The 144,179-nt window shown below is 43.4% G+C and overlaps 2 protein-coding genes across 4 annotated transcripts; one reads left to right on the top strand and one right to left on the bottom strand.

Annotated features, from left to right (window-relative positions):
- Positions 1 to 82,410: 82,410 nt before the first annotated feature.
- RPS24 (ribosomal protein S24) lies at positions 82,411 to 92,646 on the bottom strand. Of its 2 annotated transcripts, XM_074958663.1 has the most exons (7): positions 92,560 to 92,646; positions 91,404 to 91,469; positions 90,524 to 90,733; positions 89,882 to 89,992; positions 88,611 to 88,628; positions 83,584 to 83,607; positions 82,433 to 82,545 (listed from the first exon to the last, which is right to left on the bottom strand). In XM_074958663.1, the coding sequence occupies exons 1-5, from the start codon at positions 92,560 to 92,562 to the stop codon at positions 88,623 to 88,625; spliced, it is 396 nt and encodes a 131-aa protein (XP_074814764.1). In that variant the 5' UTR covers positions 92,563 to 92,646; the 3' UTR covers positions 82,433 to 82,545; positions 83,584 to 83,607; positions 88,611 to 88,622. The 2 variants fall into 2 exon arrangements, with proteins under 2 accessions (XP_074814765.1, XP_074814764.1); XM_074958664.1 differs by lacking the exon at positions 88,611 to 88,628 and having other exon boundaries at positions 82,411 to 82,545.
- Positions 92,647 to 94,026: 1,380 nt separating this feature from the next.
- Positions 94,027 to 143,913, top strand: POLR3A (RNA polymerase III subunit A). 2 transcript variants are annotated; one of them, XM_074958661.1, is made up of 32 exons: positions 94,027 to 94,249; positions 95,872 to 96,007; positions 96,939 to 97,076; positions 99,697 to 99,868; positions 102,358 to 102,512; positions 103,750 to 103,989; positions 105,494 to 105,656; positions 105,900 to 106,036; positions 108,615 to 108,718; positions 109,396 to 109,537; positions 110,105 to 110,245; positions 111,989 to 112,058; positions 112,678 to 112,805; positions 114,694 to 114,832; positions 117,384 to 117,548; positions 117,845 to 118,017; positions 119,417 to 119,528; positions 120,691 to 120,809; positions 122,335 to 122,472; positions 125,243 to 125,413; positions 126,069 to 126,182; positions 127,722 to 127,757; positions 130,122 to 130,208; positions 130,303 to 130,385; positions 132,494 to 132,664; positions 133,325 to 133,418; positions 133,552 to 133,644; positions 135,350 to 135,514; positions 136,250 to 136,414; positions 136,794 to 136,925; positions 138,355 to 138,487; positions 141,034 to 143,913. In XM_074958661.1, the coding sequence occupies exons 1-32, from the start codon at positions 94,206 to 94,208 to the stop codon at positions 141,177 to 141,179; spliced, it is 4,206 nt and encodes a 1,401-aa protein (XP_074814762.1). In that variant the 5' UTR covers positions 94,027 to 94,205; the 3' UTR covers positions 141,180 to 143,913. The 2 variants fall into 2 exon arrangements, with proteins under 2 accessions (XP_074814762.1, XP_074814763.1); XM_074958662.1 differs by lacking the exon at positions 127,722 to 127,757 and having other exon boundaries at positions 94,028 to 94,249.
- Positions 143,914 to 144,179: the final 266 nt, after the last annotated feature.

The following is a 144,179-nucleotide window of genomic DNA, read 5'->3' as shown; positions in this document are numbered from 1 at the left end:
GTTCAGCTATGGGCTGAGCAAGTGCAGAATGGTGGTAGAATGTGCCTTTGGAAGTTTAAAAGCTCGCTGGCGCTGTTTGCTGACTAGGTTAGACCTCAGCACAACCAACATTCTCATTGTTATTGCTGCTTGCTGTGTGCTCCATAATATCTGTGAGAGTAAGGGGGAGATTGAGGCAAATTGCCTGGCGGCCGATTTTGAGCAGTCAGACACCAGGGCGATTAGAAGATCACAGCTAGGCATGCTGCGCTTCATAGAGGCTTTGAAAACCAGTTTCATGACTGGCCAGGCTACGATGTGACAGTTGTGTGTGTTTTTCCTTGCTGCAAACCCACCCCCTTTGTTGATTTTAATTCCCTATAAACCAACCACCCTCCCACCTTTGATCACAGCTGGCAAAGGAAATAAAGTCACTATCATTTTGAAACCATTCATTCTTTCTTTATTAATTTTTAAAAAGTGAGATAACTGACAAGGTAGCCCGGGTGGGGTGGGTGGGGTGCAGGAGGAGGGAAGGACAAAGCCACATTACAAATCAAAACTGTTTGAATGACAGCCTTCTGTTGCTTGGGCCATCCTCTGGAGTGGTGTGGCTGGGTGCGCGGAGCCTCCCCCCTGTGTTCTTGGGCGTCACCTTCTAATCTGCGATAACCTCAGGGACAGAGATGATATAGGGAGCATAGAAACATTTGCACCTGGGCGGAGATAAAAAGCGAGAGTAAAATTTAAGATGATACATTTCTGAGAACAAAAGGGAGGCTCTTTCACAGTGAATCAAGCAATTCACAGCAGACAGCACATGTGCTTTAGGTACAAGGTCGCATTTTGCCTTTTATATTGAGCGCCTGCTGGTATGGTGACATATCACAAACAGCTGGGCAACAGAATTTGGTTTCCAGGCAGCCGTAGTAAGCCAAAGGGTATGCAGAGTTGGTTTCTTACGCCTTCATAACATGTGGGAATGGTTTCAAACTGCAGCACCCTCCTTTCCCATAGCAAGCAATGCTGGTTGGGTTTCACATTTAAAAGGAGGGGCTGCGGTTTTGGGGGGATGTGCAGCACACACCTCCCCCAACCCCAGGATGTCCCAGGAGGATTCCCTCTCCATCCCCAGACACGTTAACAGACTTTTCCAGTAGCTGTACTGGCAGTGAATGCATCCCAATTCTTCAGGGCAAATCAAACATTAAACACAATTGCTTTTAACCCCTGTACTGTAGTTACAAATGTGCACTCACCAGAGCTGCCTTCTCTGGCTTCAGGATGGGGATCCCGTCTTGGGAGGGTTTTGGCTCCAGGGTGATGAAGAGGTCCTGGTTGCTGGAGTGAATGGATTCATCGCTTGCCTGCTACACATTCTCCTCCTCCTCCTCTTCCTCATCCACAAAATCCTCCTCCCTGTTACGTGAGACTCGCCCCTTGCAGGTGTCCATGGACACTGGTGGGGTAGTGGTAGGGTCCCCCCCTAGAATGCCATGCAGCTGATCGTAGAAGCAGCATGTATGGGCCTCTGACCTGAAGCAACAGTTTGCCTCCTTTGTCTTTTGGTAGGCTTGCCTGAGCTCCTTAACTTTTGCGCAGCACTGCTGTGTGTCCCTGTTGTAGCCTCTCTCCACCATTCCCTGTGCGATTTTGGCATATATATTAGCATTTCTTCTTTTTGATCGGAGATTCTTCTCTCCATACATCAGTCAGATCCAGTGTCTCCCTTTCGGTCCATGCTGGAGCTCGTTTGCGATTCTGGGGGGACTGCTGAGCACGCCACACTGACCAAAACAGGAAATGAAGTTCAAAATTTCCCAGGACTTTTCCTGTGTACCTGGCTAGTGCATCGGACTTCAAAGTGCTGTCCAGAGCGGTCACATTGTAGTACTCTGGGATAGCTCCCAGAGGCCAATACTGTCTAATTGGGTCTGCACTACCCCAAATTCGACCCAGCAAGGTCAAATTTAGCGCTACTCCCCTCACCAGGGAGTACAGAGGTTGATTTTAAGAGCCCTTTAGGTCGACGGAAAGGGGTTGGTTGTGTAGACGCATTCATTTTAAAATCGACCTAACACGGCTAAATTCGACCTAACCCCATAGTGTAGACCAGGGCCTACTCCTACATATCCCTTCCTCTGCAGGTACATTAGGGGAATTTAAATTACATCTCATGTATAGGAATCCTGGAGCAATCCAGAAAAAGCACCACAACCTGGGAATTAAAAGAAAATCCATACAAATTGATAGCTCAGCTATCAACACTTCCCAGTCTTGACCCCTGTCTGGGCTCCTTAAGCAGAAACTGATGACTGTGCAGACTTTATTAAAAATATTTAACTAACTGATTTAAAAATCATTCATATCTAAAATTTATTTTTATATATATCTCACACACACACACACACACACCTTTGTTTAGATTGCGCATCTCAATGTAAGCATGGGAATAGACAGATTGGATTGATCCAGAAGCCTTTGCACAAGTATTGTAACAGGCTGCCTAGTTCCTTCTGGTGTCCCACTCTGTTAGCCCTGCAGGCAATGGAAGATGCCAATTGATTTCTGATGATTCACTATAGCGGACGTAGGGGCTGTCGCTAATTAACTCAACCAGGAATACATGGCAGGTAAGAGTGGCACAGGATGAAATCTATACTCTGGGGTCAGTAATCTTAAAAAGGAAGCCTGGAAGCAAGCAGGGCCAGAGAGAAGGCTTGGGCTGGAGTTCATGTTGTGTGAATTTCTTCTAAAACCAAACCCCAGGAAGGGGACAAGTTCACACACAGCATCTGTCTGCTGCATTTTAAAATGGGGAAATGCCACCTGCTCACATGTTGTTACAAATGTCACAATCAAAGTGCCTTTGAAATAGTACCCTCTCTTGCAATTGATATAATCACTGATGTAATCAATGTGTTACATACTATATTTGCAAAGAGCAAGAGCAAACCTATACTTTGTCCGAATGGTTTTAGTTTTTAATTAAGAAAGAGCAAAAGCAGAGAATCCAAACAGAGATGAGTCAAAACCATATTATTAATTATTATTATTATTATTAATAATAACCATCCCCCAGCATTGGTTTGGATAAAGTAAAACCTGTCTCCGAACCATGGCTGGTTTTGGATTTGCAAAGTTAAAGACTGAACTGATGTGGGTTTGCAAAACAAATTGAAACCACCCAGCTTGACTAAAAGAAAAGGAGTACTTGTGGCACCTTAGAGATTAACAAATTTATTTGAGCATAAGCTTTCGTGAGCCATAGCTCACTTCATCGGAACAGCTTGACTGTTATAGAAATTGGACAGAGCTCAAATTTTTTAACCAAAGCCACAGGTGAATGCACTGGGTGAAATTCAAAGTACTGCTCATCATCTATAAGTGCAGGATTACAGCCACAGGCTAACACTTACTCATCTGTGTGGTTTGGGGGCACTGCCCCTTAAACTGCAAGCCTCGGGCCAGCACAGAATTTGCCCACACACATGGCCCCATTGACCTGACTGAAGCTGCCTCTCCAAATATAGAAATCAAACTACACCTATGGTGAGTAGTCCCTATTCATAGTAGTAAACTTAAGCATGTGTGTAACAGGGAAGTCTAATGGTTGCAGCAGTGGGCTCTCTTTAATCCCTGCTGTGCTGGTGGTCAGTTTCTTTGCTTTATCACAATATGCATTCATTTTTGCAGGATCAGAGCCTAAGCGATCTGTGCCACTGTCATTTCAGCAACTTCTTCTCCCAATATGTCCACTCTGCTCCAAAATGAGTCCCCATTTTTGTGAGAATGCTGATTCTCTTTTGACTGGAATAAAGTGTGCTTTTCTCTGGTTATACTTCCAGGGGGAAGGATGACCTCCTTACAGCCACTAGCCTGGGACTCAAGACAATCTGAGCTTACTTCCTGGTTCTTCTAAAGACATCCTCTGTGACCTTGAACAAGACCTCTAGGGCCAGATCCACAAAGAGACTTAGACATTAATCATCGTGTAGGAAGCCTGGGCACCTAATTCAGCCTTTATGGATCCCATTATTGTTCCATTGATTTTCCAGGCACCTAAAAGGTATTGCAACTCTGAGGATTGCAGTGACTAAGTCCCTTTGTGGATCTGGGACTTAGTCTCAAAATATTAGTTTTCTTCTTGTATGTTGCATCCACTTCTCCCACTCTCTGTCTATATTGTCTATTTAGACTGGAAAGCGTTCAGGGCAGGAACTGTCTCTTACTATGGGCAAATCTACACAGCATCTGGGAGGTATAATTCCCAGGTCTTGGGTGGCAAGCCCAAAGCTGTGTGCCACCACAGCCACAGTGCTATTTTTAGATGCTAGCTCGAGTGGGGCTGGCACATGTACGTCTACCCAAGCTGGGAATTACACCTCCCAGAGGCTCTGTAGACATACTCAGTGTGTTCGTGCAGCCACTAGACCAGTGGGGTCTTGCTGTTGGTTGGGGCCTCTAATAATAGCAATCTGGTGCTGAGTGTCTTAGAATGACTTGTACTACTGATAAATAACAGAATCAAATGATAATAAATAATCATAATATGGTCACCTGAGCTGGGATTTGACCAGAACCCTCACAAAAAGTTCCTTGAAAATCTTTAATGTCCACAAGTTGGCAGGGCCCTAATTTTTTTCATCTCTTTCACAAGACAGGTTATTTATAACAGCCAATGATTCAGGGAGGAGTTATGGGACACCTTTTTTATGCATGTATTATATGAGATTTTGCAAGCACTCCTAGAAGATTGCAAGTAGTATATATGGCTTTTCCTTACAATATATCACAAGAACCAGGAGACCTGGCAGCTTGTGTGTCACAGTAAATGTAAATTTGTTTGTACCACATCAAATCCCATAAATGAAAGCATTAGTTATAAAAACTGAAGTACAATTTGGTGTGTTTTACCTCTTCACTCCTGCTATTAAATCTTTTTTTCCCCTCCAAAGGTACACATGTTGTGGCATAAGGAGCAAACTGTTGACAGATGGCACTGAAACTCCACAGTCCCATAATTGAGGCTTATTTTCATACATCCCTGCCAGTTTGAAATCTAATTGCCAATAAAAACAATACTGTGATATTGCCCCATCTAATACTATCGTATTTCTCTAAAGTTACACTTGAATCCACTTGTAAATTCTCATCTCCCAGAGCAAAACATTTCCCCCCTTCCATTTGAAAAAAGCACCATAAATCCATGTACACTCGTTCAATTTTGAATGGGAAGTTACCTCCCTCCTCCCCAAAGAGCTCTCACATAGTTATTGTTACTGCCATTAGGAGAGTACTAAATATTCTTTGTTTACTTAGTTGCAGTACAGATGTGCTTCCGACATCTCCTCTTATTAAAATATGATAATGGTTAGATTGACAATAACAGTTGTTCTTATAAAAGGACCAGCTAAAACAAGGATAAAATATGCAATCTTTGCTATATTAACCACTTGCATAGCGCCGAAGGTTTCAGATAGACGTGTTGTATTTGAACCCATTTCCAATGTGTCAGGCACTGTTCATCCTCACAGTCCATCAATTCCATTTCATTGTACTACTTATTCATACTGTGCTTTTTTAGAGAAATTTGATGTGCATATGAAGAAAGGCTTAAAAAGGAAATATGTACTCAAAATACTTTATTAGTTATAAAGGAGAACATGTAATGATGATTATACTAATGACCTAATACTACATTAACTGCTATGTGCAAATTGTATAGCACCACTCAGCCTTGAAAGGTCCCTAAATATTTTCTACAAACTGGCCCTGATCCTGCAAACCCTCATACACATATTTAACATTACTATAGCAAGTATGATTTCAATGATCTCAAAAGGACTACTCACAACAATAAAATTAAGCACATGAGTAAGTGAATACTTATTTGCAGGACTTGAGCCTTTACATGACCATATACATACACACCATATACTCACTCCTGAGATGCAGTCACCTCTGGGATGGAAACAGCAAGTTTTTAAAGCCACACAACAACTCCAAAATAATTTGGGTCAGGAAAAGAAGGAGCCTACTGTAAAATTGCCAATGAATTTTTAGGTACTATTATTAATTGAACTGGTCGATTAATTCATTATGAATAAATATTCAACAAATTAAGTCCTTTGTCCTGTTCATGGATCATTGGCAAGCTGATCCCACTTTCCACAAATATATTAGTTATAAGACTTTGCTGAATAGTTTATGTGAACAAATTTCTGCAAACTGCAGCAGTTGGCATCTAAGTCACATGGTATTGGTATTTGCTCCCTGATTAGATGACTGACATTTTCAAAAAGAGAGAATAATGCAAGACTTTGAGCAGGGAGTTGGACTAGATGACCTCCTGAGGTCCCTTCCAACCCTGATATTCTATGATTCTAAGACAAATGACGAATAGTGAGTAACATATAGCAAACATGCTTATTGGCACACAAATTAGGAAATTCATACAAAGAACCGCCATTCCCTACACACTTGTTTGTACAAAAACCCATTTTTGCAAGTGTTTGTAAATCTTCACTAATAAGGACACAAACATGGTCCAACCAAAAAGTTGTTCAAAAACTGAACAAATTTTCACAAACACTATTTTTGCAGTAAGCACCTAGCTCCAGTTATTATTCTTTGTCTATGTGCCATCATTATGCTACTTACTGTATATTGCAAAGAGGGAGAAATTGTCATGTTTCCTAGCATGGTCACGCAGCTGAGAGTATCTTCATTGTTAGTATGCTACAGCCTCTGTACTTCAGGAATCCAGAGTGAGACCGGGATATAAAGTTTAAACCGCAACTCTCTTTATTAGATACATAACAAGATGGCTCCTTCAGACTCTGAGCACGCAGATCTTGAGTCTGTCTGCCTTGTCATGTGAGACACCTTTCACAATGGGAGGCTCACTGGTGATTACACATGACTAATTTTAAAGAGTGTTCCTGTAGCCTTGTCAGTCCCAGGATATCAGAGAGACAAGAGGGGTGAGATAATATATTTTACTGGACCAAATTCAGTTGGTGAGAGAGACAAGCTTCTGAGCTCTTCTTCAGGTCTGGGAAACTATCTCAGAGTATCACCGCTAAGTACAAGGTGGAAGAGATTGCTTAGCATACGTAGTGAACACATATTTCAAGGTACCATTCAAGGTGTGGTGGCCCATTAACACCTCTCCAGTCATAGGAAGGAAAGTTCCGTCTTGTTACAATTTAAATTCTATGAATGTATCTGTATCCAAGAAAATCTGTCTCTGTCAGGGTCACACTCTGCCAGTTCTCCTGGCTTTCTGCATGCAACACACACAGCCAATATCCTAGCCCCAGGGAAAACCCTACTGGGTTAGCCTTAACTTGCCATGCATCCAGTCCCACTATTCTCTGCAGCTGTTTTTACATAAAGGGGCTGCTCACTTGTTCTGTTTAGCCTGAAAGAGTGCTTGGCACGCACCTAGTGGCCTTAAAGAGGCCTGAGATTGCATCACCTGATGGCAGCCATAAACATCTTTCAGTATAACAACAATATTAATCTAATTATAGATAGTCAATGCATATTGCTCTTATCCAAGTTATAGATAAAACAACATAGGAGTAATCTCAGGCGATTCACTTCCAGCATAATTAATGCAGTAAGAAAGGCAGAATCAGTGATTCTCCAGTGATGGACTATGAAGTATCTGGTCCCTACAAGGGATGGGAATGAGGGACATAAGACTTTTCCTACCTCCATTGGTAGTCAACTCAAAGGAGCCAGGAAGGAGGTCATGACCCTACCCCTTCCTCCACACCAGAATGGGTGCACACACAGCAAGGAGCCCCTTCCTAAGGGGTGACACAGCAAGTCAATATACATTTGTTTGTCAGTCTCTGGAAAACTGCAACTTTGCACTGCTCTTACCACAGACTTGCGCCTGTCTGGTGCAATCTGGCCCCACTCCTGTGTGAGTGCTTCTATTAATTCAATCAGTCCAGCAGGGGTAGAAGAATACCAGGACTGAAAGAGTTACTGAAGGCCATACAATAACTATTAGACATTGTTGGGTTTCCCAGCATGGATGATTTACACTAGTCAGACTGTTACTCTTCATATGAGCCTTAACATAAATCACGTGAGAGGGACAACAATCTCTCCGGCTCTGTCATGACCAAAGCAGTATATTTCAGTTTGTCACCAGCAGACTGATGAAAAAAGAGATGCTAAGGATATTAGGCATGGAGCCAATTCCTATTTCACGTACAATTTTAGAAGTTTCAATTACACACACATATTGAATCCACCATCCTGGGGTCAGGTGTAAGCCCCAAGCCCAAGCAAATTCCCAGATCCAATTCCCACCTCCTAACTTTGGTCATTTAAAATCCAAGCACGGAGCTGAATTTTGCAATGGGACACATCAAAGCCCTAGATTCAAACACCTCCAAACTTTGGGACACTCAAAATCTGAATCCAAATTTTTCAGCTTGAGATGAGCTCTGGTCGCTGTATTTTCATAAGTGAAGTCAGCGGTAAGAAGAGCCACAGATACCCTTCAAGGTTTTCTAAGCTGACGGGAGGGCTTGGCCGAAAGTAGGCCGAAGACAGGAACAGATGATCTTCCTGGAGGTTGGATGAACCCTGGAAAGCTGTGGTTTGCTCACTCAGAAGATACACCAGTGCACCCACAAGGGAGGGTCATGGAAAGGGAGACCTTCCAAGGAAGACAGATGAAGGTCACAAAGAGGGAAAAGGCTGGAGAAGTCTAATTGAGAAGGAGGCAGAGGGGCAGCCTATTGAGGGTGACAGAAGTGGGTGGGAATGCCACAGGGCACCAAGGCTGGAACCAGGGGGTGAGGAGCCATGGCACACACACTTTTTAACAAAATTCCCCCCACACACACACTTTTTAACAAAAGAAACATAGGCGCTCTCTGCGGGATATTTTAAGTATTAATTCCTCCACCACTTTGACTTTGGCCCCTCTACTTCTACAAAGGTTCCAGTGCCTGAAGGGCCATTGTCCCGTCCCCTCCCTGCTTTAAAATTGGTCTGGGAAGGAGCACACTGTGACCTGGCCCAGTTGGCCAGCACCCGGGTTCCACTCTGCATTGAGCCACATGCCAGCAGCTGGGCCCATACCTGTCGGCTACCAAAACTGCAGCGCAGGCTCCTCTTGGTGCCAGGGACCCGCCAGGTCTGGAAAGCAGGAAGCCAAGAGCTTTGGGCTTGTCAGCAGGGAGAGTAAGGTAAGAAGTGTGTGTGGAGGGGCGGAACAGGGCTCTGGGAGGGTGGAACTGGTAGGAGGGGCAGGGGCTCTCAGAGCGGGATGGGGGGGCTCCCCCTCCACTCTTGCAGTTCTCCTAGTGCCCAAGCCAGAGGGCCCATTTATGCTTATGAAAACTGAGGAGCAGAAGAAGTGGATGCCTGAAGATTTCCTGCTCCGTCTCCTGCCAAAGCAGAAGCGCTGACAGGGGAAAGTGTGCACTGGGGGCAGGGGCTTCTCCATGCTTTAGAAAGGAGAGAAGAAATAAAATCAGTTAAGGAAACTATTATTTTTAAAGCTGGGTGTAAAACACTTTCCTTCTGAGTAGGAGACGTTCCAAACCCTCCCTGGCTATTATAAAAACAATTTTCAAAAGTTCCTATCAAAACTTTTTAACACAGACTATAAAAGGATGTCTGGTTCTGAGCCCCTACATAATATTGTACTCTTACTGAGTCACCTGGATATCAGGTGCTGCAATCCTGTGTGGAGACACAACCAGCGTGAGGTTGATCTGTTGTGGTAATTTAAGTTAACATTTTGTTCAATATCTTCATTAATGATCTGGAGGATGGCATGGATTGCACCCTCAGCAAGTTTGCAGATGACACTAAACTGGGAGGAGTGGCAGATATGCTGGAGGGTAGGGATAGGATACAGAGGGACCTAGACAAATTAGAAGATTGAGCCAAAAGAAATCTGATGAGGTTCAACAAGGACAAGTGCAGAGTCCTGCACTTAGGACGGAAGAATCCCATGCACCGCTACAGACTCGGGACTGAATGGCTAGGCAGCAGTTCTGCAGAAAAGGACCTAGGGGTTGCAGTGGATGAGAAGCTGGATATGAGTCAACAGTGTGCCCTTGTTGCCAAGAAGGCTAACGGCATTTTGGGCTGTATAAGTAGGGGCATTGCCAGCAGATCGAGGGACGTGATCATTCCCCTCTATTTGACATTGGTGAGGCCTCATCTGGAGTACTGTATCCAGTTTTGGGCCCCACACTACAAGAAGGATCTAATCGCCTTCTATGATGAGATTACTGGTTCTGTGGATGAAGGGAAAGCAGTGGATATATTGTTTCTTGACTTTAGCAAAGCTTTTGACACGGTCTCCCACAGTATTCTTGTCAGCAAGTTAAAGAAGTATGGGCTGATGAATGCACTATACGGTGGGTAGAAAGTTGGCTAGATTGTCGGGCTCAACGGGTAGTGATCAATGGCTCCATGTCTAGATGGCAGCCGGTATCAAGTGGAGTGCCCCAAGGGTCGGTCCTGGGGCCGGTTTTGTTCAATATCTTCATAAATGATCTGGAGGATGGTGTGGATTGCACTCTCAGCAAATTTGCGGATGATACTAAACTAGGAGGAGTGGTAGATACGGTGGCAGGTAGGGATAGGATACAGAGGGACCTAGACAAATTGGAGGATTGGGCCAAAAGAAATCTGATGAGGTTCAACAAGGATAAGTGCAGGGTCCTGCACTTAGGACGGAATAATCCAATGCACCGCTACAGACTAAGGACCGAATGGCTAGGCAGCAGTTCTGCAGAAAAGGACCTAGGGGTGACAGTGGATGAGAAGCTGGATATGAGTCAACAGTGTGCCCTTGTTGCCAAGAAGGCCAATGGCATTTTGGGATGTATAAGTAGGGGCATAGCCAGCAGATCGAGGGACGTGATCGTTCCCCTCTATTCAACATTGGTGAGGCCTCATGTGGAGTACTGTGTCCAGTTTTGGGCCCCACACTACAAGAAGGATGTGGAAAAATTGGAGAGAGTCCAGCGAAGGGCAACAAAAATGATTAGGGGTCTGGAGCATATGACTTATGAGGAGAGGCTGAGGGAACTGGGATTGTTTAGTCTGCAGAAGAGAAGAATGAGGGGGGATTTGATAGCTGCTTTCAACTACCTGAGAGGTGGTTCCAAAGAGGATGGTTCTAGACTATTCTCAGTGGTAGAAGAGGACAGGACAAGGAGTAATGGTCTCAAGTTGCAGTGGGGGAGGTTTAGGTTGGATATTAGGAAAAACTTTTTCACTAGGAGGGTGGTGAAACACTGGAATGCGTTACCTAGGGAGGTGGTAGAATCTCCTTCCTTAGAAGTTTTTAAGGTCAGGCTTGACAAAGCCCTGGCTGGGATGATTTAATTGGGGATTGGTCCTGCTTTGAGCAGGGGGTTGGACTAGATGACCTCCTGAGGTCCCTTCCGACCCTGATATTCTATGATTCTATGATTCTAAGGATGTGGAAAAATTGGAAAGACTCCAGCGGAGGGCAACAAAAATGATTAGAGGACTGGAACACATGAGTTATGAGGAGAGGCTGAGGGAACTGGAGATGTTTAGTCTACAGAAGAGAAGAATGAGGGGGGATTTGATAGCTGCTTTCAATTACCTGAAAGGGGGTTCCAAAGAGGATGGCTCTAGACTGTTCTCAGTGGTAGCACATGACAGAACATGGAGTAATGGTCTCAAGTGGCAGTGGGGGAGGTTTAGGTTGGATATTAGGAAAAACTTTTTCACTAGGTGGGTGGTGAAGCACTGGAATGCATTACCTAGGGAGGTAGTGGAATCTTCTTCCTTTGAGGTTTTTAAGGTCAGGCTTGACAAAGCCCTGGCTGGGATGATTTAGTTGGGGATTGGTCCTGCTTTGAGCAGGGGGTTGGACTAGATGACCTCCTGAGGTCCCTTCCAACCCTGATATTCTATGATGAAGCCAGACCCTATGATGGGGACAATTGCAAGCCATATTCAGTGTTTGTGCACTCTGTCTACATGGCCCTCCCTGCTTCCTTTTGGGGTATAAAAAACAATGGTTTGTCTTATACCTTGATTTGAAAAAGAAATATTTTCATGCTGTACTTTATCTTTATTTCATGTTTGGCTGACAAGCTGATGTGTATTTGGCTTACGACGGTACCCAGGCATCTCCTAGTGTAGTATGTATGGGGCCAGATAGATTAGACAGATCACAGAAGATGTAATGCAGTCACTGTTTGACCAAATGATTTAGCCACTGAAAATTGGGCAGACTTTGCTGCTTTATGTGTATTCAAATCAGCTGTCCTTTTCCAGCCCTAATTTTAGCTTGTTATCCCACGACACCAGCTAAGTCAATCAGTTCTTACAATCAGGCTCCACTGCTGCTGCAGGATACAAAATAATGAAGAAAAATAGCTGGTCTGCTGGAGTGAGGTAATCTGATTGGCACTACAGAGATGTGGAATAAAGCATAAAAGACTGGAACTTAACCCTTAGAGCAGTATCTGAGCCATGGTTTTGGATTCAGATTCTCAAATGTGACATCCCCCAGAATATGGAGGTGGGTTAGGTTCATTGTTCCAGCTTGAGCCCATTGTAGGAATATGATCAAGCCACAAAACTTGGTCCATTGTGGAGCTAGTCGAAGGGGAGAGGGTTCAGACCTCGGAGTTCAGCACCCCTTCATCTCTTGTATTCGCTTCTTTATTTAGCAATTTGTAAAACAAACATAACCAGATGTTTTAGGCACACAACTAAAACAATGACAAATCACACACAGTAAGCCAACCAGAAGCTCTCAACATGCTCTTACCCTATTAACCAAGACAGTCTATAAGCAGGATTGTCTATAGCCAGCACCTCCAAACCACATCCGCCCTGCTAATCCACCACCTTCTCAAAAGGTTGGGACAACAAGGAAGGCAGTGGATTCTAGCTCTGTCTAGACCACCAACGCAGCCAGTGGATTCAAGCTCTGTCAGACCAAGGAGACAAACAAGTTCGAGAACAGAGTCCTCCGCCTAGACATACTTACATATATAATAATAAACATATCCTGCTAATTGTTCATTTGGCTGGCAGTGTGGAAACGGACAACATTTAATGGGGTAATGGAGAGTTTGTGGTTTGTGAAACAGAAAATTATATAATCATAACAATTAAGGCTAAGAGAGACCATTAGGTTAATCTAGTCTGACCTACTGACTGAGGAAGGGTTTCATTTCCAGCATAATAGTATGCATTCCCTGCATATTTGCTGGGCAAAAAATTTTTGACACAGCATTTATTCATGAAAAAATGCAGTTTCAGGTTGACAAACTATTCATCAATCCAACACAAATTTACTTAATAGTTTTGGCCCATTTTTTTCAGGCTATATTCACAAAGGGACTTACACACCATTCACAAAATCAAGAGGATACAGACACCCTCACCTTGTACTCTATAGCCCTGTGATTAAAGCTCTCACCCAGGAAATAGAAGATACAGGTTCTGTTCTCTTCTCTGCTCAACTCAGAGGAGGGATTTGAACTCGGATTGCTCACATTGCAGATAAGTGCCTTAAGCACAGGGCTATAGAACAGTCTGCAATGGGAACGTCTTTTGTGGAAGCTGTTCCACTTTGAATAACTAATTAAATACTCAGAGTAGGGACTGGCACCCAGGTGTCCCAGGTCCCAACTGAGTGCCCTAACCACCAGGCTATAGAGTCAGTCTCATTTGTTCTCTGGCCTGAGACCTAGAAAGAGGCTCTGTTTCATAGCAGTGAGTTTTAAGGAGGGTTTTGCTGCAGTGGAATGAACATGGTCATTCAGCTATAAAGCACAGCATGGAACAAGCTTGGGAAACAAGAGTAGATCATGGAGATGAGGCAGTATTCACTGGAGAATGAGACGGTGAGATAGGAGACAGGATTACAGATTTAGTTCAGGACAGAACTGTGGAGTGACTTAACAGTCAGTACAAGGAGTCTAACTTGATGCAGAAGTCAGTGGATAATATGAAGAAGGGGAAGGATGAGATCATAGTGGCAGGCAAGGAAGCTGGATTTTTTTTGTGTGTGCGCTAAAATGGTCAGCAGAGAAGTATTGAACAACGTTGCCACTTAAACTGGCATCACGAGGTTTCAGAGACAGTAAGCTGATTTATGTCAGTCTATCTGCAGACTTAGTTTTACTGGTGCTGCTTCATTTTACATTCAAGATGCTCTCTTTGCAACTCTAAGGGCTGGAAACTTAGTTTTGGAGGAAGCATTATGAATGTTTAAATTTTGTGGAAACTGATGGGGCCACCCAGAGAAGTGCTGATACAGACCCCAAGTGAAAATGATCCCATTCTCTGAAGTACATGGGTATTTTACCTGAAGAGGCTTACTCATACCTTTTTAAAATGGATTAACGGTGCATGAAACTGACATGATAGTAATGATCAACAGTGTGTGTATAATATACATGTCCTTGCCCTCATCTAAGGATTTCCTGGAACTTCATAAACATTAATGAAGACATCCCTGCAATGTATCATGCCACAAAATTCTGATGGGTAAACTGAGGCACGGAGCGGGTAAGCGACTTCCCTAAAATCACAGTCATACAATGAGCAACTGGCAGATTTGGGATTAGAACCCAGGAATCCTGACACTCAGTCCTATAGTCCCACTGCCTACTGAGCAGATGCTGACTGAAAAGAGAAAACTGAAAGAAAAAACAGTTTTTTGGTAGCATAAGTGCAACATCTGTCATAGGAACTTTCAATTAAATATCACTGTGACTGAGGAAGCAGGGGGAAATCTGTATAAACTATAAATGGGGGAACCCTGAGTCCGAAAAACATGCTATGGACAATGTCAAATAGACAAGCTATTTATTTTAGTTCATCAACATATATAGGGACAGTCTTTCCCTTGTCAGAGTTAGCTGAGGGTAGTATGTATCCAACAAGTTTCAAAGGAGATCAGCAGCAGAGACTGTATCTTTAGATGAGAGCATCAGGTAAGATGCTGACCTATGACCAAATGTTTAAATATCCAGCCACCATGTGCTATGTTAAATACAGTATTTCCCAGTGTATGAAGAAAAAAAACACAAATGATTGTATTTCCACTTGTATATAAAATGCAATTATTTTTTATCTTAGCCTGTGTGATTTGGGGGGTTATTACTTAATAGAACAAATTAATTTGATAACAGAAAGACTCTACAGTTAATAGCACCATTTACATTCTCCTCTGTATGAATGATGAAGCATAAACTAATTAATGCTTGGAATAACTGTGACCCTATCAGTTTGGAGTGCAGGGTGAGGGGGGTTCTGAATAGTAATGCATCATTATCAGCTAAATCTTAACATCTGTTTATTAAATCAATTCAGTACCAGTCAAATGCTATTAATGTCACCTGCATTGTTTTCCTAAGTTCAAATTCAGTCAAACACTGGATTGCCTGTACATGTGAAACAGAGCTGTCCCCCCAGAGCCTAATTAGTGCTACAGCCCTGAATACCAAAACCCAGACAGTAGATTCAGTACTGGCTACAGCAGACGCACTGGACACTTGTTGAACAAGTTGTTTTCTATAACTCTGTTGGCACAGAGCATAACTCTCTTTTCTGCCAGCTTCTCTACGGAAGAGCTGCTCCTTGAGACTAGTTAAAAGCTACCTATGTATTCACATACACACACACACTTTACTTGGTGGAATAAATTATCCATTTCAGGTGCTAGAGTTTTGTAATCACTTTGGATTTTTGTTTTTGCAAGACAAACTACAAGTTATTTACAACAACAGGAAGATAATGTATTCTTTGCTTTTTTTATTTTCTATTTTTTTTGGTAGTATCTATCTTTTTCTTCAAAGTGAAAGAAAATTCAGTTTCAATCTCGGAGATCAGTGCTGCAAAAATCTATTTCTAGAGCATTTTGATTTTCCCAGTTTCCCCCACTCTGCCCCAGTAGCTTTTGTCTGTCAATTTGGGGTGCTTGTCACTACAAGAGAAGAGCATCCAAACCAGCAACAGTAGGCAAGAAAAAACGCACGCTGTGATTTTAAGATCTTTCTAAGACTGTTGCTGCTTTCTGTTGCATCTAAATTTTAAAGATAATCATGTTTCTAATCTATTCTGTTGCAGAGAGCCTTCACAATATGCTTTTAGCTCTGTGGGCAGAATTGATTCCCCATCAAATGTGTTCAATTTGCAAATTAAAAGATAGTTGGTTTTTTCCCCCCAAACTGTAATCTCACCCTGGGATCGAAAACCCAAATAAAGATCTTGATAGCAAATTCTGTCCTCGTTCCACCTGGGCAGCTCTATAGTCTTCCCTCAAAGACATCTGTTCAACCCTATCAGCAGCAGCAAGGCTATGCTGGTATAAATAGAACATGGTTAAAAATTGTGAGATTATGCAGGAGCAGGAATATAATCCAGCTCCTTCTCCTAGAACTGTGCTGGTTTATCAGCACCAGTAGGAATTTTTTAAGAAGTCACACATCACTATAGTGAGCAACCATGACTCTGAAGTCACATGGGGAAGAGATCAATTGAGCAAGAAGATGTAATTTTTGCAGCGTCACTTTCCAAAGGAGAACCTCACTTGTAAAAGCTAATAGTGTTATGTTCTTACATTGACACAGCACTTTTCCTTAAAACAAAAGGACACCAAAACTCTTCACAGATCAAAGGCATACACTAAGGTCTTCCCATCACCAACATGCAACCATCTTTAAGGTGGGGCATCAGAAGTTTGGGTTTGGGAAGCACCTCTTGTAATTGGTGGTAGATGCATACTGTTAACCTGGGTGTTGGGATATGTAAGGGTTAAGTAGAGACCTGGGAAACCGCTGGTGCGCTGGTATGGTATTTGAGAGTAAAGTCACAGGCAGGCACCATTTCTTCTCTTGATAGATAAGTGTCATCTCTCGCCCTCCCTTTCAGCTTGTTGGGGATAGATAAGCTCGCAACTGCATAAGGAATGTGGGGATCTAAAAGATACCTTTTGTGTAGAGCAGTATTATCTCCCCCTCCCTTCCTTTTCCAGCTACATAAACGAGCTCGGGGTCATGGCTCCTTCCTCCCTCCCCTGTGGACTGCTGATTAAGGGAATTTGTGGCTACAATTACTGCAAAAAATGTATTTTCAAGGTAAAAATGTCTGTATAATATGCGTAATGCTGTAAATAGTAAATAGGGGTGGGTATAATCATAATATGGGTGTTCATATTACTTAATAAGGGGTTTGGAGATGTTGAAGCAAATGTAGGCATTTACATACTAATTTAGATTTAAAAAGAGTGTGCGGTAACTAATGCAGTACTTACTTGACAATTGGGTCAAGGGGAACAAGTATCACAATAAAGAAGGAGCAGGTTGACCCAGAGGTTCTTCTTCCAACACTAGGGAGTCAAAGATCACTAAGATGGAATTCATTCCTCCCTGCCTCTTTCATCTTCCCACTCTTTCTCCTCTGGGACCTTCCACTCTCCTCCCAGTCACAATGTGAACAGGGGCCTCATGTGCTGTCCACCTGCATTCCAACTAATTTTGAGCATGCTAGGCCAGTCACCTTACAGTCAACAGGGTGCTCAAAATCAGAAGGCTTTGCAGTATCAGTCCCTGAGCCATCCAAATCCTTTCCCCATGCCTCTGCCCATTATCTGGGCAGTTTATAGCATTGTTCTAAAATAGCTGTGAAATATCCATCACAAGATATTATTTATGAATTTATTTTCATCCAAGTAAGTTAAATGTAAGGAGTACTGCAGGTAGGACTGGATCTTTTTTAAAAAAATGAGAAATTGGATTTTAATCTAAAATATTTTCTCTGAAAGTATCTGCTTTCCCTACATTTTCATCAGAAAACCAAAAAACAAAAGTTGGTTGAAAATTCTGTGATTGCCAAAAGCTGGAAAATGTTAGTTTTGGGACAGGTTTCAGAGTAACAGCCGTGTTAGTCTGTATTCGTAAAAAGAAAAAAGAAAAGGAGTACTTGTGGCACCTTAGAGACTAACCAGTTTATTTGAGCATGAGCTTTCGTGAGCTACAGCTCACTTCATCGGATGCATAGCATATCGTGGAAACTGCAGAAGACATTATATACACACAGAGACCATGAAACAAAACTTCCTCCCACCCCACTGTCCTGCTGCTAACAGCTTATCTAAAGTGATCATCAAGTGATCATCAAGGAAGGCCATTTCCAGCACAAATCAAGGTTTTCTCACTCTTCCCCCCCCCCCCCACACACACACAGACACACATACAAACTCACTCTCCTGCTGGTAATAGCCCATCCCTCTTTGAAACCTCTCTTTATAATGCGCATGATAATCAAGGTGGGTCATTTCCAGCACTAATCCAGGTTTTCTCACCACCCCCCCACACACACACACACACCCCCTCCAAAAACCACACACACAAACTCACTCTCCTGCTGGCAATAGCTCATCTTACAATGTGCACAGCAATAATCCAAGTTTAACCAGAACGTCTTGGGGGGGGGGGGGTTTGTAGGAAAAAAACAAGGGGAGATAGGCTACCTTGCATAATGACTTAGCCACTCCCAGTCTCTATTCAAGCCCAAATTAATAGTATCCAATTTGCAAATGAATTCCAATTCAGCAGTTTCTCGCTGGAGTCTGGATTTGAAGTTTTTTTGCTTTAAGATAGCGACCCTCATGTCTGTGATTGCGTGACCAGAGAGATTGAAGTGTTCTCCGACTGGTTTATGAATGTTATAATTCTTAACATCTGATTTGTGTCCATTTATTCTTTTACGTAGAGACTGTCCAGTTTGACCAATGTACATGGCAGAGGGGCATTGCTGGCACATGATGGCATATATCACATTGGTGGATGTGCAGGTGAACGAGCCTCTGATAGTGTGGCTGATGTTGTTAGGCCCTGTGATGGTGTTCCCTGAATAGATATGTGGGCACAGTTGGCAACGGGCTTTGTTGCAAGGATAGGTTCCTGGGTTAGTGGTTCTGTTGTGTGGTATGTGGTTGTTGGTGAGTATTCGCTTCAGGTTGGGGGGCTGTCTGTAGGCAAGGACTGGCCTTTCTCCCAAGATTTGTGAGAGTGTTGGGTCATCCTTCAGGATAGGTTGTAGATCCTTAATAATGCGTTGGAGGGGTTTTAGTTGGGGGCTGAAGGTGACGGCTAGTGGCGTTCTGTTATTTTCTTTGTTAGGCCTGTCCTGTAGTAGGTGACTTCTGGGAACTCTTCTGGCTCTATCAATCTGTTTCTTCACTTCCGCAGGTGGGTATTGTAGTTGTAAGAATGCTTGATAGAGATCTTGTAGGTGTTTGTCTCTGTCTGAGGGGTTGGAGCAAATGCGGTTGTATCGCAGAGCTTGGCTGTAGACGATGGATCGTGTGGTGTGGTCAGGGTGAAAGCTGGAGGCATGTAGGTAGGAATAGCGGTCAGTAGGTTTCCGGTATAGGGTGGTGTTGATGTGACCATCGTTTATTAGCACTGTAGTGTCCAGGAAGTGGATCTCATGTGTGGACTGGACCAGGCTGAGGTTGATGGTGGGATGGAAATTGTTGAAATCATGGTGGAATTCCTCAAGGGCTTCATTTCCATGGGTCCAGATGATGAAGATGTCATCAATATAGCGCAAGTAAAGTAGGGGCGTTAGGGGACGAGAGCTGAGGAAGCGTTGTTCTAAATCAGCCATAAACACAGTAAATCAAAATTTTTCACTAAAAAAAAAATCATTTTCGCATAAACTTTCCATGAGAGGGGACTTTTTCCACACCCAGCTCTAACTGCATGGACTGATCAGGGACTCTGGCAGCACCAAGACACATTGGGTCAAATCCAGGACTCCACTGAGTTCTACCTGGTAGGAATTTGGTCCATTAAGTTAAGGAGAGAGTGTAACCATAGGAAATACCCAATCTGAGCTTCCCCTTAAATAGAGTTAATTGAAAGCATATTCTACATGGAACATGCTTTGTAAAATATAGAAAGATGTTAGCTGAGGAATCAAATGCAGTATGATGAACAAAAAATGGCTGGTAGATGTAACATTACAAAATCCCATTGGTAGGAAAATACCTGTATGAAGGACAACATTCTGTCCTGACTTACACCTAGTGCAAGCCCCACTGATTTCTATAGAGTTGTACTGGGTGTAATTCAGGGCAGAAATGGGTCCTATGAGCTTATATTACTGATATGGCGGGGCGAAATATAGCAAAATGAAGAGGGCTTGGGAAAGACAGACAACATGGCTATGAATCAGAGGGGTAGCCATGTTTATCTGTATCCACAAAAACAACGAGTTGTCCAGTGGCACCTTAAACACTAGCAGGCTGGCTATAAAGTTATTTGGAATGAGATCAGGTGCAACTAAGGAGGGTGTGACCGGGATCCCAGAGGGGACCAGCTGAAGTCACTCAGTTACGGTGAACTGCAAAGAATGGGGCAGATAATCTCCAAAACTGGTGGATATTTTCAGTACTTAGATTTACCAAGACAGCATAAAACAGCTTCTTTATTACCTCACTGGTTGCCTAGAAACCAACACAGTTCCCTTAAAGTAACCCAGCCTTAGGCCTCCATCCAGGTACCCAAGTCAAATATGATGAAGATTTCTTAAAATCTTATTCCATCACATAAAAGAACAGGTTCTACCAATCCCAAAGGATTGGACACATTACCTCCCAGGTTAATGAATATTCCAGATCTTACCCAAATACACATTAATTCTTATTAACGAAACTAAAATTTATTAAAAAACAAAAGAGAGAGTGTGGTTAAAAGATCCATGTACATACAGACATGAGTTCAATTCTTGAGGTTCAGATTCATAGCAGAGATGGAGAGCTTTGTAGTTGCAAAGAGTTCCTTTAGACTTTAGTTCATAGGTTATAGTCCAAAGTCCAATATCATATTCAGGGTGTACCAGCTTAACTGAGATTTCATCTTGTGGCTTAAGCTTCCCCTGATGAAGCTTAAGCAGATCTGATATAAAAAGGATTAGGACCAAGGATCTTTTATACAATTTCAGGTCTTCTTTGACAAGTTGGAGTCTCTCAGGGAACAATAGGTAAGCAGCGCATCTTTGAAGTAGGTCCATCACCAATACTTAGCTATACGAATTAACATAAGACAATCGCCTGTTCCTCCACCATTCACCGATGATTTGCTATACATTTCAAAGAGAGATTAATAGAGAGATCTCTTGTGTTTACACTTCATTTAAATGTTAGGATGTTCTTTTGATCTTTAAATTATCAGAATACAGCATAGACAGGGACTGTTGATTACATTGTTGACCACTACCCTTACAGATGGAAATGCACAAAAACACAAACGTTATCTCCCCACATGTCTTTAAGGGTTGAATTTGAGTCATTTATTTTGCAAGATGTTTAACCCTTTCTGGCCATGCGTCACAGAGGGTGACGCATATTAGCATGCACTGACCTTACTGTAATGCACTAGTATCTAAAGCCACTATCCTGTATCCCTTATGCCCCCTAAATTCCCATTGACTTCATGGAAATATTGGCTGCAGAAGAAATGGAGGATCCGGTTTTTAATGTTGTATTCTCTATATTTTCTTTATGGAAAAGTATGCGAGCTGACTAGAGAGAGAGAAATAGATAGAGGCTTATATCTGAGGTAAAACCAGGTAAAGCCTTTCTACTGCCAATGACTAGAACATGTGGTGAGACAGCATGTGATCTTTGCCGTATGGCATTTGTACCCCCATTGTTCTCCTTAAGCCTTCTGGGGTGGTGGGAATAATGTTTATCAAGCTCACAGAAGGGATATAGGGAGATCACAGTTTCTAGGTGAAGAACTGGTAACTTTGGGATGTGGATACATAAATCAACACGAAGTGGAGCCCCATGACTAAACTAGTCAAGCAAGGTACAAAGAAATACTGAGTGATTCAATGCAAAGTTTTTACAACGTGTTCAGTGAAGATAGCCAGAAGCTGGAATCTTTGTAGCAACTGAAACATGACTTTTGGGTGGTAATTTCCACCCCATTAATTTACCTTTAAAGTCCTATATTCTAACTTGCAAGGCAGAGGAATTACTTTACATTAAGCAGCACCAGAATTCAGTGCCACCGTGAAGGCTGAAAGGTGGTGAGATAAGAACATTTCTCACATATCTAAGTAGCAGGGGCATTTATGAATATCAATTAGTCCATAAACTTCTCCATAAAAATATAAAGTAAAATCACAGTGAGCTGAATTCTGTCCTTATTATTCCGATGCGAATATATTGCAATGAGAATTTGGGACAGTCTAATCGTGAAAGGTGTTGAGAGCCCAGAGCATCATTCATTTAAGTTGATTCTAATGAGAAAACATTCGGAAGTGCCATCATGACTTAGGAGCTTAAGTCTCATGGCATATGGGACCCTAAATCACTTGGGGACTTCTGAAAATGTTGCTCAAAATGGGTAAGTCCAGGGCACCAGAGAAATCAAAGGCCTTGGCCAAAGAGGTAAGTAAAAGAGTTGAGTCAAAGGGGATTAGAGAAGGTTTACCTTGCCATGCAGATTTTGACAGGTGAACTAAGGGCTTTGTCTATGCACAGTTCATGCAGTGACTGAGTTAATCAGTGCAACCCTTTAGTGTGGATATGCTTGTATCAACTTGAATGTTTCTAGTAATTTCACTTGTGTCAGGAAATGAAGTTAAATCAGAACAAAAAGCACACATGTGGGACAGTCACACTCTATAGTCTAACTAAATGGGTTTTATTTCACAACTTTAGTTCTTTTTTGCAACACGTCTCTGTGTGGCTCCCTATCTTGGATTAAGGGTGTCCTATTATAGTTTAACTGAAATGTACTTTTATTGACTTACGCTAAATTGCAATAAAACACTCTTTCTCCTGAAGAAGAATGTTCGCACACAGACTTGGGCCAAAATAACTAAAATCTGTGAAATAAAACCCCCATTTAATTAGCTAAGTTCCAGTCTGTGCAGACTAGCTCTAGGTCATCTGTGTTTTGAGTATTTTGTTTGTAAGTCCTTTGGCAAAAGTATGGTGCTGAATGGAGGTAAGGGAATAAGTTTCATAGTAAACTAATGAGAGGTATGTTATTTAAAGGCAAATAATTTTTAACAGGGCTTCACTCACAATAGTAGAGTACCTTTGTCATGTCGCCCCTCCCCCTGCTCCTGACTCCTGTTGCTTAGTCTCATTTCCTCTTCCCACAGAGGGAATAGTTTGTGCATCCCACCTTTGTAACATGAGCTATAGAGTCAGCCGTACAAAATTCCACTTGCCCATCTGCCTGGGGTGAGTATTTTTTAAATGAATAAAATATCATTAGCTTTTCCAATATCAGCATTATCATGAGGATAGAGGAGTTTTAGACCACTCCAGCTAAGCACAGCACTTTGGGGGCCATAAGAAGAATGGGGGCATAGAAACAACAATAAGATTTGGCCAAAGAAAATAATTTTATCTTCATTTTATTGTCATCCCTTTTCACCATCCTCATAGGTACTTAGGCACCCAATTCCCATTGAAATCAATGAGCGTTAGACACCTAAATACCTTTGAGAGCACCATAAGAGCTCACCAGGCCAGTTAGAACATGACTTTGAACAACCATTGTCTGAAGCCATCTTATTATACGCCACTGCCAGATAAATAGTTACAGGTAAATATTGTGGAAAAATCAATAGACAAACAAGGTGGTGATTAGTATATTGTTCCAGAGTCAGTCCCAACAGCTATACGATATGTAACAATACTGACCTTGTTGCCTAATACGTCCATAGAAGTTTTGGCTCTCAGCATTCAGCAACAGCTCAGTGGCACTGAAAAGTCATGCAGCATTTTATGCCTTTGTTGCTGCATTGTTGATTTTAGCTATTTAATTTCATGAAACCCCAGGTGTGTGTAAATGAGAGATGTTGTGGAATTAGGCAGAGTCTGATGAAGATGATGATTTCCCATGTGATCTATCTGTTTTCACTGCACACTAAGCCCAGGCTCTGGCTCGCTTTGAACCCAAGCCCCTCTTCTGTACACACACAAATCAGTCTGGCTCAGCTCAGCAAACACTGAGGACCCAGGTCCTTGGACCTTACTAGAGAGGCAGGTCAGAGCCTGAGTCCCACTGTGACTCAGGTCCAAGCCCTGTCATTTTACAGTGTGGTCACAGGTCAAGCCACAGACCCGAGTCAGAAGGTAAGCATGGTGCAGTATGGACATGTTAGCACAGCTGTGCTACCTGGGTCCAGCAATTGTAAACCCAGGTTTACAATGCAGTGTGGATGCTCAAGCACAGGCCTGGAAACACCAAGTCCACAAGTCTGGGTCCTACAGACCCAGATGTAGTGTGCAGTATAGACATAACCTATGTAGGTTAGAGGGACAACAGACCCCTCAAACTAGAACTCAGCCATCACAGTCAAATTCCCTTTTCTAGAGTTCCCTTTTCATTATTGGTGTCTGCTATTCAGATTTAATGCTTATCATACTTCAACCTTAAACTTCCAAAGTCTTCAGTGAAGGCAACCAAAGACTCCTGTAACACTTTTGATCTATCTAGGTATTTCTATGGCCCCTCATCACCATACTATATGAGTATCTCCCAAACATTTAATAAACTTATCCTCACAGTGCAGTAGGAAAATCTCATAACCCACATTTTGCAGATGAAGAGCCAAGGCACCAATAAATTAAAAGCCCGAATAGCAGAGTGCAATGCCTGGTGGCTGAGGTGGTCTAGAGGGCAGTCCAAAGTAGCACAGGTGTAATTTGTAAAGTCAAATGGCTGAGAATTTAACAATTGGATGGTAACAGATTGCGGATCACAGTGATGATTTAACCTGGTGATATTCTGAACAAAATAGAGCTCTCAACCATAATTGTTGCTCTTTCCATCACTTCACATTGACTCTACTGGCATTCTAGGCATCAGAGTGCCAGACAGAGTGACAATCCTGAATATAGATTGAGAGTTCAGTTTGCATGCACCACAACTCTCGCTGTCTCAGGAAGATGAGTCAACAAAGCTAGAAATGATTTAATACTGCTTTCTACCACACTTAATTTTGTGATGAGGTTTCTGTTTCCACTGTACACCTTGGATATCACAATGAGAAATGTCTAGACCTGGGCTTGGCTACCTCACATTATATGGTAAGAATTAGAATGACTGCACTGTTGAGCAAGTTCATACTTTTGTTAACAAGTGCCTTCTTGTTAAGGGAATGACTGCAGCAATAAACCAGCCAGGCCCCCATCAGTGGGTGTCACTGAAGACAACAAAGGCATCAAGGACTGAATGCAAATGAAGAGATATGAGCAAAAATTAAGAGAATCAGGTAGTCCAGCAACCACCACACAAGCTTCTACAGCTCTATCTTGGTGTTGTCATTCAATTCCCCATAGCCTTCTAAAACCTAGATGATCAGATAATTAAAGGTTGAGTGGTATGCATAACATCAAGCTGATTAAATTTGTTTACTGATAATTCTTTCAGGTTCCCGTGAATATCATGTAATTTTCAAGGTTTATTTCAAACAGATTTTGTGTAATGTATTATTGACATCATCCTCGTGGACCATTTCTACAATGTCATTCAGGATAATTATTTCACAACAGATTTTCAGAGTCCCTGATTCCTGTTGGGATTTGCTTTTGCATAAATTACAGTGCAGAATATTTAATCAGTGTCCCCATTAGAACCCTATGGCTTATTTTTAGGAATAAAGAATGGGAGAGATGGCAGTGGGAGGTGGGGAGAAAGGGATATTTGTATGATTGCAGCATGAATATATTTTCCTCAGCTCTGTTTTCTAAAGTGCAACAGAGCTGGATGTTACCCTGCAGCATCTTTGCCTTTTTTAGAAATAAACACAGGCATTAATCTTTTGACTGCATTAAATTAAATATTCATGTTAACGGATCACATAATGTGAAGTTAAAAAACGATTAACATTTAAACTGCATTCTCTCTGATTGTTCCAAAAAATGAATTACTCTCTCTTAACTAATAATGCCAAAACAATAATAAATCTGAGAATTAGGACTACAGGAAGTGTCTTTTATATATACATATAGATTAAGACTGGCCAACCCTTGTTTCCCTAAAGGAACCTAAGCTCTAGGCTTCAGCATATTCATATGCGTTTCTGTGCATAACCCCTTCTATAGTCTATGACTTGGAATTCTGTATTGTGCATGCTGTTTACAAAAGATAATTAAGCAGGCAGATCAATATGATGCTGGGATTTGGCAGTATTAATATATCAAGGGTAAAACCATATGGATTCGTTTCTCTAATAGATTGCTGGTTGCCCACTGTTGTCAGCTCACAAACTTTAGCATGCCCAGGGTAAAACTACTGAGTCGATGGAATTTGGGTTTCATTGAACAGGCCAGTATGAAGTAGTTATGCTACTGTACACATGAGCGTACAGCTACTTTGGCAGAAAAAGAGTGTGGCTTTAAGCCTCTGCACCACATCAGGTGATGTGAGAAAAAAGCCATTCTCAGAAGAACAGTGCCTGGAGCAAGTGAAATGGGACAGATTCTGCTCTGTTACACCAGTATAAATCACAGGATGTGGTGGTTCGCACTCCTTGGCTGGGGGCAGGAAGAGAGGGGAGCTGGCCCTAGAGCCCTGCTTGGCTGGAGGACTGCAGCCAGCCTGCCTCCCATGGGAGGCAGGGAATACCACTACACAGGCTGTGTTTGGGCCTGTTCCAGCCTAGGCCCAGCAGAGGAGTCCTGACTAGCACACTGACAGACACGAGGCAACACAGCAGAGACTGGAACTCACCATTCCAAGCTTGCATCGCACCGAAGCCTCACCAACCACTGCAAAGGGTTGGAGGTACCCAGTCTGGGGACTGGGTGTATGTCTTCACAGCCCACGAAAACAAGCCTCCCAGCCTGAGTCGACAGACTCGGGTTAGCTGGGCTTACACTAGTGTTCTAAAAATAGATGTCTAGACAGCACTTTGGGGTTCTAGCTCCGGCTGGAGCTTTGGGCCTAAAGCCTAAGGAGGAGGATGGGCTTCGATTCTGTCAACCAGGGCTTGGAGACTCCCTTCTGTGGGCTTTGTAGACGTAACCTAGGAGACAGGGGCTGGTCTTACCCAACTGCGGGTCCACATATGCAGAGTTATACTAAGCACTGGGGACCCAGCATACTGTAGTATCTTGGTGGGTGAATGTGTGACCTCTGTAGGGTCCCCAGATGGTGTCTTGCATTAATTGAGGTTTGCCCCTGCCCAGGTAAAGCGAGTGGCATCTGGCAGGTTCTCGGAGTGCTGGGGTTAATTCCTGCCTCCTCCAAGGTTGTAAAAGCAGTCTGGGCCTCATGAGAGGAAGTGGGATTCTCTACTTCCAGGCACATGGCTTGGAATTTAGGGACCACACCATGAACCAAAGTGTCCCCACCACACTGACGCTGTTGGCACTGAACTCCTCTGGCCATTCTGTGCCAGGAGCACAAGGGTGAGGATCATGCCTGGATGCTGCATCTTCTCTCCCCATCCCTTCTGGAATAGCTTGCGCATATTCAAAGTGAGGCTTGTCAAGATAGCCATAGGCTCCAATCTGCGCTTAGGACGAAAAGTCGTTAAAGTGGTGATGGCTTAAATTCAGAAACTTCCTTCTCTCACAGCAAATAATCATTCAAATATAGAAACCACAGACGCTGCTACTGCTCAAGTAGATTTAGTGCAGGTGAAAGGCGCTAGGACCTGCAACCCCAGAAATTGAAATCCTCTCTCTGTCTTTCCCCAGACCATTCTTCCCAGTAACAAATTCCTGCCTACCTCACTCTAATGTATACGTGCAAGTGCGCTCTCTCTTTCTCTCTCTCTCTCACACACACACACAAATTGGATGACTTGGCCTTCTTAATTAGTGGACTTGGGTCTGCAGCCACATAGAAGGACAATGGAACCAGCCCTTATTTTTATTATAACCTGATACCAGACCAATTTCACAACATTTTACCTAGAAAACACAAATCATCTTATAACAACCCTACACCCAAGCCCCTGCAAAAGACTAAGAAGTGCCAGTTCTAACAAAGCCCTACCATTTTTTTCCCTCACTTAGCAACAGCAACAAAGCACAGTGTACATGAAAAATGGGAATAAAAAGACCAGTAGATGCACCCAACTGGCAACTACCATAAGACATTGGAATCATTAAGGAAAGGGCTGAATCTAAGGGCTTGTAGCAGAAGAGGTCATGTTGTGCTCATCAGTGAGTACAGGAAAGGTTTTATTAGGACTCTGGAGATGATCTCACTGCAGTACATTCATTCATTCAGCACATGTAGACTCGACTCCAGCAAAGAAGCAAACTAGGGCCATTTATTCACAACAAATGTAAGAGGTTGTTACTGCATTTGGGATGTAATCATCCATTCTTTGCATGAAGCCATGAGTGTTAGATGTGGCATATCCTTGCCCTGTGTATAATGAAAAAAAATGTGATGCTCCCTTTATGCATGTTTGAAAACCACACAAAGAAAAGGGTAGTTTACACGTGCCGTAGGACACATTTCACCTACATCACTGGTGCATACTGCAATATAATGGGAGAGGGCTGCTAGAAATGTGTCTGACCACTGGATTTGAATCTCAGACACTCAGGACAAAGATTATCTAAGGTTATAGAGGGAGGGAGTAGTGAGTGTGTGGTGTTGCCCTCTAGAGGCTGAGACAGAACCTGCCACCTGTAGCTACCAAACTTCTTTAAAAGTAAATAAAATCGGGGGCGGGGAATTCCAAGCATTATTACCAGGCTTGAAAATTTTACCATACAGCTGCTAATCAGCTAACTAAACCTACTGCCCAGAGGGAGGCACAAAAAGGGCGGGGGGTTATGTCATCAGTGAGATCCAGGCTGCCCTGGTGAGATGCTCAAGGATTAGATTAACAGAGAAGAACCCTGGTAGAGATGTGTGAGGAAAGTTGCCCACTCTAGGTCTAGCTTACTCCTGTCTATTAGACCCTAACTTTCATGAACAATAATTCACCCAAAATATTTTTTAAAGAAGAAAACAAGTCCATGTCCTGAGATATGGCTAAATGGCCCATAATATTAGCCACCTTCACTTCATCACTTTCTCCTTCTTTCCTGTCTGTCCCATATCCTCCCTCTCCCCCACCCGTAAAACTGTACCTTTAACAGTTTAGAAACACTTCCTGCTGCTTCCCTTCTTTGCACCTCCCCCAATAATCCATCTGCACCATCATCAAGCTGTGGAAATAGCTCTTTCCCTTTTGCTTGCATTTGTTTTCACTAGTACCTAGGTCAAAACTGAGACCAGTGACAAGTGTTTGTCAAAAATGTGGGCGGGGGAGGGAATTGTCAACAGAACTTTAGCATTTAATTTGCTAAGCAGTTCTACAGGTGACCCAGCAGCAGTGGTTTTAATAATGTGTCACCTACATAAACAGGAGCAAATATACAGTTAGGAGGGCAAATCCTCATCTGGTGTAAACTCACATAGCATTCTTGACTCAATGGAACTATGCTGATATTTAGCCCAGGACAGAATGATGATGATGATCTAGCCCAGGACAGAAGCAGTTCTAGCATGATAACAGAATAATAGAAATGGAGCAGGTCATCTGGTCCCTACTTTTAGTGCGGAAGTGTTCCCTATTATGAATGGGCCAGTGATTTGTATGGTCCATTTCTAGAGGACTCAAGGCACTGGTCCTTCTGCCTTTCCTGTTGGGAGCCTATTCCATAGCCCAGTAATAATCCCTGGTCACCTACCTTGTCTCACTAATATCCTGGGACCAACACAGCTACAACTACACTGCATAAGCCAGTTCTTTGACACGCAAGAGACAGACTTGTGTCTGTTACATGTGATAAAGCTCATGTGGGATAAATGTCATGGGCAAAATAAATTAGAAGGTGACATCACTGGACAGACAGCAATGATCAGTCTTCAACCCTTCTTTTTCCAAGAGGTGAGAGTTGGTAAATCAGAGGCATTTGATGATTGGAGCCAGCCAGCTTGCATGTCTCGTTTGTATTGTTAGCAGAGATTAAAACTGATTATTCCATTTCCTCCCCACAGCCCCGATGGCTAGGGTAATGTTTGCTAAGAGCAATGTCGGTTTGCTCATTCTTCGTTTTAATCAGCAGAGAATCGTTTTACAGCTGTCGTTTACACTGGGTGGAGGAAAGGAGCAAATCAAAGAGCTGAGGAAAATCCTGAGACATTGAAGGAATTCAATAAAGGTGCAGCCGAAGATCAATAAACTCAGCTGCCATCTCTGTCAAACAACAGGCCACTTTGTGCTGTGTTAAATGATACAGCAGCAAAGGGATGGCCAAAGGTCTGTAGCATTGGGATGGAAGAGAGCGTGTCATATGGTGATTTTAAAAAGTGAATACACTAATAAGAATAAATATTTCAAAGACATTCCAGGAAATAAGACAAAAATTATAATTGACATTCAGGTCACTTACAAAACAAAGAAGAAAATAGCTCAATGCATAATTTTACCACTATCGCCCCAAAATTGCAGCATGACACTAAATGAATTACAATAACCTCACAATTCAAACTGACTTGAATGAAATGTCTCATCCACCTGTTAACTTGCCATTCCCCTTCTTCATAATGAGGAATCAATGGCAAAATAAATAAGTAGTAAATATCAATTGATAGAAAGCAATAATCAATCTTCCTCCCTTCACTCCAAAGAGGTGAGACTTGGTAAAGGTCTGATCCAAAGACCACTGAAGTTAGTTGGAGTCATTCCATTGACTATAGTGGACTTTGGATCAAGTCCGAAATGCTTTACAAAACTCGTATCTATTTTACACACATTAGGCACAGTGTTACAAACATGTCCACATTTGAATAACTTTATTCATGCGAGAAGCACCATTTGCAACACTGAAATGGAAATTGACAGGGATGAATTTGAATCAAATCTCTGAGTCCAGATACGCCCCTGAAACTTCCAGGAATGTCAAAAATGGCTCCAAACATCAAGCACTTGTTGAATTTGAGACAAACCAAAACCCAAATGACCTGAACTTTGGAAGGTTTGGATCCAGATCTAAATTTTAAGGTGCAGGCGAGTTTTAATCAGCTGCTTATTTGACAGGTACGTTTATACTAAATGAATCCTGAATACTTCAAGGAGTGGGAAAATTCAATTCAGGGCATGGAGGTAAACATGGATTTGTCCAACTACAAACTGACATTGATTGCAACAGTAAAAATATAACCTAAAATCCAGAATGCCTACCCCTAAAATGTCTCCAAAGTTCGATTTCCAACAGGTGAGGGTCTCTTTATTTTATATTAAGTTCAAAAAATGTCCTCAAAAATGATTTCAAGGTTGAGCCACAAAGGAATGAAATCAAAGAAATGATTGAGATACAATAGTGTTAGAACAAATCATGAATATCATGAGATGATGACCTTTGGGGAAGAAAGATCCCAAACTAGCAATAAGAAAAATTAGGCAGGAAAATAAACTGCACTAATGAAACATCTATTTGCCGAAAAACATCTGCAATCTTGAAATAGGGCAAGGCAGATTTTAAACTTTTTTTAAAAAAAAAAAAGCAGTTCTGTGCATACTCCCAACTTTATGAGAGTATCTTGCTGTATGTTTTATAAAGCACCAGCTACTTTTGCAGCTTTTTATAAATGGTTAGTAGTAATATTATCTGTGACAAGGCTTAAAAATAAACAAGAATTTGAAAACACCAAGAAAATAATAGGCACTATAAACGCAACATTTGAGAATTGTTTTGCACGGGAAAGTCTGTCTGTGGCATGTATGCAAGCCTTGAAATATCCCAGCAATAAAAATAAATAAATACAGAAATGGTATAAGAAATTTAGAAACAATAGAGGAGGAAAAAACTTGGAGTCCCCTACGTGAAAGAGTTCCAGATGTTGCAAGCATAGGTAGTGTTAAAACCCATCTAAAATAGGTTTTCATTTGCTAGACAGAATGGATCTGACCCCACAGAGAACTGCTAATTTTAAAGAGGAAAGTTACCCATTGTGTCAAAAGGTGTAAATCTGAGAGGTGATTTCTGCTCCTCTCACCAGATCCTGGGAGTAGTGTTTTCAAAAAATACCTAAGTCACCCCTGGACAGGTTTCAAAAGAGCTCCACCCCCATTTATACCCCTAATGAAGGGCCAAACTTTCAGAAGTGCTCAGCATCCTGCAGTTCCCACTGCAGTACTTCAGATCAGATTTTCGGAAGAGCTGTATACCAAACGTGCTGATCTCCTTTTGACAATCTTCCTTTTAGGAGCCCAAGCGTAAGGGCCAGCAGGTATCAAACCCAGGACTGCAGAGTTGCCAGGCAGTGAGCACAGACACACTGCCAACCAACCAGTGCTCCCCGACCCATTACCCGCAGTGGACACAGACCACAGGAAGTCCCACCTCAAGGCGTTCAACAGACAGCAACCTCATGATGCCTGATTGGCTCCCTACCCTATATAAACCCAAGGGGCATTGCAGGAAATGGCCAGGAAATAATGTGGCTCACTAGCTAGCTGTCCTGACCACTCTGCATTCTCTGTTCCTGAACTCCCAGTATTGACCTCGGCTTGGACCTTGACTACTGCTCAAACTCCACAACACCCACTTGGGCTGTGACGCCTGTTATTGACCCTTGACCTGAGCCCTGACCTGTCTCCAGCACTGCCCTTTGGCTTGATCCTCAACCTCACTATTGACTCTGATACTGATTCTATCATTCCTGCCACTAGTCCTGCCTACCTTTGCCCAGCAAACTGACACCAAGTCCTATTGAACGGTCATTGAAATTTAGGGATTTTGGTGCTTTTCAAAATACAACTGAGGAGCTCTTAGAAATTTTACCTACATTCCTTCCTCTCTGATACCATAATCAAAATGTCAGCTGTAGGAAACGCTGACAGCAAAGTGGCAAACAACCGTTCTTTGAAAAGCAGAATCTCCCTTTCCCTTCTATTGTATAAGTTATTGAACAAATATAAATATATGTTAAAAGAACATTAAGGTTGCAAAGTCAAGCACTCAGAACCTGTTAATTATATGAACACTTACACAGAGATACTGAGGAGAATAGATTTTCTGGTTCAGTGGCTCCATTCAAACTGAAAATAATTTTTTTTCCCAGTTTTTTCTCACCAACACAAAAAAACTAAAAATATTTTGTTCAGGGTCAATGGTTCATTTTTAAAATGTCAAAACAAACTGCTGGGGCTTTTTCAAAGCTTTCTTCCTCATTTTTTATTTGGCCAAAACTATTCGCCAAATTTGACCCGAATTTGTGAATAGTTTTGGTCACCCCAAAGCTGCAATTTTGGGGGGAAAATTTAGGGCTGGGTTCAGGGGGCTCCCTGGGTCAGGGCTAGGTTCAGGGTTAGGGCTGGGTTCAGAAATGCTCCAAGCTTCATGCTGCCTGGGCTACAGTTGGAGTTGGGGCTGCTAGGGCCTTTTAAGGTTAGGGTTAGTGTTGCAAAGGGTAGGGTTCCTGAGCTAAGGTTAGGGTTGGGCCCAGAAGGGCTCCCTGGGCTAGCAATAAACAGGGTAGGGTTAGGGCTGGTAGGACCAGGATTAGTAAACTTCGTTCTCCCTGGGCTCGGATTAGGATTGGTGCCAATAGGGCTCCCTGAGCTAGGGTTAAGGTTGTGGCTGGGCTAATCCCACTCTCAGTTCATTTTAAGTATAACCGGGTATAATGCAAATACACTCCCCTCCTCTGAGCAATTCATTTGTATGAAGTCTTTCAAGCCTACAACCTATATATAAGAGTTCTGATTCTGCTTTCATTTACCCCAGGATAAAACAGGAGTAAGTCAGTCAATGGAGTTACACCTGTATCAAACCAAGGTCTGTGCAAACAGAATCAGGCCCATGGTACAGACATTAGCATGTTGCACTCATGGGGCCCAATCCCGCTGTCATTCTAGTCAGCGGAAGCTTTGCAAACTGACTTCTGGCACTGATTCTGGGTCTGGTTCCAGCACCAGGCATAGGATGTGGCTGGGAATGAGAGTGAGTGGAAGGGGTTATTCTCTCCCACAGAGCAGCCCAGATGTGACCACTCAAGGCCCCCCAACCCCAAAAGCTCATCTAAATTTTGCCAGGAGCCAGATAGTCCCTAGGCAGGATCCAGACTTCAGAAGGTACAAAGGTGAGTTCAGGGAAGAAGCATAGTCTACTAGATAAAGCACTAAACTGGGAGAAGAGAGAGACTGGATTCTATTCCCAGCTCTACCACTCACCTGATGTGTCCAGGGCAAGTCACTTCACCACACTGTGCCTCTGTGTCCCCTCTCAACATTTGTCTACAAATCACATAGTTCTACCTTGTGCATTTTGATTACAAGCTTCTTTGGGCAGGCACAGGCTCATTACATGTCTGTACAGTACCTAACCCAATGGCATCCCAAGCATGGTTGGCACCTCCAGCTACTACTGTAAGACACATACCAGCCTACATCTGGGTCCGCATGTCTAAGGCTGTGCTGCTCAGGAACAGCCCGAATGATCAGAGCCAGGGTGTTAATGAAACAGGAGACCCCAGATGATTTTATAACTTAGTAAACTTCATGTGTGCTAATGGGCTAAATATTTTTCGCATCTACAAATGTGTGGTGGAGTTTGACCCCCATAAAAGATATTCAATTGCTGGTCCTCCTCCTTAGCTCCAGCTTTCCTAGAAAGATTTCCTTTGCATTTCCTAAATAGTTGTTTAATCTAACATGAAGCATGGAGACCACTAAGCATTTTGTGCAGCTTGTTGCCTGGTCACTACCTCCTTTGTACTGGGGACGGGAGGGGGAGCTTAGAGGGGAATGGTCCACTGGAAATAAAACCAAAAGGAGCCCTGCAAGGCATGGAAGAGATAATGCTTATGTCATCCAAATAGTAAAGGCAACTCAGCAGGATCTGCCCTTCCAGTACCACCTCCCGTGACGGGGAACTATGATAGATAAATGCAATAATGTTAGATGATAATACAGATGCTGGCTCCCCAACCCATGACCACAGTACTCTCAATGAAAACAAAGAGCCAGTGCTGAATAATAGGTTTAATGCCTCTCTTTTTAATGAGAATTTGTATTGCAACTCTCTCATCCTAAGATCTCAGAGCTGTGGATTTCTGCAGGAGATTTTTTATTGGCTTTTTCTTTAGTCGGTTTCCCCAACACTCTTCCTGAAAAAAATTATCTTTCTAATGCTCTCTCGGAGCTTATTCCTTTCACCTTACTCCCAGGAGTGGATTCAACCGGCCTACTCAGGCAAATGTGTGCTTGCAGGGGTGGTCCATGGCTACTAATCCTGAGGCAGGACAGAACTTTTATAGAGGAAGGACAGTCTCATGGATGGGGCACTGGCTTGAGGTCTGGGAGAGGTGGGTTCTGTTTTCAGGTTAGACATGGGCTTTGTCTGTGACCTTGGGCAAGTCACTTAACCCCTGATCTTTACAGGTCAATGAGATTTGGGCTGCTAAGTGCTTAAATCCCTTTGGAAAATGAGACCTAGGCTCCTAAATCACAGAAATGTAGGGCTGTTAGGGACTGAGAGGTCGGCAAGTCCAGCCTCCTGTGTTGAGGCAGGACCAAGTAAATCTGGACCATCCCTGACAGGTGTTTGTCCAAATGGTTCTTAAAGCCCTCCATGATGGGGAATCTACAACCTGCCTTGGAAGCCTATTCCAGAGCTTAAATTACCTTTACAGTTAGAAAAATTTCTAACATCTAACGGAGATCTTCCTTGCTTCAGATTATGCCCATTACTTCTTGTCATTTAAGTGTTGCACTACTGAGCACATCAATGGCTAAATCTGGGTCTTAACCTCTCTGTTCCCTCTTGGTGAAGTGGGAATAATACTTCCCGCACCTCACCGAAACATTGTGAGGATAAAAATCCATTAATGATTGTAAGGTCACTCAAACACTACACTTATGAGGGCCATCTAAGTACCTGGATTGATTCATTAGTGCTGATCAGTTAAGTATTGCAGTCGTGAAGGGTTCTAACTAGTAAATCCTGATTTACCAAGTTCCTTTTGCTAATGTTTATTCTCCCCCGTGGCAAGTGACGAATAGGGGAAGAGAAGAGTTCCACCTTTTGATAATCATAGTAGTTTTTAAACCTTTTCCCCTTCCCTGATCTCACACTCGCAGCAGGGAAGGCGAAATGGATTCTGCTAGATAAACACAACTGGAGTTCAAATTGCTGATTGGGTTCTTTTTCCCAGAGTTCAAACCAAGGCTGTGCTGGCTGCAGCCGTTCAAGCTCGATGGCCCAGTGGGACTCATTACTCCATTTACAGTAAAACATGCAAGGAAATGTATCTCCCTATCCCCATATAGCCAAGTTTACTGAAGGATAACCTACTACATTACACAGATTAATACTCCAGTGAGTAAATTAATCCTCAGAATTTCACTCACTACTTGTGGCTTATAAATTTTAATTGGCTCTAAACTGCCACACGAATTTATGTGAATGTATATTGATGCAGTGAAAGAGATCAGAAATTATTCTACCAACATTTGAAGCGCCAAGATAACAGGAAGTGTTGGGACCGATTTATTAATGCATATTAATATTTGCCAAGTGGGATTCAAACTTATTTCAGCATTGCACAATCATATTACACACAGCTCAGTAGGGGAGAAGAAACAATGAAGCGGATAAATGCCTATATTTGGAACATACATTTCCATATTGCAAAAAGGCAACTCCAATAGCTGTACAGATTGGACTGTGCTTTTAGGACTCACATCCACCTAATCTCCCAAAGTATTGATCAGAATGGCCTTCTGGTATATTGCAATGCCGGTAGGTACAGCATGCACCTCTCTCTTGAGCAACAAGAATGGGATTTAACTTACGTTGACAAAGGCCCCTCTCAGATCAGCTTCTTTATGCAATTCAGACAAGAACTAGGTTTCACTAATGCCAAGATTCCCATGGATTTGACATTTCCAAATCCACAGAACATGGGGCCAGATTTTCAAGGGTATTTAGGTTCCAAAAGATGCAGATATGTGCCACCTACTGGGATTTTCAAAAGCATGTAGATACCTAACATGTTTAAGCATGTTTGAAAATCCCACCAGGCACCTATCTGAATCTTTAGGTGCCTTAATACCTTTGATCATCTGGCCTTTGGTGCAGAATCCACCCTCTGCTACAGAATTCTGCAGAATAATCCAATTGTCACTCTAACCTTCTAAAGATGAATCAAGGCAGGGTTGTCTCCCTGAACAGGTACATAGACAGCCTGAAACAGACCTCTCAGAGAGGCTTGAACTGCTACTCTTTCCCATAGTTGTCTGTTAACCCTGATGCCTAGCAATGAACACTTTGATGTCAACATTGTTAATCATTCCATTGCTGGTGATTTTACCAGAAGCATCCCCTGCCTGTTCTCCATCATTGTTATATATGCTGGTAGTCACTGGGGTAGGCAGTGAGTCAGCTGCTTGCAGGGAAATGATGAGTGTAAATTTCACCAGGAAACAATTTAAAGACTCCCTGATTCAAGCAACACGAAAGAGGAAATACATCCCCTACCTATTGCCCAAAGGGTCAACAGCTTTCTGAAAGCCAAGAACCAAAACTCCTCTTCCTCATGCTTCCCTGGGTACCTAAAACCCCAACAGCCACTAACAGCTCCTACAATGTAGTCATGCATTTTCCATGCACAAATCTGTGGCACATTAAAATATTGGAGGCCATGTAAAATCAATTGAATTTATTGTCAGAATGAAACAAGATAGGGACTAGATAGTATTTTCATGTTTAGTCCAATAAAAACCTCCCTGGCTCAACATATACTGATACTGCCCCAGAATTTCTAATCTGCCACACAAACCACACTGGACTTAGAGTGAAGCTGAGATCTTCCATCCATCACCACCAGTAACAGAGGCTATGGAGGCCAAATTATGCCCTGAGCTGTGCAGCCCCATATTTCATTTATGCCCTCAGTGACATAAGTGAGTTGCACAGAGGACACAATCTGTAGGCAATGGAGTTGCACCAAATAAAGGCAAAATTTGGCCTTCAGAATCCTTATTATTGCAGATTATGAAATGGAGTGGTTGGTAGGAAAATATTTATTTGCACACTGCAGATTTGAATATGCAAATCAGTATTCAGAATACAGAGCCATAGGATGCACTTTTTAGGGTGGAACTATACTTTTAAATTTGAGCCAAATCTCAACTGAATATTTTGCATCTAAAAAAAAAAAAGCATGTTTAAAGGGACAACAATTTAAAAAAAAAACACACTTCTAAGATGTTTCACCAACACAGCTCTGGGTAACATATAAAAGGAAAACAGAGTGAATTGAGGAGGAGGAACACATTGCTCTGGTTTTTTTCCTGAGTATATTTCCTTGTACATTTGGCAGCACACTTTGCACACAGTCAATTTCATGATTACCTCTGTTTACCTGGATCTCTGACATACAAATAGGGGAGAGGAAACTATTTTTAAAAAATATAAACCACAAAAACAGGCAAGGGGATTTAAGGGCATAAGTGATACCAGAAAGAACTTATTAATTATTCTCAATTGTCCAGATTTCAATGGGATTTTATTATTTTATTGATATAAAATTGTTGTAAAATTTTCCTTCTCTTCATCCTACATATTTCCAGTCACGGGATGAAAGCTCCAGTACCCTTACAAAGGACATTTTCCTAGTATTTTTGTCCTTACTTGAGTCAAGAGTACTAGAGGAAGTCTGTTCTCACAAGATTTCCAGCCCCAATTCACTCTCTCAAATTATTCACCCACATTTCAGGTAAGTGCTCATGCTCCTGGTTGCTCATCCAGCCTGATGTGAACCTATTGAGGCTCACCCATCACTACTTCCTCTCCGGATTTATGTTTTTTCTCTTAGAACAATGTACTTCTCACAGTGGTTGAATCAGGACATGATCCTTTGCTCTGGTCTTCTTGGCCCACAGAAACTGCACAGGTTGGGCATTCATAGTATCGTTTATCTGAGTTCCCTCCACCAATACTACTACAGTCCCCATGCAAAGGTCTATTTACAATAGCCTCTGTGCTTTTTTCAGTCTCCTCGGGACAGGTGGGGTTGGGGGGCAGGGAGAGCAGTAGTCTCCCTTTCCTAAGGAAAGTACCATTCCTCTTCCTCTCCTACACTTCCTTCCTGTGCCTCTTTTTCCTTCTGGGCTGATGGGCTAATTGGCTCTTTATCCCACCCAGACTACCAGCCTGGTTATCTAATTATGTCTAATTACCCCAGTCAGCTTTCTCTAGGGGAACTAATAGGCATCAAAATGTTGGCTCCCTGCACTCTGTCACAGTGGTGAAGCAAGGTACACATACAAGTGGCAGCAGAAAATCCCCACATTGTGTTGATCTATTGCAGGGTGAAGGTATAACATGATGATATACTACTATTGCTGGTGCCCAATAAATTTGAGGCTGATAGCCTCATTAGTATAAACTAACCCCAGCTGGGTTAGGATGGGAAGCCTCACTGCTAGGACCAATGCAGACCAAACTAGACCATGACTCAGTGGGGACTAGACTCTGCCAGCAAGAATCTTCCACTGCACCCTAGCTTCTGTGTTTGAACGCAGACTAAGCTGTTTTAGAAACATACAGGTTAAATTATTTAAAGGTATGTATCAATGAGGTTTTCCATTTTCAATTGCTGCCAAGTCATAGAAGCTTTTCAGGACGGGGGTTACATCTTCCTGTGTTTAGAAATTGCTTACTATATTTTGGTTACTAATTGTATTCTACATAGGTTCTTATACTGGGCTCATCACCATAATATCAGAGCATCTTCCAGTAATACAAAAAGAAAAGGAGTACTTGTGGCACCTTAGAGACTAACCAATTTATGCTGTAGCTCACGAAAGCTTATGCTCAAATAAATTGAGTACTCCTTTTCTTTTTGCGAATACAGACTAACACGGCTATTACTCTGAAACCTTCCAGTAATACATTAAGTGATGTGACTACCATCTGTGAGATGTTTGTTTTTTCACCCTCTCTTCCAGGGGAAGCCATGTATGAAGTGGAACATCTTGTTTTGGATTTCCACACACAGTGCTATATGTTTGTTAGAGAAGGGAACATCAAATAAATGTTGTGTGAACTTAAAGCAGGAGACAGAGAGATTTGTGATGGCCCTTTCTTCCCCCCAGGAAACTGCATTCCACACACTTGGGCTAGCCCCTGAGAAAGTAACGCCTCCTAAGGCACTGTCAATTATTATTAATTAACAAAGGTATGAAGTAAGTAGGATTTGAGAACTGACCTGGAGCCAAATTTCCCCTATGTTTGAAAACAGAGATAGCAATACTTGCTTACTTACCCCCAGGCTGTTGGGAGCACCAAGTAATTTAAGCTTATGAAGAGCGTCAAGTTGGAAAGGCAGTGTAAATACTTCAGAATAGTATTAATATTCTTTGGGGCCTGGGAGAAGAAGAACTGAGATCTGAAGGGAAGGAGCAAGCACTAACAACATTAGAAAGATAATCAGTATTTCTCCATGTGCCTTACTAGACACCCAAGTTGCTTCATTCTACAGTGATGGCATTCACGTAGATCTTTTCCTTCATTATTCAGTCATTTTGTTTTCAGATCCAAAGTCAATAGTTCTGCCAGTGACTAATTAGAACAAAGATCATAACCCTTTGTGTATTTCCTGTTGGGCTGCCTCTTAATTTCCCTTTATTACCCCCTGGTTGTCTGTAAGTGGAGGTCCTCATCTGTAGCGTACCCTTTCCCATCTGAAGGCATCATCTCTGGCACCTCCCTATTAATTTCTCCCTCAGACCTAACAAAAGGTCTTTCTGAGTCTCTGTCTTCTATAGCTTGGCTCTCTGGTCAGGTCACAAACATCTAAACGCCTTCCAGGATAGGGCAAACCAGTCCAAATGAAAATCCAAATATCTTCAAACTAATAACTATTCCCCCTTTCAGGCCTCACTATAGTTCCCTTATTAGCGCTACCTCAAGGTTTTCCCTACCTGCTCTTGTAGCATTTTTTCTTTGCTGTTACTTGTCTGGTTAAACCCTACCTCAAGACTGTCTCTGCCCTACAATCTTCCCCCAAATTGGGGGTACCTCAGTCTATTTATAAGGCCTCTCTCCACGGCCTTTGATTACTCACTTGCCCAGGTGTAGCACATGACTAATTAGGGTTCTTTCCCCCTGGTCTTGCAGGTGGTAAGGTTTAAGCCCCATCAGAGTATCTCATTAAACTGATCACCACCCCTTGTAGGAATTGCCATTCTTGAGTAGCATCCCACCTTTTCGACAGGATGGAGCCTTACTGGGATCCAGGAAGTGGGCGGGCAAAGCCCGCCCACTGCTAAAGGATCCCCCCCCAGCCTAAGGGGGGGATCCATAGGACCTGGGAAACCAAATAATTATGGGGGACAACTAATGAACAACAAGGAGGGGAGTGCGGTCAAAGGATCAAACGAAGGGAACCGGACGGGGACACTGAGCAGAGAACCCCGGACAGCGCCCACTGCTCCTCAAAAGCGTCAAGGGAGTCAGTGGACACCGCCCAGAGGAACTCTGCCCGGAGGCGTGAACGGACAGAGGATCGGAAATAGGCCCCGCACAGGATGGAGCTAGGCAAATTATACTGGGAAAAAGATTCTTTGCCTAAGAGGCTGTTGGTGCAAGAGGCTGTTTCCATAAACAGGACACTCCACTGCTTAGAGAGGCTTTGATGAGAAGATCCACAACAATTAGTTTGTCTTTTTTTCTCCAGAGAACAATAGGTCAAAGGATCAAAAAAAAATCAACCCCCTAGAACAGTTTTGGCTTGTGATGTGGGGCGGTTTGACCTAACATATTAGACCCATAAGTTAATTAGCTAGTTAATATTAAAGGACCTATTCATTAGATTAATTAAGCTAATGCTGTGCTAACATTAAAATATGAAAAATTAAAGCTGTGTGCAAACAAAACAGCTGTATTGACTTTCAGATAAATATTTTCAGGCTGAATAAAGCTAAAGGATATTGCTCAAGGATGGTAGAAAGGTTTCCTTTGCATGGTGGTAATAGCCTATATAGCTACAGAGCATTTAAATGCATGATTAAGATCTGTAGTATACCATGTTCATTACAAACTGGTAGTTGCTTCTTCAGGGGTAAGGTTTTAAGTGACTTTCAACACTCAGAATCCACAAATGAAGGTATACCAGTCTCTGCGTTAGACTGGTATGTCTGGGGCCCAGAGGAATTTTTGTTCTATAAGTCAAATGAATTGGACAAAGCATCCTTGAATTGTCATATCTTTAAAAAGACAGGAGACCGGCTTAGAAGTCTAGTGAATTCCCGTAACTTACCTGTCACTTTTTAGCAAGCAAGCAAGAATAAACCAAGGAAGGAGAGAGAGAAAACTGTGCTTACTAGATTCAGACAGAGGCCCCAAGATTATTTGAGTCAACTCTTTTTTTTTTTTAAGAAGCTAAAATATTAAATAGTTATATCAGAATAGCTCACTGGCTCTGAGCTTAAAATATGGCATCAAATGTCTGCTGGAGACCTAAGCTTTCATTTAAAAAATGTTTCTAGCCTTTTTTCTTTGCAGAGATGAACCTCAAAAATCTTATACATACTTGCAAAATGACCTGTGGGTGTCTGCAGATGAACTAGTATCACACAGAGTTTGTTCCCTAGGCTGCTCTATTGCTTGGGCCATTGTAGACGAGCCCACAGTATTGGGGAGATATAATTGTCTCTCCAGAACCCCTTTTTCTTACTTTGCTGTGCCAAGCGGCACTCAGGAAAGAATTTCACTGCTTTGCAATAACATAGAGTATAGGTTATAAAAAGTGTGCAAATGACTGCAACTCATGTCCTTGCAGGGATCCATGCTCAGTATCATTGGTGGCACTTAGAGTCAAATCTTGGGCAGCACCAGCCCAGCTGCACCACTTGCTGATGTCTGTCAGCACCACTAATTTTGCTTGTTTAGACAAGGTGTTAGCATAAACTAATTGCCAGGAGGTAGGCAGGTTTGTCAATGTGGAGGAGGGAGGGGAATCACCATCAAAATGATGTAAGTTGTTTGTAACATCAGACACACTTTAAAATGTGGAAATCACTACTAACCCCTTTTTTTTTTACCATGCTTGAGACTGGAAAGTGGGAGACAACTATGATTAAGTTGACTGGATCCATCCATTTGACAATGGCATCTCTTTGATGGTTGGAGTAGAAACGAATGCCTCACTTTGCTATTGCTCCCATAAATTCCCTGGTAATGCCTGTACCTCCTCCTGAGGACCTCCTAAGGTCTGGTGGTGGAGCCTAGAGAAAGTCTCATACTGGGGCAGAGGGGAAAGGAAGGAGATGATAGTGGGGAGAGAACAGAGTCTTGCATGAAGGTGGGGAAGAGAAAAGACAATGAAGTGGAAATAGAGTGGATAGGGAGGAGAGCAACAAGAGGGGTTTTCTGCCTATTTGCCTGGAGTCAAAGGTGTTAGGGGTTTGGGGGGGGGGTTGGTTTTGTTTCTTTTGTTTTTTTGTTGTTGGGGGTTTTTTTTGGATTTTTCTGTAGGCTAACAATCACTGTCAGAGAATATAGGTATCATATTACAGCACAGCAAAATTTTACAAGCCAAGTTTTTTTGTTTTGTTTGTTTGTTTTATTTCTAACTCTCGGGTGTAAAGTTAGTTAAAAACAGAGAGGTAAAGATGACAGAAACCAAGACACAACACAAATTGGAGTTAGCCAGACTGGAGCCCTAGAAGCTGCCCACAGGAGAGAAATGGAGGCAGCGAAAGAGGCAGAACAACACCAAGAGGCTACTCACAGGAGAGCTATGGAGGCAGAAAAAAAACAAGAGGCTGCCCACAGGAGAGCAATGGAAGCAAAGGAAAAAGAAATGGAGGCAAGGGCCAAAGAACTGGAGGAGAAGGAAAAGGAGAGGAAGCATGTGGAGTAGGAGAAGGAAAAAGAGAGGAAGCATGCACTGGAGATGGAGAAGGCAAAGGCTCAGCAGAATATACCAACAAGCCCTAGCAATCCTCCTCCAGGTACCACTTCCCATCCCAGAAAGTTCCCCACCTACAAGGCAGGCGATGATACTGAGGCCTTCTTAGAAAACTTTGAAAGGGCCTTCCTTGGGTACAACATCTCTACAGACCAACACATGGTAGAGCTGAGGCCACAGCTCAGTGGACCCTGAGCAGAGGTGGCAGCTGAAATGCCTAAGGAACAAATGAACCAGTATGAACTGTTTAAAACCAAGGCGAGAGTCAGAATGGGGCTAACCCCCGAGCATTCCCGTTGGCGGTTCAGAGCCCAAAGGTGGAAACCAGACATGTCATTTACCTGACACGCCTACCACATTGTGAAACATTGGGATGCCTGGATATCAGGAGCAAGTGTTAAATCTCCAGAAGATTTGCCCTTCCTAATGCAAATGGAGCAGTTCTTAGAGGGTGTTCCTGAGGAAATAGAAAGATAGATCCTAGATGGGAAGCCCAAAACTGTAATCGAGGTGGGGGAGATTGGAGCCAAATGGGTGAAGGTGGCAGAAAAGAAAAAAACTGGTCGCAGTTGGAGCGGATGCCAGAAGGGACAACCTCAAACCACCCCCTACTACCGGGGGCTGCCCAAGGCCCCAACTACCCCCCAAGGAACACTCCAGACACCTTATCGTCCCGCCACACCATTCGTCAGCAACCCACCTCGCCCCAGTGACCCATCAGCTGGACGATGTTTTAAATGTAACGAGCCAGGGCATGTAAAGGCCAACTGCCCCAAGAACCCCAACAGATTACAGTTCATTGCACTGGAATCACACCAGAGGTCCTCAGGCCCAGATAACTCCCAGATACCCTTGGAGCGCAGGGAAACTGTGAGTGTGGGAAAAAGGTCACCGCGTGGAGGGACACCAGAGCACAAGTGTCAGCTATCCATGCTTCCTTAGTGGACCCCAATTTAATCGACCCAGAGATCCAAGTGACAAGTCAACCCTTCAAATCCAACTCTTGTAATTTGCCTACAGCCAAGTTGCCTGTCCAGTGATGGACCCGGACCCCAGGCCAATGTCTGCAACAGCAGTAGTGGATCCAGTCCCAGAGACCCAGACAGAGCCAGAACCAGAACCGGTGGAACAATTAGCGCCAGACCCATTGCCAGCACTGAATCCAGTACTTGCAACCCCAACACCAGAGGGCCCCACCGAACCTGAACCGGCAGCAGCTGATAACCCTACACAAGAGGCGAACCTGAACCCCAACACAGTGCACCAGCGGAGAGCGGTTCACAGTCAACAGAAACAGCCCCATTCCCTACATCACTTCCCGAGGGACCAAGCATAGATCCACAATCCAATGAGGAACTGATGTCTCCAGCATCAAGAGAACAGTTCCAGACCGAACAGGAAGTAGATGAAAGCCTCCAGAGAGCTTGGACGGCGGCACGGAGCAACCCACCGCCTCTCAGCTCTTCTAATTGATCCAGGTTTGTTGTAGAAAGAGGACTTTTATACAAGGAAACTCTTTCTGGTGGAGACCAGAAAGACTGGCATCCTCAGAGAGAGTTGGTAGTTCCAACTAAGTACTGGGTCAAGCTCTTGAGCTTAGCCCACGATCATCCTAGTGGCCATGCTGGGGTGAACAGGACCAAAGACCGGTTGGGGAGGTCATTCCATTGGGAGGGAATGGGCAAGGATGTTTCTACCTGTGTCCGGTCTTGTGAGGTATGCCAAAAAGTGGGAAAACCTCAAGACCAGGTCAAAGCCCCTCTCCAGCCACTCCCCATCACTGAAGTTACATTTCAGCGAGTAGCTGTGGATATTCTGGGTCCTTTTCCGAAAAAGACACCCAGAGGAAAGCAGTACATACTGACTTCCATGGATTTTGCCACCCGATGGCCGAAAGCAGTAGCTCTAAGCAACACCAGGGCTAAAAGTGTGTGCCAGGCACGAGTAGACATTTTTGCCAGGGTAGGTGGCCCTCCAACATCCTCACAGATGCAGGAACTAATTTCCTGGCAGGAACTACGGAAAGCCTTTGGGAAGCTCATGGGGTAAATCACTTGGTTGCCACTCCTTACCACCATCAAATAAATGGCATGGTGGAGAAGTTTAATGGAACTTTGGGGGCCATGATACGTAAATTCGTAAATGAGCACTCCAATGATTGGGACCTAGTGTTGCAGCAGTTGCTCTTTGCCTACAGAGCTGTACCACACCCCAGTTTAGGGTTTTCACCATTTGAACTTGTATATGGCCGCGAGGTTAAGGGGCCATTACAGTTGGTGAAGCAGCAATGGGAGGGATTTACGCCTTCTCCAGGAACTAACATTCTGGACTTTGTAACCAACCTACAAAACACCCTCCGAACCTCTCTAGCCCTTGATAAAGAAAACCTAAAGGATGCTCAAAAAGAGCAAAAGCCTGGTATGATAAACATGCCAGAGAGCGTTCCTTCAAAGTAGGGGACCAGGTCATGGTCTTAAAGGCGCTCCAGGGCCATAAAATGGAAGCGTCGTGGGAAGGGCCATTCACGGTCCAAGAGCGCCTGGGAGTTGTTAATTATCTCATAGCATTCCCCACCTCCAACCGAAAGCCTAAGGTATACCATATTAATTCTCTAAAGCCCTTTTATTCCAGAGAATTACAGTTTTGTCAGTTTACAGCCCAGGGAGGAGATGATGCTGAGTGGCCTGAAGGTGTCTACTACAGAGGGAAAAGTGCTGGTGGCATGGAAGAGGTGAACCTCTCCATGACCCTTGGGCGTATGCAGCGACAGCAAATCCAGGAGCTGTGCACTAGCTACGCGCTGACATTCTCAGCCACCCCAGGACTGACTGAATGGGCATACCACTCCATTGACACAGGTAATGCTCACCCAATTAAAGTCCAGCCTTACCGGGTGTCTCCTCAAGCTAAAACTGCTATAGAACGGGAGATCCAGGATATGTTACAGATGGGTGTAATCCGCCCCTCTAGCAGTGCATAGGCATCTCCAGTGGTTCTAGTTCCCAAACCAGATGGGGAGATACGTTTTTGCGTAGACTACCGTAAGCTAAATGCTGTAACTCGCCCAGACAACTATCCAATGCCACGCACAGATGAACTATTAGATAAACTGGGACAGGCCCAGTTCATCTCTACCTTGGACTTAACTAACGGGTACTGGCAGGTACCGCTAGATGAATCCGCCAAGGAAAGGTTAGCCTTCACCACACATGTCAGGCTGTATGAATTTAATGTACTCCCTTTGGGGCTGTGGAATGCACCCGCCACCTTCCAAAGACTTGTAGATGGTCTCCTAGCGGGATTAGGAGAATATGCAGTCGCCTACCTTGATGATGTGGCCATATTTTCAGATTCCTGGGCAGAACACCTGGAACATCTACAAAAAGTCTTCGAGCACATAAGGGAGGCGGGACTAACTGTTAAGGCTAAGAAGTGTCAAATAGGCCTAAACAGAGTGACTTACCTTGGACATCAGGTGGGTCAAGGAACTATGAACCCCCTACAGGCCAAAGTGGATGCTATCCAAAAGTGGCCTGTCCCAAGGTCAAAGAAACAGGTTCAATCCTTCTTAGGCTTGGCCGGTTATTACAGGCGATTTGTACCTCAATACAGCCAAATCACCACCCCACTGACAGACCTAACCAAAAAGAAACAGCCAAATGCAGTTCAGTGGACCGAAGAGTGTCAGAAGGCCTTTAACCAGCTTAAAGCGACACTCATGTCTGACCCTGTACTAAGGGCCCCAGACTTTGACAAACCATTCCTAGTAACCACCGATGCATCCGAGCGTGGTGTGGGAGCAGTTTTAATTCAGGAAGGACCGGATCAAGAATTCCACCCTGTAGTGTTTCTCAGCAAAAAACTGTCTGAGAGGGAAAGCAACTGATCAGCCAGTGAAAAAGAATGTTACACCATTGTCTACGCTCTGGAAAAGCTACGCCCATATGTTTGGGGACGGCGTTTCCACCTGCAAACCGACCATGCTGCACTGAAGTGGCTTCACACTGTCAAAGAAAATAACAAAAAACTTCTTCGGTGGAGTTTAGCTCTCCAAGATTTTGAATTTGACATCCAACACATCTCAGGAGCTTCTAACAAAGTGGCTGAAGCACTCTCCCATGAAAGTTTCCCAGAATCAACTGGTTAAAATCAGCCTTGAGATGTGGAAAATATTGTTAATCTTTATATACTTGGTAGTATATTTAGAGGTGCATGTATCTTATTAACTCTGTTTTTTCCTAGAGCTACAGGAAGAAATCCCAGCCAGCGTTTCACCCTATCTGTGATTTGGGGGGCGTGTCATAAATATAAAGGGAAGGGTAAACACCTTTAAAATCCCTCCTGGCCAGAGGAAAAACCCTTTCACCTGTAAAGGGTTAAGAAGCTAGGATAACCTCGCTGGCACCTGACCACAATGACCAATGAGGAGACAAGATACTTTCAAAGCTGGAGGGGGGAGAAACAAAAGGTCTGGGTCTGTCTGTGTGATGCTTTTGCTGGGGACAGAACAGGAATGGAATCTTAGAACTTAGTAAGTAATCTAGCTAGATATGCATTAGATTATGATTTCTTTAAATGGCTGAGAAAATAAGCTGTGCTGAATGGAATGTAGATTCCTGTTTTTGTGTCTTTTTGTAACTTAAGGTTTTGCCTAGAGGGATTCTCTATGTTTTGAATCTGATTACCCTGTAAGGTATTTACCATCCTGATTTTACAGAGGTGATTCTTTTTACTTCAATTAAAATTCTTCTTTTAAGAAACTGAATGCTTTTTTCATTGTTCTTAAGATCCAAGGGTTTGGGTCTGTGGTCACCTATGCAAATTGGTGAGGATTTTTATCAAACCTTCCCCAGAAAAAAGGGGGTAAGATTTGGGAGGATTTGGGGGAAAAGACGTTTCCAAACGAACTCTTTCCCAGTAACCGGTGTTAGACATTTGGTGGTGGCAGCAAAAGTCCAAGGGCAAAGGGTAAAATAGTTTGTACCTTGGGGAAGTTTTAACCTAAGCTGGTAAAAGTAAGCTTAGATTTTCATGCAGGTCCCCACATCTGTACCCTAGCGTTCAGAGTGGGGAAGGAACCTTGACAAAAGCCTTACACTGGGGCAATGAAAGCCAGTTATGAGAGATAGGAAAGAGCTCCAGAATTGGTGGGACTGCTTCTCCTGGCACTGTGGTGAGGGATCTGGAGCTCCTTCTGCCAGCCCTCTAACCCTCTGTAGTCCAAGGGAAGTGGTCTCTGGGGCACATAATTTCCACTGAGTCCCATCCCTGTGTGTTACCTTGTACTGCCTGTAATAAAGTTACCCTTCTTAACTTTCCCACCTTCCCAATAAGAATTCATGTTCTGCCCAAAATAACCAAATTGGGACTCCAGAGAAAAAAAGCATTGCAGTAATTGAATACAGAAGAAAATAATTTCCTCAGAATCTTCAAACCACTTAGTAACACTTAAAAAGCCTGGGGAAAGAAAACCCTCAGGAAACCTTTCCTGTGGTGCTGATAATGTGCACTCTTCCATTCTTGTGAATGAGGAGCCATGCACCCAAGTGATAGGAACCCCATCACTTACTCTTATCTAAGAGGTATCGTCTAATTTGATATGAAAGTGTAAAAATGTTTTGAAAAGTAGATCTTGGTACAATTCATGCCCTTCAAGCCTCTTCCAATGAAATCATTTATCAAATATGTGAGACCATGTCAGAGTGAGGATTTCTGAGCCTTATCCTAACTTGCATTTTATGTATGGATTAATGAATGAAGCAATAAATCAAGAAAGACTGCTCTGATTGCTCTCAGTTCGTCATATACAATTTCTTTTTAATGTCCTACCTGGAAGAGGGAAAGAATCAGGCTTCCTCTTCATGTTGATTCTATCCACTGTTGTTTGCCCTATTGAATAAATATATTTGCACTGAGCTGCCCAATAGATGGCACTGCTGGGATAAAAAACTTGCAACCCCCACCTTTATGTGCTCTGGGAATGGCCTGCTGGGACTTTTTTGGTACATACAATAGTTGTAGGCTGCCTTTTAGAAGGGGCTTAGGTATTAAATGCCATTGGCCCCTTATGTGCTATGAAGTATGGAGGTATATTTTTTAGAAATTGAGGCTATCTTGCTCCCACTGTCATCAATGGGAATTTTGCTGGTAGATCCTTCAATGGTAGATCACATAAGGTAGGTTAGGTACCATGATCAGAGATCTTCTCTCCATGAGCGGGTTGTACTGATTTAACTACCTAAATTGATATAAGGTTCTCTTAAACCAAAATAAGAGTGTCTACATGGGGAAGCTGCACCTTTACAACTAAATTGGTTCTAACCTAACCGCTTTTTAGTTAACTAAGTGCATCTTTTTTCATGCACACAAGGCCGGAATGGAGATGAAAGGCCTGAATTAAATTTTCTAGGGTTTAAAAGCCTTTTCCAAGGCTGTCATAAAGCAAACCTTGCTACTGGGACTTGCAGAATCTGCCTGGAGTTATTGTCCTGCAGTATCTTTAGGAAGAAGTGAAAATGGTATAGAGGCATTGCTGGATCCCCACAGTAGCAGAATACTGTAGAAGTCACAGATAATCACTAGTGGCCTGAATGATCTTCATTACTCTGCTGCTGGAAAATCCCCCATGCCCACCTCAAAGCATTGGGTTTGCTTTAGTCCCCATTTGCATTTTCTCTTTTATCCATACAATAACAGAAGTTCAGTGTTTCAACAGGTTGTCATCCACACCATCCCATCCTGAGGGCTGGTACCATATATGCAATTGTTCTCCAAGCCCCTTTTATCTTTCCTATACAGTGTTAAGGAAGATGGAAGCTTTCAATGTTTTAACATGCACGCTATTGGAAAGAGGGTGTAGAGCATATTTTAGCATCTAGGCTAATATAACTAACCTGGAAGAGGCTGGATAGAGGGCTAGAAAGAGATGACATCCAGTGCAGGAGACTGGATTTTAAATTGGTTCTGAAACACTCTTTCTTAGCACTGATGTCATAAATTCACAGATTATTTGTTTACTAGAGGAAGTGTTTGTTTTTTCCTTAGGGTCAGTTTGTTTGTTATATTTGGAAATGAGAAAGGAAAGGAAGAAAGGATATCTGTGTTTAGAAGCACAGGAGAGAAATAAAGCAAGCCTTTTAAATGGGTCTTTTCCTCACATTTACAGATTAGTTTAGCCTTTGCAATTTAGATCTGATGCCAGCTGGGTGTGGAGGAGAATGAAGGGGGAGAGTGAGTTAGGAGGAGGAACAGAGAGAGGGAAATTGAATAGAAATGTGGCCAAAATTCTGAAGTCCCAACACAATATGAATTTTGTCCAAGTAAGTTTCAGGAGTTTAAGGCTGACCCAAGGCTTACTGAAGTCATTGGAAGGACTGTCAGTGATCTCAGTGGGCTTTGGATGAAGCCCTTCATACGTAGATCCAAGGAAAGAGAGACTTAAAAATCCATATGCTAGTGATTCTAAGTCACATTTACTCTAAATTATAAATTAAATTAATACAGTTTTGGAAGGTGGATCCGTACATTGAATTTGCTGGTACTGGTCTTTCTGGGTGAGTCTATCTTTAGGCTCAGTATTGTCCTGTCTATAGTACAATGTTTTGAAGCATTTTCTTTCTGGTATATTGCAGGCCTGTCCATTTGTCTATATATTTTCTTACTTTTTATTGCATAGACAGTATTTCAGTGAAATCTCACTTCACCAGTCACCTGCCATGGACTACTAGCACAAAAGAAAGCACCATCTCTACCTGAAAAGTAATCAAAGAGGGGGAAACCAAAAAAGTTAATAGCCACAGCTGCCACTTTGAGTTCCCCTGACACAAGCTCTTTCAGCTATAGGATATCAGCCAGAGTTGAGGTAATAACAGTGGTGTAGTGCAAAGTTTTATCGCCACTAATAGGGGATGACTCATGAGTAGAGCAAGTCAAAATTTTTCAGTAGAAACCTTTGTGAAGAGAAAAGGCCTTTTCTGAAAACGAAGTTTTGCATGGAAATATGAACTCAAACTTTTCCCACAGCTGTTTAACTTAATCAACTGGCACCTGATGCCTTCCCAACCTAGTTGAGAAGATGAGCATGTTTTTTTATGAAGCCAGACTTCTTCCTTTCCAGCAAGGCTAATCTTGCAGTGCATAAGCAAACACCAATGCACCATGAAAAATTCCAATTTTAGCCACACATGCCAACCTGAACGCTGCCACTGGTGAAATCTCCAAATCCCTCCCTGATATATATGATTTATAGCCATTTATTGGTCAGAGTCTACCCAATAGGACCTTCCCTAAGAAGAAGATTCCTCATGGCCCTCTCCAACTTCAAATATGAAGTGTTTTTTCATTCTGGTGACGGAGATGAAACACCAGCTGAATGCAATAGTCAATGCTATTATGGGGTCATACATGACCCACACAAGTTCCTCCATAAGCTTCATTTAAATTATTCAGCCATGATGTTCCTCCCATTCTCCTAAAATGTGTCCGCTCCTTCTCCTCTGTGTAACTTTGCAAACATGGTATGCCAAGTATGACTCACCAGACAGTGGAAAATGTTTAAATGAAAAGGTAGTGGAACTACCCAGCCAAAGAACACGTTTGCTATACTTTAGAGCTCTAGTAAGACTTAATCCAAGCCAAAGGAATAATGCCATAAAGTGTGGGTTTCTGGCACTCCCTTTGACATTAATGGGAATTAGACACAGACACAAAACTAGCCTCCTGGGCACTAGTAGCCAGAAGTTACCATCCAATGACTGCTTAGTGTCTCCATCAAGTTCCTAGTAGAAAAGTGTCCACATCACAAAGCCACCCTCACTACTAGCAGTAATTGACACTGCGCTGGAAGTTTCAGCGGAGAGGCAAAGGACTGAGAGCCTGCCAGGGTGGTCATTCAATGTCAGAGTTAAGCCTCATTAGCTGATCAATTTGAGGAAGTTTCCTTACAGTTGTCCACTCTATCAATTCTGTGGACAAAAGGAGAATGGCAGGTTCCACAGTTGCAAAGCCCATACAAATGCCATAAACACACTTGAAGTGCAGCTTCTCAGCAAAAAGTATCCCATTGCTCAGTTTTGCCCTCAGTCAAACCTGTGCAGTCCCATACCTTCAATGGGCTTGCACAGCCATCACTGGATTTCAACTGAGTAAAGAGTTCTGTTGGTGGTGAACAAGAAGGGATAGCTCACTTTCTTTCATTGACTGTGTTGGCTCTGCAGTGCTACCAGGAGTTAAGAGCAGTAAGAACTTTGGCCTAGATCCTCAAAGGTATTTAAGTGCCTAACTGTCATTGATTTCAATGGGATTTTAGGTACCTAAATACCTTTGAAGAGCTGGTTCTTTTTATTACAGTAAGCAGATAGAACTATGAATACACCCAAAGAGCAGATCTATGAATAAAAAGTAGCTTTAGTGTGGAACTACATTTTAAAAACAAAATAATTTATTAGCTCTGTTAAGTCTCCTTAATAACACTATAGCATACTTAGGAAACAATAACTCACTTGTTTGTCTGTGTGTGATACCGTCGAGGTTAGAAGTCATCAGGGACAATGGTCAACCCAGAACTGAATCAGCACTGTCTCCTACTTTGTGTTTGTACAGTACCTAGAGTAATGGGCCCCCCTCATGCTTGAAGTCACTAAGCACTACTGTAACACAAATATAGGGGAAATTAATTTTCCATAACTTACAGCCTCACTTTCTCCTTCTAAAAGTTTAGGAGAAGTTCAAAATTGGTTCATTCAGGAAGTTCTCAATATCTATAGATGATGGTATTGTTAATTTTTTATTCATTTTCGAATACTCCTACTGAGCTAGAGAAACGGTGCAGTCAGCTGACAAACAGTACATTTATATGCCCAACAGACTTGGCCATACCACCTGCTGAGGTGTTAACCATGCTCAGGTGACACCTCAGTGGTAGGACAGGTAATGTCTTGTTCCATTTTAGCATTGATGGATGCATAACAACCTGGCTAACCGGACAGAGATTGTACTGTCAGAGTTAGTGAGGCACTGAAAAGCTTTAATGAATAACAAAGGATTTTTCAGAATTTCTTTTGGGGGTTGTTCATTTTTCTCATTTAGTAGTGTGACAGGGTCGGGCCAGATGGCTACAGGAGAGTATTTTTTTTTTGAAGCAAAAGATGTTTTTTATTTGCATAACACACTTACAAATTAAAAACAGCAGCATATGCAATGTGTGACACAGCAACCAATCACAATTGTTTTCTCATTAGCTTCAGGGGAGGGAAGTGTTCAAGCTTGCCTGGGCCCAGAGCAGGGGGCTTCCTTGACTCTCATGGTCTTCCACCCTTCCAAGTTACCTGGTGGCCCAGAGCAAGGGGGCTTCATCGACTCTCATGGTCTTCCACCCCTTCGAGTTACCTGGCGCCACGCCCGAGTGTCACCAACAATTCCTCCCCTGAAAGCACCCAACAAGAGGGGCAGGCTGTCGGGTGGACAATCCAGGGAGGGGGGGCACGTGCACCCACGTGTGAAAGGACCCCTCTAAGATGGTGGTGTCCGCAGCAGCAATGGCTGGGGCTGGGGTCCCTTACTCTCTCCCCCAATCAAAGGGTCAGACAAAGAGACCCGGATGCGGACACCGAGCAGAGAACCTTGGACAGTGCCCACCGCTCCTCAAAAGCATCAAGGGAGTCGGTGGACGCCGCCCAGAGGAACTCTGTCCGGATACGTGAACGGACCGAGGATCGGAAAACGGTCACAGGAAATCGGAAAATGGTCACAGTCATAGGAAACTCCATCGGCCAACCTCCTCTCTCTGGTTTTATAGATGGCCGTTTTAGCCAGGGCCAGGAGGAGGTTAACTAGGAGATCCCGCGACTTTGTGAGGCCACAGATGGGGAGTGCATAAATAAAAAGGTTAGGGGAAAAATGCAACCAAAAACATAATAGGAGATTTGTGAGGAGCTGGAACAGGGGCTGCAGCCTGGCACACTCCAAATATACGTGTGCCAGGGTTTCCCTCACACCACAAAAGGGACAAGTATCTGGGACGGGGGTGAAACGTGCCAAGTATGTGCCCGTGCTCACAGCTCCATGAAGGAGCCACCAACTGATGTCCCCGACGGGCCTCGGAACCAAGGTGGAATATAGGCTGGCCCACCGGGGCTGCTCACCCTCCAAAGGTGGCAGAAGGTCTCGCCACTTTGTGTCGGGGTGGGACACTAGGGTGAGGGCGTGAAGGGAGTGGAGCACGAGCGTGTATAGATGTTTCCTTGGCGCAGTTTGGAAGCATACCGGCTGCAATTCATGCAGCTGGCTTGCAGTGAAGGGGTGAGGGGGTTGATTGGGTCTGCGGGGCAGGGGGTCCAATTAAAAGGTCCGGCGGGCCTGGGGCAGAGGGTGGGCGGGGCGTGCCCTCTAGCAGGACCGGGTCAAGGTAAGCTCGAGTAGCGGGCGGCAAAGCAGCCTTCACCTCCTGAAGTATGCGCCGGGGGGTGCGAGGTCTGGAGAGCCCCATGCGCCGGGCAAGCATCAGGGGATCCAGCCAGTCTCCCCGGTCGTAGTCCAGGAGGTCTCCGACTCTCATGACTTCTGCCAGGATCAAGCTCTGGCACACCGAGCGGGACTCCGCCACCTGCATACGGAGCTGGGGGTTGTGTAGCAGGGGCTCCACGAGGAGATCTACCCCCTCGGTGGCCGCCACGGACCTGGTCATTAAAAACAGTTTCCAAGTCCGGAGGAGGTCCTGATAGAAGACCGGCAGCCCTGAGAGGTCTCAAGGAAGATATCCCGGACGGAGATAAAAGAGCTGCCGGTCATATCGGAGCCCTCGGATGCGGTGCAGGATGGCATGCACCAGTGTGCTCCACGCCGAACTGCCTGCACCATAGAGGAGCCTTTGTAGGGCCTGGAGGCAGAAGACACGGACTTGAGTGTGTAGACACTTCAGGACCTGTCCTCCTTCCTTCAGGGGTAGATGAAGAACCCCTACAGGGGCCCAGTGCGTTCCTGACCAAAAGAACCCCAAAATCGATGTCCAGAGGTTGGTCAGGAAACCCGGGGCCGGGACCAGGGTGTTGAGCCGGTACCAGAGCATGGACAGGACTAGTTGATTAAGCAACAGTGCTCTCCCTTGGAGGGAGAGACATCGGAGTAGTCCCGTCCATTTCCGGAGCCGCTCTATCACCCCACCCTCTAAATTTTCCCAGTTTTCTGGCAGAGAGGGATGCGTGGCAGAAAGGTAAACGCCGAGGTAGAGGAGCGGACCTGCACTCCACTGGATGGTCTGAAGCACGGGTGGGAGGGAGCTCGCCTGCCGCCAGTCTCCTACCGCCAAGCCAGAGCTCTTGACCCAGTTGACCCGGGCGGAGGAGGCTGCCGAATAGATGGCCTGGCAAGCCTCCACCCGAGCCAAGTCACCAGGGTCCTGGATCATGAGGAGCACGTCATCAGCGTACGCTGACAGGACCAGCTGCAGCTCCGGCTCCCGCAGCACCAACCCTGTCAACCTCCTGCGGAGGAGACAGAGGAAGGGTTCGATCGCCAGAGCATACAGTTGGCCCGAGAGGGGGCACCCCTGCCGTACTCCTCGCCTGAAGCTGACCGGTTCGGTCAGGGTCCAGTTGAGCTTAACCAAACACTCTGCGGAAGTGTACAGAACCCGGAGAAAACCCACAAACTGGGGTCCAAAGCCAAATGCCTGCAGAGTGCTCAGGAGGTACCCGTGGTCCACCCTATCAAACGCCTTCTCCTGATCTAGGGACAGGAGGGCGAACGACAGACCGTCTCTACGCCCGAGTTCCAAAATGTCCCGAACCATAAATAGGTTATCAAAGATACTGCGGTCCTGGACAGTGTAGGTCTGGTCTAGGTGGATCACGTCTGCCAGCACAGACCCTAGCCGCAGCGAGATTGCTTTTGCTACGATTTTGTAGTCCCGTGCTGAGGAGCGAGACGGGACGCCAATTTCGTAAATCGCAGAGGTCCCCCTTCTTTGGCAATAAGGCGAGCACAGCTCGCCTGCACGAAAGAGGGAGGACCCCGCTCTGCAGAGACTCGGCCCAGACGGTGACTAGGTCTGGGCCGAGGACATCCCAAAACACGCGGTAGAACTCCACGGTCAGCCCGTCCATGCCTGGAGACTTAGTGGGCATACGACGGAGGGCTTCTGAGAACTCGGCCAGAGTGAGAGGCAATTCTAGCCAGTCTCGGTCGCTCGTGCTGACCGTACGGAGCTCCTCCCAAAGCACTCTGCAAACACTAGGGTCGGTCGGATCCGGGGAGAAAAGACTTGTGTAGAAGGCTCGGGCCCTCCCGCACATCTCCGCCGGTTCCGTGAGGGGGGTGCCATCTTCTGCCAGGAGGCAGGTGACATGTTTCTTAGCCCCCCTCGTTTTCTCCAGGGCATAGAAGAAGCGGGAGCCGCAATCCATCTCCCGAAGGAGGCGGATGCGGGATCTAACAAAGGTGCCCCGGGCCCGATGGTCCTCGAGGGCCCGGAGCTCCTCCCGCTTCTCCCAGCATGCTCCGCAGAGGAGCGGGTCTTCGGGGCTGGCTGCCAAACGCCTCTCCAGCTCTAAGACCTCCCATTCCAACTGCTCTATCGCCGCGTTTCTCCGTCGGCTGGTGCCCTGGATGTAGTCACGGCAGAAAAGCTGGGCGCGCACCTTCCCCAGGTCCCACCATCGCCGCGCCGAGGGAAAGGCTGCCGCAGCCAAAATTCCCAGAAGGACATCATGAAGCCTTCATCCTCCAACAGGCTGTTGTTAAAATGCCAATAGGCTGGCCCCGGCCTCTCCGCACAGAGGGAGGCTATCACAGTGGCTAGGTGATGGTCAGAAAATGGGGCCAGCTGAATGCTGGAGGAGTGGGCTCGTGAGAGATGGAAACCTGATAAATAAATGCGGTCGACTGATGGGCTTCCACCCGGACAAAGGTGAACGTGGAAGTGTCATCCGGGTGATGGTCACGCCAGATGTCCACTAGGGAGTGATGTTCAACTATTTCCCGGAGGGTGTCTGCGGCGGCTGGGCTCTGCTCGGTCCCCGAGTGGTCTCGCTCCTCAAGGGTGGTATTAAAATCCCCTCCCAGGACCAGGCACTCGTGAGAATCTAAGGTGCCGAGGAAGGTGGACGGACGCCTGCTGATAAAATTGCAGCCGCTCCGGGCCCGATGTTGGGGCATAGACGTTAACGAGGTTAACCACGAGCCCCTCTATACGGACCGGAGATGCAGCAGGCTACCCGGCACGGCCTCGGTGACCCCTAGCACCTCAGGCCATAGGTTGGGGGAGAACAGGGTCGCCACTCCAGCCTGCCAAATCGTGGAATGGCTAAAGTAGACCCTGTCCCCCCACTCCAGCCGCCAACTGTCTTCGGCGGTCAGATCTGTATGGGTCTCCTGCAGGAAAATCACAGAGTACCCTCCCTCCCGAAGGAAGGAGAGCACCTGGGACCTGCAGAGAGCCATCCTACAATGCCGGGTGTTCAACGTTGCGATGGTGAGAGGTGTCGTGGGGGGGCCCGGGGGAGATCCTCACTGGCAGGGACGCTCGCATTCCCCAGCAGGCTGCACAACAGTCCTTGACCCATCCCATAGGTGGAGAGCAAGCTGTACCTTGTTGTGGGAGCCAAGGACATCCTCTAAAAACTTCCGCAGCTCTCCTCGCAGCTCATGTGGGGGTGGGGTTACTGTTTCCCGGTTGTTCCCCGGCGGGGCCCTTGGTGCAGCCCCATGGTCCACTAAAACGGACAAGCAGGGTACGGACCCCCGACGTGGTGCCTGATGGGCTGGAGCTTCTAGGCCCGCCTCAAGCTCTGGGGCGATAGGAGGCGATGGAGGGAAGATAGCAGCTCCTAATGGGTCGGGGCAAGAGAACACAAAGGCCGCTCCCTGGGGGTCATCAGTTGGGAAAGGGAAGGAGACAGCCCTGGTGGCAGCAATAACATTGCAGGAGGTAAATTGGATAGGGGTAGGGGCAGGGGCAGAGGCGAGGTTCTGGGTTTCGGGAGGCAAGCAGCTGGATGGTGGCGCCTCCCGATCAGACTCAAGGGTTAAGGGGGTGGGGAGGGAGCTCTCAGTGATACTGGGCGTGGGCTCTATGGTGGATTTAGCGGCCACAGCATCAGGAGGTGGATTATCTTCTGTTGGGCCCCCACCCGAGAAGGAAATCGATTGCTCCGCACCAACGGGGGATGCCCCTGGCAACTCGTGTCCCAGCCACGTGGTGCCGGCTGTCACCTGAGCAGGCTCGGTGGTCATCAGCAGGGTGCCATCAGTGGCTGGGTCGATGGAGGAGTCCAGGGGCTACTTGGAGGTGGGAGGAGAAGCAGCAGTTATGGGGAGGGAGCATGGGGAAAAGAGGGGTGGAGTGAGGTCGCCCAAATCGAGGTTTGCTGGCAAAAGGTCGTCCTCCCCCTGGGCGACCGGGGTCAGATCTAGGGCCTCGATCTCCTCGAACATGGAGGAGAGGACACTTTCCATCGCCCCAGGGTTCTCCCCGCTGGCACCCGCCACAAAGGTTGCCTCGGGGTTCACGGGGGCTTCGGGTAGTGTCAGGACAGAAGGGGCTTCCTTGAGGGTCTCGGAGGGGAGGGTCTCCCGTGGAGGGGAGACACTACCCTCCGGTGCTACCACGTCTTTCCCGGCTGACACCGGTGGATGGGACGCACTTGTGGGCAAAGCGGAAGGTTCGGCATCGGTGCCCCCCTTCCTGGTCTTCCGGGGGGCCTCTGCCTCGGGTAGATTTGGCGGAGCTTGAGCCTCGCTTCCCCTGGACTAGGGTCCAGCCCTCCATGGCATCATCTGGGGGCTGGTTAGCAGGGGTCATGTCAGGGGGTAAAGGCGATGGCTCAGGGACTTGGGGGGGGGATGGTGGGGCGGCATAAGGGAGGGAGGATTCTCCTTGGGGCAGGCTCTCTCGCATGCCTAGTGGTATCTCTGCCACACCCTCCTCCATAGGCCCCGCCAGATTGTCAGCAGCGAGGGCAGGGCTCTCCCGCTCGTCTGGGTGTTGTAGGGGAGGTGCCCCTTGGGCCTGAGTGGGAGAACTGGTGGTCCGAAGAGGAGGGGGGGCGGGTTCGGGTATCGGGCAGCCAGGGGCATTGGCAATGACGGGGCCGACGTCCTGCCGGGTCTCGGGGATCCCAGATGCCCCTCCTTCCCGGGCTAAGGGGCAGTCCCTCCAGACATGCCCTGACGCCCGGCGGAGGTAGCACTGGGCTTCCCCCGTGGAGAAATACACCTGGTAACGGGCCCCCTGGTGGGGAACTAGGAAGGACCCCTCAAGCGCCTCTCTGTCAAGCGCCGCCGACGGCAGTAGAAGCTGCACTTGCCGGCGGAAGGAAAAGATGTGACAGAGGGTGGCGTCCTGGCAGCCCAACGGGATAGGGCTGATGACAGAAACAGGTTTCCCCAGGGTGGAAAGGGAGGGTAACAGGGCAGCATTGGGGAGAAAAGGAGGGACAGAGGTCAGGACCAGGCAGACGTTCAGGTCCTCTAGTGGCTCTAGGGGGACAAACAACCTCCACCACCGCCAGGCCCCTCTCCACCGCCTCCTGGGCGGCAGCCTCCGATGCTAAGAAGAAGACGACCTTCCCATACATTTTGGAGGCTGCCACATTGGCCGAGGGCCCCAGCACCCTCGCCAACGCCCGCATGTAGGTCTCCACGTGGGGCAAGGAGGGCACCAGGAGGCATCGGACACCGTGCTTCCTTGTCATGGTGGGGAAGGGGCCCCGGCCGCTGTTGATGGTGGCGGAGGCAGTTGGTGGGAGAGATGACGAGGCGGCAGATGGGGGGGCTGCCGCCGCCCGGGCATACATCCTGGGGGGTGAGGGAGGGACACCCGCAGAGCTGGTGAAGGGGACAGCGGGGAGGGATGCCGTGGTCAGTGGCGGGGCCACAGCAGTGGGGGTGGCCCCTGCCACGGAGGGCCTGGTGATTTTAGAGGGGCCCTTCCCCTTCTTCTTGCCCTGGCCTTTACCGCCGGCTGGGGGGGCTCCCCTAGAGTCGGGGGAGGCGATGGGCATGGCAGCGGCGGAGGTCACCCCGGTGCCCTCCATTGCCGATGTCCCAGCGGGGGCGGTGGCAGGTGGTTAACAGGAGTTGGGGTCAGGTAAAAAGGGACAGGCTGTGGGATGGGCAGTTCAGGGGCGGGGGGCACATGAACCACTGTACGCTTGTCCAGAGAGTCCTGTTTGGTTGGCTAGTGCTTCTGGCCCACACGGTGGAATCAGGGTAAGCAGCTAAGTCCAGAGGCAGATGTTAAATAGCCAGCAATGACGGTGGAGGAGGCAGTTGTGAAGATGGTAGTGTGGGGGTTGGAAGGACACAGATGGATCGGGAGGCAGCTCCGTGCCACACCCCCTGTGTCCCTACAAACACAGTCACGACACAGTCAAGGCCTCCCCCCACACGAGAGCACAGTTCAAAAGTTACTCAGTCTTCGGCACCCTCCACGGCAATTTGTAAGTTCCCTGGGCGGTGTTCCTCTGGTAGATGGCTGTTTCTCTGTCTGTTCTCGGTTTTCTTTTTTGCATTCCAGAAATGCCAGAGCAAGTGATAAGATTCCTCTCAACTGGAGACGGGCCCACAGACAAACAGCAAGCGGCTGGGTCTAGGTCCTTCCACTCCCCCCCTCGAGGGAAGCGGGCTGGCAGGCCCCCCCTCTCTCAGGGGGTGGGTTTCAGCTGGAGCGGCAGCAGCATCTGAGGGCGGGCTGGGGGGCTAACAGCCGGCCGGCAGCCGGCCAGCACTCTAGCAACAGCAGAGAAAGAAAAAAAAACAACAAAAGGAAAAGAAAGGGGGGAGAGCATCTGGCCCGGTCGGGGGGGGGGAAGCTGAAAGCAAGCGTAAAAAGCAAGGAAAGCCCAGGCCAGAGGGCAGCAGCAGGAGAGCAGGCTAAGTAGGTCCCTTTTCCCTGGGTAAAGTAACAGGGAAGGTTTTTTTTTTAAACAGAAAAGAATTTTATTGTGTAACACTTGCAAAGAGTTACAAAGAAACAAAACAAACTATGCAACAAAACAACTCAAACAGAAGGTATAACACAGCAGCTTTCAGGAGGGAGAAGTGTTCAGGCTAGCCTGGGCCCAGAGTGGGGGGGCTTCCTCGACACTCGTGGTCTTCCACCCTCCTGAGTTACCTGGTGGCCTAGAGCGGGGGGGCTTCCTCGACACTCGTGGTCTTCCACCCCCTCGAGTTACCTAGTGCCGCGCCCAGTGTCACCGATCATCCCTCTCCTGAGAGTGCCCGGCAAGATGGGCACGGTTGCGGGATGGGCGGTTTGGGGCGGGGGGGGGGGGTAGACACCCATGTATTATAGGACCCCTCCTAGATGACAGTAATGATGGTATCCACAGCGGCAACGGCTGGGGCTGGTGTCTCTCGCTATTCCCCTCAATCAAAGGGTCAGACGGAGGGAACCGGACGGGGTCACCGAGCAGAGAACCCCGGACAGCGCCCACCACTCCTCGAAGGCGTCAAGGGAGTCGGTGGACGCCGCCCAGAGGAACTCCACCCAGATACGTGAATGTACTGAGGATCGGAAAAAGGCCCTACAATCGCAGGACGTTTCATGGGCCAACCTCTCTCTGGTTTTATAAATGGCTGTTTTAGCCAAGGCTAGGAGGAGGTTAATCAGGAGATCCCGCGATTTTGTGGGGCCATGGATGGGGAGTGTATAGATAAAAAGGTGAGGGGAGAAATGAAGGCAAAAGTGCAATAAAATCATAGAATCATAGAATCATAGAATATCAGGGTTGGAAGGGACCCCAGAAGGTCAACTAGTCCAACCCCCTGCTCGAAGCAGGACCAATTCCCAGTTAAATCATCCCAGCCAGGGCTTTGTCAAGCCTGACCTTAAAAACCTCTAAGGAAGGAGATTCTACCACCTCCCTAGGTAACGCATTCCAGTGTTTCACCACCCTCTTAGTGAAAAAGTTTTTCCTAATATCCAATCTAAACCTCCCCCATTGCAACTTGAGACCATTACTCCTCGTTCTGTCATCTGCTACCATTGAGAACAGTCTAGAGCCATCCTCTTTGGAACCCCCTTTCAGGTAGTTGAAAGCAGCTATCAAATCCCCCCTCATTCTTCTCTTCTGCAGACTAAACAATCCCAGCTCCCTCAGCCTCTCCTCATAAGTCAATATTTGTGAGGAGCCGGAAAAGGGGCTGCAATCTGGCACACTCTAAATATACGTGCACCAGGGTTTCCCTCACATTACAAAAAGGGCAAGTATCCGGGATGGGGGTAAACCGTGTCAGAAACACGCCCGTGCTCACAGCTCCGTGAAGGAGCCGCCAACTGATGTCCCCGAAGGGCCTCGGGACCAAGGTGGAATACAGGCTGGCCCACCGAGGTTGCTCACCCTCCAAAGGTGGCAGGAGGTCCCGCCACTTTGTATCGGGGTGGGACACCAGGGTGTGGGCATGAAGGGTGTGAAGCGTGAGTGTGTATAAATATTTCCGTGATGCAATTTGAAGACTGACCGGCTGCAGTTCATGCAGCCGGCTTGCAGTAAAAGGGTGAGGGGTTTGTTGGGATCGGCAGGGTAGGGGCCCAATGGAAAGGTCCGGCGGGCCTGGGGTAGAGGATGGGCGAGGTGCGCCCTCGCGCAAGGCTCGGTTGACATAAGCCTGAGTAGCGGGGGTCAAGGCGGCCTTCACCTCCTGAAGTACGCGCCGGGGGGTACGAGGGCTGGAGAGCCCCATGCGCTGAGTGAGCATCAGGGGATCCAGCCAGTCTCTCCGGTCGTAGTCCAGGAGGTCTCCGACTCTCGTGACTTCCTCCAGGACCAACCTCTGGTGCACCGAGCGGGACTCCGCCACCTGCACACGGAGTTGGGGATTGTGTAGCAGGGGCTCTGTGAGGAGATCTGCTCCCACGGTGGCCGCCACGGACCTGGTCATTAGAAACAGTTTCCAGGTCCGGAGGAGGTCCTGGTAGAAGACCGGCAGCCCGGAGAGGTCTTACGGAAAACCTCTCGAACAAAGATAAAAGAGCTGCCGGTCGTATCGGAGCCCTTGGAAGCGGCGCAGGAAGGTGTGCACCAATATGCTCCACGTCGAACTACCTGCACTATAAAGGAGCCTCTGCAGGGCCTGGAGGCGGAAAACGCGGACCTGAGTGTACAGACACTTCAGGCCCTGCCCTCCTTCCTTCAGGGGTAAATGAAGAACTCCAACAGGGGAAGGGTGCGTGGCGGAAAGGTAAATGCCAAGATAGAGCAGTGGACCCGCACTCTACCAGATGGTCTGAAGCGCGGGTGGGAGGGAGCCTACCTGCCACCAGTCCCCCACCGCCAAGCCAGAGCTCTTGAACCAGTTGACTCGGGCGGAGGAGGCTGCCGAATAGATGGCCTGGCATGCCTCCACTCGCGCCAAGTCGCCCGGGTCCTGGACCACGAGGAGTACGTCATCGGCGTACGCCGACAGAACCAGCCGCAGCTCCGGCTCCCACAGCACCAACCCTGTCAACCTCCTGCGGAGGAGACAGAGGAAAGGCTCGATCACCAGAGCATACAGCTGGCCCGAGAGGGGGCACCCCTGCCGAACCCCTCGCCCGAAGCTGACCGGTTCTGTCAGGGTCCAGTTGAGCCTAACCAAACACTCCGCGGAGGCATACAGCACCCGGAGAAAACTCACAAACTGAGGTCCGAATCCAAACGCCTGCAGAGTGCTCAGGAGGTACCCATTGTCTACTCTATCGAACGCCTTCTCCTGATCAAGAGACAGGAGGGCGAACGACAGACCATCTCTCCGCCCGAGTTCCAAAAGGTCTCGGACTAGAAATAGGTTGTCAAAAATGCTGCGACCTGGGACAGTATATGTCTGGTCTGGGTGGATCACGTCCGCCATCACGGACCCTAGCCGCAGTGAAATTGCTTTCGCTACGATTTTGTAATCCATGCTAAGGAGTGAGACGGGACGCCAGTTTCGTAAATCGCGGAGGTCCCCCTTCTTCGGCAGCAAGGCGAGAACCGCTCGCCTGCACGACAGAGGGAGGACCCCGCCCTGCAAGGACTCAGCCCAGACAGTGACTAGGTCTGGGCCGAGGATGTCCCAGAACGCGCGGTAAAACTCCACGGTCAGCCCGTCCATGCCCGGAGATTTATTGGTGGGCATGCGGCGGAGGGCTTCCGAGAACTCGGCCAGGGTGAGAGGCAGCTCTAGCCGCTCTCGGTCGCCCACGCTGACCGTGGGGAGGTCCTCCCAGAGCACCCTGCAAGCGCCAGGATCGGTCGGATCCGGGGAGAAAAGGCTTGTGTAGAAGTCGCGGGCCCTCCCACACATCTCCTCCAGATCCGTGAGGGGGGTGCCGTCTTCCGCTAGAAGGCAGGTGACGTGCTTCTTGGCCCCCCTCGTTTTCTCCAGGGCATAGAAGAAGCGGGAGCCACGGCCCATCTCCCGAAGGAGGCGGATGTGGGACTGGACGAAGGCACCTCGGGCCCGGTGGTCCTCGAGGGCCCGAAGCTCCTCCCGCTTCTCCCGGCACGCTCCGCAGAGGGACGGGTCCTCGGGGTCGGCGGCCAGGCGCCTCTCCAGCTCCAAGACCTCCCGTTCCAACTGCTCTATCGCCGCATTTCTCCGTCGGCTGGTGCCCCGAGTGTAGTCACGGCAGAAGAGCTTGGCGCGTACCTTCCCTAGATCCCACCATCGCCGCACCGAGGGAAAGGCACGCCACTGCTCTTGCCAGGCAAGCCAAAACTCCCGGAAGGACGTCACGAAGCTCTCGTCCTCCAACAGGCTGTTGTTAAAGTGCCAATAGGCCGGCCCCGGTCTCTCTGCACGGAGGGAGACCGTTATAGTAACTAAATGATGGTCGGAAAAAGGGGCCGGCCGAATGATGGAGGAGTGAGCCTGTGAAAGATGGAAACGGGATAAATAAATACGGTCCAACCGAGAGTGGTGTGACCGATGGGCCTCCACCCGGACAAAAGTGAACGTGGAGGTGTCATCTGGGTGATGGTCACGCCAGATGTCCACTAGGGAGTGATATTCAACTATTCCCCGGAGGATGTTCGCGGCGGTTGGGCTCGGCTCGGCCCCTGAGCTGTCCTGTTCCTCGAGGGTGGTGTTAAAGTCCCCTCCCAGGACCAGGCACTCGTGCGAATCCAGGGTGCCGAGAAAGTCGGACACCCGCTGGTAAAATTGTGGCCGCTTTGGGCTCATTTGCGGGGCATAGATATTAACAAGGTTGACCACGAGCCCCTCCATACGGACTCGAAGGTGCAGCAGGTGGCCCGGCACGACCTCAGTGACCCCTAGCACCTCGGGCCGTAGGGTGGGGGAGAACAGGGTCGCCACTCCAGCTTGCCAAGTCGTGAAGTGGCTAAAGTATACCCCGTCCCCCCACTCCAGCCGCCACCTGTCCTCAACGGTCGGGTCCGTATGGGTCTCCTGCAGGAAAGCTACAGAGTACCCCCCTTCCCGAAGGTAAGAGAGCACCTGGGACCTGCGGAGAGCCATCCTACAACCTCTGGTATTCAAGGTTGCAATAATAAGAGGCATCATGCGGAGGGCTGGAGGGGTGGGGGTTTCTCAGTGGCGGGGGTGTTCGTGGCCCCCGGCGGGTTGCGCAGCAACCCGTGACCCATCCCGTAGATGAGTAGATCGCTTCGGAAGCCGTGGGCCCGCTCGTAGGCCGCAGCACCGCACCTGCCTTGCCCTCTGCCCTCCTTTATAAGGGCCCTTGTGGCCTGAAAAAATTGATCAAAGTCCCCCCAGAGCTGAAGAGCTAGCTGTACCCTATTGCGGGCACCACGGGTGTGTTCTAAGAACTTCCGTAGTGCATGCCGCAGCTCATGGGGGGGTGGGGTTACAGTTCCCAGGGTATTCCCCGGTGGGGTTCTTAATACAGCCTCGTGGTCCGCTAAGGCGGGTAGGCAGGGTGCAGACCACCGATGGGGCGTCTGACAGGCTGGGGTTATTAAATCCATTTCATGCCTTGGGGTGGAAGGGGATGGCGGGGGAAAAATTGCAACTCCTAATGGGTCGCGACTAGAAAGTGCAAAGACTGCTCTCTGGGGGGAATCTGTAAAAGGCGGGAAAAAAACGACCCCAGGGGTGGCAAGAGCATTGCAGGAGGGTGTAAACTGGGCGGGGGCAGGGGAGGGGGCAGGGGCAGAGGTAAGGCTCTGGGATTCAGGAGGCAAGCAGCTAAAGGAAGGTGCCTCCTGAGCAGAGTCGAGGGTTAAGGGGTAAGGGAGGGGGCTCCCAGTAATGCTAGGCGCTGGCTCCGCGGTGGTCTTGGCGGCCGTGGCATCAGGTGGTGGACCACCTTCTGCAGGGTGCTCGCCCGGGAAGGCAATCAGGGGGAGGGAGCATGGGGAAAGAGGGGCTGGGGTGAGGTTGCCCAGCTCGAGGCCAGCCGGGAGTAGATCATCCTCTCCCTGGGTGACCGGGGTCAAATCTAGGGCCTCAATCTCCGCGTACACGGAGGAGAGGCCAGCGCCTGCTACCCCGGGGGCCTCTCCTCTAGGGCCCGCCTCAGCGGTCGCCTCGGGGTTCGCGGGGGGTTCAGATGGTATCCGGGCAGAAGGGGCATCCTCAGGGGTCTCGGAGGGGAGGGTCTCCCGTGGAGGGGGGGTTCTGCCCTCCAAAGCCAGTTTGTCTTCCCCTCCCGACACCAGCGGATGGATCTCACTCGTGGTCACAGCGGAGGGCTCGATATCGGTGCCTCCCTTCCTGGTCTTTCGGGAGGCTTCCGCGTTGGATGAATGCAGCGGAGCTCGAGCCTTCCGCTTGCCTCGTTTCCCCTGAACTAGGCTCATGGATTCACCAAGGGAAGGTCATGCCTGACTAATCTAATCGCCTTTTATGATGAGATTACTGGTTCTGTGGATGAAGGGAAAGCAGTGGATGTATTGTTTCTTGACTTTAGCAAAGCTTTTGACACTGTCTCCCACAGTATTCTTGTCAGCAAGTTAAGGAAGTATGGGCTAGATGAATGCACTATAAGGTGGGTAGAAAGCTGGCTAGATTGTCGGGCTCAACGGGTAGTGATAAATGGCTCCATGTCTAGTTGGCAGCCGGTGTCAAGTGGAGTGCCCCAGGGGTCGGTTCTGGGGCCGGTTTTGTTCAATATCTTCATAAATGATCTGGAGGATGGTGTGGATTGCACTCTCAGCAAATTTGCAGATGATACTAAACTGGGAGGAGTGGTAGATACGCTGGAGGGGAGGGATAGGATACAGAAGGACCTAGACAAATTGGAGGATTGGGCCAAAAGAAATCTGATGAGGTTCAATAAGGATAAGTGCAGGGTCCTGCACTTAGGATGGAAGAATCCAATGCACCGCTACAGACTAGGGACCGAATGGCTAGGCAGCAGTTCTGCAGAAAAGGACCTAGGGGTGACAGTGGACGAGAAGCTGGATATGAGTCAACAGTGTGCCCTTGTTGCCAAGAAGGCCAATGGCATTTTGGGATGTATAAGTAGGGGCATAGCCAGCAGATCGAGGGACGTGATCGTTCCCCTCTATTCGACACTGGTGAGGCCTCATCTGGAGTACTGTGTCCAGTTTTGGGCCCCACACTACAAGAAGGATGTGGATAAATTGGAGAGAGTCCAGCGAAGGGCAACAAAAATGATTAGGGGTCTAGAGCACATGACTTATGAGGAGAGGCTGAGGGAGCTGGGATTGTTTAGTCTGCAGAAGAGAAGAATGAGGGGGGATTTGATAGCTGCTTTCAACTACCTGAAAGGGGGTTCCAAAGAGGATGGCTCTAGACTGTTCTCAATGGTAGCAGATGACAGAACGAGGAGTAATGGTCTCAAGTTGCAATGGGGGAGGTTTAGATTGGATATTAGGAAAAACTTTTTCACTAAGAGGGTGGTGAAACACTGGAATGCGTTACCTAGGGAGGTGGTAGAATCTCCTTCCTTAGAGGTTTTTAAGGTCAGGCTTGACAAAGCCCTGGCTGGGATGATTTAACTGGGAATTGGTCCTGCTTCGAGCAGGGGGTTGGACTAGATGACCTTCTGGGGTCCCTTCCAACCCTGATATTCTATGATTCTATGATTCTATGATTCCAGCCCTCCATAGCGTCATCTGGGGGCTGGTTAGCAGGGGTCGTGTCGGGGGGCGGAGGCAATGGTTCAGGGGTTCAGGGGGGGGAGCGGTGAGGCAGCATGAGGAGGGGGGTGTTCTCCTTGGGGCGGGCCCTCTTCTATGCCCAATAATATCTTTGTCGCACCCTCCTCCATAGGCTCTGCCGAAGTGGAAATAGCAAGGGTGGAACTCCCTTGCTCGCCCGGGCGTTGTAGGGAAGAAGTCTCCTGGGCCCGGACGGGAGCAGCGATGGATTGAGTAGGAGGAGGGTTGGTTTCAGGTGCCGGGCAGCCAGAGGCGTCGGCAACAACGGGGCCGATGTCCTGCCGGGTCTCGGGGGTCTTGGGTGCCCCTCCCCCCCGGGCCAAAGGGCAGTCTCTGCGGACATGCCCGGCTGAGCGGCAGAGGTAGCACCGGGCCTCTCCGGTGGAGTAAAAGACCCGATAGCGGGCTCCCTGATAGGGGACTAGGAAGGACCCCTCGAGCACCTCCCCATCACGGACCCCCGCCGGCGGTAGAAGCTGCACTTGCCGGCGGAACGAAAGGACGTGACGGAGGGTGGGGTCCTTGCAGCCCAATGGGAGAGAGCTGATGACAGAGGTAAGTTTCCCCAGGGCGGAGAGAGCGGGTAACAGGGCAGCAGTGGGTAAAAAGGGAGGAACGGAGGTGAGGACGAGGCGAACGCCCAGGTCTTCTAGCGGCTCTAGGGAGACAAACACCCCCCCTACCGCCAGGCCCCTTTCCACCGCCTCCTGGGCGGCAGCCTCCGTAGCTAAAAAAAAAACGACCTTCCCATACATCTTGGAGGCCGCCACCATAGCCGTGGGTCCTACCACCTTCGCCAACGCCTGCACGTATGTCTCCACGTGGGGCGAGGCGGGCACCAGGAGGCAACGGACACCGTGCTTCCTGGTCAAGGTGGGGAAATGGCCCCGGCTGCTGGTGATGGTAGCGGAGGCAGTGGGTGGGCGAGATGACAAGGCAGCAGGTAGGGCATACGTCCTGGGGGCCGGGGGAGGGACATTTGCAGAGCTGGTGGAGGGAACTGCGGGGAGGGGCGCCACGGTCGATGACGAGGCCACGGCTGTGGGGGCCGCCCCTGCCATGGAGGGCCCAGATGTTTTAGCGGGGCCCTTTCCTTTCTGCCCGCCCTGGCTTTTGCGGCCAGCTGGCAGGGGGTTCCTAGAACCTGAGGGGGCAGGGGGCGCAGCAGCAGCAGTAATCACTCCGGTGCCTCCTGCTGCCGGTGCCCCAGCAGGGGCGGTGGCAAGTATTTTGACAATCGTGGTGGGGGATGCAAGGTTGGGGGTTGGGCGGGGGGGGTGGGGGAGAAACAGCTAAATTTATTAAAGGGGGCTCGCCTCTCTCATTCCCCGCCATTGTGAGCAGGGAGGGACAGGGAGACACCGGAAGGAGAAAGGGGGGGGGAGAAGCGAATTAACCACTCCTCCCTACTAGGCTGCAGGAGGGGGGAAGGGGGGGAAATACCAAATGGGGTGGACAAGGAGTGGGGGGGAAATCCAATAATAGGGGCAGGCTGTAAACTAAGCAGTCCGGGGGGGGGGGGGTGTAAACCCACGCACGTTTGTCCAAATAGTCTCGTTTGGTCGGCTGTTATGTCCGGTCCGAAAGGCAAAGTTCAAAGCAAACAGCTGGATCCGAAGGCGGATGGCAGATTGCCAGCAGGGACGAAGCGGCGGGGGGCCGTGACAGTTGTAGTAATGGTGGGGGGGGGTGGAGCGGGCACCGATGGACCAGGGGGCAGCTTATTGCCACACCCCCTGTGCCGCCACAAATGCAATTAAAACACAGTCAAACTCCCCCCCACGAGAGTAGAATTCGAAAAACTACTCAATCTTACGGCCCCCTTCACGATGATTCGTAGCTTCTTGAATTATTTCTCCTGTCTTCTGAAATCCTTCTTCTCCAGCCATGTTGGCTGTGTTCCAAGGCTTCCGGCATGCTAAGAATGTTGTAAAGATAGTCCGAGCTGCCAGCAAAGCGGCTGGGTCTGGGGGCTTCCACTCCCCCCTCCGGATAGCAAAATCGGCAATCTTCCCCCCCCTCCTCCAGGGGTTCAGCTGAGACAAATAGCTGCGCCCAAAAGCAGGCGAGGGGGAGGTGTGGTGCTGGCTGCAAAATGGCAGCTTGTCAACAATCAAAAAAAAAGCAAAAACAACAGAAAATCAAACCAAATCAACAAAGCGTCCGGCCCGGTCGGGGGGGGGACGGGGATGGGGGGGACTAAGGCAGGGTCCAAAAGTAAGAAAAATCCAGGCCAGGGGGCTTTAGGAAAGAATAGAAAGCAAATAGCTGAGGAGCAAGCGAGGGACGGTCCCGTCCTCCAACAGGGAAGGTTCCAGAACAATCAGGAACCTTCTGGAGACCATTAAGACAGGCTGATTAGAACACCTGCAGCCAATCAAGAAGCTGCTAGAATCAATTAAGGCAGGCTAATCAGGGCACTTGGGTTTTAAAAAGGAGCTCACTTCAGTTTGTGGTATGCGTGTGAGGAGCTGGGAGCAAGAAGCATTAGGAGCTGGGAGTGAGAACGCAGACTGTTGGAGGACTAAGGTGTACAAATACTATCAGACACCAGGAGGAAGGTCCTATGGTGAGGATAAAGAAGGTGTTGGGAGGAGGCCATGGGGAAGTAGCCCAGGGAGTTGTAGCTGTCGCACAACTGTTCCAGGTGGCACTCTAGACAGCTGCATTCCACAGGGCCCTGGGCTGGAAGCCAGAGTAGAGGGCAGGCCTGGGTTCCCCCCAAATCCTCCCAACTCCTGGTCAGACACAGGAGGAGTCGACCTGGTCTGAGGGTTCAGAAAAACGGCCAAGCTGAGGGCTGCCGTGAAGCTCCAAGGCAAGCAAATCCGCCAATAAGCACAAGACCCACCAAGGTAGAGTAGGAACTTTGTCACAGTAGTCACAGCTCTCACTCAGATTTTTATAAACAGGCATAGTGCTGGGGAATGTTTTAAACATTTTATTGATGTATCGGTTATTCACTTAAGGTGGCTTCACTGTATTTTGACAATATTATTGCACTTGTGCAGCAAAAACAAGCTCAAGAACCCTTATGAAAACATGTGAAGGGAAATTATTGTGATTTGCTTTTATGCGCCAGCTGTCTTCTAATGAGATCATTTTCATTCTATTTCAAAATAAAGGGTAGGGGTCCTCATTTCTGGACTGGTGGCCCCAGTTCAGGAAATCGCTTAAGCACATGCTTAAGTCATGTACTTAAAGTTAAAAAACTTTCCTAAACAGGGATGGATTTAAGCATATGCTTAAGTGCTTTCCTGAATCAGGCCCTGGCTAAATTAACATGAGCCTCACAATAAACTCTGCAATCTTGTGTGCAATACGGGGCTCCTATTCCACTCAGAGGTAGCCTCACTAGTGTTGATGATGAAGCAGTAGGGAGAGGAGTGAATGTACCACTATAATAGCACTGCGAATGTTCCTGTGTCTTAAAGGGTGGCAAGCCTTCTCAGTCTTAATTACAAAACAAAAAAAATATGATCCTCTTACTGTATATCTTTATTTACCCTCTCATCTGCTGTAGCATTTTAATATCCACATTTCAGTTAGAAGACAGATGCCTCGTTTTCAGCACTCTGTTGTAATGGCTTAATACTCTACGTAAGATTTGGGGGGGAGCCACATTGAGCACAACTTTTGAGCAAATGGGCTTGAATATTCATTAAACAACATTTAAATTAAACACCCAAACTCTAAAAGCAGCAACATATGGCCTGTTTTATTTTACATCAACTGAATGGGAGGTTGTGCCATTAGTTTCTGGAGACATAATGTTTGTTACAAATGAAGTATGTTTTCCTTTAGGGACTGCAGCACTATTTCTGTATCAGTGCGGTGTGGTGAGCCCCCAAAGGGCTGGGTATATTTCACGTGTGAAGTGCTCTTGACAACACTCTTCAAAATGTAAACAAAATTCCCATAAATCTTCAATTGGGAGGGGAGGCTGGGGCAAATTAAATACTTTAATAAGGAACAAACAAGGAAGACAGCTTTCACTTTTCAGGATTTTATTGTGGTTTATAGAATCTATTCACTCTACTGTCCTTTGTGATTAGAGCTTTTTTGCATCACTAACTGCGTGCCATGTGGCTCTACAGTCCTCTGCTGGTTAAACAGCTGCCTTGCACCAGCTCTTGGAAATTCCATCTGGTTTCTTTTGAGCATCTTCCCTAAAAAGCAGGAAGGGAACTGCTTGCTCTTGAAGTTCTCATAGATTACAAATGGCTGTACAAGACATGTTCGCTGCTCAGCAAGCTCTGGGGAAAGTATTTTATAGAGTCTGCTGTGTTTCAGTTCCTAGGACAGTTGCTTAGGAGGTCAAACAAATAAGGAAAGAGGGTGCTGAGATAGATCCGTCTGAGAGTTGAAAGTCAGAAGGGGAAACATCACTCATCTGAGATTTTTTGGGCTCTGTTCTCTCCCTGCAGTGCTCACATAACTCTAAAGGCAGCTAGCACTCCATATTAATTGAAGAAAAGACCTCAGAGAGACTGGGCGATGTGTTGATTAGGCAGGTGCCTTCAGGACCATGCTCCTGTTGTTCTTATATACAAGCACATGCCACAGAATTTACATTAGCAAACACATGTTGGTTGTTTACATTTTTTTTAAGTTAAGAAACCCAGCGGTATTTATTCTGTATCTTTAATAAAGAGAGAGTGTTAATGTGGGGTTGGTGAAATGTGGCAGCTAGACACATGCTGTTTGTTCACTTTTTGTATTTCTCTCTGGTTGAACAATGGAATTTCACTCATCAGTTTCCCTTTTGTTTATAGTCAGTGTATTTTCCAACTTCTCATGCACTAATATGCTGCTTCAGTGGCTTGGGATACAAACAGGAGAGAGGAATGTTCAATGCCAGACAAACTTCCTTTTTCAAAGAATTCATGTGAACATTTCTGTACACTTTCAGATTTTGTAAAATCTGGCTTTTACAAGACTCTGAAATTGAGCCTAAATCAAACTGACCATCTCTCTTTAGTATTTAGTTAGAGGGAAATGGTCAGCTTGAAACCTAATCAACTCAAACCCCCCCCCTCAAAAAAAAAAAAACAGAAGGAGTTTGAACTACTGCATCTGCCTGAATCACTGGCCAATTTTTTTCTTTGTTCATTTTCTTTTACAATAATGACACTTTCCTACTCTTTTAAAATGCTTTTCTCTCCCTTTTGTTGAAAGATCCACACAAACTACCAGGGAAACAATGAAACTGACAGAAAGTGCTGTCCATTTCACAAAATGAATACTTTTTTCTTTTATTTGTAACAATATTAGATAAATTTTCAGTGTGACTTTTAAGTTGTCTGTGTCCCTTTAAACTAGTGAGCAAATGTTAGAGCAGGAAAGTAGCTGAGCTAGTCTTTTACCTACCTACAGTCAGGACTGTTGTAGAAAAGGTACATTACCAGTGATTAAAAACCTGTTATCAGATCAATGCACATGATGCCTACGTCAACAACCAGGCAAGCAAAATATTGACAGAAAATTATGTCAGGGCAGTACAATCAGATCAGATCATGATGAAACCAAACGAAGTATGGTTCTTGAAACTTGGGTCAGTTTAAATTCTGGCCTCCTTAGATAGCATTTTAACAAAAAAAAAAAAAAAACCACAAGTATAAAACACCTTTCTCTGCCCACAGTCAAGGAATGGATTTGTACATTTTGCCTCAGATTGTAAGAACATCTACAGTTGTTGAGAGAAAACAGAGATATGAGAAATGTACTTCTGCCTAAGCTTGCTATTTGACCCTGTTTATGATTTCTATATGTATGAATAGCAATAGCTGCAAAGGAAGATGGTTCTTTCTTCTTATTATAGTACTTGTTGCCAATGGCCAACTCCTGGAAAAAACACAATTATCTTCTAGGGCTCAGAATGCCTTTTAGCCACTTGTGCAGCTGTTTCATTAGCCACAGCTCTTCTGGAGAGTGAATGCTAAAAGAGAAAGGGAACTTACTGAATTCTAAATGAGGGTAAAATTTCACAGGGAATATGAATTTGAAGCTTTATTTTGAAAAGACAACTTTGGAGTTCACACACTGGGTGGGACTCACCAAGCGTTACCAATGCAAGACTGTGCTCCCAGTTAAGCCCTTAACACAAGCCCAAAAGCTTTTGTGTACTAGGATATGCCCTGTCCTAGCATCAGTCAAAGCCTACTTAAAACTGACCATAGCCACAGCACCTAATTTGCATTTGAGTCGGGCAGAATTTCACACTATAGGTAAAATAATAATTGGGACCACAGTGCAAAGTTCACATGTGGGACTGAAGTTCATGAAAATGTAGAAGGAAGATGGGCTGTCAATATCTGGAGTTTTTCCCTCAACAAAATATCCATCCTCAAGATAAGGATATTAAGCTGCGACTTGGATCTCATCACACAAACTTCAGGGTTGTTCAGATTTGGAGTTTTAGATCAGCTTCTTCTCAAATATCAATCCTCCATAGACAGCCGCCCTGGTGCAAAGTTCTTTATCCCACCCTTTTTTCTAGGAGCCGCTGGTTATATTAAGAAGAATGCTGTACACTACCCTATCAGGCTACTTAGAGAAGTGACTGATTTTTTTCTGCTCACTGTTTGCTCTGAAGTAGATCTGAGTGTGTTCTATGTATATTAATAGAATACTGCAAATTAGAAATAGAAGGGATATGTCACATCATGTTATCCCTGTCCCAACCATACAGGATTGCCCCCCAAAGCATATTTCCTGCTGTTCCTGGGTCTGAAATGATGGTGAAGGGTTAATGAAGATCTTACCTAAACTGGGACTATTGATCAGCTGGTAGTTTAATTTAGAAGTCTCTATCCCGTAAATCTCTCATTGGTTTTAATTTGGCCTCCATGAAGGTTATAAGAAAGATACTCATGGTTGAAGATGGCCTGTTAAGGAAATCCCCTATCTTTAAAAAATACTAGGTAGATTATATTGAAGCCAGGGCAAAAGAGAGTCCAAAAGCAGGTAGCTATTGCTAAAACTGTGGCTTCTACAGAGGACAGGACACATTAAGATCAGCTGGAGACACACAAAGGTGTCTTCAGTACACAGCAGGGATGGCATAAAGATTCCTCTCTCCATCTATGCCTTCTATATAATTGTTTTACCTCCCATAGGAAAAGGAGTTATCTTAGAGTATCATCACAGCACAAAGTGTGTGTGCATGTGCGTTAAATTTCAAGTTACAGAACAGCTGCTACTCCTAGCTAAGATTGTGATGCAGGAAGGAAAAATGTTGCCAGAATAAAATATCACATTTTTAAAAAAAGGGAGAGCGCTGCTTATTTCTGAAGAATTTAGAAGCAAAGTTTTCAGTTAACAAATCAGTTGCCTGCCATATTCCACCATGGGTGGCAGAGAACATCCCTACAGACCACATATTTTCAGCTCAAAAAAGACCCTAAAGAATTGAAGATAAACTCAAGTAACAGTCTGATAGGTCATCAGTCTGATATGGTAAGTTCATTTCAAACTACCTGTACTTCAAAATGACCTGCTATATTCTCCCTAAAGGTGAGCCCATGGGAAATGCTTAGTGTCCCAAACCGATGGATAATTTTCAAATAATGATTATAAACGAAACCTTTAGACGGAAAAAATCTATTTCCTCCTTAATTCACTGGCCAGCTCATCTCTGTAGTGACAGCTCAGACTATGTCACACTGGCACATCACAGATACATACCACAAGGCATGCTGGAGGAATGGTGCTGGGCTATAGATAGAGCCCTACCAAATTCATGGTTGTGAAAAAAATGCATCACAGACCATGAAATCTCATCTCCCCCGTGAAATCTGCTCTTTTGTGTACTTTTACCCTTAACTACACAGATTTCAAGGGGGAGACCAGCATTTCTCAAATTGGGGGTCCTGACCCAAAAAGGTGTTGTGGGGGGGGGGTCACAAGGTTCTGAGGGGTCACAGTATTGCCACCCTTATTCCTGCTGTGCTCCCTTCAGAGCTGGTGGCCAGAGAGTGGCAGTTGCTGGCTAAGGGCCCAGCTCTGAAGGGAGCAGCGTAGAAATAAAGGTGGCAATACTGCACCTCCCCCCAGCTTCCTTTTGGGTCAGGACCCTTACAGTTACGACACAGTGAAATTTCAGGTTTAAATATCTGAAATCATGAAATTTATTATTTTTTAAAGCCTAAGACCATGAAATTGACCAAAATGGACTGTGAATTTGCTAGGGCCCTAGGTTTCGGTAGCCAAAGAAATGGCAATGTTTATACACAGTTTTTTTTTTTTAATATACACATATACACACACACACTGCCCTGCTTTGAAATTTTATTTTTCATAAAAATGATTTCATAAAAAGTCCAGGAATTTAAAAACAAAAAATTACCAAACTGCTCTTTCAGTGAAAGATGCCATCCTAAAACTCTGGATTTAATCCTGCTGTGAACTATAGATGTATTCCTTCCGCAACTTCTGTTCTTCTAGAAAAGTCACAGGAGAATTTTTGCCACAATGACAGCTACACTACTGCAAAAGGGTTCTGTTTTTTTGTTAATAATTGTACAATCACCTTTATCAAAAAGCTTTTTTTTTTTTCCTTACAGCTAAAGTAAGGAGACAAAGGAGGAGGAGGAGTCAGAACAAGATAAGCAATATAGATTTACATGTGCTCTAGTGGTGTCTAAATATTTGGACTGCTTAGTACATTTCATTTTTTATATACTTCTCTTGAAGCACTGTTAAGGCTGATTGATGATTTATTACCCCTCACCCACAACTACTGCCTTCTCCTTTACTTCTATAAAGCTTCTATGAAGAGTTTGCACTCTGTTCAGCAGATGTAGCTTCTCTTAGGTTTTTGTTTTAAGGAAATCTTTCAGGTATTTGTACTGCTGTGTTCACACTACCCTCTAGTGATGGTTCTAATGTATTTGATAGGAAGGCTCCTCTTTGCTTCATAGTGCTAAACAAGAGGCCAGGGGAGGAGGCTTAGGAAGGGAGCCTTACAGCTTTTACAATACATAATATAATATCCAATCCAAGCCCAATGAAGTTAATGGGTGTAATTTCATGACTGGAACAAGCTTTGGGTAAGGCTCCTTTACATTCCTTTGCTCTTTGATAAGGAGGAAACATAGTCCCTTGTTATTTCATCTAACAAAATTCACTAGGGCTAGGAAATGAATTAAATGTATATGCAATACCATTCCCACAGCAAATCCCACACCTTTTATGGCACAGAGGTAGCTCCCCCATCCACATGGATCCATGTTTCCTTCATTGCTACTCATGAAACTTTCCTCTCCCTCATATCCTGCTCATTCCTCTTTCCTTAAGAGGTTCTCTCTTGCAACGCTTGAGGTAGGGCACTCTTAATACTCACACAGGAGGTCTCCTGCAAGGGGATACAGCTTAACAGGTGAGATGCATCCATCATTCAATAGTTCATTCTTAGACAAGCCGTGAAATAGAAAAAAAAGGCATCCAGACTGACTGATTAAAGGCAACGCCCACTAACTTCAATTACATAGATTTTTTTCATATTATCTTAATGGCTTTATTACATTTCTTATTAAACAGCATTTATATTAGTGTGTGATATTACAAATGAGCCTAAAGCAAACAATTTTTTTTTTTAAACCACCCTTTTCTGTGTACCTACCTAGGCAGGGGTGCCCAAGTAAAAATGGCACCTTACTGTGATGTGCACTCAGCTTTAAAAAAAAAAAAAAGGAAAAAAAGTCTTCCCTGCTTTGCACTCACCTTATCCTGATAGGTAGGGTGACCAGACAGCAAATGTGAAAAATCAGGATTTGGAGGGGGGGAGGGAGAAGAAATAGGAGCCTATATAAGACTGACCCAAAAATCAGGACATCTGGTCACCCTACCTGTAGAGAGGATCACACACTCTCTCTCTACTGCAGACACCATTGCATCAGCATAGTTTAGTAGCGGTTATCCCTGCTGGCAAGGGCTTTTTAACAGGTGGTAGCAAAGAGAATAAAAGAGAATGATAATACAACTAATTTACACTACAGAAGCATTATTACTTATTTCCAATGAGGCTGATAAGCACAAGGCCCAGCTCCACAAAAGTGTTTAGGCACCCAGCTTTGCCTGAAATCCAAGGAAATTAAGAACTCAGATCAACTGGGAACCCGAGCCTAAAAATCTGACAAGGACCCCAACATTAATTTACAGAGCTGGTAGTTTTTTTTTTTTTAAATGCTTTACGTGTAAACTGAGTACATTTGACAGGGAAGTCATTGAGACACTGAATAGGAAACCACACAATGCTACTTTTATGTATTAGGCAGTGTTCAGTTAAGACGGTTTAGAGAAATCTTCAGAAGTTAAACAAAACATGAGGATGCTGCTATCCTCTGGTCACCCAGCACCGGGGGTATGGCATTGTGTTTCAATTCTAATATGCTAGGTAGTAGATGGCAAAATTTTAAACACTGTAAGGCCAGGGCCTTCATCTCCATTTGGAGAGAGTACTGCGCACATGCTCAGCACTCAAATTAGGTCTGAAAGCCTGTACCTGAGTATCTTAACTCCTGCTGTAGGCAAGCACTATTTCCAAATAGCTATTCACAATTAACTCCATGCAAGGAGAATGAGGGCCTTATTCCAGTGACAAGCATCCACCCCTGGAGTTAATCAAGTTATTCTAGAATGCAGGTACGGGGGAGTCAATCTCCCCCCAGAAAGCCCCACCTCCTGTCACCTTCAATTTAAACCAGACAAATTGTCAGACCCCTCCAAATTTGAGGTCAGCTGACAAATACAGGAGATCACGGTGCAGCCTCGGACATCATTACCTTGAAAACACTTTGAATTGCATCTGGAAACAAGCCCTTAGAAATGAATCTGGATCCAAACTTGAAAGATATTGGGACCTAGAATCTTAGATCACAGCACTGGAAACTGAGGGAGAGCAGCTCTATTTGCATTTATAGCTAAACTTCCCCAGTAGTCACAGGAGTGGGTATGGCTTTTTAAAATGGGACTACTGCTCCTTTGCACTCTACAAGTGAAAAACTGACATTTATAAGGTACTTTATAAAGAAAAGCCCATATAAGCCCTATTTTATAATTGGGGAAACTGAGGCACAAAGGGTCCCTGTGACTTCAGCAAAATAGTGCCCAAAAAAACCAATCCACCCCATAGCCACTAATTGAAGCTGCCCACCTCCTGTTGATACATAAACTAGTTCAGTGACATTCCTTCACCCTCATCCAAAATCGACACAGCAGCAGTCAGTGCAGATTGCATCAAGCATACAGAGGTTTTTCAAATTATAGGTGGGATATTTATCAGTGTTTCTGAAGAATGACAAGGTTTTTTTGGGGGGGGGGGAGGGGGGAGGGAACCAAATGAATCATAACCCTCACATTCAAAGGTTTTAAGCAATAGTGGACCCTTTTAAAAAAAGCCAGCTACAATATTTTAATAAATCACACTAAAGACTATTAGCAGCACTAACAGAACAGAAAGCAGTGTTTTCAATATGTAAAGTAGGACTTAAGTCATCAGCTTTTCCATTTGAAAGCACTGGCAAGAGATTTTAAAGACAACTATTTAATATTAGGCTTGACTTACACTTATAGTGAATGGAACATGGATTTAAAATTTCATCTCTAGCCTTTCAAAGAATAAAGCTCTTTTTTTGTCTTGCTCTGAATGAAGCGCATGGGCTGGAGCTATTGCGGAAAAGCATGAAGTCCTGTTTAAGAGACATGGCCACATTGAGACAGCAATCCCAATCAGTGTGGAGAAAGTGATGCGTAGTACCAGCAGCAGCTTAAAGTGTTTCATGACCAGTTCTCAGAAATGAATAGATTTAGCTCTTAAGAACAGCCAGAGAGGAGTTACCCTGGATTGTAGATTAAATAAATGGTGCCAGCTAGTGTAGCAATGTATTCTGTATTACCAGGTCAAGATGCATTTTAAACAGAAGAGTATTTTTCATCATTACCAAAATATACTGAAAACAAGACTTCATTTTTCTGGGGAAACCCAAAGCTTCTAAACTTCACTGCACGGAACTTGCTGTACTCAATAAAATCCACCTACCTTTGGAGCATGAGAAGGCAGTGACAGCGCACCCCAAGCCTTCAGAGGAATGCCAGCTGGATGAATACATCTCACTGTATCTACAGACAGAATTCAGGCTAGCAGAAGAGAAATTTTGCTAACATGCAGCTACTTTGGGGAGACTACTCCCATTCTCCATCCTCTGCCTATGTAGGACTATTTCACTATGCAATTGAAGTTTAAGAGCAAGTTGGGAACATATGGGTTAGACTTATGAGCAGGAAAACAGACCCTTTTTCCAAGCTACAAGTTGTAGGAAATTTTGTTCCAAGTGTTCTTTCACTCATTTCCCCAAACCAGGGGGCTTGTTCTCTACTGTGGACTGGTGGGTGGGGGAGAAGAAAAAAAAAAGTACCATCTTCCAAACTAACTTTAGCATCCATGTTTTCCTTGGAAAACCCTAGTCCAACTTTTGATCAGCCCTAAACATGCTTGGCACAGGAGAGCCAGTCACCTCCTAAGTGCAATTACCAAAAAGAGATGTATCAAAATTTAACCTAAACGTTTGCTTACTTTCTAGATTTTACTTAGCCTTTAACAACCACCTCTTCCTACACACCAGAACCCAATTTTATGCTTTTATTCCAATGTACATATTGTCTGAGCTCAGTGGGGTTACTGCAATATTCTTCAAGCCCCTCCAAACAGTGAAGTGTCTTCTCTGCAGCAACATGTTTGTTCCTCAGCTTTGTTGTGTGTTTCTTGGGATAGATACTCAAGTGTTGAATTTTCAAAGTCCATTATGTATTCACACAGGAGCTACAAGACAGTCTGGATAAGGTTTTGATAAAAGCTGGATCTGACCTGATTGATAGCCCGCACTCACACACACTTCTAGTCTGCTTGACAGGTAAGTCTAAAAATATGGCTGACTTCCATGAGGGGCAAGAATAGGTCATTATTTGTCAATACAGTGATCTATACATTTATGCAAATATGTTAAACTTGGACCTGAGTATAAACAAAAAATACTTAAACACCTATTAATAAAGTCCAGCAACTGGCTAGTAGATGAATCTTGCTTGCAAAGTTCTAGCCCAGGAATTAAGTTTTACCACTTATCAAACACCTGAAAAGAGAGCTTGGTAAGTTTCACAGCTGTCAAAAGACCAGCTTTCAAAACATTTGAAGTATAAAAGACCACTTCATTAAGCATGTTGATCTAGTTCCTACTGTTTATGAATCAATAAAATATTTGGATGTGACTGTCTTGAAGTAAAAATATTGAGATGCTGAAACAATGCTTATACCAAAACGGTTATTAATGCAGTGTAAACAATGCACCTGATCTGAACAATTCTGGATCTTTCAAATTCAGTTTATAAAATCTTTATTGTACATTTAAACCGTGGGGGGGGGAAAAAAAGAACAAAGCATTTCAGTTTATATAGTTTATTTGACAAGCTTCTGATAGACCATCATCATCATCTTCTCCTCTTGTTACCTTTGCAGGATAATTTAGTCTCTGTAAAAAGGAGGGTGGAAAAAAGTCAGCCCTGTAATATCTTTGCAATGGAATGTAGTCAGCTTATTTTACATTGCAGGATAAGGGCCTTTAGAAAAGTAACAATTAGTCCTGTGCAGAAAAAGGCCACAGCAAGATCAGGGCTTCAGACACTCTATTCTTTAAAAATGCTATGAACAATTATTAAACCATAAGATGAGAAGCAACTGCATTGTCAGCCAGCTAAGTAAGATTATCAGAATATTCAAGCCGTATAAAGACCAAGGATAGCAGATGTCTTGTTTTAGTTAAATTCTGCTTTGTTTTAAATACATACTGCTCAGGCTGCTTTTAAAAAAGTTGCTCCAGTAGCTATAGCAGAGGGTTGGGTTTGCTTTGCACCAGCTACCACAACAAAGCACATTCATTTAAGTAGCCTTGGTACTGAAATGAGAACAAACAGCAGGACTTAAAGTATGTTTGATGGCCTTTTAGTTAAGTCTCATCAGTCCACTTGAGAGACTTCTTGCTGGTATTAAGATAGAAATTGACTGCTTTATAATCGTAACTTCTATCAGTGAAACAAACATACTGCTTTGTAATTTGAGATACATTCTGATAAATCTTTGTGTCATTTAAGCAGTAGTAAAAACACTCATCCCATTATATTAGTTATTAATGAAATGTAAAGGACAATTTTTGAGAAGTCACAATTTTTCTATTATGAGAGATTAAAAGAAATCTACATTTTCAGTGTTACTCTAAGCATTAGAGTCTTTGTTTACGGTAAGTTACATGATTTCCTTGTTATCTGGGTCTTCCACACAGTGGAGGTGTGGGTGAGGCCACAGGGAACACGTCCACAAAAACTGGCAGTTGATACCGTATGCAAAAACAGAGCGTTCCCTTAAAATTAAAAAAACCTGTGTTAAAACTTACTTGTCCTGACTTTGAACATAAGGCCACAGCACGATAAAATGTTAATTTCATTAAGATTAATTCTTAGAGAAAAACCAAATCACCAGCATAGCAGAATGCCAAACATTTAAGAAGTTATACCTGTTATTTCCATTTGCCAGCTCACTGAAACAAGAAAACAGAAAGTCAGTAAATGCTTAACAAAAAACACCACCCACAAATTACAGTCATTATTACACATAGTCATGTTACCCTAGAAAATCCAACCTGTTTGGTGTGAGTGTGTCCTAAAGAGTGCTAATGGCACTGTTGGGTTTCATGCTTACTTTCAGTAACTTTCCTAAAATGTTCACCCTGTTCGTAAGATATAGGAGCAGGGGGAAGGAGGAACCTTGCTTTAACTAACAGCATTGCAGGCTCCACTGCGGTCTGGAAAGTCAAAAGTGTGTTCTGACTCACACATGCCTGCACCTTCAAGATATTCTGCAAATGGAAATGAGGCAATTCAGTGTATGAACCAGAGAAGAATTCAACTCTCCTCCATAGCCATGACGAGCCCATATAGCTAATCAAAGCCAAACTTGTCAAAGATACAATCAGATATAACTCTGAATACAAACAATTGAAGGGGAAAGGAGGTGACTAAAGTATCCATTTTTACATGCTTTATTTCTTAAGTGCATCTGCACTTAAGAGCAAACATCAGGGTTTACATACCTGGTAGGATTATGTATAGCAAAATAAGGTTAACGGCAGGCTTAAAACCATGATCCTGCAAGCCCTCCACATTCAGAGCTACTGCGGTCAACTAGAGTGCCACATATAAAGGACTTACAAGACTTGTGTATTGCCACGGCCCAAATAACGTTTAACATTTATTTATTCCAATAGCAAACAACATGCTAGGTGCTGTCCATATATAAAAGCAGCTCCTATCATGGACAGCTAATAAGAATACAAGTAACAGAAATAAAAGGTGGAGGGTGTAAGAAAAAGGAATATCATAGAAAACACTTTAAAAATTGTAACAGAAGAAATGGATCTTGGAGGGTTTTGCAGAAGGATAATGGCTGCAAAAGAGTGGGACAAATTTCTTGGAGGGGGAAAGGAGAGTCACAGCTGAATGCCAACTCCTTAAAAAATAGTCAAAGGTGTGATGAGGCAGGGTGATAAGGCTTCTTACAAGAGTCTTCTGCACTTTATTAGTTACAAACATCAGGGGACCAATTTTCACAATTATACAACTGAGTATTTCCACACAGATGGCTAGTTAGGCCATTCATGTGCTTGAATGCGAGTGCTAATTTACATACGTTATGAAAATCAAGCTAATATCTTTAAACATAATGAAAGCTGTCAATGTAAAAAAAAGCACTCAAATCAGATACAAGAGAGTGGTTAATGCAGTTTAACTATAAGGGTACCTTTTTGGTACCCAGAGAGGGGGTAGATTTATGTGCCGTAAGGAGCAGTAAAAATAGTCATGTGACAATGCAAGGAAAGGCACATTGCTATTAAGATTTTAGATGTTCAGAGGTTATGTGTGCAACTGTCAAGACATGAAAAGTGAGGAGTTAAATGACCATCAAGGGAAAGCAGGCTACGTTGTCAGTTACTTAGCTTTCTGCCTTAGTCACGTAGGAACAAGAGTAAGGCCATGTCTACATTAGCACTTATGTCAGCAAAACTTTTTTCACACCCTCGAGCGACATAAGTTTTAGCCGCATAATTGCTTGTGTGCACAGTGCTATGTTGGCAGGAGATGCTTTCCCACCAACATAGCTACCGCCACTTGTTTAGCTGATTTTATGAAGTCAACAGGAGAGCTCTCTCCCATCGGCATAACACGGCTACACGAGCGATCTTACAGTAGCACAGCTGTATTGGTACAGCTGTACAAGCTTATAGCAGTAAGTATAGACATGGTCTAAAAGACTTGAAGTGAAGATGGCACAACCTTCCCCTAACTCCAGCCATCAGTGGCCATCCACATACAGATGCACCAGAGCCTACAGGATCAGCTATAAGTTTACAATAATGGACGCAACTTACCCCATTTTCAAGGGGTAAACTCCATATGTGCAAATGGCAGTTTTCCCTCGTGCAGCTACACCAGTGTCCGATCACCAAAGTCTGAAACCTAGACTATTTCCCAGTGTAAACGAAGCCTTACAATGGATGTATAAAGGTATAGCCCAAAAAAAAAACAGACGCCCCAATTTAAACAACCAAAAGTGAGAGAAAGTGGTATGGTATGAACCCTACGTTCACAACAAGAAGGGCTAATGAAAGTAATTCAATGTGTATATGATTTACATTTTCAGATATACTTCACACACTTCAGGCATGCATTTTCAAAATGGAAATGTAAAGCATATACAAAGGCAAAGAACTGATTTAGCAACAACTCTATTTCCATGCAAGTTAAGACTATTACAAGTGACGAGACTTACTCAGAAATAGAGTTTCCTTTAGTCACAATGCACCTATAGTAATTAATGTGTCAATTACAGTGACTACTCCGCTCTGCTTTTTGTTCCTCCTAAGAACTCTGCAGCCAAATGAAGATGTGGACATCTACTTCTCTACCCAATGCTTCATTGCTTGTTATTCCTTCATCCATAAGCCTCCTCAAAAGAAGTTATACAGAAATATCACCAACACTTCAGTTTTTCTAGGAGTTAATTTAAAAGATTTATGTCTGCCTATTTCAGGGGTGGACAAACTTTTTGGCCTGAGGGCCACATCTGGGTATGGAAATTGTATGGCAGGCCATGAATGCTCATGAAATTGGGAGTTCAGGGTGTGGGAGGGGGCTCCGGACTGGGACAGGGGGGTTTGAAGGCTCCAGCTGAGGGTGTGGGCTCTGGGGTTGGGATGCAGGAGGGTGTTCTGGGCTGAGACTGAAGAGCTCAGAGGGCAGGAGGGGGATCAGGGCTAGGACAGGAGGTCAGGAGTGCAGGCTCCAGGCAGCGCTTACCTCAAGTAACTCCCAGTAGCAGTGGCATGTTCCCCCCTCCCCCAGCTCCTACATGGAGGTGCAGCCAGGCTATTTTGCACACTGCCCCATCCTCAGGCAGGATGGGAGCTGTGGGGGGAGTGCTTGGGGCAGGGGCAGCATGCAGCACCCACTGGCTCCCCCTACGCGTAGGAGCTGGAGGTGGGACATGCCACTCTTCGGGAGCCATGCAGAGCCATGGCATGCGTGGAAGCAGGGCAAGTCTTGGACCCTGCTCCCCAGCAGGAGCTCTAGGGCCGGCTTAAAACGTCTGAAGGGCCAGATGGGGCCCCCATCTATTTAAATTATGTAAACTTTAAGTAATATAGTAGACTTCAAACCGATCCCTTAATTGAGAAGTCATTACATTATTTGGAGTAGAGTGTATGCGTAACCACCGTGGGGCCTTGATCATGGCCTCTAGAGACACCATAGTAATAAAAATTGGCCACGTGTTTTATAAGTTAGAAAGACTAATCCATGTGGACTAGGCTGTTTAATTAGTCAGACCTAGATCCTTTAAGTCAGGGATGCCCAACCTACGGCCCACTAGAACATCCCGTAAGGCCCAGGGCCTGCTTCAACACTATATACTAAAGGCAGATTCATTAGCATTTTGCCATCATGTTTATATATTCTTAATTTAATGATGTGTTCTTTACTTTTTTCCCCTGTTTTCTATCATTCTGACATAGATTTTATGCACTGATCTCTTGGTTTTTAACTAGAAAATACTGTACATAACCTGTTTGGCCCTCACAAGGCGGTGCTTAGGTTTGTGTGGCCCTCCTGTATAGCTTAGTGGTTTGAGCATTGGCCAGCTAAACCCAGGGTTGTGAGTTCAATCCTTGAGGGGGCCATTTAGGGATCTGGGGCAAAAATTGGGGATTGGTCCTGCTTTGAGCAGGAGGTTGGACTAGATGGCCCTCCTGAGGTCCCTTCCAACCCTGATATTCTATGAATAAGGTTGATCATTGCTGTTAAATGATGCCCCCTAGCCAATTTTTAATACTGGTCAACCTCAAATGAGAATAAAATCAGTCAAGAGAACAATTGCTTCATTTCAAGGATTATACACCACATCACAGAACTATTCAGACAGGTAGCACATCTGTCAAAAGAGTAGCATTAAACTATTTTATCCTCTACTTGTGCTACCTAGACTGAGATGCATTATAAGTAGGGCCCTGTGTAAATCATGAGGTTTGGGGGTTTTGAGGAAACTCATGAGGGTAAATGACAAAGTAGAGAATTTCACAGAGCTTGCAGGGAATGAATTTAGACAGCAAATTTGATCAATGAGCATACAATGAATACACTGATTAAGCTTGCAGATTCAAATCATTCCGCCCTTGAAACTAAGTTTGCACACAAAGTGGGTGAGGTAATATCTTATTGGACCAACTTCTGTTGGTTAAAGACATGCTTTCAAACTACAAACCACTAAGAGCTCTTGTTAAATTGCCTTCATCTTTACTATTATGCAGTTAAACATTTGCAGGGCTTCATCTTTATTAACCAGCATATTACAGTGTTTAAACAAAAAGAATGGCTTAAATCCAGAAACGTATGGTGCATTTGTGGTAAGCACAAGTTACATATGCAGCTGTATTTTTTTTTTTTATCAATACACTGGACCCTCGCTAGAACATGGGATTTGGTATCCATGCGCAATACCACGTTAAAATGAATTGTAATTAAATTGGGGATCCATGGCCACGACCGCATTATATGCGAATTTGCGCTCTATAGACACGCGTTCTAGCGAGGGTTCGTTGTATGCAGTTTTAAAAAAAAAAAACTGGGCCAATGCTTTTCTCTTCATGCCTCAATGCATACTGTTGAGGCATTATCCTTCACCCCATTTATTGGTATTCCATAACAATATGCACAAGAGCTTGTCAAGATCCACTGGGTGTATTTGGATGAGCAGTGTCAGAAAACCAGATTTCACTTCTGCACCAGTTTTAAGTTAGCCACCCTCTGTTTCTGTAGTAGTATTTGGACTGTAGCAGAATACCGTCTACTGAAGGGCAGAAATGAATTCAGGTTCAAAGTGAGAGCACAGGCATGCAAAGCAATACACAAGGTGTTTCTATTAAACATGTCTCAAGCATGTAAGTGATGCATAATTCATACAGCCACCACCACATCCATGCTCACTCAGTACCTGCTAGTCACTTCACTTCTGTTGAAGAATTCCAAGAAAGTAAGAAAGGTTAAAGTAAAGAAAGGTTACTAAGATTCAAGAAAGGATATTTGGTTATTTATAACATTTTAGCAACTACAACTATTTACCAGAAAGATCAGCTTTTTCTATTACCCACCACCTTCACTCTACCTCCCAAACAGTGCAAAAATCAGATTTTACTGTTTTTAAGTATGCTTAGTATATTTCGCACCTCTCAAATCCCTTGAGTACCACTGATCTGTCTTTAAGCTTTCATTTCTACACTGTACCTCAGTTTTTCATTCTGCTTGATAACATCCCAAGACGCCCTCCAACCTTCACGTCAGGCTGGCTTGCCATCCCCTCTGAGGGACTGACACAGCTCCCACCAGAAGTTGAGCATCAGTAACTGACTAGGCAGAAGAGAACAGCAGTGCCAGATAAACATCCTACCTCCCCATAGCCTGCAGAGGTGGAGGGCACTGCCTCAAACACATGGCTCCTAACTCTAAAGTTCCTTTGTGGGAGGGAGCATACTACAATACCAGCAGCCCACCAGGCTGGCTGGAGTTCTCTATCATGGTGGGGGGAATCTAATGAACAAAACTCAAGTCTGGGGAGAACTTAAAGTTTTATTGTCCATCATCGGAGTTATCTAGTAATTCAAGTGAGGTATCCATTACATTGATGGGAACAAAATACAGTTTTTACAAGACTTAAAAAAGAAATAGAATATTCTATCACTTAAATCTTCACATTAAGCTACCTACCGAGCAGCAACCAGGAGAGCAAAACTACATTAGAAACTCAGAGTTACAAACATCTCGGGAATGGAGGCTGTTCATTACTCTGAAATGTTCATAACTCTAAACAAAACATTAGGGCTGTTCTTCCAAAAGCTTGTAACTGAACATTGATTTAATACAGTTTTGAAACTTTACTATGCAGAAGAAAAAAACCTGCTTTCCTTTTTTTAAGTACTTCATGTTTAACACAGTATTTGGTGTGGGGGTTTTTTGGTCTCTGTTCCTGCCTGATTTCATACTTCTAGTTCAAAACGATGCGTGTGGTTGACTGGTCAGTTTGTAACACTGAGGTTCTACCGTAAGCTACTGAGTTAAAACTACACAGGAGCTCATAAGTTAATTTTTGTTATCCAGTAGGAAAGGTAAAAAAATTAAAGAAAATTTTATTTTGTTGAGGAAGAAACCTGTCTAGCAAAGAAACTAAAATCCAGCATCTATGCTCTAGCCTGCAGGTTTTCATCATACCTTCTTGCCAGCACCAACATTTGCCTTGGCTGTGCCCCTGACTTTCTTCATTCTGTTCTTACGCTCCTTCCGCTGTTTTCTCGAAGTCTTCTTCTTTTCATACAAGCCATGCTAGTAGTAAGAAAATTATGCCCACAATTATTAAAGTGAACTCAATATCTATAAAGTGTTTCTATATTAAATATTTCAAAACCTTTAATAACTGAAAGTATAATTACTAATGTAAGCCCTAAAAAGTTATTTAAAAGTTCTGTAGGCAACCGCTAATATAAAAGTGAGGCAACTTTATGTGCTGAAAGCGTAGAGAGGAAGTGGAGTATATTTTTAAGAACATATATACTACGCATGCTCATCCCATGATCTTGTGCCCCTTCCATTAACCATTACATTGTACTGCTAAAACCCACAGCTGATCATAAATCATTTCATCCCCCTTCATCTGCATTACAACAAAAAGCTTGTTTCCACGCTGTAAATTCATGAATATAGAGAAGTGATTTCTATTTATAGATCTCATTTTTGTACCAATAGTTTAACTTTGCTGTAATGTTTCAAGTTTTGGACCCTAACTATACGCAAGATGCCTTTTAGAACAAACAGCAACCTTCTTAGCACTGTAAAAACTGCAAGCAAGAAACTTACCCTGGCCAGTCTGTGCTTTGGTTCATTCTTCTTTGCATAGTCCAGGGAATCATAAATCATGCCAAAGCCTGTTGTCTTGCCACCACCAAAATGGGTTCTGAAGCCAAAGACGAAAATTACATCTGGCGTTGTTTTGTACATTTTTGCCAGCTTTTCCCTGATTTCAGTTTTGGGAACCGTGGCCTTTCCAGGATGAAGAACATCAATCACCTACAGACGGAAGTTTTTCCAGTTAAAAATATCCATACTTTATAATAGTATAAAGATATTCCATACATAACGATGATATCTAAACAGCCTTATAACAGCTAATGAGGAAAATATCACTACCCACACTTGGCATCTAAATTAACACACATCACAGCAACAACGGAGGCCAGCAGTTCCTATTTGATGTACATCTCACTATACAGAGACTGAAGCAAAAATTAAAGAGTCAAAGATCAAGTTAAAACTACTGCCATTGAAGAGTTCTCATAAGCTCTGAGCCCCTATTATTCTCCCCATATCACTCACAGTAGCTTTGGCTACATCTTCAGAATAAAGTAAAGCAAAGCAATTAGTGGGCAGTTCAGTATTTTCAAGTTTTAACAATGATCATAGAGAATACTTATGTCCTATTCCCTAACTAGAATCTTCATGCACATCTAATGGTCCAGCAAATCATTACAACAAATTAATTTAAATGGCAACCATAGACAGCCTACCCACTAGGAAGCAGTATCTTGAAAAAAGTCTACCCTATCTAGAAGTCTTTTACCTAGAGTCATTCTAAAGAGTAAAAGTTGCAAGCTTTAAGAATTAAAAATACAGTAACATAAAACACATAACCCAACATAAGCAGATACAGAAAACCAAGGTAGTACCCAATATATCTTACCATCTGCTTACGCTGAAGCAGTCTATTAGTCATAAACTTCCTGGTTCTGATGGTCACCGTGTCATTCTACAAGATAATTCAGAAAACCAATTAATATGCATTTGAGTTCTTCCATGATCTTTCACACCATCTACACAATATTTCAAATAACTCATCAGCTGGTTTGCAAAAACTGATTAAAAACCTGGTTTGAAACTCATGGCAAGAAGCTACTACAATACAACCCCAACCTGTGCTAGGAGAGCTATTCCAAGGATGAAGAAAAAAACTGTCATGATAATAGTTATGGAATTCATGCAGTTTGCAGCCCACAGAACAATGTCCACAAGCTGTCCAACACTGAGCATCCACCAATATGCAATATTACTTGTCAAAAAATGGGAAACTGGACCTGGGTTATGGGGCACTAACTGGGATGCAAGTCATGTTTGTAACATGACCAGTTCAGATTTGACCCACATGTAGATCAAGAATTTTTTGTACCAAAGTTTAAATTAAACCTCGTGTGTAAGGTGAATACAATCCCTAAATATGAAAGGAAAGTGCATCCACCAGTCACACGGCAACACTTTGCATGAAGCCTGTGGACGAACACGCCTCGGCAGCTGAAGCTGGCTACTAACTCGTATGCTAGGTGCAAAGGGAAACCATCACTTGCCTGAGCACACCCGGCCGCTGTAGTTGTGCCCAGTTCCAGCCCCCGGGAAGCGCTGGGTTTGGGGCAGAGCCGCAGCGGAAGGCGAAATGGGACTGAATGCACGTGCAGGGGCGATGCGCAGAGCCCAGGGCGGCTCCAGCCGAGCTGCTAGCGGGCGGCTTGTCACATCCCCCCCCCCCCCGCACACACACGCCGCGCCGGCCAGGCTAGGGAAAGCCAGCAGCCGCGCTAGAAAGAGCCGAGCAGTGCGGGGAGCTAGAGCCCAGCGCTGCCCGGGGAGCTCAGGGAGCCGCATCCCAGAGGCCTGGGGGGGGGGGGGGGGAGGGGGCGCGGTGAAGCAGCCCCACCGCTACCGTGACTCCCGCCCGGGCTCCCCAATGCCCGCGCAGGCGCCCCAGCCAATGGGCCCGGAGAGGCCACAGGGTCCCGCGAGCCCCGCGGCGGCAGGATGGCAGCGGCGCAAGGCGGATAGAAACGGGTCGCTCTGCGGACACTCACCATCTCGGCGGTTAGCTCTCTCCAAGGGAGCGAGGAAAGGAAGAAGGACCCCGCCGCAGCCAATCATATTCCGGCGCCCGGGGGCTTAGTGAGGGGGCGGAGCAGAACGCGAAGGCGCCTCATCAGAGCCTGAGTAAAAGTGCAGGAGAGAGGCGACCAGCCCAGCGCCTGACTGAAAATACACGGTTGGGGCATCCTGCTTGGCCGGACTTTGCCACCTGGGGGCTGGAGGGGGAAGAAACTTAATCATTTATTCATTTTTGTTGGATGCAGTGGTGATTATAAACAGGAAATTCTCGGAGTTTCCACGCGCCCCCCCCGCATTATATTATACATTCCCCATTAAAGTATTAGTTATTTCTTATTTAATTATATTATGGTAGCACCAACAAGCCCCAGTCATGGACCAGGACCCCACTGTGCAGGGCACTGTACAAACACACACCAAAAAGATTGTCAAGTACAGGGAGGTAGGTGATGGAACCTTGCAGTATTGTCTTTTCTCTGAAAGACACGTGATAATACAATCTGAGTTTACATATCCAGCTTCTGCACAACCTGAAAACCTTTACACAGTTAAATAATAATTATTGTAGAAAAAATTACTTCATTCAATAAGAGTTAGGCACTGTCTAAACTAGGGTATTGGTTTTGTTCCATATGTCCTGACTTGTTCCACCATCGGGTGGTGGGGACCCTTGGAGCTTCAAACCAGGCCCCCGCAGCTGCTGCGGGCACTGTGGAAACTCCACAGCTCCCCATTTTGTCACACATATTTTAGTAAAAGTCATGGACAGGTCACAGGCTTTTGTGAATTTTTCTTTATTGCCCTGTCTGTGACTTTTACTAAAAACATGTGTGACAAAATCTTAGCTTTAACCATTACATATAATTATGTAGGCGTACCATTGGCTATTAGTGGCATTTTAAACACCATTGATGAGACCTTCTCAGAGCAACTAAGTATGTGAGTTGGGAGGGGGACAGAGGAATTATGAGAGACTGTACTAAGCAGATATGGTAAATAGGTTATTTGGAAGGAGTGCACTGGCGGTAGGTGATGGGGGTTATTCTGGGGTGCTTCATTTGAGCAACAATGTTGTGGGTCATTCTAGGGGCTGCACTAGAGGGAGATGCGGAGGTTATTGGGGGAAGCACTGGGGATGGTGGGCGTTATCCTGGGAGATGCACTAGAGAGGGTTTGGGGAGTTATCCTGGGGAATGCGGATACATTGGAGGGGTGTGTTGAAGATTATCTTGGAGAATGCAGTAGGGGGCCGTTGGGGATTATTCTGGGGCCTGCACTGCGAGGGGTGCTGTGGGTTTTCCTTGGGCTGCACTAGGGATTGAGGTGAGGTGAGGGGATTGTTTCGGGGTCTACAGTAGTTGACCCCATCGGAGCCAGCCCCGAGCGGCCTGTGCGGGGCTGCCCCTTTTAGCCAGCAGGTGTCGCTGCAGGGAGCGGCCGCAGCGCTGCGACTCGCTATGTGCCGGTCCCCAGCTCCCCGTGCGGCTCTGGCGGTGGGCGGGGCGAGGAGGAGGATGCTGAGCGGCCGGTGCCGTGAGTTCTGCAGTGCGGTGCGGGCGCGCGGCCCCGGCTCCCTTCTCCCCTCCGTGCGGGCAGCGCCCCGCGCCTCGCCGCCATCATGGTGAAGGAGCAGTTCAGGGAGACTGACGTGGCCAAGAAAATGTGAGTGGCGGGGGCTGTGCGGCCTTGGCGAGAGCCCCGCTGCCGGCGGCCCCTGTGCCCCTGATGGGGAGGGTCGGTGGCGGGGGCCTGTGCCCCTGGAGGGGATGCTGGACTGGGGGGCGGTGTCCAGCCTTGGGGTCAGACCCAGGTAGGAGCGGGGCCCTGTGCCCCTGGGGCTGGGGGGGAGGCTAGATGAGAGGCTGGATGAGGGGGTTCAGACCCAGGGACGTGGGTCAGACCCAGGGAGGGGACCCCGCTGGGATGGAAGGATTCAACCCCCCCCAGCGATTCCGGGGGAGTGTTTGGGTGACGAGGGGGAGTCAGCCCACCTGCAAATACAATCTGCAAATGCATATTTATGTTTGGACGCTCTCTAAAGGGCACCTGTCTTTGTGCTCCAAGTACATTTGACAGTGCTTAAGAAATACAGCAACATTAATGCATAATTGAAACAAACCAGCCCCCACCATGGAGACCTGGTTTATCTCGTTAACTTTTGTGTTTTAAATCTGTATTTTTAAAAAAGTTGATCATATCAGGTACCTAACAGTGTTGGTACATTGGTATACGTGTCTAGTCTGACATTGGGATCAGCTTCATGAAAGTTAGAATCAGCTCTCCTGACCCTTTGGTTCTTGTTGGCCGTGGTGGTTTCTAAATTATTTTATATAATGTATCTGCACTTAATCTGGTTTATATAGGTGGTCTTCTTTAGTTAGAAAAGAAATCAAACACTGGTTGACGTAACATTTCTTTTGTCACTCCTTCTGTGACAGATAATGTTAGCTAATGGGAAAGGCTAAGGGTTTTATCTAAAATTGACTATAGTATCAGTTTAATGTAAAACCTCCTTCTTTGGAAGTGGAATTCAGCTGCTTTTGCAATGGAATAGATGGACTCAATCTAATCAACCTTTCCCTTTTCTAACTGTTAGAATTCCCCCCATGTTTCCTGCAAGCTAACCTTATATGGACTTGGTAATTCCTTTTCACTAATACTGCTGGAAAAGGCTAGTATTTAGTGTCTGCATTTGGAGTATATCCATGTGATAAACTCTGTAGCAGTGGTCCCCAAAGTTTTTCTGTTCCCCCCCACCAGTAATGGAATCTGTCCCCCACCCCACAGGAGCTGCAGTCCAGGGCTGGGGCTGCGGTTGGAGCAGGGCCTGGAGCCGGGGCGGTTGCAGAGCCATGGCAGGATGAGCCAGAGCAGAGCAAAGGGCAGAACAGGGCTGAGTTGGCACTGCTTCCCCGCCCCTGTGAGAGCTGGCCCGGGCCTTATCATGACCCCCTGAATGATCTTATGGGTGCCTCACAGTTTGGGAACCACTGCTCTATATTGTGATGATCCTTAAATAACCTTTAGTTGCATCTGAAGAAGTGGGTTTTTTACTCACAAAAGCTTATGCCCAAATAAATCTGTTAGTCTTTAAGGTGCCACCGGACTTCTTGTTTTTGTTTTTTTTAAATAATTATTAGCTGTAATGCAAAAATCTAATACATAGATTCATGCTTTTTACCCAGAGATGGAAGTATAATTTTGCTTTGGCTTTATTGTAACTCAGATCAGCTTCTTGTGTATCTTTTTTTAAAATCAAGTTTTGTAATTTTTCCCTTTGCTAGAAGCCACATCTGCTTTGGCATGAAATCTCCAGAAGAGATGCGCCAGCAAGCTCACATTCAGGTGGTTAGTAAGAACTTGTACAGCCAGGACAACCACCACGCTCCACTGCAGTATGGAGTGCTGGACCATCGTATGGTAAGGATCCTATTTCCTGTTGTTGTTGGTTTTTTTTTTTTTTAGTGGAAATATTTTTAATGCATATGAACAATGCTGAAATGAAAACTGAATTCCACTATACAGCCACAGTACAGGTGTGCCTATGGAATGTTCCGCTTAAACTACATGAGCTGAAGAGAAATAAGGTAGTTATGTGTCCTTGGCTCTTCTGCTGAAATTGCCAGTTGCAATGGTGTCTTGTGATACAAGCAGCTCTTTAATTGGAATGTGACTTGTGCCATCAAGCATTTCACACTGTTGGACAGATCAGGCTGACTCGTTTTTGAGGCTGGACACACATTTCTCCTCATGCTTTTCACATGACCATAAAATAGCTACCCTCGCTGGGTATGTCTGCCCTGTATCTGGGGGTGGGGCCGTGATTTATTGCTTGTGTAGACAGCAGCATGGGTTTCAGCATGTGCTGTCACTGCAAGTATGTACTCAGGGGGATCAGGTGGGGTTGTGCAACCTGCACTGAAACCCATGCTGGTGTGTCCTCACTCTGCCATTAGCGAGCTAACTACAGTAAAGCCAGTGTGGGCACAGCTACACAAGCTGCAAACCACATTAGCTGTAGTGTGGACATACAATTAGTACCACGTCACTATAGTAGTCTTTCCAGGTGAATAGGGCTGAATGAGTTAACAGCACTTGCATCAGCAGGAGCAATGCAAGATGCTCTGTTTCTATGTGGACTGGGTTTTGAGTATGATGCTTTCAGTGTGTTACCAGCTCTTACTGACTGAGAGCAAGTGTTCAGAGTTGAAATAATCTAGAAGTCTTTCATGCGAGTGTACAGAGTACTGTCCACAGGCATGCTGACTAATTTAAGAGCAGCTGTGGTAGCTTCTTTTGTTTCCCACAATTTGGTAATTGTTGCTATAATGTTTTTGTGTCCTTTTCAAAGGGTACCAGTGAAAAGGACCGTCCATGTGAAACCTGTGGGAAGAATCTAGCTGACTGTTTAGGGCATTATGGCTACATTGACTTGGAGCTGCCGTGTTTCCATGTTGGGTACTTTAAAGCTGTCATAGGCATCTTACAGGTAAAATAATTTTCCTTAATTGCGAGAGACAGCAATTATTATACCCAGCCTAAGGAGGGGGAGAGGTCAGAAAAGCTAAAATATCACTTCATTTGGATTATCCCTCTGGGAGCCGTGAAAGAGATGGTGGTGGTTTATGCAGAACACTTTATCTTTTGTATTGTATGGCTTTATGTATTAGATCAGGATTCTATCAAAGGGGAAGGGTTAGTAAACATAAGAATGGCCATACTGGGTCAGACCAAAGGTCCATCTAGCTCCGTATCCTGTCTTCCGACAGTGGCCAATGCCAGAGGGAATGAACAGAACACGTAATGATCAAGTGATCCATTTCCTGTCGCCCATTCCTAACTTCTGGCAAACAGAGGCTAGGGACGCCATCCCTGCCAATCCTGGCTAATAGCCACTGATAGACAAGTTCATGGAGGATAGTTCTAGTTCCTTTTGAACCCTATTATAGTCTTGGCCTTCACAACATCCTTTGGCAAGGAGTTCCACAAACTGGCTGTGTGGTGTGTGAAGAAACCTGCTGCCTATTAATTTCATTTGATGACCCCTAGTTCTTGTCCTTATGAGAAGGAGTAAATAACCCTTCTTTATTTACTTTCTCCACACCAGTCATGATTTTATAGACCTCTATCATATCCCCCCTTAGTCATCTCTTTTCCAAGCTGAAGAGTCCCAGTCTTATTAATCTCTCCTCATATGGTAGCCATTCCATATCCCTAATAATTTTTGTTTCCCTTTTCTGAATCTTTTCCAATTCCAGTATATCTTTTTTGAGATGGGGTGACCACATCTGCACGCAGTAATGAAGATATGGGTGCACCGTGGATTTATACAGAGGAAATATGTTATTCATGGCCATGTAAAACACATCACGGACTATGCATCTCTCCCTGTGAAATAGTCTTTTGTGTGCTTTTACACTATACTATATAGAGTTGATGGGGGACACCAGCGTTTCTCATATTGGGGTCCTGACCCAAAAGGGAGTTGCAGGGGGGTCACAAGGTTATTTTAGGGGGCTCGTGGTATTGCTTCCCTTACTTCTGCACTGCCTTCAGAGCGGGCTGGCCAGAGAGTGGCAACTTTTGGCTGGGTGTCCAGCTGTGAAGGCAGTGCCCCGCTAGCAGTAGTGTAGAAGTAAGGGTGACAATACCATACTATGACACCCTTACTTCTGCGCTGCTGTCTTCAGAACTGGGTGGCCAGGGAGTGGTGGCTGCTGACTGAGGACCCAGCTCTGCAGTCAGCAGCAGAGACATCAGGGTGGCAGTACCATACCATGGCATCCTTACTTCTGCGCTCCTGCTGGCGGCAACTCTCCCTTCAGAGCTGGGCTCCCAACCAGCAGCCGCCCATCTCTGAAAGCTATGCTGCCGCCAGCAGCAGTGAGAAGTAAAGATGCCATGATATGGTACAGCCATGGTATAGTCCTGTTGCAGTACTGCAACCACCTCCACAATAACCTTGTCCCCCCCCCCTCACCCCACCCCACCCCACCCCCATAACTCCTTTTGGGTCAGGACCCCTACAATTACAACACCACGAAATTTCAGATTTAAATAGCTGAAATCATGACATTTATGATTTTTAAAATCACATGACCATGAAATTGACCAAATGGACTGTGAATTTGGTAGGGCCCTACTTTATTATCTTTCTTAATGATTCCCAACATTGTTTGCTTTTTTGACTGCCACTGCACATTGAGTGGATGTTTTCAGAGAACTATCCACAGTGACTCCAAGATTTATTTAAGTGGTAACAGCTAATTTAGACCCCATTATTTTGTATGTATAGTTGGGATTATGTTTTCCAATGTGGATTACTTTGCAATTATCAACATTGAATTTCATCTGCTATTTTGTTGCCCAGTCACCCAGTTTTAGAGATCCTTTTGTAACTGTTTTCAGTCTGCTTTGGGCTTAACTATCTTGAGTAGTTTTGTATCATCTGCAAATTTTGCCACCTGACTGTTATATCCCATTTTCCAGATCATTTATGAATATATTGAATAGGACTGGGCCCAGTACAGACTCCTGGGGGACACCACTATTTACCTCTCTCCATTCTGAAAACTGACCATTTATTTCTACCCTTTGTTTCCTATCTTTTAACCAGTTACCAATCCATGAGAGGACCTTCCCTTGTGTCCCATGCAGCTTACTTTGCTTAAGAGCCTTTGGTGAGGGACCTTGTCAAAGGCTTTCTGAAAATCTTAAGTACACTATATCCACTGGATCCCCGTTGTCCAAATGCTTGTTGACACTCTCAAAGAATTCTAGTAGATTGGTGAGGTTGATTTCCCTTTCGAAAAAACAGGTTGACTCTTCCCCAGCAAATTATTTTTGTTGTCTCTTTGCATGGACATTTAATTTCCTGCTGAACTTTTCTTAAGAAGAGCAAAGATTTGTCCTGTTGGCCAGAGTTTCCCAACTTGCTCATATTTGTTGGGCAGTGTGCTGTGTAATAATTGGGTTCCCCCACTAAGGCAGTAGTATTTCATCCATGAAACTCCATCTGTGTGAAGAACTGTGGTATCCCTCATCATAATTTGTCCCTAATGACATTTATTTCTCATTAACAAAAGAACAATCAATTGTTTATGTTTAAGATGATCTGCAAGACCTGTTGCCGTATCCTGTTGTCTTCAGAGGAGAGGAAACAGTTTTTGGATTATCTGAAGAGGCCTGGTCTGACCTACCTGCAGAAACGGGGATTGAAAAAGAAAGTCTCTGAAAAATGCAGAAAGAAAAACACCTGTCCTTATTGTGGTGCTTTCAATGGTGCGTGTGGAAATTAGCAGATGGTGGTTGGTATTTAGCATGACTTTTTTTTTTTTTCACTAGTGCCCAGCCCGTGAAGAGCATCACAATGTTGTGTTGTGTTTTCATCATTCAACAATCATTGATGTTTTTTCTAGATCTTAACCTATAGCTGACACATAAACATAGGCTAAAAACCAAAAACCCTCTTGAGTGTACTAGACAATTGTTGAAAGCTTTGTTACAAGGAGTGGCGTGAATGTACCTGATGATTATCTTCTTCCTGCAAATATGAGGATTGATAGGTCAAAATTGTGACTAACTGAAGACCTGTTGTTCATAATTGTGCTTAGTCATCTTTGTGAAGAGTAATATGCTATTGACCATTTCCTGCAGTCATGAGTTAGACAAATCAGTAATACTTAGCATATAAGTGTTCCAGATGGAGTTGCGATAATTGCGGATCATACTGATATTTGATTGTTTGGTCAGTTATTGGCGAGAAAACCTTATGTGATAGACTTTTTGATTTTTTTAGAAAAAAATGTATTGTGTTTACTCTTACTCGTTATTTTGTGTTAACATTGCTGTTAACTATTTTGTTAATATTGCTATAGTATTATAGCTTTGCAATTTTATAGTGACAATCTGGATTAGAATAGTCAGCATACATATTCTCTTTAATGTAATGTGTCCAGCAACCCTCACTATTTGCATTGCGGTAATAACTGAAGGTCTCACTTAGAGGACTGGGCTTGATAATACTAGGAACTGTACAAATGCATAGGAAGGCAGAGATTTAATAAGAGCACTCCAATCCATGCATTTAGTTCTGTATTTTTTTTGTCATGAATGCATTCATGTTTGTGAATGTGTTACCAGTAGTGGCAGCTACAAGACATTAAAATCATGTTTTTGTGACTCACTTTTTTTTTTAAATTTCACTTCAGATCCAGTATGGTTTTTGGAAGCTAATATTTCATGACTGTCTAAAGTTAGAAGTTATTTACATGAATTAAAAGCTATGTCTCTAAGCCAAGCTTTCAGATGATACAAAGCTCTCTGAGGACCTGCTAAAACCAAGGCTTTTAAAAGTTGTTTTGGAAATAACTTGGGAAGGGAGGGAGCAAGGTAGTAATCAGAATGTGATTTTTATTTCTTTAAGGTCTAGTGTCTCTCAGCTTTCTAGGGTAGAAATGAATACCCTGTGCTATTGGAAAAACAAAATATTTGCTTTCCAGCAGTATAAAGCATTCAGTTTCAGCCATAGCAGTTTATGCAATGTCAGACTTAATGTTATTACTTGTCCTTCATTTTAGCAATATTTAAGTCCCACACCTTGTGCAAGTAAAAATCAGTCCCTGAAATTGTACTTAAACTCTAGAGCCTCTATTTTCCCACCTCTAAAAAGAAGGTAATATTTGCCTCAAGGGTGTTGTAAGGAATGTTTTTACAGCATTTCAAAAACATCAGGCCATATTTTGGTTTCAGGTGTGTATATGTGGGGTTTCCTATATAAGTCAATATGTAGAGTCCGTTACAGTTTTTGAAGCTAGATATGGCCCTAAAAAAAAACCTCAAAAACTTGAGGTAATCTTTTAAATTCCTTTGTGTTGTGTATTCTGTCATCCAGAGACACAATACATTGCTACTCATCTTGCAGAATCACCTATTTCCTTTAACACATACACAGTAACAGGTTCTGAAAAGATGAAATGGTCATCAAATGAGCATCTCAATCTGCTGGACATGCAAAAACATTTTAAAAAGAAAAGAAAAACCATATCTGCATTGTGAAGGTTTGGAGAGGTTAACTGAAGTGTTGGGGAAATAAGTTAATATGATGTCTTTTCCCTTGTGGGGTCAAATGCTCACATGAGTCAGAAGTAGAAATTGGCTTTTGGGGGGATTTCTTGTTCTTTGAACTTATTCCAACTAATGCAGCATCTAACTGAGTTGGTAGTTATTTTTGGTATTTTTCTGTTTTGTTTTCTAAATCAGTTTATCCACATTTTCAATGAGCGCGGTAGAACACAATTTGAGAGGACTAGCTGGTTCAAGGACAAATAATGGTTATAATGTCCTGCACAGTTAGGTCACTGGCTAAAATCCACTCTGGGTTAGTAATGATCAAAAGTTACTATCTGAATGACTTATGAGTGAAATGAGTTGGTGCACTCTGGTCCAGTTCCTAGTGCAAGAGCATCTACATTGCAAAAATCCTGTACCACTGTTGAGAAGAGGTTGAATGGACACGTAGAGTGAACCACCCTCTCATCCTTAGAAGTAGTCCAGGTCACAGCTGAGGTGCACTGAACAGGCAACGTGGGCAAACTTTCATTGCTGTGGCTGCTGCTCCTCCTGTTCTGTGAACAGAGGCATCTGGGATCTAAAGGTGACCAGAGCCAGCACCTTTCCCTAATACTACATTCACGAAAAAGTATTTTTTAAAAATTTAGAAGAATAGCTCAAGAGTTGAGGTTTATTTAACAAAATTTGTCATCTTGTAGGTACTGTAAAGAAGTGTGGCTTATTGAAGATAATCCATGAGAAGTACAAGACCAATAAGAAAGTGGTGGATCCAATAGTATCAAGTTTTCTTCAGTCCTTTGAAACTGCCATAGAACATAACAAAGAAGTAGAATCCTTGCTGGGGAGAGCTCAGGTGAATTAGTGTGTCTACCAGTGCTTGTTTTGCCAGTGCTTGAATTTTCTGCTAATTTTGATGCATAAATTCCTGAATGATGAGCTGAAGTATTTCGTATAGGGGTAAAGGATGGGTGCTGGTCCAGCCTTTGAATATGTGGAGAGGAGAATTTGAAGAACAATTATCATACTACCTGGCTGAGGGAGATGTTAATGGTTTCTGCAAAGAGCAGCATCTTTACTCTAACCAGTCAAGTAATTGTGGTACACAGTTTTCTGCATGCAAAGGATAGGGATACCCCTGGTATAGGATCAGTGGTGGTCAGTGAAGAAAGTTTAGTGGTGAAATCATGGTGACAGAAAGCAGAGAAGAAATTTAGGCTACTGGAGGCTATCTCTGGGGACAGTTACCTTCAGTCACTGTCTTGAATATTTGTAATACTCATAAACCCCACCTATGATTGGAAGAGCTGAGAACTGGACAGGAAGGAGTGACCAAAGTATAGTACAAGAATATATATAGTTTTTGTGGTTTTGCTGAGCTTTGCAGTTTTGTATGGAGATTTTTCCTTGGATTTTAACAGATCAGTCAGTTCTTAGTATAGATGTTTGGAAAATGCAATAGAAAACGTTGTGATGCAGATTTTGTGTCTCTGTTCAATTGCGTTAGATCAGCTTTATAAAGACAGGCACTTCTTGCAAACTTTGGGTTTATTGATGGATCGTGAAATGTCAGCAATATAGTCGTCATTCAGGAAAAAAAGGTTAAATTTTAAAACAACTTGCTAAACCTAATGAAATTATGTAGAATATAATGCTGTAATCTATGTGAGCTCTTGTAAATGAAATTGGTGGTAATTATACCTTACTGCAAGCACGTTATAAGCTGTTTACATTGCTTTAGCAAGTAATTATGAAATATCCATATTGCTATAAAAAACAGACTACTGTAACAGCTAATCTAAAGAGAAATCTAAACTGAAAATAGTGTAAGAGGAGAAGCTTGGGGGAAAGCATCAACGAGCCAGAGTTTACTGGGACTGCAATTCTAAATAAATAAACCAAAAGACACGTGTTTTTGTTTGCCTTAAGAATAACTTCCTCTACATATGCTTTTTTGTTTTAAATCCGACTTTTTACTTAAACAATTGGCAGAGAAGGGTGGCAAATGAAGTAAACAATATTAAGATGTAGCCAAAAATGAGCTGTTATGCCCTTGAAGGTTGCAGTATGACTTTCTTCATTTAATTTTTTAGGAGAACTTGACTCCTTTAATGGTGTTGAACCTCTTTAAAAGGATCCCAGCGGAAGATATACCTCTGCTTCTGATGAATCCAGAAGCAGGAAAGCCTTCAGACTTGATCCTGACACGACTCCTGGTACCTCCATTGTGCATCAGACCCTCTGTTGTGAGCGACTTGAAGTCTGGCACCAACGAAGATGACTTGACGATGAAGCTTACAGAGATAATTTTCCTCAATGATGTAATCAAAAAGGTGAGCCTGCCTGCCTGCCTGCCTGAAACTGCTGCTCTATTTAAAAATAAATAAATAAAAGGCTGGATTAAACTTGGGGGGTAATTGGTTTTACTTGTTGCTGCGAGGCCTGATGTTGCATTCATTTTGACTTCAGCTGCAATATTTGGCCTTACGTGAAATGGCATAGGAATGGTGGACTCAGATTGAGCTCTCTATTTGGCTCTTGGTGTTACACCAGTGTGTTAGCGACCTGCTAAACGTGGACTGGACTAATTGCTTTTCCTGAAGTATTTCTCAATTTCAGTTCATATTTTGCTACATTTAGCATGTTTTGGGATGACTGTTGCACTTGATGGAAGCACAAGAACATAATAGTTCATAGGCCCAGAAATTCACACACCCCTCTTTACCCATCTGGTTTCTTATTTTATCTCTCTGTCTGTCTCTGCCAAGAGGCCCTTCCAACTCTTCCATGTAGTCTTAAAAGCCTACCCAAAATGAGCAGGTTATTGGGCTTGTCTGCATGTAGAGTTTCACCAATTTTATTTTTTTTTAAACCGCTGCAAAAGATTGTGTGCGCACATTCTTTTTTGGGTTAAACCAGATTTACTTGGGTTTAGCTTAAATTGATTAGGAACAGGTTTAAGTTAAATAGGAAGAAGTGATTTAACCCAGTGCAACTATATCTGTTAAGAAAACTGCATAGATAAAGGGAGTTAGTACCCATTGAAATCAATGGGGCACTTCCCAGCTCAGAGCTATTTCAGCTCTCTGCAAACTCAGACACTAGTTACATTCAGGTCATGCTTTCAAGGTTGTATTTGCAACAGTAACCACTAGAAACTTTTTTTAAACAAAAACTGAAGAACAATTGAGAAGGCTTGTTCGCCACCCCGAAAGCTAGTCCTTTGTGTCTCCTGTTTTTCTTCCACATTGGGAAATGCTGCTCTAGGTCGTGTGTGCTGTCTCCAGGGAAGCGGAGAAACTAGCACTGGGTTATAACCTGCTTCTCTGCAAGATGTTGTGCAACAGAACTATATCCTCAGCTTGGCTTAACCTGTTCTGTTTTAGTTCGTGCCACAGAGATGCAGGAGTGAAACCTTGAGTGATGGTCTTTGTCCAGGAGAAGGATAAACACAATGGAATTTTGTATGCCACCACTCTGATAAATTAATCATGTTTAATGAATCATAATGTGTCTCCACAGCATGATCATTGTATTATACATTCAGGTATTAAAATGGTCAGATAATCAAACAAGCACAAATCCTGTAGTTGTCATTAATCTAAAGCTGATCTTGCCAAAAGGAAAATGTGTTTTGCTAGGTTCTGCTCAGTTACATCCATGCAGCATTCATGCATGAACAGAATGTGCCCCCCTTATGGCTGTTACTTATGGTGAAGGTGCCAATCTCTTGTTGCTTTGTGATTTAGTGTGGTGCACAGCTTTCTGAAAAAATTGCTCCGTGCCAATTTTGTGTCACTGCATTTGTTTTCTGAAATCGGTAATTGTCTTGTTTAGCATAGGATATCGGGAGCCAAAACACAGATGATTATGGAAGACTGGGACTTCCTACAGCTACAGTGTGCCCTCTACATTAACAGTGAGCTCTCTGGAATTCCTCTTAACATGGCACCCAAGAAATGGACCAGAGGTTTTGTTCAAAGACTCAAAGGGAAGCAGGGTATGTCTAAACTCTTCCTTTTCCACCGCCCCAAAGTGTTTTTTTTTTTCTTCATTTGTTTGGCTTTTTTAGCCATGTTTGCCATTGCATAGTGACCAGATCAGTGTTTGTAGATCAAGCTAGCAAGGCTTTCCCTGTATGATGTGCCTACTGTGCTATATTAACACTTTACCATTTTCTGAAGTACCATTTTGTATAATGGTATCCTTTTCCCAAATAGTTTTAACTTGCTTTATTTGTTAGGTCGGTTTAGAGGCAATCTGTCTGGAAAGCGAGTGGACTTCTCGGGCAGAACAGTCATTTCACCTGATCCCAACTTACGAATAGACGAAGTGGCTGTGCCTGTTCATGTTGCCAAAATATTAACATTCCCTGAAAAAGTAAGTAGTGGAAGACTGAAATTCTTTTCATGCATTTTTCTCCAGACACCTGCATTGTGGTGTTCAAATCACTGGAGAAAAAGGGCGTCAATAGTGTGTGTGTGTGTGTGTGTGTGTGTGTGCGCGCGCGCGCGTGGGCGTACGTATGTACGTACGTACAAGGGAAGAATGGCATGCAGCTTGAGGTGCTCAGTGCCCTCAGTCAGCACCAGAAGGTCATAGTAGCATAGGTTCATTGTCCATTGTAAAGCTGACTTGTTTCACAGAGCAAGACAATAGGAATGCTTGATGTAGACTGTGAAGAGGGAGGCCTGAAGGGACAGTCATTAAAAAACAGTTAGTTTTGCCCAACCCATTTTAAATAACATAAATTTCATATATGTTACTGTGTGTCACAGTCAAAACTGGATTTATAATGTATTTCTAAAAAATCACGCCTTTTCTCATCTTACTCTTCCTGTGATCCTGTCTGTACTTTCTTTTCTCATTGCTCTGGTTCCTTGTGTACCACAAAATAGACCAGTTGTGTAATGAGGTTGAGTCAGCTTTGCTAAAGAAAACTCTTCACATTTCTTCTTCAAAATTCTAATTTTATTACTTTACTTTTGTGTTTAACATAGACTTCTGCATTTTAACTAGGGCTGTGTTGATTAATCGCAGTTAACTCACGCTATTAATTCAAAAGAATTAATCTCAATTTAAAAAATTAATCACGATTAATTGCACTGTTAAACAATAGAATACCAATTGAAATGTATTAAATATTTTGGATGGTTTTCCTACATTTTCAAATATATTGATTTCTATTACAAAACAGAATACAAAGTGTACGGGGCTCACTTTATATTTTTATTACAAATATTTTCACTATAAAAATGATAAACAAGAAATACTATTTTTCAGTTCACCTCATACAAGTATTGTAGTGCCATTTCTTTATTGTAAAAGTGTAACTTACAAATGTAAATTCTTTTTGTTACATAACTGTTCTCAAAAACAAAACAATATCTAACTTTAGAGCCTACAAGTCCACTCAGTCCTCCTTTTTATTCTGCCAATCGCTAAAACAAACAAGTTTGTTCACATTTATGGGAGATACTGTTGCCTGCTTCTTATTTACAGTGTCTCTTGAAAGTGAGAATAAGTGTTCACATGGCACTTTTGTAGCTGGCATTGCAAGGTATTTACATGCCAGATAGGCTAAACACTCGTATGCCCCTTCATACTTCGGCCACCATTCCAGAGGACATGCTTCCATGCTGACGACGCTCCTTAAAAAAAATAGTGCGTTAATTAAATTTGTGACTGAACTCCTTGGGGGAGAATTGTGTCTCTTGTTCTGTTTTACCCACATTCTGCCATATATTTCATGTTATAGCAGTTTCGGAGGATGACCCAGCACATGTTCGTTTTAAGAACACTTTCACTATAAAAACTTTTCTTTCACAAAAGATTTGACAAAACACAAAGAAGGTACCAATGTGACATTTCTAAAAATAGCTACAGCGCTCGACCCAAGGTTTAAGAATCTGAAGTGCTGTCCCAAAATCTGAGAAGGACAAGGGGTGGAGCATGCTTTCAGAAGTCTTAAAAGAGCAACACTCAGATGTGGAAACTACAGAACCCAAACCACCAAAAAAGAAAATCAGCCTTCTGCTGGTGGCATCTGACTCAGATGATGAAAATGAACATGCGTCAGTCTGCTCTGCTTTGGATCATTATTGAGCAGAACCGATCATCAGCGTGGACGCCTGTCCTCTGGAATGGTGGTTGAAACATGAAGGGACATATGAATTTTTAGTGCATCTGGCACATAAATATCTTGCGATGCTGGGTACAAGGTGACAGGCGAACGCCTGTTCTCACTTTCAGGTGACATTGTAAACAAGAAGGGGGCAGCATTATCTCCTGCAAATGTAAACAAATTTGTTTACATGATTGGCAGAATAAGAAGTAGGACTAAGTGGACTTGTAGGCTTTAAAATTTTACATTTATTTTTGAATGCGGTTATTTTTTGTACATAATTCTACATTTGTAAGTTCAATGTTCATGATAGAGATTGCACTACAGTGCTTCTATTAGGTGAATTGAAAAATACTTTTTTTTTCACAGTCCAAATATTTGTAATAAAAAAAATATAAAGTGAGCACTGTACACTTCGTATCCTTTGTTGTAATTGAAATCAATATATTTGAAAATGTACAAAACATCCAAAAAAATTAAATGGTATTCTGTTGCTGTTTAACAGCGCGATTAATCGTGGTTAATTTTTTTAATCGCTTGACGGCCCTAATTTTATCATGGGGGATCCCAGTATTTTTAGAGAGCTTCTCAAGCTTCCCTCTATATGTGAATTTGGCCAGCAAGCTATTCATTCCAGTTCTGCCAACAGTCTTACCTCCATAAGGTCAAGATTGGCTTGTATTTTTCTTCTCTTCCCCTTCCTCCAGCAGCTTAAAATAAGAGGGGATAACCACCATTGAAATTGAGCCTGAAAATCCCAAAGCACAAACCCAAGGAATAGCAAGTGGTGTTAAAATGTCTCGCTTTTTTCTAACTGATACAGTCATGTTGCAGGTGAATAAAGCTAACCTAAATTTTATGAGGAAACTTGTAAGGAATGGTCCCGAAGTTCACCCTGGAGCCAATTTCATTCAACAGAGGCACACACAAATGAAAAGGTACTTATCTGTAAAGGTTCACTTTCCACTTACCACCACTACCTGGTCTTATTGCTGAAGTGAAATCCAGCAGATTATTCATCATAGGGACTCCTCTGGGGTTTTTTGTTTTATGTAATCTTCAATAAAGGATAAAAACAATATTCCTTGACCTAAAGGTAGCTTGTGCAAGCAAACATGAACATAGATAAATCCTTCTGTTAGAACATTTTGGTAGGCATGGATGCAATGTCATTGCTAGTAAGCTACAGTTAGATTGCTACATGTGGATGACATACCCATATTTCCTGATAACTTAAAACTAATTCACATTTTTCTTTAAGAACCTTGATTTTCACAAATATGCAGTGTTTGCTGACTGCTCTACATTTGCTGTGGAGAATGATGTAGCTATTTGCTAGTTGTTTGGTTAACATAACTCTATCTTTTGATATTAAACTGACCTCAGTCCTTATCTAAAACTTTTGTGAAAAACATTGTCCCTCAGTTCCACTCAGTGACAGAGACACTCTGTTAATATTTAATAAATTTGCAGAATGCATGTCTGGTTCAAAGTGGCTGTCACTGGAGGCTCTTTAAGAAATCAGAGTACAAATAAGAGGATGCTCTTTAGTTGTCTATTTTTCTGTTTTTATTTTCCATGAGATTTTGACTCTATTGACGTGTTTTATTTCAAGGTTTTTGAAATATGGAAACCGTGAGAAGATGGCTCAGGAGCTCAAGTATGGTGACATTGTAGAGAGGCATCTCATAGATGGGGATATAGTTCTGTTCAACCGACAGCCCTCTCTGCACAAGCTGAGCATCATGGCTCACATAGTGAGTATACACATAGCCGAGCATCTGGCTATCATGCAACTTTAACCTTTAGTTTTGTTTGTTAATCTCTCACTCACTGTGTTGATTTTTTTTTGCGTCTTAAAACAACACGACATGGAAATGATCCAAACAAAATGGTTTTACGCTTGTGCATAGGAATCAAAGTGGAAACTGAGCAGTCTTTTGTTCAAATTCCACCTATTTTACATTTGTGCATGTATATATGCATATCGATAGATGTAAAAATAAAAAAAATTGCGGTGTTAGTAAGAACCCTGATACCTAAGAATATGCTGCATCTTGTACTGTGCAAGTAATGTTGCAAGGTTAAGGTGTTAGTAAATAAATTCACTCAACTTTGGTTGAGTGACTTGGTGAGCCTCCACCAGTTTCTGTGTAAATTAAAACAAGTAATTTAGATGTAGCGTCTCAAGTGTCTTTTTATTTTTTAAAAATGTAAAAACACAGTTTGCAAGGAAACCACTCTCAAAACTTGTAGATTCTGGAACCTCGTAAATTCAATGTGATTCTTTGTGTCTGCGGCATCACTTCTTATCTCTTTTGCAGGCGAGAGTAAAGCCCCACAGGACCTTCAGGTTTAATGAATGTGTCTGTACACCATACAATGCTGATTTTGATGGAGATGAAATGAACCTTCATCTTCCTCAAACAGAGGAGGCCAAAGCAGAAGCACTGGTTCTCATGGGGGTAAATGGAGTATCTTACTGTCTGGCTTGTGGTAATGTGATATTGCATTTCTGTATGAGCAGCACCCTGTATTTTTCAGTTGCTGGTGAGATCTTCATCCTTCAGATAGGCCGCTTGACTGTTTCAAGAGACCAATGCTAAATTCTGCATCCAACTGAATGTTTGGTGCTAGTGTTATGGCATGTTCAGAAAACAAGGTTTTGTTTTGTTTTTAACAGAATTAGAGGCATCACAGTGATACCTACTTAATATTCTCTGAAAATGTGGTTTGTTCTGGGTGCATGTCTTCCTGGAGTGACATGCTGCAGAAATGAGGGGCTTTTGCTGTAGAACGTAGGGTATTTTACCTTATGCCGCCACACATAATCTCCCCTCCCAACTGATAATGCAACAGTGGGACAGTGAGTTCCCTTTTCAAAAGCAAGTTGGGACTTCACACCCGTAGTGTAGACATGGCCTACAGCACCATAGCTTTGCTGCTGTAACCCCCAGTGTAGATGCAGACTATAGCAGTGTGGGAGGGTTTTCAGTCACTCGGAACTCCATATCTCTGAGTGACTGTAGCTAGGTTGATGGATGTATTCTTCCATCTATTTATCTGTATCTACACTGGGGATTAGCTTGGCATAGCTGTGGTGCTCAGGTGTGGATTTTTCACCCCAAGGGCTGTTGGTATCTCCACCAAATTTTGAGTGTAGACCAGACCTCAGGAGCTGATTGAGTTTTATGTAAAGCAGTGGTAAGTGCATCTGATAAGGGAATCTACTTTATCTACTTTATCTGATAAGGGAATCTACTTTAATCCTACTGGGAAGATTCACGCTGTACCCTGACACTGGCTCCAGATATATGGGAGACCACTGGCATCTACTTCACCTCCAGGCTAGCAGTTACTCATACTAGGGGATTGAAGGTATAGGTGTCCAATATCTCCAGGCTGCCAAGACTACAGTCGGACAGGACCCAGATCAGATTTAAGAAGTGAGGAAGTAACCAATGTAAGCACTTGATGAAAGTCAGATCAATGGCGGGTCACCAAACTCACAACTTCACAAGAGCCACCAGCAATCCTATCCCTTGTACTTGTAACATGACTAACAACTTGACCAATCAATTCAACTACTATGTCAGTAGAAACTCCTCCTCCCCCTCTGACCAAAGATGTATTACAGTTAGACTCAACAGTTTTGCTAAACAGCCTTGTGATATAGGTTTGTTATTAATGTCACTCTCTCTCTGAGGTTTTACTTGTGTGTTTTGGAATCTGCCTTTCCAGCATCTGTTGGTTTTCCCCCTGTCCCACAAATGATTGGAAAGTAATCTCCCAAACGTGTCAGGTTTGGTTGCCATTTTTCTTTTACGAGTAAAACTTGTTTGTATATGTGCCATCCCTCGGGTTCCCCAGATCTGGTGGCTGGTGCTGAACACACAGCTTGCAAGGGAGTACGTATCTCCCCACGTCTTTTCCTTACCTAATCCATAGCTTAGATGTGTAGGTGTATTAGCTGTAGGGATAGGACAGGGTCTAGAACTAGGGTTTCCTCCAGTTTACAGGATTTGTCCTACATACGAGAGTAAATCCTAACACGTAAACTATGGGATTGGGCCCTTAATGTCTGTGTTACAAGCTCTGTCTTAAAAGGTTTGTTCTTTCAATTGTATTGCAATAGTAAGGTATGTTAAGTTAATCTTCTCTACGGAATATTTCAAGTAATATTCATTTTTCATTCGTACGTTTTACAGACCAAAGCGAACTTGGTAACACCAAGAAATGGAGAGCCTTTAATTGCTGCTATTCAAGATTTTCTTACAGGTTTGTATGTAATGCTCATTTTAGAGGTGTGTGTGTGTGTGACTTAAAAATTGTTTCCTTTTTTTTAAAATTGATAATATCCCATGTTAATCTATAAATGAACTTTGTGTTTTGTTTTTCTTTTGCTCTGTTGCAATATGTATCAAAATGGATTCCCTGACTCTGAAGCAGTTAAATTGATGCTACGCAGTGCTTTTCAGTTATGATTTGGCCTAAAGGGGTTACTTGTAATAATAGTAGGGTTAAAAAATATTATCTTTAAATTGATGGTGTCATTTGTGGCTGCAAGGTTATTTAATGTTCTAGGAAATGTTCAGTGGGTATATCAGTGGCCAGAGACTTCATAAGGAAGAGGATGTTTGATAGCAATTCTCAGATGGTCTTTTAGACTTTAAATCTAATAGGAGAAAAAATAATTTTTCTCCTTTTATAAATTGCTGGTACAGGCCTTCATTTAAAAATCATAAGTGCAGGGAAAGAACTTAAAGCTAATATTACATCTGCATTGCTGTCATCTTTATCAAGTGGATAGCATGTTTTCAGAGTAATACTTAACATGCAATCATTTTTAAATTTTACTTCAGGTTTACTGTCAGGTTAACCTTTTTTCACATTCCAGGTGCCTATCTTCTCACACTAAAAGACACCTTTTTTGACCGAGCCAAGGCCTGTCAAATTATTGCTTCTATCCTGGTTGGCAAGGATGAGAAGATTAAAGTTCGCCTTCCACCCCCAGCAATCCTAAAGGTGTGTGGTCCTATTTAGGTTTTTTTAACTGTTGTAAAGATTTTTGGCCATGATTTCTCTTGGATGTCATGCATACTTAGCCCATTCTCATAGCCACCAAAAGACAGAATTTTAGCGACATTTGTTCTTAGAGTGGTTACTTGTGCTGTAAACCTATTATGCATGGGAATGGAGACAGAGGCCGGGCTTGATGCTGCTTTAACTTCGCAATGGATCAGACAGCAGTGCTGTGTGAGGGTCATAAGTCAGGGTCATGGGGAGAGAAAAGTGGTGGAATCTAGGGAGGGTAACTAGAGCACTGCAGATGACCTATCATAGCGCAGTGTGCAGTCCATCTGCCCCAAACCATCAGTGCTTTGGCTCTCCACTACGCTGAGTCAGCTATGCATATTGGCATGTTGAAGGTTCCTTATGGTCCTGCTGCCTCCACATATCTGCTGTGGTTTGGAAGAGGGGAACCCTAATCTGATATACCTGAGCAAGCTTCTTAAACCAGGAACATAGATGCTGGTGAAGTTCTCCACAGATATGAGGGGTTGGAATGCAGGTGATAGTTGCCTCAGAGCCTGTACTTTCCAATATTCACTGACCCCAGTCCTGATGGGATTTGACGCCGGAGTTGGTGGGGGCTGCATATTGGTGCATCAGAACTTGAATGGGTCATCTAGTACTGATGCTTTTGTTGCTGCCACCTCCATGCATTGAGGAGTCCTGTGGGTTCAACACAGGTGGTTTAATGAAAAGGAACTTTATCCTCAACCTTCCCATTCAATCTCCTGCCTCCCTCCTCACATTTCTACTGACTTGTCCTCAGCTCCTACACCGCAATACACAGAAGTACCATGGGGAGTCTAGAGCATTTAAGACAGAGAAAATGTCCTAGGGATCATGGGGGATTATTGAGGGTAGTGGAGCTTGAGCTTGGGGAGCAGGATCTGGGATGGAAGAAGTGGAGCAGGGAAGAGCTCTGCTCCATAGCTGCCTATAGTCCTATTTCATATTCTGCTACACAATCTTCATTCTGATGACATAATTTAAATTTATAACATGGTGTTTATACATAACCAGTGTACATGTGTCCGGAGAAAATAGTCGTGCACTTTTTATTGTGATGTAGAGGAATTTGATGTATGCATTGTGGTTATCTGCTGAATCAAATATTAAGTAAATGACTTGCAAATGAACATGTATGCTGATACCTAGAGTGATCTTAAAACTGATAAATATCCATGTGCTGGAGAGTGTGATTATTAATGTGTTCAGAGGATAGTGGAATTGGAGCATCAAAGGATAATAGTCATCTAAAGCAAAGGCCAAAGCATTTATGGGCAGTCAACCTTTACTTCACCTCAAAACTTTCCTTTGTAACAAGACACTGAGTCTATGACAATAACAGTGTTCATTTTGCCAAATGACAGTAGGTTTAGTTGTTTGTGTCAACTGCTTATATTGGCTAGCTGTGTTTTTCATGTGGCTGAAGTACACAATGTGATCTCTAAGCCAAATGCACACTTATTTACAAAAGCACTGTATATTGAACAAGAGAAACTAGATTCATAGCACTGTAAATGTGGGGAATAAAGTGGAGATAGCAGTCATCTACATTTTAACTTTTTTACTTTTATTTCAACCAGTGTCTGAGAAAAGTAGCAGCGTGGAGGGACATTTGCCCTCTATCCTTCATCCAAAAATATTGAAGTTCCGATTCCTCGGGTAATGGGGTTTCTGGTCTCACTTAAGTGAATAATGGCAGCCATCTCAGCAAGCTGACTGTCACAAGATATTAACCACAGTTTTAGAGCAGCATATTGAAGTTGGCTGTTTTGGTACTATAACCCTATCGAAAACATTCTGACTGTTTCTGATTCTTTCCCTTTGTTGCCTTCAGCCTGTAACTCTGTGGACAGGAAAGCAGGTCTTCAGCATCATTCTCAAACCTAGCGATGACTGTGCTGTGAAAGCCAATCTCCGAACCAAAGGAAAACAATACTGTGGCAGAGGAGAGGATCTGTGTGTCAATGATTCTTGTGAGTGACCTTGCCTGCTCAACTGCTCCTCAATTATGAGTTCATAACAAATCTGCGCCAGTGACTATGTTTCTATTCCTAGTCGTAATTGAGTTCACAGCAGGGAAATGTGACTGAAGAAAATGCTGTTAAATGCTTTTTTCATTGTTAAACATGAAAATGCGAGTGTAAAATTCAAGAATGTGATGAATATTTGATTCACATACAAAATAGGCAATTTCTCAAAAATTGATGTTTGCTCAGACATAAACATGACAGAAAAATCATGATTTTTATTAGTAAAACATTTATATAACACTTAACTTGTCATGACACCTTACAGAGATTTAAAAAAAACAGTCTCTGCCCCCAAAAACTTAGCATTTTAAACTTGACAAATGCAGAACTTGAAGCTAGACAAAGGAAGGTGATGGTGCAAAAACAGAGTTGCTATACAGGGAGCATATTACACATTCTCTGATATTTTTAAAATTGGGATCAAGGTACAAGGCAGTGGAGAAAAGTGGTCTTTGAAGTGACAGTGTGAACACTTGGGATGTCAGTCCATTGATAGAGAGCAGTGGGGTGGAAGGCACAGCAAGTGTGGGTGGCTTCCGAGGTGAAGGGGCTGGTGGGAGATAGGAGCAGGGCTTGAGGAGCCTCGAAATTGCGGAGAGGGAATTGAATACCTCTGTGGGAACACACAGAGCTGGCAAAGGGGCTTTAGCAGAAAGGGAAGATGGGTTTGGCTGCTCATCTTACCCAAAAGGGAGAGTCATGGAAGCTAGAAAGGAGGAGATGGCTGTAGGAGCCCAGGCAAAGAGAGGATCTTGGTGTGAAAGGGCTTCGGCAGTGGGGACTGAGATCTACTGGATGTGTAGGGACACTGACAAAACTTGATGAAATCATGGTAGTGAGAAGGCAAGAGAGGAGTCAAAGATTAGATTCAAGATTGCAACACTGGGTGACTAGGTATAAGCATTGTGAGTTTTTGGAAGGAGTAATCAGCTCGCTGTGGTCCTTAGAGGTACAGAAACTCTCCATCCTTATCCTCTTTGGCTTCTGTAAAAGCCTGGGACTCGGGTGAGTGGGGGATCAATTCTTTATCCTCCTCAGGACCTAGTATATCTGTCTGGCTGCAGAGGGGTGCTATTAAACCAGCAGTCCATAGCTAACCATTTCTGTAACCAGAAAAATCCTTCCTCAGTTTTAGTGAGGTTTTTATCCCTTGCCCCTGCCACCTTTTTCTTCAGCGTGAACTAGCTGCAGGGGAGCAGAGCAGTGTAAACCCAAGAAATACGAAGACATTGCAGAGGGATGTGACAGATCTCAGAAGCTGCTGGTGGAAACCCCAGTTTCTCGGTGTTGGCAGCCTCAGTGGAAGTGACAATTCCTCTGAGTTTCTCTGAAACTAGTGTTGCAGTCTCTGGCATACCTGCTCTTTTGTGAAGCAATAACAGTCTCATCTGGAAAAGGTCTTCTGCAAGATCTCATGAAATCCCAACATGGCTTTTGCAGTGTATTCAGTCATTTAATGAATATCAATGGTTATTACCTACTGTTCAGCAAGTAGGTTTTTGAATCCTTTTAAAAAATAAATAAAACATTAAGTCAGGTCTGCTGATAGAGCTATGTCAGTTGGGGAAAGAGAAGTGTGGTACCTGACCCACAGAGCTGCGCTGGCTTAAGCCCTAGTAAAGATGTAGTTATGCCAGCAAAACTGCTTTCACTGGTATAGCTTGTTTGACGGGGGGGGAAGACAGTTACTGTAGGGGGTTACTATATCAGTACAGAGCACAGCTTTGCAGATATAGCTGTGTCCACACTAGGAGCACTTAATAGACCAGCTTACCAATTCCTACTGTACATGTAACTATGGTGTACCTTTAGGGAGCAAAGACAGTGCAGTGATTTAAGTCCATCTATATACCCAAGCCTTCCTTGAATGGAGCATATTGGGGTTTGAGTGCTCACATATTAAGTTGCTTACTTTCTAGTGCTATTATGCCCAATTACTGACTTGTTCCTAAATAAAATAACTCATCAATGATTCTTTGCTTACTATAGTCACTTAACTTTGATAAAAATGTTAAGTGTGGCTTTTGGCTGGGAAACTGCTTGCACTGATTTGTCGTACTGTGTTTTAAACTATGTGAACAAAAATGGACTAATTTAAGATATTCAGAAGACTTAAAATTGCTTTTTATCACATTTAATTCTTCCGTGGGCGTTAGAAAATTAAAATTTGCAGTGTTAAGGTTGCTTTGAGTTATGGGCTACTGCTGTTTCTTAAAAGAAAATCTGGCAGTTGAAGCATTTGCCTGGGGAAAGGATGGGAAATAGGCTTAAAAGTGTTTGGGAAATGGAGTTGTGGGGGAGGATTGTTTTGGAGACACTTTCACTGCCTCCTCTTTATTCAGTGTTCCGCTTCTATAGGCATAACGTGTGTGTTTTGGGGCCTTTTTGTTTTGACAGCCCGCACTATTAGGTTATTAGTAATTTAATAGAGTTTAAGTTAAGCTCTTGGTCTCTTCGGGTATCAGGCTTTCAGTATTTTTGTTTGTGCCTCCAGATGTTACAATCCAGAATAGCCAGTTGATGAGTGGCAGTATGGACAAAGGAACCTTAGGATCTGGATCCAAGAACAATATCTTTTACATTCTGCTGAGAGACTGGGGGCAGGTAGAGGCTGCGGATGCTATGTCACGGCTAGCCAGACTTGCTCCTGTTTACCTCTGTAAGTAACCTGGGAGGTGCCTTTTGTTGTAGAATGATATTTTAATGTAAAAATGTAACCTAAATCCAGGAATGTTTCTATTAAAAATGTAGCCTATTTAGACAAGGAAAAATCAATAAGATACAAAATTGATGGAAATGGAGAAAAGTGCATCTGTTCACAGCTTTGTCTTGAATTTAAGAGATGCATTTGCAAATGCCATATAATGGAAAGAAATTCTGTGATAGTTACCTGAATAGAACTCAATGAACTGAACTTCTTTATATGTCAATATATTTTTTGTAATTTTACTGTAGCTAACCGTGGGTTCTCAATTGGGATTGGTGATGTAACTCCGGGACAGGGGCTGCTAAAGGCTAAATATGAACTTCTGAATGATGGCTATAAGAAATGTGATGAGTACATTGAAGCTTTGAACACTGGTAAGCTGCAGCAGCAGCCTGGCTGTACTGCAGAAGAGACATTAGAGGTGAGCGGTGCTTCACGTGTTGAATGTGAGTGCCATGCACTCAGGCCAAGACACTCAGGTTTATTAAATTAAACCTTTATTTTAACTAAAAGCATACCTTGCTGTTACAAATACTATTCAAGTACAAAACAGCAGACATACAGAAAAACGCCATGGATAGTTAACTTCTCCTGGGGCTTAGGGTGTCATAGTGGATTTTTTCTATGAAGCTCTGACTGCCCCTTACAACCTATCACATTTTATTACACATCCATATTACATATTCATTACTTATTTTCCAATCACCGTTGTGTCATGAATGTTAAGTATCTTATGTAACTCATACAATACTCGTGTGAACTTTCATTGGCATGTAACTTTCTGCTGTCATTTTTGTGGTGGTCTCTTCTCTGGTTGATTGTGCACTATTGTGCATATTTTGGCCAGGTCACTTTGATCTGTTCCTCTGCATAGGGGTTTTTTGCGACCTTCCAGTGCATTTTTCTAACTGCTTTTGACAACAGAATTTATAGATACATTATTCTTCAATTTAAGCACATCCTGTTTTAAAAATGTCATCCTCTGTCCTATATAGCTGTTGGAAACAAGTTTACTTGGTGACAAGATCATTTAAAGCAACATTTCGCTCATGTCAGGCAAGCTGCAAACTAGGCCAAAGCCAGCCTTACTTACAGACAGAACTGCTAAAAATAAGTCAAATACTAGCCTATTACAAGGTAGTTATCAGTGATATTTGATTAAAAGATTGTAAAATATGCAGTGGATTCTAAATATGACTGTGTCTGAAAACTATGGGGAATGAATCATTGTACTTAAATATGTGCCTAACATGAAGCACCTGGATAGTCGTGTAGACATCATCTCTTTAACAGTTTCAAGCCTTTATCCTCTTATCTAGTATATTTCTAGAAATGCTCAATCACTGTTTTTCTTAAGATCTATAAAACTAAAATAAGATCTCACTTTGGTAGTCATCAAGTCTGATGCTGGTCACAAAAAGCAGTAGTTTTGCCATACTTCTCAAAGTAGAGAGTAGTAGTAAGATCTCTTGTTACTACATCTGATGCTTGCACCAGATACATTTATAGAACATACATAAATAGACTTGACACATGAACAAAGTACATTTTGTGGTGCAATATCTTTTAAATACATTTGCTTACTGTCTTGACAATTTGCCAGTCTATAGTGGGTCTCCCATTCTGTAGTTCATTTCACGAAGATTCTCGTGCATTTCAAAAAGCAGATTTTCTTTTTACTCTTAACTATGTTCTTGTTGGCTTTCCTGATGCTATTTTAGACTTCATATTACTGAAGGTTTTTGGTGGCTAGCCTTAATATATTGCTGTGTGCATATTATCTGCTACTAATACTAAATATCTAAACTCTCTGATTCTAGGCCTTAATCCTTAAAGAACTCTCTGTGATCAGAGACCATGCTGGCAGTGCCTGTCTCAGAGAACTAGATAAGAGTAACAGTCCCCTTATCATGGCTCTCTGTGGTTCTAAAGGTAAGATTAGTCAAGTTTTGGAATTGTGTGAAGTTGCTGCCTACATCATTTGCTCTTAATTACTTGTTCTGCCTTTGTGCTAATCATCATGTAGTCTGTTTTGTGTAAAACATGCAGTTGTGTAAGCATTGGATTCATAGCATGTATCATGGCTATCAATTCCTTTTTGAGAGGGTAAAGCTAGCTTCTTTTTAAATTGACTTGTAAATAATCACACTTTGTTTTATTTATTTAGATGTTTATTGCTCTACAATAAGAGCATCCATCCAGCACTCCAGGTGTCCTGGGGAATCTTGTAGAAATACACAAATAAAGACATGTTAATTACCCCAAGGTCAAATAACCCAGCAAAAATATAAGTGTGTCAGAAAAAGTAATAATTGGGAAGACTTTCCACTTCCATTATCAAGTCATTCCATGTCATGTTCTGTGTTCCTGGTCTCTACTTCTACAAGATCAATTGAATAATTGTTTTTCTTTTTTTGTTTGGAGGTTGTCTGATCTTTGCCATTAATTTCCTGTGTGACCTTGGGCAAGTCAATTGCACTCTCTGCTTACATTTCCCCATCTGTACTGGATAGGGGTAATACTTCACAGAGGTGAAGTTTTTTTTAATATTTGTAAAACACTTTGGGATCCTGAGGTGAAAGCTATAGCAAGTCTGTGGTGTTCTGCTTGTTTTCAGAAGGAGTTAATCAAATGATGCTATGTCTGTAGAGAAACTAAAGATTCTAAATTCAAGATGGGTTTTTAAAGCAGTTGATATTGCATCTGTCAACAGCAAAAGAGATATTGAGCAATGAAATAATAACAAATAGCATTAACAGACATGGATTATGTGCTGTAGATAATATAATAAAAATACCAAACAAGTTAACTTAAGGTCTGTAATCAAATAAGAATGTCAAAAAGATCCATGATCCACAGAAAACTAGATTCATTGATTGACAGAGGGGGAGTTCCTTGTAGTGATGATTTGCTTAATTTTGATTGGTATCTCCAGCCTGTGAATGTAAGTTTGACTGAATAGGAGAAATAACTGAAGAGTTTAATTAATTGACTAATTTTTTTATGACTTAGTAAGTGGTGCACCATTCATCTCCAGTTTGAACAAGCATCCTTCGCAGAGGATTACTAATTTTAATGTCTCCTGTTTCTCCAGGTTCCTTCATTAACATATCCCAGATGATTGCCTGTGTAGGACAGCAGGCTATCAGTGGGTCACGCGTTCCTGATGGATTTGAAAATAGGTCTCTGCCTCACTTCGAGAAGCACTGTAAGGTCAGTAGCCTTGCACTCAACAGGATTTAATGAAATCAATCCATGAACTGGGAATAAGTTCAGATGAGTCACTACTAGGTCCTTCACTAGTGGAAGGACCACCTCTAAAGATCAGGGTAACACCATAAAGTTCAAGTACATCATTTTGAATGGGGAAGTAGGGACAAGGAGCTGATTGTCTTTGCCTTCATTTGTTTTTAGGAATCTTCATTAGCCTGAACCTTAACAGCTAAACTTTTAACTTCTGGTTGCCCTTTTCTGCCAAATAGTCCCTTCCTTTATTTAAAGGATACTTTAATATGTTAAATTAATATTTGTTGAAATAACATTAAGATAACACTGAGGATACATTCATAGTTCTTATATTGCTTACAAACAATAAGATTCGCTTAATCTTTGCCTTTTTTCCTTTCTTTTGAATACTCATTCACTGCACTAAGGTATCTCATGGGTGCTGTGCTGCTGGTTTTGTTTTTATGATGGATTTCAAGAATTTTAGTGCTTGTAAAATATATCCGCTTGTAAAATATGGGTCACTCTGGAGTCTGAAATTCTCTATAGAACGGATACAGCATGACAAATAGTATTGCTAACTTTATATCAATGTTTCTCAATTCTGTTGTGCAGGGACAAGTTTCCAGGGTCAAAAGACTAGAACTGTCTCCATGTTAATACAGTCCTATCTGTTAAAAAAAAAATGGTATTCATTTCCTAGTAAAAAGAAGTGTCAATATAGCCACCCTCAAACACCGCCCTAAGCTCACCAGATCATGTCATTCAGGTCACTGAAGACCTGTCTAGTGGTACTTCTCAATCACTACCTGCCAGGACTCTGCTGCAATTTCTGAACTAATGGAGAAAGTTGCTTACTGCTGTTCAGTAGCCTGAACCTGCACTTCCCTTTTTATTAAGAAAATGCTCCAGGTAATTTTTGTTTATGGGAGAAATACATACGATGATATAAATTCCATGAACTTTACCAAGAGAAAATGTCCTATCTTTAATTCCCCAACCTTGTCCATCTTGTCTGTTACTAGTTAAATGATGGTACAAAGTAGCCTGCTTTAAGGGTCAGTGCCTTTTACCCTCTCCATCCACTGTTCTGCTTCACCGAACATGGGAATGACTTTTCAGTTGGATGCTAGTGACGGGATTAGGAATAGTATAGAGAAGGTTTCAGTCAATCCTCTAGTTACTCAGTTGGCTTAATAAACTTGTAAATTGGCTTTGAGCAGTTTGTTTAAAGTCTATTGAGCAGACACTCATCAATGGCCAAAACAAGCTATTCAGAAGAACTTAGAAGCTCCAACCATGTACCATACTCCATGTTCCATAGGCCCAGGTTTGGAAGATTCCAGTAGAAGTAATGTCTCTGTCATTCTTCCTCCTCCCCACTCAAAAATGAGTATTCATTGTCCTCCAACCAGGTTGCAACTCAGGAGAGTGTGCATAGACTGAATGTTTTTCTATTGCAGACTTGTAGAATGTGTAGTATATCTTTAGAACCTTTTTCCCTTCCCTCTAGCTTCCAGCTGCAAAAGGTTTTGTTGCCAATAGCTTCTATTCTGGCTTGACTCCAACTGAGTTCTTCTTCCACACAATGGCTGGTCGGGAAGGTCTAGTGGATACAGCTGTAAAAACAGCCGAAACTGGATATATGCAGGTAATGCTCAACAGGAGTATAAAGAGGTATAACAATCTTGCTGTTGCAAGAGGGTTATGGTTGTCAGTCATATCGTTTAATGTGAGATCCTGTTAGACCTCATTGATCTAGTGCTGGATGTTGGAAAGTATAATCATTCATCTTCTAAAGTGGGCTTTCATTAAGTGACACAGGAGTGTAACTGTCTTTGTATCTTCTGAGTACAGTGACCAATCCTTGTTCATAAGTGTCCCGATTTGCTGAGCACCTCCTGCAATGTGGCAAGTGCCTTCAATTTCTCTTGAAGTTAATGAAGGTCTGAGGGCGTGGAGCATCTGAATGGATCAGGCTGACAGTGTCTTTTAATCACACGCCTGTGATGATGCTTTGGTCACTTAGCCTTCATTCCAGTAAAAAACAAAGATGATACCGGTGAAACTTTAAACACTTGGTTTGAACCATCAAAACAAAAGGGACGTTGTCTCCATTACCCAAATGTAAGCGTGGACTGTCCTGGGGCAAACCTGCTTGCCCTACTTGTGTGAGCAATCTCAGGGTCTTCCGTGGGACTACTCAAGTAAGGCAAGCAGAATTTTGCCTCTTCTTCAAGAATGAAAACGTATTTTAAGGTGGTGTGATCTTATTCAAAAGTAGCTTAAGGCTGGCCTAACTTTTTGCTCTATTTAGGTAAATAGGAATTTTCCCATTGATTTTAATCAGAGGGCAGTCCCAATGTGAGTGCTCTTGAAATTCACATACTTAAATACTTAATATCGTATTGATGTTCTTATGTAGAGGCTTTATTTAATATATTTGGGTGCAATCTCTGACCCCATTTAGAGGTTTTAACATTCTGGGGTGCAGTCCAGACCAGTGAGGGGCTGTGTCACCACTGGCCCTCTAACCTTGGGTGCCTCACAATGCTTTGCTGCTGTAGCTCCCACCTAGGCCACTCACAAACAGCATGCAGGTTACCCTCTGAATGTCTGTGTCTTGCCATAGCCCAAGTCCAGCAACTCTGACCCCAGAAGCCTGGCAGCAAACCAGCCACACTCTGGCTTCCAGCAGCCTTGGTAACTACTTGCGGTGTGACTCCCAACACACTTCCAGTCCCAGATTAAGTGTGTTCTGCACTGTCCAGCCCTCTCCTGGACAGTCAAGCTACAGTAGGTCCATTGCCCCTCCAGGGGCTCAGTATACAACAGTTTGCTACCATAAATGGAATTACCCACACAGTTCAGTTTCAAGACAACACTTGATTGTAAAACTACAAAAAGAGATTTTTAAGTCAGTACAAATGTAAGGCTTTAAAGTTAGAAACGGTTACAAGAGAAATAAAGATAAAATGCTCTCTAAACTTAGAATCATAGAATATCAGGGTTAGATGACCTCCTGAGGTCCCTTCCAGTCCAACCCCCTGCTCAAAGCAGGACCAATCCCCAACTAAATCATCCCAGCCAGGGCTTTGTCAAGCCTGACCTTAAAAACTTCTAAATAGGGGATTCCACCACCTCCCTACGTAACCCATTCCAGTGCTTCACCACCCTCCTAGTGAAAAAGTTATTTCTAATGTCCAACCTAAACGTCCCCCACTGCAACTTGAGACCATTACTCCTTGTTCTGTCATCTGCTACCACTGAGAACAGTCTAGAGCCATCCTCTTTGGAACCCCCTTTCAGGTAATTGAAAGCAGCTATCAAATCCCCCCACATTCTTCTCTTCCGCGGACTAAATAAACCCAGTTCCCTCAGCCTCTCCTCATAAGTCATGTGCTCCAGCCCCCTAATCATTTTTGTTGCCCTCCGCTGGACTCTTTCCAATTTGTTCACATCCTCCTTGTGGTGTGGGGCCCAAAACTGGACACAGTACTCCAGATGACGCTTCACCAATGTCGAATAGAGGGGAACGATCACATTCCTCAATCTGCAGGCAATGCTCCTACTTACACAGCGCAAAATGCCGTTAGCCTTCTTGGCAACAAGGGCACGCTGTTGACTCATATCCAGCTTCTCGTCCACTGTAACCCCTAGGTCCTTTTCTGCAGAACTGCTGCCTAGCCACTCGGTCCCTAGTCTGCTGCTGTTTGCTTAAAATGCAGATTTGTGTTTTCAAGGACCTTGTTACTATTTCTAAATTGAAGTAAACACATGTTCCTTTGAGACCTGTTTGTCCAGTCCTGCCTAATCGCAGCTATGTGGGTTGAACATGTGCCCCACACACCTTGAAAGCTAACTCATAAATTTAGAAAACTATATTTTTTTTTTAAAAGGTCAGCTTCAGAGGCTGATGTTCAGTGGTGATATTTTTAACTGTCTCTGCTCTTTTCTTCTCCTCCCTACAAGACAGTATACGTGGTAATGTGTCTCCTGTGTTCTTGCTTTTTTTAAAAAAAAATACCAGGAAGCAAAGCTGGTTAGAGAAACCACATGATTGAAAAGGCATTTCCTTGAAAACATGTTTGTATTTTTAAAATCCAGATAAATTGGGCTGTATCAGGTTCTAATGGTGGTAAATTTGTGTGTGCGCGAGCCAAAATTAAATGATATGAGGTGCAGGAAGGAAAGCTTGCAGACCTTCATGTTGCTTTGAATTTTTATTGCTGCTGAGGTTGGGGTTTTTTTGTTTTTTTTTTTTTTTTGTCCTCTCAGGGGAATATAAAATGAAATCTTATGGATGGTGTATGAATTAAAAAGTTTTATTTTCTCAGTCCACATTCCATAGGTTTTTGTAACTCAAATGCATGGATATTCCTAAAAACCAGTTGTCTTTACTTCCCCCTCCTTTTTTTCAGAGACGGCTGGTGAAATCTCTTGAAGATCTTTGCTCTCAATATGATCTCACTGTCAGAAGTTCTACTGGTGACATTATACAGTTCATTTATGGGGGAGATGGCTTAGATCCTGCTGCGATGGAAGGGAAAGATGAACCTTTGGAATTCAAGCGAGTCCTGGACAACATCAGGGTAAGATTTTTCTGAAATCATCTGTTTTGAAATACATTTAGGCTCTCTAGTTGTCAGAGGCATGAAATACTATTTGGGACATGAAGAAAAGTGTCATGATACAACATGGAGCATCATTCTAATGTAAGGATTTATTTGAAATTGAGTGACTAGTTTATCATTTGGGGTTTTTTAAGATGTTCGTGCCTGACCCACAGCCCATTGAAGTCAGTGGCTGGACTACTGTTGATTTAATTGGATGATTGACTGGGCCCTTATTGCACACAGTAATGTTTTGAAAATTATTCTTCTGCTGGATTTCTCAGCTCAGGAAGAGAGCCTGGTTTGCTGTCTCTAAGCCTAGCATGGTATTGTGAAACACTTGAATGCTGAAGGTCTCTTCTCAGAATGTTCATATTTTATCTTGCCTAAGACTAAAGGTTTTCTGTGGAAGTGGCAATTTGGACTTAAGTGACTGGCTCTGATGATTTGATTTGTGTAATCAAAAACACATGGATTGATTTTCCAAGTACATATATTTGGGACACTATTCAGTGAAGTGTTAAGGGACTCTGTTGTCCATGTGGAACACAGAACTAATCTCTAAAGTGTTTAATGTAATGGCCCTGTGGTCTCTATATATGTAGAAGTATAACTCTTTATGTTGTTGCTTAAGGCGGTATACCCATGTCAAAGTGAACCAGCTCTTAGTAAAAATGAATTGGTGTTAACTGCTGAGTCCATCATGAAGAAAGTTGAATTCCTTTGCTGTCAAGACAGTTTCCAACAGGTAACTTTTTAATCTTAATAATCATGAAATATCACTTCCCTCATAAATCAAGGATATTAAACACATTGAGAGAGCTTTTATTTAAAAACTGGTGCAGAGCTTTTCAAAAGGAAAGTTTTATCCACTACTAGCAGCAACACCTACTGTACTACTCTGTCTTTAAGATATTTCTGATTATTGCGTTCACAATGGGGTAATACTAGCACTTCAGTATGGATAATTAATTTCTTCCTTTGTTGTCTTGTGTAAATCTGTGTTTGCTACTATAACTTTATAAAGGAAAGAAAGTCTACTGGTTTGAGCAGGGGCCAACCATTGACCTGCTGAGACACCTTCATCAAATCTCTTGGTTGCTCTATACCTCATTTTTACGATCTGCAAAATAGTTCTAGTAATTAGCTATCTCTGAGGAGTGTTAAGGAATAATGTGATATTTGACATATAACTGTGAAAGTACTAATATCAAGAGCTCTTCCCTTTTATCCATCTTTTGTGTAACTATCTTTTATCATTTTCCCTGCTCCCTTCGTAAACACTCATTTTCTTATGGTTCCCAATCCAACAAAGCACTTCAAGTACATGCTTTGCTATATTGGGGCCTGTTTCCTGAGGCTTATCCACACTCCTAAGAAAATGGTGTGATTACTTGCAATAGGATTTCACGAAATATAATGTACAAGTTTTACAAAAGTACTAGGTAACTTAAATATTGAGAGAGATGAGTAGATATACACTGTCTCCTAATTTGAGTTTTATCCTTCGGTGATAAATGCTAATGTCTACACTTCCCTGCAGTTTGGACTATTCAGGTGTATATAGCAGTGCACACCGAAGTACTCCCCCCCATGTGGATGCTGCAGGCATGAACTAAAAGGTTCTTAGTTCATATTAACATAATCCTGAAGAGAGACCTTTTAGTTCACGCCCGCGACATTCGCAAAGGGGAGTGACAGCACAGCACTTTGGTGCGTGCTGCTGTTCACACCCCCTTAGACCAAACTGCAGGACAATATAGATGAGTCCTAAGAAAATGAAGAATTAACCTGGACTGATACAGCTTGAAATGGCCTCTGGGTTATCAGTGATGAGACTATGAATTTCAGTGACTGGCTCTAGTGGCTCTTTGCTATTTATGTTGGATCACTAAGCTCCAGAGCAGAAGGTGACAAGATTTGTAAACCAGTTCTTTATATACATGGCTTGCTATCCAAATGCCAGTGCTGAGTCAGTAGACTACTGTGGATACAAATAGAAGTGTATACAAATCTTAACTTCATGGGCTGGTAAACAATTTCTTCACAGCTCCCAGAAATAAATTCTGATCTGATAGCGTGATAAAGTTCAAAGTTAATTTTCTTTATTTTATAACTGCGCTAAATTTTAATGCTCCTTTCAGAAGTCAAACTAAGATGTATAGGTATAGCTACATCATCTTAGCATTAACTTTTTTGAAAGATTTCTTTCCGACCAGTAAATTGCAAACATTGTTACTTCTGTCCTTTTACCTGTCTTTTTTTTCCCCTCCATTCATCCTTGAAGGCATTAACTGAGACAGGTTATGAAAAGTATAATGAGGTAATTATAGCATGCGTGTGCACTGTATGAGCATTAATGTTAGTGCTATTTAACTTAAGATACTTGTGCAAGATCTTACAGTAACAAATGGGACAATATACTACTGTCTGGCAAATTATAATTAAGATTTCTCCTGCCTTAATCCACTGCATCTTTTTTAATTTTTGGATGAAAACAAAGCTCAGATGCGATGAGAAGGTTCCTGCTAACTAAATTCCAAGAATCAGTCACCTACGGTTTTATTTCGGCACACCGCTTTTTTCTCTCCTCTCTCATATCAGTCATCTTAACCACTAAGGTTATTAACTCTCTCCAGTTTGTCCATGTCTGTCCTAAAGTGTGGCACCTAAAACTGGACATAGTATCCAACTGAGGCCTCCCCAGTGATGAATAGAGTAGAACAGTTACCTCCCATGTCTGACATACAATGTTCCTGTTAATACGCTCCAGAGTGATATTAGCATTTGTCACAACTGCATCACATTGTTGGTTCATATTCAGTTGATGATCCACTGTAGCAGCCAGATCCTTTACAATATTATTACCTCCAAATCAGTTATTCATTCATCAGTTTTGTGGTTGTGCATTTGATTTTTTTTTTCCTTCCTAAGTGAAGTACTTTGCACTTCTCATACTGAATTTCATCTTGTTGAGTTTAGACTAATTCTCCAGTTGGATCACCTAGGATTTGCAGCTCAGATGCCTGTATACAGAAGCATTCCAATTCCTGTTTTGAAAGCTGTTTAGGTATTCAGGAACAGTTAAAGCAAACAGATTGTCAGTAAATGAGTTCGCTTGTCTGGGTCCTAATCCTGTCTCTGTCAAAGACTCTCACTGTTGCTAACTCTTGCCATTTCATTGCAATTCTTAGAATGCTTGATTTATTTTCAAATAGCCCAGCTCTGGGAGGCATGTGCTTAAGTAAAAATCTAGGCTTTCATTTTTTAATAAGTAAATTTCTAGCCCTCCTGGTTAGAGTAGCAATTGAAATGTGACTCAAAAAGTTCATGAAGTTGTATAGTTAAAAACCATCTCATGATTTTTGGTACCTTAGAGTTGGAAGTACTGTTTCCTGTGTAACCTTACCAATCATTTAACCTCCCTTTCCATTTGCTCATCTGTAGTAGGGAGATGATGCTTACTTACCATGTGGTTATTTAATACTTAGCTGTTAAGGAGTAACATATGCTTGAGGTTTGAGATGGTCTGGTGGAAGAATCTGTAAAAGTGAAAAGAATACTTTTCAGTGAACCTGATTAAAGGGAGAAAAGTATATTGCAAGGTAAAACTAGGCAGAAATAACTTATTACATTTGTAATCTTGTAAATGGGGATAAACTGAAGCGCCAATTCCTGTGGCATACTTTTATTATCTAATTCTTCCATTTTGACCTTGTCTGCAAATTCTGATTTACAGTAGTGGACTATTGTTAAACTAAAAATGTCTTGAATGTTGAGCAAAACATCCACATCTAGGATTCAACCTGCAGAGTCTGCTGTGACAAATATACTCTGTTGACAGTGTTTTATTAATGGTGAGTGCTGTGGTTATGAAATGGCTAGGAATTTATTTATCCTGATATTTATGTAGTGGATGGAGTAACTTTTAAATGCCCAGTTACTGAGGACATTGGATGGCTCTGCAGATTTTGATCACCTCAGAGAGTTGGTGGGATTAGTGCTGTTGTACCTAGTGGATAAGTGTCCACATCACACAGTCACTACAACAATTGGCTGCCTCAGCAGAGAGGCCATGGATTTGAATGGACTCTGAAAACTGAATTGTCCTCTGCTGTAGAAATAGTTCTCCCAAGTCACTGTTGAGGTACATTGGCATAGTAGCAGAGTTTGGAGAAGGTTTCTTTGTTGCTGCTTATACTGATCCTGTCTGTGTGCAAATGGAGGACTTAACTCTGCAGGAACCATTAACTTTTAAAATATAACCAGGTGAGCCTGTCACTAATATTGGCATTGCATAACTAAAACGCAACAGCTGGGGAGCAGGAAAAAGAGGGTAAGTGGGAAGCAGAGGGATCCTCCAAAGTGGAAAATCTTACGTCAGCAAAATCAAAACTATTTTTGTCAGTTTCTAGGAGAATGCTGCGGAAGGATACTTTATATGTATTGGTACAAGTTCCTGATGTACTGTGATTGGGTTTTTTTCAGTTACGCCAAGAGTGAATTTGGTTTGTGGTACCCACATACTGTGTGTCTAGGTTTTGCTGTCTTCCTTCTCATAGTGTGCATTTCTGATTTAGTATTGTAAAAAAGTTCTTTCAGGTCTGTAACCAAATAGCATTTACCATAGTAAGGCTGGAGTATGAGACTCAGATATTGCATAATTACATTTTTTTTTTAATTTCAGGAGATTAAAAAGTTCATCAAAAGCGTTTCTGAAAAGATCAAAAAAACCAGGGACAAGTATGGCATTAATGACAATGGCACAACAGAGGTAACTGCCTTCAGAGGGGTAACAACAAATGCACTTACAGTGAAGCTCCATAGCCCATTGGATATCTGACATTTCTGTCTCATTGTCTCTTCAGCCACGTGTCTTGTACCAATTGGATCGAATTACCCCAACGCAGCTAGAGAAGTTTCTAGAGACCTGTAGGGACAAATACATGAGGTACAAGTTTCAGGTCTTGTTTTCTTCTAATTGGCTTATATCAATCTAGTGTTCACCATTTATTATACAAACTAGGGGTAGGGCTTGTAACTGATTGACTTAAATCTGAGAATGTAATTGTTGCTACAATAGTGCTTTCGGTCGCTTCTGTTGGTGTGACTTATGTCGCTCTGGGGTGTGGGGTTTTTTTCCAAACCTCTGAGCAACATAAGTTATACTGACAAAAGTGTTAGTGTAGACATGGCCTTAGTGTTGGGATACTGTTCAAGTTAGCTCAATTTGAAGGCCATTACAACCTTGACTGTTACTCTTGATCTATAAACAGACTGTAGACAATCATTATCTTTAGTTTTGCACAACATTGGTCCAGAGTCTGACACTCATTTCTGGGAGACCGCTTCTGTGCTGTAAGAAAACGCTGATAGTCTGGAGGCTCTTCTCTCTCTGTTGTTCATTGTGAGTTGATTCATATGTACAGAAAAGGTTCATAATGCCTTGGGATTGGTTCATTGGGATATAAATGAGGGTGATAGCTATCCTCTGGTCTCCTACATGCACTCACTGCATTGGTTATTTGCTAAGCTTATTGCTGCTGTCGCTTAATGCTTCTAGAACAGTGGTTTTCAACCTTTTTTCATTTGCTGACCCCTAAAAAATTTCAAATGGAGGTGCAGACCTCTTTGGAAATCTTAGATATAGTCTGTGGACCCCCAGTTGAAAACCACTGTTCTAAAAGCACTAGATTTATGTTGAAGATAATTAACAAGTCTGCTGTAAATTAATTGACATGTTGGTTTTCTTTGCTTACACTCACATGGGTAATATTCTTCAGTGCAAAGCATATGTTACCTGTTCCACAGCTTCCTTTTTGGTGTTAACGTGTTTGTATAGCCTTGGATGGTGTTCGAGATACACTGGTAAATTCTGGTTTTATTTAAGGTTTTGACGTAGTAATCTTCTCCTTGTGATTTTTGGAAGGGACTTACTTGCTATGAAACATTTCTTTGCTTAGTTACATTGTAGTTTGAGCAGGAGTGGCACCACTGAGAACTCCTACCAAGACTGAGGTACTCTCTCTGTCAGAGAGAGATGTAGCTATACCAATGTAAGTTTTGAGTGTAGACCAGCCCTAATTTAAATAACTGTTGTTTGCCGCCATACGACCTAGTTGTTGATTGCATCAAATCTCACAGGCTAACGACTATAAGGCCTGGTTTGTATTGGAAAGGATGTTCTCCAAGGAAAACCCAGGGTTATGCTGAAGGTTGCACTGCTGATTTAGCAGGTGGCATTCTCCCTTGACTTTGGCGTTAGGCGAAAATGTGTTCCTGGAGTGCTGATCCCATTTCACTCTTTGCAAAAATAGAAGTGTTAATTCCAATGTCCTGACAAAACTGCAGTTTAAAATGTAACTTCTGATCAAAACCTTTCTTCTCCTTTGTAGCTTCATGTTGCATATGGTGGGATACTTCACTTCCTGTGCTGTTGCTGTTATCTGTTTGAATAGCTGATGTATTGATGCTATAAAAAAGCAATAACATGATCTGATTTTATTCTCATTAGAGGCTCTCCCTCTCTCAAAAATTAGACTTCTCTAAGGTGACCCATGATACAGAACTTTTTCTCTTGAAAAGCCAAAAAAAGAGCCGCTATAATATACTGAAATCCAATTTTCTAGCTTTGTCAACCCATCAAGAACAATTCCATAATGGAGAATTTGTATTTGGAATATGAGAATTGCCAGTGTGTTGGTTCACAATAGTCCATCTGATGACAAATTCTGAGCAATGACCAGTACCTAATACTTCAGAAGAAGATGAACTTTTTTAGTTGACCTGACCAGTTGTGGAATGTTTTACACCTGGGGCAGAGGAATTTCTCTATGCCCCTGGCAGTCGTTCAGATTGCATGAGATTGGTGTTTGTCTCTTTTCCTGCCAGCCCCAGTGCTGGCAAAGAAAATACAGTTTAAAAACTCTTATTAGCACTCCTGGAATAATGCTTAACTTTGCTCAGCCTAGATTTAGTGTCTTAATGAGCAATTTGTTTTATACGTGTTTTTGATCAGAGGTTTGTTGGGGTTTTTTTAACCCCTGGCTTTCTTCTCAGGGCACAGATGGAGCCTGGCTCTGCAGTCGGAGCTCTGTGTGCTCAGAGTATTGGTGAGCCTGGCACACAGATGACTCTGAAAACCTTCCACTTCGCTGGTGTTGCCTCAATGAACATCACTCTGGGTGTTCCTAGAATCAAAGAAATTATTAATGCCTCCAAAGCAATCAGGTACTGAAACCTTTTTTTTATTTCTCTGCTTTAGTGAGAAGTGATTAACCTGCAGCCCAAAGTAGGATCTGTCTTACAGGAATATGAGAGGCTTACACTGTCAAATATCCAAACAAGATGAACTAGGTTACTCATCAAATTTATATCTTAATTGGCAGAAAATCACATATTTCATTCCATCCAAATAATGACTTTTCTAGTGGCCAAAACACAAGGTTAGGTGTTCATTTCCTTTGAAACATTCACTTAAAGACGACAGACTGTCAAGAGATTAGTCTACATCAGATGAGTCTAGCTCAAGCAGTAGTTAAAGCACTTGAATATTTCTGATGTGCAACTGGAGCCATATTTAAGCACTGCTACAGTAAACTAAGCCATAAAAACTTACTATAACCTCTTGGAGTATGTTTACGTTGGTGTTTGAATTCCAATAACTGTCTTTATTCCTTCAAGCTTGAGATATTTAAAGAATAATTTTCGTAGAGATTGTCAGTTTGGGGGTACTATTATTTCCTAGCAAGCAGCAGTCTTTTACAGCCTGTCCTATTTGTCCCTATAGTGAATGGTAGTTGAGACAGTCCACAGACGCTAGGATGTACAGAAAGCTGCTATTTTATAATCTAGCTAGTAAATTTTATAGCTGTGTCTTATTCTGCGTAGCACACCTATTATCACAGCACACTTGGACAAGGATGATGATTCTGATTTTGCCCGTCTGGTTAAGGGAAGAATTGAGAAAACCCTATTAGGAGAGGTAGGAAAATCTTCACTGTTGGTACTAGATTAAATTTAAAAACTCTAGTCTGTATTATTGCAGACTCTTTGTAGTGGACAGTAACCATTCTGAGGGAGATTCTAACTATTACATATTGATCTGTAACTTACAGATTTCCGAGTACATTGAAGAAGTGTTTCTTCCTGATGATTGCTTTATACTGGTCAAGCTCTCTCTGGAGCGGATTAGACTGCTGAGACTAGAGGTGAGTTTTTCAGATCTTGCTGACTGTACTACTTGGAAAACCAGAACAAGCAGTGGTCCCTTCCTCCACACCAGTTGATGCCCTTTTCAGAGATGTCAATGAAACAAGGTAGTTAAAGAGCAAATGGAAAGTGCCATCCACAGGATGTCCATATAAGGTTTACAACTCCATTTAGTACTCAAAGTTGACATTTCAGAACATTGCCTAGAGCTGGGAATAGCACAGGCAAGCAGTGTTGAGGTTTCCTGACCTATTTAACTTCAGGATTTATTCAATAGAACAACTAAGTTTCACAGATTTATGGTCATCTTGTAAGTAGACCATTGCTAAAATTATTTTCTCTTGAGCTTTTCGCTAGGAACAAATCTTCTGAGGTGAATGGCTGTTGTGCTATGTGGCCTTCAGAATGCAAGTTTAGTTTTGTGAGACAAGGTGCGTGAGGTAGTCGTCATGCTGTCTGCGAGAGTCTGTCTCGGGGCAGACTATCGAAAACAGGGCGGACAACCCAAACTGGTGGTATGCTCTATAATTAGATTTTACAAGCTGGACTTAGTGATTAAATGGTCACGTACACCAAAAATCACACACTGTTCAGGTTGCTTCCAATTGCAAGAGACCAGTCACTTACCCCAGATCTTACACAAAAGACAGCATATGCAGCCAGTCCTGTAACAAACTATCTAAAGGTTTATTAACTAGAAAAAGAAATAAAAGTTGTTTACAAGTTAAAGCAAGCAAACCTACACAAATGAGTTCCTAAACATGATTCCTAAAGATGATACAGATGTGATAATCTGTCATTTCAAAATGTCTTTCAGGGTGGACCCTGGGGATCTCTGCCTCTGTTTAATGTCTCTGCCCCTATGGTTAAAACAGCAAAGAGATGACAAATTTTCATGTGACCATGTTTTATCTCTTACATTTGGCCTTCCAGTCCATGAGACAAACCCCCTTGTACATAGCATTTCCAAGGCCATAGGGCCATTGACCAATCCTTTGTACTATGATGATTCTTAATGGCCCGTTGAATCTTGATAGGCCTCCTTACTGTGTGTGGGAGATGATTCCCGTGCGTGGGTTCATAAGTTCAGAGCAAACATTTTCAAAGTTATAAAGCAATATGTACATATTTCTTTACAGCATGGGGTACAGACATTACAAGTGAGAAATGCTTGCAAGTTGCTGCATGCATTAGAGTCTAAACACTAAATATATTCTGGTAAGACTAAGACCTGTTTTGAACAAAACTAACGTACAGGTGAGCTGGTTTGGTTTCCAGCTATGAGTTTGTCAGTTCTTAGCTAATGCCTACAGCCTTGGCCAGAGCTGGCAGGTGGCTTACCAGCATCACAGTAATATCTTTATTATTCACCCACCTTGTGTGTCTAATATCCTGGGACCGACACAACTGCAGTAACACGGCAAACAGTTTAGTTCTGTGTCATATTCAATAAAAGTTCACCCTTATACAACGCTTCAGTGAGACTGAAGTGGCATCTGGGCCTGTGTGGAGCATCTGCACAGGGGCACATTTCACTCTGAGAGCCATTTTGTGATGATCTGCAAGCATTCCGTTTGTTAGCCCCATGCAGCTGTGATAGTATCCTGGTTGATTAGTGGAGCAGAAATCTGATTTCTGCATGGCTGAAAGATTTAAAATAGTTAAAGGACATATTTTAATATTGAAGGAATCATTTTGCCACAGGTGAATGCAGAGACTGTGCGATATTCTATCTGCACTTCTAAGCTAAGAGTGAAGCCTGGGGATGTTGCCGTTCATGGAGAGGCAGTTGTCTGTGTGACCCCTCGTGAGAATAGTAAGAGTTCAATGTATTATGTCTTGCAATCCCTGAAAGAAGAGCTACCAAAGGTAAGTAAATCTCTTCCTTTTGCAATTGGTAACTGCTTCAATTTGTATGAGGGAAATACTTGTGTTCTAGATTGTATTGAGTGTCAGTATGGTCTAGCTGTCTGAGTCCAGAACTCCTCGGTTTTAATGCCAGCAATGCTTTACATTTCCTGTCTCTTTCCCCCTATATAAAATGGAGATTGTAATATTTTTCTTACAACATTCTTACAAAGTATGTTTGATCATAAGACATTTAGAAGCTGGAAAGTGCTATTTGAGTACCAAATTTTCTACCACTTAAAAATAGGGCAGATTTTGAAAGGAGCCCATAATAAAATCTGTCAAATGCATTGCCAAGCTTATGTGTGCGGATCAAGTCTAGTTTAGGTTTAAACGTAGTTGCAAACAAAAACCTGTAACTGACAGGGTGCATGCTGAGTGTCATATAGAGGAAGAGGCAGAGATCTGTGGTACGTCTGATTTTCTGGACCCCCTAGATGTGGGGGCAGAGAAGACTAGTTATAAAACAGCAATGTGGTGAATGCCCCTCTTACATGTCTCTCTGGAGCATTCAACACACTAGAAATCAGACACTAATATTTATTTTTTAATGTTCAGACCACTGTATAAAAGTGGAGTTTTTAGATAGCTTTGAGGACTTGATTTAAAGCTTTAGATGTAAGTGTTCTCACGTTGTCTATTTAAAGCTGCATGGACAGGACAAGTTGAGTTTATACAACTTCTTACTTTGAAAAGATTGTAGTGCAAGGTATCCCAGAGGTATCTCGAGCTGTCATTCACATTGATGAGCAGAGTGGCAAGGAGAAATACAAACTTCTGGTGGAAGGTGATAACCTACGAGCTGTCATGGCCACCCATGGAGTCAAAGGAACTAAGACCACTTCTAACAACACTTATGAGGTAATGCTCAAGTGTGTGTTATCACTACTTGTGGCTGCATCTTGATTCCTACTTATGCTCATTTACAGACAGTTAATGCAATTTACAACTGATCACTTCTACTTTCACAAGTAACCTGTCAGTGTGTGTATTATCATAAAAGGCTAATTCAGCTGCCAACTTCAATTACTTTTAATGAGCAAATGTTTTTATTAATTCAGGATCTCTTAAAAAAAAAAAAAAAAAGTGGTGGGTTGGTAGAATGTGCATCCCAGGAAAATCACTTCAGATTTTTCTAGTTAGATCACTAAGAAAATCTTTGGTCCCATGTGCAAGCAAAGAAATGTTTCAGCGGTCCAAGCACTTCACCTCTTCAATTTATCCGTGATCTCTCTCCTAGGTAGAGAAAACACTAGGGATTGAAGCTGCTCGAACAACCATTATCAATGAGATTCAGTACACAATGGTAAACCATGGTATGAGCATTGACAGGAGGCATGTTATGCTGCTATCAGATCTGATGACATACAAGGTTTGTGCTACGTTCTTTTTGGTCTCTTTACCCAAACTAACTTTATAGAGTCAATAGAAGAGCTTTCAGCTGAGGAGTATTAATAGGCTATATACTGAAGTAACTGCTAATCACACTAATTAAGCCCCATGACTGAGTTGTTATCTAAAATTTAAATGGTGACTTAATCCATAATTGGAGAACAGCATGTTTGAAGAGCTTCATTTAGAGGTTGTGGCTGTCTTTATTTCACCCTGGAGGTCAACTCATTGGCACTTGACAATAAAGAGCCTAGGGTTCGTGTGGGCACCCAAGCATGTGCACCGCTGTGTATATCTGTTCATATATTTGAAAGCACAGCAGCTGTGCTTCATAGCAGAGGGCAGGGTAGAGTCCTTGCAAATGGAAGAAGATTACATAATGGACTAGAGTTCTAGCACTTGCCATTTTGATGCAATGTCAGTACTCCTCAGGGAAGGAAAATAGCTATTCACCTCCATGATAATGTATATTGACTATAACCGAGCTGTATTTGTGTTAATGTACATAATGGAGCAAATCCTTTCCCATATGTCAAGCTAGAGTACAGGAGTTTAACGCAGGGGAACTTTGCCCTCAGGGAAAGCAGCTAAGGAATTGTAGCTTTTCCTTGTTTCCCGAAGCTGCAGGGCAGTTACTGTTGCACCTTTGGGACTGTAATAGCTTTTGTGCTGATTGTGGCACCTTTCCAAAATTTTGTCTGCTGCAAGCTCACAGCCCCACTTTCCACTTCATTGGAGAAGGGGGCACAGACTACAGTGTTGGTAAGCTTGTCAGGTTTCCAACATCCACTTCTTTCCCTTACCCTTCTGTCCCATGTATCAGAACTGTACTAGCTCCATTACATCAAGGTGTGCTGTAGCAACATGAGTTAGAAACAGGATTAGATCTAATATGTTTACATTAGGTGGATTTTCTAAAGTGACTAAAATGGAGGATTTGCATTATCCAGTCATTTTACACTTGGAGTCAGATTTATCGGCCAACAATAATTGACAGTCTCCGCTAAGTTCTTTATAGCAGCCTTCTAATAGCCTCCACAAAGATGGGGTTTGTTTTGTTTTGAAGTGGTTGATTAATAGTTGAACATTTTTCTGTCATCCATATGCCTTTTTTGATTCACATCTTTTCCAGTTTTGTTGACATCATAAAGTTTCAAGCGATTTATAGCTGATCCTACGGTCTGTGAATAAATGTGTTTTGGTTTTATTTAAACTACCAAAGCTTTAACCTTCAAAAGACTTAAGCATGAAGCAGCAGAACAGAGGCTACACTTCAGACTCTAGACTTTTGTTCAATACTGTTAAAATAAACTATATATTTTGTCGTATCCACTTACTTTGATTCTTCAGTAAATTTAACTGAACCCCTGGAACCATTACTGTCTTTTTATGTTTCTGCATTGATCCAGGGTGAAGTCCTGGGCATTACTAGGTTTGGGCTGGCAAAAATGAAGGAAAGTGTGTTAATGCTGGCTTCTTTTGAAAAGACTGCAGACCATCTGTTTGATGCTGCCTACTTTGGGCAGAAGGATTCTGTGTGTGGTAGGTATTGTCGGTTAGACTGAAGCATGCAGTATTCACTTATCTGCAAAACACCCTTAAAGTGTGTGTGTGTGTGTATGTTGCCCGCCTGCCAAAGCTTTCAGTGTGCCTCCCAAAATACTAAAATGAATCTAGGTCATATGCTAGATGCTTCAGAAATGGGGCTGGATAAAACAACTTGTTCCCAGAAGTCTGACAGACACTACCCTGGGGACCACATCCAGTTCCCATCCAAAGGTGTTAATCAGTTGGAGCCCTGCCTGTGCTGCTGGGGATTAAATTTGTCCCTTGGGATTTTTTTCCCCTTAACTAAATGAAATAGCAGGAAATTAGTCCCTCTCCTTAATTACCTATCAAGAGCAGTGTTTTTGTATTCACTCTACAAGTTTTGTTCACTATTACTAAGACCTAAAGCAGATTAAGGGAAATAGTTCCCTGTTTTGTTTTTAGGCTTGCTTTTTGTTTGTATTTTAAAGTGCTGAACATATCCGTGGTACTTAGAATAATGAATAATTATGATGGGTTTTATCAACTGCAACAAGAAAACCCAGAAGGCCAAGGGGCTTGAACTCTTAGGCCATGGGGATAAACAAGGTATAAAATTCTAGCGAGAACTGTTGTTCAAACTGATAAAAGCTTTTTAGTTCACCTTCAAAATGTACATGCATATTTCTAGGCTTATAAATTACTGAACTAATATCAGTTGCAGCTTTCTCTTATTCCACTGAACAGATGAAAGGCACAAACTGACTAAAACTAAAATGTAAAAAAGCTGATGCAGTTCTCTAGATCAACTGTATCTTGGTAGTTAAATATTTGAGTTTTGTCATTTGATTGTATATCCTTTTCATCCCTACATTTTAAATTCTCATGCATACTCTGTACATGATTAGAAATCTGTTTATTCCCATTCATTTTCCCCATCCAATTTTAGTTCACATTTAAAAAAAAAAATTTTTTTTAATGGACAGTTATCTACTCAGTTAAGCTGAGGAGTTGGGGAGGCAGGCAGATTTCATTACAACTCTATTTATCTTGACTACATGTTAGTTCAGAGCCTAGCATAGTGGAGCTGTTATCCTTCATTGGGGTTTCTGGGTGCTACTGAAATATAAAAATACTAATATAACAGAGGCTTCATTTGGGATGTGTTGAAAATATAGAGCTGAATCCATTGACTGCTTTGTGGATAGAAATGCTTGTGAATAGATAGAGATCGTTTGGAAAGCTTGGCATGGGTAGTCCATATTTTAAGATCTGTGTCTCTTTCTAGCCATCTGTGCCTCCCTTGTGATTGACTTTTATTAATGTTTGTTTTTCTTTGCTGTGACTGTGGTTAAAGCAAAGGTCTTAAGATGAACTTGCTCCGTCCTGAATGATATGGAAAAGGAAATGTTTGCTCCAAGTCCCCTCTGTGACTGAGTTGGTTGCCCTCTCCCTCAATCAAGACTGTACTAAGGTCCTTTTCATGCTACCCTCTTCATGTAACAGTTTAGTTCAAATAAGGAAATGGGATGGACAAACACAGAATTGTCTTATTTCCAAATGTAAAGAGGTAGTATTGTCAGTTTTTCTTACAGGCAGGCTGTGCACAATCACATGTCCATAAGAGTAGGAAATATAGGTACATCGTCATTTTGGTTCGAAGGGCACACGTTATTGCTCTTCATTACTTGAATTATTGTAGTGTGTTGGGTCTCCAGTCATAAGCCAGGATCCCATAGTGTTAGGCTATAGAAACTCAGAACAAAAATACAGTCCCTGCTCCAAGGAGCCAACAATCCAAGTAGAGACAAAACACTTTTTATTTTCATGTGTAGTAGCTGAAATCTTTGAACATATAGTAATTTGAAAAGCAGTGTTCTAGGAGTACATATCTAAAACACAGTAATACAGCACATTGCTGAAAAGGTAGGAAATAACGTTTTGCATGTACACATGTATTGCATGCATTGCATGGACTTCCAAACCATATATTAACTGACACATCAAAGGCACTGGGGCTCACTTGAGGGCTAAATCCATGGCAAGATTGATAACTTTCAACACATGCACTTCTGAGTCATCAAAATGCAAAAAAAATTAATCAAAACAGCTAAAGTGGTGAGAAACTCCAGACTTCATTTCATTTGAAAATCTGTCAGCCAAAGAGAACTTTACCAGACTACACACAAGCCTTGCCGCTGTGACAAGTCAACATGCAGGATATATTCCCAGCAGAGTTTGGTTCATACCTAACAATAGGCAGTGCCTTGTCCACTGTAAATTCCAGTGTCAGACAGAAAGCTATAAATCCATTTTATAACTGAAGCTCTTTCACTGCTGATGGTTGGCAAACGTGTTTAGCAAGGGGGGGAAAAAATGCATTGGTTGTGATGAGTATCTTGCTTAACTGTGTCTGGTGGAGAGAGCTTTTGACATGTTTAGCTTTATATGTAAGGTTCGAACAAGGTTTTGCTGTGGGGACTTCTACAGAGGGGAATCAGCAGAACAAGTAATTTTGGAAACCTTTTAGTCACTTAACCCTGTTTTTTTTTCTCTTCTAGGTGTTTCTGAGTGTATCATCATGGGAATTCCGATGAACATTGGAACAGGACTCTTCAAACTGCTGCACAAAGCAGACAAGGAGTCGACCCCTCCTAGGAGGCCCCTTATTTTTGATAACGAATTTCATATTCCACTTATCACATAGGAGCTAGGCGCACCAATGGTATAAAGCTTAGTGTTTTTACTACACTCATCTCAAAATAAGTGTGAGCTGTGACTTGGTAAGTGAAATATTGTCACAGGAGTTGGGCAGTTGTTCACTAGTTGTTGATACAGACTTTTAAAGGAGATACTCGTCTATACATTGAAGTAGAAATTGGTCTAAAATGAATGTCGGTTGACTATGCTTAGTTGCTAATATGCAAGGATTTTCCATGCTACAAATATGAAAAGATGCAACACACTGGCTGGAAGACAACTGGAGGAATTGTTAAATTACTTAAATTAAATACTCCCAAAGCTTGGTGGATGCGGTGTAGTAGGAATTGACTTTCTATTTCCTATGTCATCTCAAATAAAAACATCTATTTTCTGACAGATACACTCAACTTCTTGGTGTTGGGAGTTGAGGTGTTTTGAATACAAAGCACAGGTGCGGTGACATTGGTGCCTTCAGAACTGGAAGTTTTTGGACTGCTACCACTAGAGGGTCACTAGTAGAACTGGTTAAATGACTACAAAAGACGCATATAAGGCGGTTACAGCTAAGAATTAGATGTTAAAGCATTAGGATACCAGAGGAATGCAAGCTTTCAATCTAATAATTTCTTTACAAAAGAAATATAATTGCTATTAGGTTTTACAAGATGTGTTGGTCCATGCAACATGAAAAAGCAGTGTAAGCAATTTACAAGAAAAGAGCTTTTTGCTCAAGGAGACAATATGTCCTTTGTGCTGAACCTAATTGAGATTGGCAAAATGCTGAAGTAAGACATTATTAAATAGTGGCAGAAATATACTGCCTTTTTGCCTGAAAATCATCTCTGCAGTCTCTTTCCCTTAAGGTTTATCGCTGCATTATGGAGCTTGACAAGAGATGTAACCTTGTTTCAGGTGTTCTCATGACAAGGCTAAAGAAAAGTCAAGTAGCATGTGGTGGTTTGTCAGTAGATGTTGATTGCAGTGCGGGATAGTAGAAGGTACTACTTTTATCGGGGATTTTTTTCCCCCAAAGAGCGGGTGATTATTGCTGTATATCCATGGTCTGCTGGTCTGTAGACATGAAGACTTCCTGTAAGCAAAATCCTGGTAACACCACTGAGTAGTCAGAAAAATTAATATAAACTGAATAACTTCTCTGGGTTTACACTAAACTTTCGAAAGTGGGGGCAGCGGAACATGAGAGAGGGGTGTATATAAAACACATGCACTGTGTGTGAGGTTGTAGTACTAGATCTAGAAGATAAGTTATACAGTGTGCATCTTAGAAATCTGATGCTTTGTAGTATATGAATAACCATTCGGATTCTTGCAGTGTGGCAGGCTATTGTACCTTGAATGTTCTCGCAGTGCTGTCGAAGGTTTTAGTTTGCTTTTATCAGTACGACTGAGCTATTTTCTCTGTTCAGATTTGACAAAGATTTGTTCAACACACTGATCTCTGAATATGGGTAGGGTGTATGTGGAAATGGCCTTTTAATGGGAGCTGCAGAAGTCACATCTGCAGTTCCTAAAGATGAGGAATGAGCACTCCAAGGTTGCATTGAATGCCCAATTCACACCACCTTGTTCCTCACCCAAACGCAGAGATACGTATTAGTAAAAGTATAAGAGGACCAGACTTTGGGAGGCATATACCAGAAGACCAACTCACTTATATTTTGCTTGTGTAATGTCAGTGACTGAATATTGCCATTGTTAATAGAAAACAATGCTGTCAGATTTCTGCGCAAAACTGTGCCTTTTGTATTATCATTTCCATAAACTCTCCTTATACTATATTATTATTTTGTGCTGTATTTTCTTCCTAAAGAGTCTGTTCCAGTTAGATTTAATGGAGGTTACAAAATGTGAAGCAAAGCTGGCATTAAAGTTTGAGAGAAGGCTTTTGTGTACAAGGATGATACACAGCTAACTTTTTTCATGGTATAGCAAGTGTTATAGTTCTGAAATTGTAAGCATGTGGCAGCCTTATTTTTGTAAATGTCTCATAAGTCAGCCAAGGTTCTTTGAACTTTTTTTTTTAAATGAGTGAAGTAGAAAAGTCATCTTTCATGTTTGGTAATGAAAACTGAAATATTATTGTTTAATACTAGTTAGAACAATGCCTTACTCTCCCTTTAACTCATTGGAGTAATCTTCAGTCTGAAAATACACGAAAACTGTTCAATATAAATACAATATTCCTGAATGTACACCGGTGATACAGGGGGAAAAATTAACTTTTAAGAACTGTTTTTTGTTTGGTTTTTGTTTGTTTGGTAAGCAATATTGCCTGGAAGCAAGCACAGCAAATTTGCTTCAAATAGCTTCGTAACTTGGGTCAGAATGGAAAGGAACAGGATAGCCTTCAGAGCAGTCTCCTTAACTTCTAAGGTTAAGATTGTACAATCATGAACTGAAGCCAGCTCAATGTCTAACCTGCCGCGTGCCTGGGTGCATCCAGATGTGACTTGGTCTCTGGGACGGGGTGCATGTGCACTTGGATTTTTATTACATTTCATGGCTAATAGAACGATACAATGCTGTGTTAAGAGAAGATAAGCCCTTTTGTCTGTAGAGTCTGAGATGAAGCAGTGATTTCTGTATATGGAGGAGGATGTATTAAAAAAAGAGAAGACCTAGATGAAATGTTATATATTGCTACCCTAAAATATGAATCTGTGGTTTTTGAGTGAGCTACTGAGACATATCTAATGTAGGTTCAGGCAAGGTAAAAAGAGGACAGATTTGGAGGCCTACAAATCACTAGTGTGGAAATTGGTACTAAACTCATTACAAGCCACTCTTAAATATTTTTGGGAAGCAGTAGCAAAATGCAACCTGCAGAGTAAACTTACATACTTCAGTTGGATGGCCCTCTTGCAGACCAGTAGATCTATATCAAATTATTTGGGGGGGAGGGGTATTATTTTAAGGATGTGATTAAGACACAAATTGAGAGATAATAAACTTCTCCTTGCTACAGATAAATACTTGAGTGTAG

The sequence above is a fragment of the Natator depressus genome, chromosome 7 (assembly GCF_965152275.1).
Source record: "Natator depressus isolate rNatDep1 chromosome 7, rNatDep2.hap1, whole genome shotgun sequence".
Lineage (NCBI taxonomy): Eukaryota > Metazoa > Chordata > Testudines > Cheloniidae > Natator > Natator depressus.
The sequence above is the reverse complement of the archived record's forward strand: the minus strand, read 5'-3'. Positions and strand labels throughout refer to the sequence as shown.

Excerpts from the sequence above, each read along its gene's own strand:
- POLR3A (XM_074958661.1), top strand. The coding sequence starts at position 94,206 with ATGGTGAAGGAGCAGTTCAGGGAGACTGACGTGGCCAAGAAAAT. Across the intron at positions 103,990-105,493 it reads TCAATGATGTAATCAAAAAG|CATAGGATATCGGGAGCCAA; the intron begins GTGAGCCTGCCT and ends TGTCTTGTTTAG. Across the intron at positions 127,758-130,121 it reads GTTATGAAAAGTATAATGAG|GAGATTAAAAAGTTCATCAA; the intron begins GTAATTATAGCA and ends TTTTAATTTCAG.
- RPS24 (XM_074958663.1), bottom strand. Across the intron at positions 90,734-91,403 it reads TGCTTCAGCGTAAGCAGATG|GTGATTGATGTTCTTCATCC; the intron begins GTAAGATATATT and ends TTCCGTCTGTAG. Across the intron at positions 89,993-90,523 it reads CAAAGCACAGACTGGCCAGG|CATGGCTTGTATGAAAAGAA; the intron begins GTAAGTTTCTTG and ends TCTTACTACTAG.